The sequence below is a fragment of the Lampris incognitus genome, chromosome 5 (genome assembly GCF_029633865.1).
Source record: "Lampris incognitus isolate fLamInc1 chromosome 5, fLamInc1.hap2, whole genome shotgun sequence".
NCBI lineage: Eukaryota > Metazoa > Chordata > Actinopteri > Lampriformes > Lampridae > Lampris > Lampris incognitus.
In genome coordinates, this window is record NC_079215.1 from 39560304 (window position 1) to 39680868 (window position 120565).

At 43.8% G+C, this 120565-nt stretch overlaps 1 protein-coding gene across 1 annotated transcript; it reads right to left on the minus strand.

The window, feature by feature from the left end:
- Nucleotides 1-3163: 3163 nt before the first annotated feature.
- Nucleotides 3164-109029, minus strand: LOC130112270 (AP-3 complex subunit beta-1-like). The gene is made up of 27 exons (XM_056279559.1): nt 108725-109029; nt 98210-98285; nt 97912-97986; nt 93436-93531; nt 92763-92923; nt 89975-90041; nt 82122-82304; nt 79262-79411; nt 76209-76306; nt 76000-76054; nt 75842-75913; nt 75697-75759; nt 75368-75500; nt 75111-75220; nt 74744-74920; nt 73388-73574; nt 72146-72276; nt 58436-58592; nt 58110-58269; nt 53598-53739; nt 51895-51940; nt 51602-51717; nt 49145-49373; nt 39094-39178; nt 38104-38201; nt 36345-36483; nt 3164-5044 (listed from the first exon to the last, which is right to left on the minus strand). Exons 1-27 carry the CDS (start codon nt 108856-108858, stop codon nt 4891-4893), a joined length of 3294 nt encoding a protein of 1097 aa, XP_056135534.1. The 5' UTR covers nt 108859-109029; the 3' UTR covers nt 3164-4890.
- Nucleotides 109030-120565: the final 11536 nt, after the last annotated feature.

Here is a 120565-nt window from a genome sequence, read left to right on the forward strand (position 1 = left end):
TCTCCCTGTAGTCCACAATCAGCTCCTTGGTTTTGTTGACGTTGAGAGAGATTATTCACCTGGCACCACTTTGTTAGATTGTTGACATCTATTCTGTATGCCGTCTCATCATCGTTGGTGATCAGGCCCATCACCGTCGTGTCGTCAGCAAACTTTATCACCAAGCTGGAGCTATGTGTGGCCATGCAGTCATGGGTGTACAGGGAGTAGAGGCGGAGACTCAGGACACAGCCCTGGGGTCTCCTGTGTTGAGGGTCAGAGGTGTTGAGCCCATCCTCACCACCTGGCGTTGGCTCGACAGGAAGTTTAGGATCCAGCTGCACAGGCTGGGGTTGAGTCTTAAGTCCCTGAGCTTGGTGTAGAGTCTGGAAGGGACTATGGTGTTGAATGCTGAGCTGTAGTTTACAATGCTAAGCTGTAGAGCTGCCGTCTCATGTCAGTGTTCAATAATAGTCGGCCTGCATTGATGGATTCCAGTTGCCCCGATACCTCTTTTCCATGGTCACAATGTTCTGGTGAAACTTTTCATCATATTCGTCACTGACTGCAAAAGTCCAAGTGTGAATGCAGAAAATGAATTTCAATTACATGTTGCATTTCTATAGCTATATAAAATCTATATCATATCCATATCAAAGCTATATCAAATGGGCAAAACGAAAAATATATGTTTAATGATTCCACTTCTTTTTGCCCTATGATGGCCTGGCGGCCTATCTAGGGTGTCTCTCTGCATGCCACCCAATGACTGCTGGGATAGGCTCCAGCATCCCCACAACCCAGATTCAGATAAAGCAGCTTGGATAATGGATGGATGAATGTTGCGCTTCATGGTTTTGTATGCTTGCATGTTGTCAAGCAGCTCAATGTAGTTTGGTGCTCTGTAGTTGAGAAGAAAATTCTCAAAAACATCCTTAAATGCCTTCCATGCCGTTTTCTCTGGCTCCACTAGCAGATCTTCTAATTCCGTCATTGATGACCTGTCTGATTTGTGGATCAACAAAAATGCCTTCCTTAATCTTGGCATCAGTTATTCTTGGAAACATCTGTCTCAAATAGTGAAATCCATCACCTTCTTTGTTCATTGCTCTCACAACAATTTTCCTCAATCTGAATTTGAAATGAAGAGGAGGCAGAAATATCTTTGTTGGGTTGACAAGTAGTTTATGCGCCACACTTTCTGCCCTGGAACGAAATGCTTATGGCGTGGCCAGTTCTTTTTAATGTAATGTATTAGGCACGGCTATCCCGTTCAGAAAGAAAACAACAGTACTTTGTATATCCGAGCAGCATTCCTAGTAGCAGCGCCAATACTTTTAGATCACCACAGATGTTCCAGTCGTAATTGTTGTACTGTATGTGTTTCAACAAGTTTCATGTTATTGTAGGTTTCTTTCATGTGTACTGCAGAGCCAATGGGTACTGAAGGGTGGACATTGTCATTGTGTAACAGGACAGCTTTAAGGCTTAACTTTGAGGAATCTATAAAAAGACGCCATTGTTGTGGGTCATGCACACAACCCAAAGCCATGAACAATCCATCAATCTTAGTGCAGAAACAGAGGTTGTCAATCTGTATAAAGAAGTTTGTCAAATGTTCTTGATGGTTCCAAAAAATTGAAATTTTTGTACCTGGTGACAGCAAACCACATCCTTGCATATTGAACCAAGTAGTTCTGCTTTAGCTTTTGACAAATCTAAGTCCCTGACCAGGTCATTTAATTCTGGCTGTGCTATCAGATGAGGATAACCAGGCATAAAGGGTTCAACATCTGGATCAGTGTCATTTTCCACATCTGGTTCACGCATTGTGCCATCTTCATCTGCCTCATCTAGGTTCCATGTCTCTGGTGGCTTAGGTACTGGCAAACTGTCATCATGTGGCACTGGCCTCATGGCTAAAGGCAGATTGGGGTAGTCAATAGATTTCTTATTTTTAGTAGAGAAGCCAGATACATTGGTCAGACAGAAATAACAGTCCGTCACGCGATACTTCTGTTCTCGCCATATCATTGGGACTGCAAATGGCATTGACTTCCGAGTACCTCTGAGCCAAGCTCTCAGGTTGACCACACATGTTCCACAACAAACGTGAGGAGCCCAGGGTTTCTCTTGGTCACCAATTTTACATCTGAAGTAGGCTGTACACAGGCTTTCTTAATAAGTGCAGTCATGGTACATCTTTGAGCCTTAAGCGTATACTCGCCACAGATGTAACAGAATGTATCACAGCTGTTGCAACATTGACAAGACATTCCTGCTGTATTAAATCTTCCTGAAGACAGTAAACCATATTGTTAAGTATACTCACTATGCCATTGCCTGAAGAACATGTGTCCAAACCAAATTTGTAAATGTGAGCAGCTTTTATAGTCTGTCTGCCAGCATCTAACCTGACTAAGCATGCCCACGGATGCCTAATACCCCTTTCACATTGGCCAAAAAAAACCCCGCTAACATCTGCCTTTTTGCATTGACCAAAGGCGGACATTAGCTGTTTTTTTGGCCAGTGTGAAAGGGCATTATTAGACAACATTTAGATAGCGCCTAACATGAGTGCATGCCCAGGCATGCTTGGACTGATCAAAACAGCTTGCTTTGTGGCCAATACACTAGTAGACTTAAAATATGATGGGAAATCACTAAAATATGTTGTATCTACAAAACAGTATGTGATATGAAAATTTCATGGTGATTTTCGTGATCAGCAGTCCAAAATCCATATAATACACCCTAAAGTGTTCAGGAAGCAAAATCTTCGTTTTCCAGTGACCACTTTGCTCATCTGGACTGCCTCATGTTCGAACAGACTTATTCCAAGTTTCCAAAAGGGCTTTGTATGATTAATACGTTATTTATTGTGTAGTAGAGAGCAACTGTAGGCATGGAATAAAAAGAGGGAAGAACGTCGCAGCAGGTGAAGGGTCAGAAATGTAGTCTACTTCTGCTAGCTTGTCAACAGAGCACATCAATGATAATATTTCATCATATTCAACTAACTGATTAAATGTCATTGTATAGGGATGTTTGAACGGCAGTCACTTTATCACGTTCCCCAATTATATTCCTACAAACCCAACTTGAAATAGACCACGTCCAAAAAAACCCCCAATATATATATAGAAGGCAACGAGAGGCAAATGCGTCAGCAAACAGCTTGTGTTTCAATTGAGTTTTTATTTTTTAGCAAGTGATACAGAGCCTGTTGATCAAAGTCTCTAGGTTTACGTTTCTTAGGAAAAAAAAATCACATAGAAAGCAAGAAAATCTTGTATAGGCACTTTAGATGTGACTTTGGCAAAACATAGAACTATGAATTAAAAATAAGAAAATTTTGAATAAAGCTCTATATGAATCTGTTAATGGAGGTGATAGGGATGTTGGGCATTACAAAGCTCTCATAGGTTTCTAATCTAATAACACACCTTGAGAGCCTAAAATGACAAGGTAAGGTCCTATAAGTTCTTCAAGGCCACGAAAGAATGACTAAAATCAATGCAATTAGATGATCACTTTTCTTATCAATAAATGACAAAGGAATATAATGAAAAAGTGCACAAGTTACAGTCTGGAATTATACAAACCTTAGGAGCTGGCAAGGGTATTTGTGCTGGTGTGTCAGAGTGAGGCAGTAATATATTAAATTCTTCCCAAACTTCAGACAGTAATAAAGCTAACTTTATATAGTACACTATCAAGCCTTTCAACACATCTTTGACTGCTGCGTTTTTGTTTTTTGTAACTACTGCACATTGAACAACTGCTCATCACTTCAAATTTCTTAGAATTATTAAATTGGAGAAAAATACACTTAGGTTTTTGTAATAAGAGAAGGTTGGAGGGGGAACAGAATGAAATGGTTACAGACGCCGACAACACTTAGCAAATTACAACTGCTATATAATGCTCTGTATGTGTGTATGTCTCTCTTAAAAGAGAATAACCACTTAATTTACCAGTTCATTCTAGTTATTCCCATGGTATAAAGCTATCCTGTCTCTCCCAAGTCAGAAAATTAAAATTAGAATTAAATCTACTATATTTGTATATATTTACTAGGGCATGGGTGTTTATAATAGGATCAATTTCCCCTCAGGGATGAATAAAGTATTTCTGATTCTGATATTTCCGACTCATATAATTAAAAAGTATAGAGCTGTTTCATAGATAACTAAAGGGAAACTGATATTGCAGTTCAAATACTGAATCAGAAAATGTACCATTTTCCTCAGAAAATCTCTGCACATCTGTGAACATCCTACCCTTTTACCCCTAGTCATCCTTCTTTGTGCAGCCCCAATCTTAATGCCTTATTACATCATTGGACCACAAGACAAAATATAAGAAACCTCTCCTCTATCCCATGAGGCTAGGATCAGAGATGTTCTTCATTTTAGTAAATTAGAAAAGATCAAATACACACTACGTGAATCTATGGCTAAATTTTTCAAAATATGGCAACCTCTATTTAACCATATAGAGACACTGCAGTTCCAGAGTGTACCTCAGTAAAGCTGGCTGTTGGTTCTTATTTTTCCTTGTAATTTTGCTCCTTTGATTATTCAAGACTAATCTGTAGCACTAACAGTACTTATGTTGCAATTTACCATGAAGACTGTTTGTGTGTGTTTTTTTCCTTCAATTTGTTAAGTCTTTGCAGGGGGCGGGGGATTTTTTTTCCTTCACAATTTTTTTTATATATGCGTGTATGTATGTTTCTAGCTATTGTTTTTGACATCTACATGTTTATATGCCATTATTATTATGATTTTTTTATGTTTAAAAGGAAAAAAAAAGAATTCTTCAAGTGAGCTTCCCTCCCCTTTATCTCCTGCGTTTTTTTGTTGTGCAGCGTTGTGACCTGGAGGACCTTCGGTGGTGGCACTGTGCCTATGCCTTGACTAGGGCTTGTTTGAGCTCTCTCAGCAACATGGAGCCCATTACACTTTTCTCTGTGTTGATGGTGAGCAGGACAGTGGAGGACTCACTCAACTCCATTGACACCAGCACTAGGGCTCCACTGCTGACTGTCCTCCCTGCAAACCTGGAGGTAAATAAAAACACACAAGATCAGTTGAAATGATAATGACTCACACTATGTGACATAGGATTAGAAACAAGAAATATTGATAGCAAGCAAACTGAACATGAATCTTCCCCCCTATTTCTCTGCAATTTACTCTGTCCAATTACCCTACTCTTCTGAGCCGTTCCGGTCGCTGCTCTGCCAAACCGGGAAGGGCTGCAGACTACCACATGCCTCCTCTGATACATGTGGAGTCGCCAGCCACTTCTTTTCACCTGACAGTGAGGAGTTGCGCCAGGGAGACGTAGCGCGTGGGAGGATCACACTATTTCCCCAAGTTCCCCCTTCCCCCCCCGAACAGGCACCCCGACCGACCAGAGGAGGCGCTAGTGCAGCGACCAGGACACATACTCACATCTGGCTTCCCACACGCAGACACAGCCAATTGTGTTTGTAGGGGCGCCCGACCAAGCCGGAGGTGACACAGGAATTCAAACCGGCGATCCCTGTGTTGGTAGGCAACGGAATAGACCGCCACACTACCTGGACGCCCAACTGAACATTAATCTTATCTCAAGCTGATGCAGTTTAATGACTGAATTATAAAAATGCCTATTATGTCAGTAGATTGCTAACATACAGATAAGATACATTAGATGGAAAAATCATTGTGGATGCCAACTTACTATCATCTCCCATACCCTCATTAATCCTCAATTAAGAAATACAAACAAAATCTCTAATTAATGTTAGGATGAGTACAAGGTTTACATTTTTGGAGAGTGCAAGACAGGGAGAGAAAGGTGTGAATGGGAGGAGAATAGAGCTATAGACAGTCTATTATCCAAGCTGACTAAAACACCTTTAGGGGTAAGACACACCCTTTATGTCAGTCAGACAAAATTTAGACAGTTTTCATGAAGTGTGTGTGAGCCTTGGGACTAATGTGAGGGACACCTCTCCCCACCCGCCCCTTCTGTGACAATGGGAGAATTCTCCGTTCATCGTTTCCACGGATACCACCCCCGCGGACTTGGGGGGGCGGGCAACTCTGGGCACACATGGTCCCCACTGAGAGTGCTAACAAGAGGCAGACGGGCTATGACCCAGGGTGACCCTCTTATGGCAACAGAACTGAGCTAGGCTCAGTCTCACTCCCCTCTGCATCTGTGACCTTCACGTGGCTAACTCCCAGCCATCTGCCTCCATTTAGCACTACATCTCTGGAACAAAGACCCCCATAGAACCCTCCTTAGGCCTTACAAATATCCAACAAAGAGACCCTACTTGGGCACAGGCACTGTCAGAGCTCTGCAATGCTGCATGATGGGAGTGACGAGCATATCTGCTAATTAGTGCGCACACACACACATTAAAGTCAGAGAGAGGCACAAAAGGGAAGATGCATACACACCGAAACACACAAGCTCACAAATGCAGCCCGTCTGGGTGGGTCTCTGAGGAACTGCTTAATAACCATCAACAGAAAAGAGGGAGTTTATCAGGGAGCTCTCAGGGAAGAGTAGAGTCCTCCTCAGGCTTAATTAAAATAGTAGCCACTTCAGCAGGAAACACAATCCATTGAAATCAAGGCGTAATCTCCGTTTCCTCTAAATCCTCTCAACCACAATTCCCCTTTGCCCTTGTCTTCCGTTTCTAGTCTAAAAATGAAACAGCATTGTAAGCATTTAAAAACCACCAGCAATCTGCATAACTCCTTGACATAAATTGTGTGCAAACAATGCTGATGATCTACTACTATTTTCGGTTGCTCCCGTTAGGGGTCACCACAGCGGATCATCCGTTTCTATCTCTTCCTGTCCTCTGCATCTTCCTCTGTCACACCAGCTGCCTGCATGTCCTCCCTCACCACATCCATAAACCTCCTCTTTAGCCTTCCTCTTTTCCTCTTCCGTGGCAGCTCCATATTCAGCATCTTTCTACCAATACACCCAGCATCTCTCCTCCATAAATGTCCAAGCCATCTCAATCTTGCCTCTCTTGCTTTGTCTCCAAACAGTCCCAACCCGAGCGGTCCCTCTAATATAATCTTCTTCACTCCCAATGAAAATCTTAGCATAGAAAACAATGCTGATGATAAAACAAGTACATTTTATACAAATAAATGTTCCTGATTCCTGAAAACAAGTACATTTTATAAAGAATCATAACTTAGCTTAAAATACTTTGAAAACAAAGTTTTGGGTTATTACATTTTCCACATTTTAACAATTTATCAATGTACACACACACAAACATACATACATACACACACATATACACAAAAACAAAACAAAACAAAACCAATAAGACATCAAGACAGAAGGTTAATACAGCTAAATATATAGCCTGGGTAATCAGGTATGATGATGATGGGAAAATGGCATATCACAATAGGACCTATATGGAGGTGTACTGCGAGATCTCAGTCCATGCTAGACCATAGAGACCATTTCGTAGGGCCTGGGTCCCGTCATCTCCAATATCGTCCAGAAAGGGATCCCAGATGTGGAAAAACTTGAATGGTTTGTCCTTGAGCCAGAAGATTATAGCTTCTAGAGGGATAAGTTTCATAATACACCGAATCCAATGTGAAACCGTAGGGACAGAGTCCGAAATCCACTGAAGAAGCACACATCTCCTTGCACCAAAAAGAAGCACCTTAAGTAGCTTCAGTGAAGAAGGGCTAAGATTTAGTGCAGCTGAATGTATTCCCAGAATGCAGAGAATAGGTTCAAGGGAACGTTTTTTTTTCTTGAATTTAGTATCAATTTCTTTACATACTTTGACCCAGAAATCATTAATAAAAGGACACTCAAAATACAGTGGAAATATGAACCTTCTCAGGAAATAAATGAGAATCCTATATCTATCCATATCTTCTCTGAGCTGCTCAAAAGACATCATAGAACCATCCATCATCAAGTCGCCCACAGTCTATGCCCTTGTTAGACCACAGAGAGAAAGCTTGGTCTACCAGACCAGGGGGAAATTCTGGGTTTAAGTGAACAGGTGTAAGGAGAGAGATATAGCCTTCTTGGATTTCTAGTCAGTCTCCAAACTTTTACAGTGTTCAATAGGATAAAGTTGCCCCTAATATGAAGACTAACCTATTTCTTGAAGGCCTATAAAATGTTAGAGAGGAATAGTGGCCATTAGGGCAGCCTCAACAGCAAGCCAGGTAGATTTAGGGTCGTCTCTAAACCAATACCACAGGTAACTACAGAGAAACGCGATTTGGTAGCATTTAATGTCCGGCACCGCCAAACCGCCTTCCTCAAAAGGACGTTGCAGCATGGTAAGTTTCAACTTAGCCCGCTTATTTCCCCACAGAAATGAAGTAAAAGTGCTGTTTATTGGCAAGGATTTCCTTGTCAAAAAAGCCGGGATCATTTGAAAAGGGTACAACAACCGAGGAAGTATATTCATTTTAAAAAGATTCACTCTTCCCAGCAGAAATGGCAAGGTTGTGCAGCGGGCCAGGTCTTCTCCAATTCTGCATATTAGGGGTACAAAATTAGCTTCGTACAGGCCAGAGAGGGAGAGGGTAATGTGTATGCTTAAGTAGACAAAACCTGATGGGGACCAACAGAAAGGGGCTGAGCAGGATGGGGACCAGTATATATTAGGAGTCAGGGGCATTGCCTCAGACTTGGAGTAATTAATCTTGTAACCTAAGAATTGGTCAAAAGCTCTAATTATCCCAACTGCTCTCACAATAGAGGCCTCAGAGTTGCTTAGATAGAGTAGGACGTCGTCCGCATATAGCGAAATTTTATGCTGCACGTGACCCATTTCTATGCCAGTCACCAGCGGGTCCTGCCTAATGGCTTCTGCCAAGGAATCCATGGCGAGAGCGAACAGAAGGGGCAAGGCTGGGCAACCCTGTCTGGAACCACGCCCCACTGAGAACACAGGAGACTTCAGGACATTTGTAATAATTGAGGTATGAGGGGCAGCATATAGAAGAGATATCCATTTAATAAAGTTTTCACCCAAGTTAAACAGGTAAGGCCACTCAATCCTGTTGAAGGCCTTCTCTGCATCAAGGGAAATAACAGGAGATTTGGTCTTTAGCTTTGTACCATACTGTGTGAGGTTTAGGAGCCTCCTTACATTGTTACAATAATTACGGCCCAATATAAAACCAGCCTGATCCACTGAAATTATATCTGGGAGGATTCCTTCAACCCTTCTGGCCAGTATTTTAGCAAGTAGTTTTCAGTCAACGTCCTGCAAAGCAATTGGCCTGTAGGAGGCGCAGTCATCTGCAGGCTTGCTAGCTTGTCCTGCATGCACGTAACCCTGTGTAATCTGACATGCAGCTAAACACGTTCTCCCATCAATCACTGGAGACTGGGGTCGTCTTGAGTCAGTTTATTGACAGAAAAAGGGTGAAACTAAGAAATAAAACACAATTACCAACGTAATTTAAATATAGATGAGTCACAAACACCATACAACAATAATTGTCAAAAGAAAATATGGAAAATATAACTACATATAGCTATAGTACTGTTGCTGTAGCTAACAAAGGCTTGTGAGCAATAATGCAATGCAATGTTATACAATGTAAGTAGCGTAACCTATATCGCTTATCTAAATAACTGAAATCAACTTGCATATACCATAACACAAGATAAGTTTAGCCAACTAGCTTACTGAAACATACTAGCATACTGCTGTCCTGATATGAGCTATCAAACAATCATCATCATCAAAATACTCACATTGCACATCAAACTTAGTAAGCATATTCAACAAAGAAGTTAGAACAGCATATCAGTATACATTTGACATGCAGAGAATGCTACCAAAGGTGTTGTGGTTACACCGCCCCGAGCTGCCTCCCCGGCACGTTCAAGCCACTCCCCCAGCTCGGACGTGCCGGAAACATCCGAGCGCTCGACGAGCGCTGCACTGCACCAGGTGTTTGCCATCATCCATCAGGCACATCTGTGGCAATCAGGCAGCCTTCTACAAGAAGCCTCCCAGAACGTCTCTCAGGGCTTCGACGTACTGAACCCTGCGGTAAAGTTCTGACAAGCCCTCCAGCGTTCCTTGCATTCTGTTTATTCCCCAGTGCCTTATCTTCGTGTCTGTTTCCTCCCAAGACTCTCCCTCCGCGGTTTCCACGGCTCCCCGCGTCTCCCTCGTCCCCAGCGACCTTCACGTTTCTCCCCGGACCTCTCCTGCGATCTCCCCCCCTTGTCCCTCTATCTGGACCCCTTCTTTCGGACTCGACTTCCCGGATCTTGGACCTGGACTTTCTCGGACAACCCCTCTTGGATCACGGACTGGACTTTCTCGCCAGGTGCACGCACATTTTTTCAACACCTCCTGGTCATTTACATACCGCACCACACATTGGCTAGAAACACTCACACATAGTTATACACGCAAACCACGGGACACCACACATAGTTTATTCACACATCCCACTAACAGAACGCCTTTTTTTCACCATACATTTCCCTCCCACAATAAAACCTCCCTTTGTAGATTTTTGAAGTCATCTCGTGTCTGTCTGTCTTGGGTTTCGCCACACGGGTCAGGTTCTGGTGCGCGAGCATAACAGAACGTCGAAGCCATTATGGACCCAGGCAAACCCAAGGAGCGGACGGTCCCTGTGACGCCCCAGAGCCCCGTCCCCCTAGAGGCAGTAGTAAGAAGTCACAGTTGCCAACTTGCCTCTCTCCGCTCAGAGCTTACTACTGCCTTCACCCGTGTCACCGGAGAGATCAGCGATCTTCAGTCCGGCTCCCAGGCCGCGACGAGTGCGTTAGATGCCCTCACCGCGCAGATCGCTGCACTCTCCACAGCGGTCTCCAGGATGAGCGACCACCCTGCCCTGGCCTCGGTCTCTGCCCCCAGCTCGGCCTCCGGTTTCCCCGTTTCTGGTCCCGACGTTTCCCCTCCTCTGAGTCAACCCCCACTGGACCCCCGGTGCGAGCCTAACCTCCCCTGCCCCAAGGCCTTCGGTGGGGAGTTCGAGCTGTGCAGGGGTTTCCTTGGTCAGTGTGAGCTCCTGTTCAAACACCAGCCAGCTAGGTATAGGACACGAGAGACCAAGGTAGCCCTTGTCATGTCCCTCCTCACCGGCAAAGCCCTCAGCTGGGCCATAGCGGCGGTAGGCCATACCGAGCAGCTCGCCTCGGACTATGGTGCCTTCCGCCGCGAGTTCAATCTGGTGTTCGACCACCCAGCTGACGGGCAGGATGCTGCCGGCCGCCTCCATTCCATCCAACAGGGAGCCAGGTCGGTGGCAGATTATTCCTTGGAGGTAAGAATACTCGCGGCAGACAGTGGGTGGGGTGACACTGCGCTCAAGAGCGCGTACAGGAGGGGGCTGAGCGAGCCCATCAAAGATCTCATCGTTCGGGACCGCCCTGCCTCCTTCAACGAGCTCATCACCCTTGCCCTCCGGATGGACGAACGGCTGCGGGAGTGGCGCCAGGAACGCGCCCCGCGCGCTGGCCCCTCCCATAGACCAACCCCCATCCGTCCTACCGGTGCCTTCCCTGGGTCAGCGTCCCGTGGGCTCTCTCCACCCTCACACTCCCCCTCGCAACCCTGGGTGGCTTCTGGATCCAGGCCGGAGGAGGAGCCCATGCAGTTGGGTCGGTCACGGCTCCCGCTGGAGGTTAGGGAGCAGAGGATGCATGGCCACCTCTGCCTCTACTGCGGGAGGTCGGGCCACTATATCAAGGCCTGCCCGACTCGCCCAAAAAGACCCGGCTCACTAGTGAGGGGTGTCCTAGTGAGCCTGATGACCCTTCCTCAGCCCCAGCCCAAGAAGGAGCACAACCACCTTTTTCCGGTCACTCTCACCTGGGGTAACCACTCACTGTCTGTTGGTGCACTCCTGGATTCGGGGGCGGACGAGTGTTTGATGGACATCTCGCTGGCCCGGCAGGCCGGCATTCCACTCATCCCCCTAGACACACCCCTCACAGCCCAAGCCCTAGATGGTCGTTCACTTGGTAAGATCACACACAGCACTGCTTCCCTCACCCTCACTCTTTCGGGTAATCACGTGGAAGCTATCCGTTTCTTGGTTTTGCACGCCCCCACAGCGCCCCTGGTGTTAGGAAGACCGTGGTTGGAACGGCACGGTCCCTACATCTCTTGGTCTACTGGGCGGATTTTGGGTTGGAGCGTTGCGTGTCATGCCAACTGCCTTCGCTCCGCCCACTCCCCGTCCAGCGGCCTCAGACCCGTGCCTCCTCCCATGGATCTCACTGGTGTTCCTTCCATTTATCACGATTTAGCCCCTGTATTTAGTAAAGACAGTGCACTTTCCCTCCCCCCTCACCGTCCCCATGATTGTGCCATAGATCTCTTTCCCGGGGCCGCCCTTCCCACCGGTCGGTTGTATAACCTCTCCGTCCCGGAGAAGGAGGCTATGCGCAATTATATCACAGAGTCCCTGGCCTCAGGAATCATAAGACCCTCGTCTTCCCCGGTGGCAGCGGGCTTCTTTTTTGTGGCAAAGAAGGAGGGCAGCCTGAGGCCTTGCATAGATTATCGAATGCTAAATAATATCACAGTGAAAAATAAATATCCACTCCCCCTTATGAGTTCCACGTTCGAGCCACTCACTCACACCACGGTGTTCACGAAGCTGGAGCTGCGCAGCGCGTACCACCTGGTGCGCATCCGGGAAGGGGATGAATGGAAGACGGCCTTCAACACCCACCTAGGGCATTTCGAGTACCTCATTATGCCCTTTGGCCTCACCAACGCCCCGGCCGTCTTCCAGGCATTGGTCAACGACGTGCTCCGGGACATGCTGAACACGTTCGCAGTGGTGTACCTGGATGACATCCTCGTGTTCTCCAGGACTGAGGAGGAACACCACCAGCATGTCCGCCTGGTCCTCCAACGGCTGCTGGAGAACAGGCTCTTCGTGAAAGCCGAGAAGTGCGTGTTCCACTCCGCCTCCGTGGAGTTCCTTGGCTACATCGTGGAGAAGGGGCTCGTCCGCACTGACCCCAGGAAGACCCGAGCGGTGGAGGAGTGGGCACGGCCCACCAACAGGACGCAACTCCAGCGCTTCCTGGGGTTTGCAAACTTCTACCGGCGCTTCATCAGGGGGTTCAGCCATGTGGCTGCCCCCCTCACTGCACTCACCTCCAACCTCTGCCCTTTCTCCTGGACCTCGGAGGCAGAAGCCACCTTCTTGGCCCTGAAGAGGCTGTTCACAACGGCTCCGGTGCTCGCCCACCCGGACCCGTGCAGGCAGTTCATCGTGGAGGTGGACGCATCGGACATGGGCATCGGAGCCGTCCTCTCCCAGCGGTTGGAGGAGGACCAGAAGATCCACCCGTGCGCCTTCTTCTCCCGGCGTTTCAGTCCTGCGGAGAAGAATTATGACATCAGCAACAGGGAGTTGCTGGCCGTCCACGCCGCCCTAGAGGAGTGGAGACACTGGCTGGAGGGAGCAGGGCAGCCGTTCATCGTATGGTCCGATCACAAGAACCTGACCTATGTACGGACGGCTAAGAGGCTCAACCCCAGGCAGGCGCGCTGGGCTCTCTTCTTCAGCCGGTTCGACTTCACCCTCACCTACCGCCCGGGCACCAAGAATGTCAGGGCAGACGCCCTCTCCCGTCTGTTTCCCGAGGGGTCCCCTGACGCCCCAGACACCATCCTTCCCCCGGCCCGGGTGGTGGGTGTCGTCACCTGGGCCATCGAATCAGTGGTGAGAAGGGCCCAGCGCGCCCAGCCCGACCCAGGCAATGGACCCCGGAACCGGCTATTTGTGCCTCCCTCTGTCCGGCCCCAGGTGCTGGAGTGGGGCCACTCCAGCCATCTTGCCTGCCACCCCGGTGTCTACCGAACGGCGGCCTTCATCCGCAGGGGTTTCTGGTGGCCCACCATGGAGGCAGACACCAGAGAGTTCGTGGCAGCCTGCACCACCTGCGCCCGCAGCAAGGCTCTCCATCGCCTCCAGCAGGTCTCCTGCGCCCCCTTCCTGTCCCCGGCCGACCTTGGTCCCACATTGCCTTGGACTTTGTAACCGGCCTCCCCATGTCCCAAGGCAATGACACCATTCTGACCATTGTCGACCGGTTTTCCAAGGCCGTCCACTTTGTTACCCTCACCAAACTCCCCTCTGCAGCCGAGACGGCGGACCTTCTCGTCTCCCACGTCGTCCGACCCCATGGGATTCCCCTGGACATTGTCTCTGACCGTGGTCCCCAGTTCACTTCGAAGGTATGGCAGGCCTTCTGTAAGGGGATTGGGGCCACGGTCAGCCTCTCCTCAGGGTATCACCCCCAGACCAATGGGCAGGCAGAGCGGGCCAATCAAGCCCTGGAGGCGGCTTTGCGTTGCGTTACCACCAGCAACCCCGCCTCCTGGAGCAAGTACCTGCCCTGGGTGGAGTACTCGCTCAACTCCATGGAAAGTTCGGCTACTGGTTTGTCCCCCTTCGAGTGTTCCCTTGGCTATCAACCCCCTCTGTTCCCCCATCAGGAGTTGGAGGTGGCGGTCCCGTCCACGAGGACCCATCTCCGCCGATGTTGGCGCGTTTGGAAGACCGCCTGGGCCGCTATGTTGCGAGCTACAGAGCGGGCCCGGCGCAGCGCCAACCGGCGGAGAGTGCCGGCCCCAGCTTATCGACCTGGCCAGAGGGTATGGCTCCTGGCCCAGGACCTGCCCCTCCCTACCCTCAACCGGAAGCTGGCTCCCCGCTACGTCGGTCCCTACACCATCGACCTCATCGTCAACCCTTCGGCGGTGCGTCTCCATCTCCCTACCTCACTCAAGATCCATCCCGTCTTCCATGTCTCGCACCTCAAACCGGTAGCCACCAGCCCCGTCTCCCCCTGTCCAAGCTCCTCCACCCCCCAGGGTCCTTGACGGTGGTGACATGGTCTGGGATGTCGACCAGCTGCTCGCCGTACGCCGCCGGGGGAGTGGGTACCAATACCTGGTGGACTGGGTTGGCTATGGGCCCGAGGAGCGCAGCTGGGTTCCCCGGTCCTACCTGGCCAACCCCGCACACCTGGAGGAGTTCTATCGGGCCCACCCCAACGCCATCGGACGGTCGCCCGGTGTCTCCCGTAGGAGGGGGGGTCCTGTTGTGGTTACACCGCCGCGAGCTGCCTCCCCGGCACGTTCAAGCCACTCCCCCAGCTCGGACGTGCCGGAAACATCCGAGCGCTTGGCTCGCGCTCTGAGGAGACGAGCGCTGCACTGCACCAGGTGTTTGCCATCATCCATCAGGCACACCTGTGGCAATCAGGCAGCCTTCTACAAGAAGCCCCCCAGAACGTCTCTCAGGGCTTCGACGTACTGAACCCTGCGGTAAAGTTCTGACAAGCCCTCCAGCGTTCCTTGCATTCTGTTTATTCCCCAGTGCCTTATCTTCGTGTCTCTATTTCCTCCCAAGACTCTCCCTCCGCGATTTCCACGGCTCCCTGCGTCTCCCTCGTCCCCAGCGACCTTCACGTTTCTCCCCGGACCTCTCCTGCGATCTCCCCCCTTGTCCCTCTATCTGGACCCCTCCTTTCGGACTCGACTTCCCGGATCTCGGACCTGGACTTTCTCGGACAACCCCTCTTGGATCACGGACTGGATTTTCTCGCCAGGTGCACGCACATTTTTTCAACACCTCCTGGTCATTTACATACCGCACCACACATTGGCTAGTAACACTCACACATAGTTATACACGCAAACCACGGGACACCACACATAGTTTATTCACACATCCCACTAACAGAACGCCTTTTTTTTCACCATACATTTCCCTCCCACAATAAAACCTCCCTTTGTAGATTTTTGAAGTCATCTCGTGTCTGTCTGTCTTGGGTTTCGCCACACGGGTCAGGTTCTGGTGCGCGAGCATAACAAAAGGCATGGAACATAGAAGTTTGAAGTGGACTGAAAAAGGCAAATGGAGACAAAAACCACAAGGCTGTTCTGCTCACAATCAACTTCCTGACTGAGTCACATAATACATAGGTCACATGCTTAAATGCATAAACTGATGTTATACAAGGAATTGCCAGCAGGGGGCGATAAACCAAACTAAAAGAAAATAATGTCCTGATGGGGACAGAACACTCCCTGCCTAATACCTATAGATAACGTCCATTCACTTAGCCCTTGGAGAACAGGGCTTGACAGTCTCCACCTGCTCCTCCTCCAGCCGTCTCTACCACTACTGCACATGTCCCCAGGGAGCAAGGCGAGCTGGGGCCCTCCATCTCGCGAAGATAAATAAAACCTGGGTGAGCCAGCGACCCGCCACCGTGGTTGTCAAGGATCGTGCACAGCCCCACCGCTCTGTCTGGACTACCCAACTAGAGATCCCAACAAGACAGAGCCTGGAGCAAGACCCGCCACCAAGGCCTCCACCCTAGATGCTGGTCCACAGGGCTGAAACATCAGCAGGGGTACCCCCATCATCCCCGCCATGCTTTACGGCAGGGTGATCCAGGGTGGAGATCCAAGATGTAATGCTGTGTTGTGACCTTCACTCCCACACATTTAAAAAAAAAAAAATTTCTAGTTTTTCCCCTTTATCCCACCCGATTAACCCATAGTGAGGGAAAGTTAGCAGGAATTTGATCAATCTGGGAAGTAAAGTGTTACCAATAAATTTCTTCACCAATGTGTTCCTTAAGGTGTGTAGTAACATGTATTAAAATGTTGAAATTCAACTCCCGGGGGTAACCTCCGAAAAAATTGCTCAAAGTCAGGGTACCAATAACAGATTTTCGAAAATTGAAAAAAGCTTAAATTGGACTTAACTTACATTTGAGGGGTCAAACTAGGAATTTGTCATGATTCTAAGTTGATTGCAAGCATTTATTTTTCACCAAGACCCTGGTAGAAAAATATTCACATCCACTTTCCCACTCATCATTCCCCCCCCCCATGCCGTAGAGGGCACCTGACATGTTGAAGCCATTTACATACTTTTTCTCTATTGATCACGGGCTGACTGAATATACTGCTTTCAACACCTGATACGTCCGTATTCTCAACAATTTTTCTAACAAGCTGAAATGTTTCTCTGCACAACACTGATGATTCTCATTTGTTACATAAAAGGTATAACTTTGCTTGTTCTTGTTAGCTAGCTAACAGTAAGTAATATGATCGGCTAACGTAAATGTTAACTTCCACTAAAAGTTGTCATTACTAGCTTAACAATACTTGTTAGCTGGCTCATAGTTGTCATAAGTTGTCTGACTCTCATGTGTGTACTATACTCCAAAACCTACATCTGATTTATTTATTTAGTTAAATGCTAGCTGTCTGCTCCATTAACTACCTAGCTAGGTTAAAGTGGTGTAGCCTGTACTGCCTCAGATTCTTTTTTGATTTATTGTTACGGTAAAGCAAATCTATTCTTTTACACCTCAGTACAATATTTCAGAAACTATGCCTCTATGACAGATTCGGTCTTTATTCTACTTTGTGTAGGCTATGGGTCTTCAGTAGGCTAATATGGAAGACGATGTGAACCCACCTCTGCTCAAGTGCTTCTTCTGTGAAGGCCTGGAAACGCCAGGTGAGAGGCTTTTGCAAGGAACTTCTAAAGGCTACGCTACTTTATTGAAACATGCAGAAGCCATGGAAAATGCTACAATTTTGGAGCGTATGAAGAAGGATGAAAATGAAGGAAGACTTAGATACCACATAAAGTGTAAAGATTATTGTACAACAAGTTTGTCAAGGTCACCAAGACGTCAGCTCAAGCATCAAAGGCAGAGGAAGAGACAGCAAATCTGAAGCGAAGGCGCACTTGCTCTGAGTTCAGTGCATCAACTGCATGCACCTCTTCAAGTTCACGGTCCGTTCAGCTTCTGTACAAGAATGTATGCATTCTTTGCAACCAACCCGCTCATCTCTACGAACATAAACCAGCAGACGCTAGAAAGAAATATAGAGTGCCTGATAATGTGACTGCAGATAGACTAAAGGCAAGCTTGCTGAAGATAGCAAGAAGTTGTGGAGATGACTGGGGCACAGAAGTCCTTGGACGTCTGGAAGGGATCAATGACTTATTAACAGAAGAAACCTTGTATCATTTGCGCTGCAAACTTCTTTTTGAAAAGGGTAGGCCTTACTTCAAGACTGCAGATGAAGGACCAAGGAAGAGAGGACAAAAGAAAATAGATGATGAGTGAGAGGTTGTTTTTATTGAATTATGTGAATGGCTAGACACAGAACTCGAGCATGGGGTGATGACACTTGACCAAGTCCACGAAAAGATGCAGCAGTTTGATCAGTCACCCGATAAGAGCCTCTCTTATTCAAAGAAATGGCTAAGGATGAAACTTCAAGAGAAATATCATGACACACTGTACTTCACATCACAGTCGAAAAGGTCAGATGTACTCTGCCTCAAAGATAACACAAGCAACATTCTGCGAGAGCATCATGCTAATCTTCAGCAAGGAGATGAGATGACACAAACCATAAAGACAGCACTAAAGTTCATATGCAATGACATCGCCATGATTAATCTAGATCCAAAGTCATACCCCACTGCATACAGTATGGCTGATATCCAGAGTCAGCTGGCACTTGTTCTTGAGAGCCTCCAGATGTTCTTGAGACCAATACTGAAGACCGATGAAAGAGTAGCTGTTTGGGGGCAGAACTTTATCAAGGCTCGTCGGCCTCGATCAGGAGTATTGCCATACCAAATGGGGCTTGCCATACAACTTGATCATAGATTTGGGTCAAAATGGATGATCGACAAGTTACACCAGTTAGGATACACTGAGTCTTACTCAGAGACACAAAACTACAAATACTGCTTCCTCAATGACAGGAATGGAGATGGCATCCCAGATACATCTGGCACACTTGATACCATTGTAGAAGAAACTGATGACCAGATCAATGATGAGGCTGCGATTGATGCCGCACTTGAGGATCCAACGGTTCCGACCGCCAGTGAAATTGACAATCAGGTGGTCTCCATGGAGGTTGCGGAAGCAAACAATGCAGTCCCTCAGTTCATTGGGGACAATATAGATTTAAACATTGTCTCTGTCAGTGGAAACACTCCGTTTCATTCAATGGGTTGAAGAGAACAACCCATTCGACCACGATCAAGACAAGAATATGCTTATATCTTTCTCTACAGGATTCACAAGCACGGGGGATGACTCAGTCAATGCGGAGAGAGCAGCTGAAGTAGGTAGAGAGATGCAGATAAAGCTGGATGGACAGTCAGCAACATCAACCATGGAGATGAAGTCAAATGTACAAGCCCTGTCATCACTCAGAAAGATTCTCAAGATCAGCGAGAAGAAGATTCATCTTGACTCACTCAAGTTGTTCAACCGACTGATCATTTTTGCTCAACGGGGTGTGACAGTTGAGACAAGCTTGGAGTATGAGCTAACTCCCGTCCCATTGTCCCTTTTCAGCAACAAAGATCACAAAATGAACAAGGCAAACAAGGCAGGGTTTTCCAAAACTAGCCTGAAGGAGTTGACTGATCCACTTGAACTCACTAACCAACCCTGTTACACTTTGGTGGTTGATGGAGGATGGCTTCTCTACATGGTGAAGTGGGAACAAGGCCAGACTTGGCAGGAGATTGCCAACAGTTACCTAAGGTACTACGTGCAGCGTCTTGGCTATAAGTCTCAAAGGATCATTGTGGTCTTTGATGGCTATAACAGATCACCAAAAGATCATGACCACATCCAACGTAGCAAGAAATCATGCTGTGATCTCCAGATTCAACCAGATATGATGCACTGGACACCAAGAGCAAAGTTCTTGGACAACATCCATAACAAGAGTGAACTCATTCACCTCCTCTCCTCAACGTTCAGAAAACTTAACATCACTGTGGAGCAGACTGACAATGATGCTGACACTTCGATTGTGAGAGGGGCATTGGTTGCTGCTAAAGATGGCTCTGTTGAGGTCAGTAGTTTGTGTAGATATTTAACTTTCATTTGCTTAACTACTTTAAAATAAGAGTTTTGATTTTTTAAAATATTTTCACATGCTCTCTTTACAGTTGCGAGCAGAAGACGCAGACGTGCTGGTAATGCTGGTTTACCATAGCTCGAGCACCAACCACCGACTCTTCTTAACCACATCCAAGGGCTCTTATGATGTCAGGAAGATCCGGGAAGCTCTGTCAGAAAGAAAGAGACGCTACCTGCTCTTTTGTCATGCGTTCACTGGGTGTGATACAGTTTCTGCTATTTCTGGCCATGGGAAAACAACTCTGTTTGACAGGTAATAATAGTAGGCCTATAATAATAAAAGTAATTGTATTTTAGTGAAATATTTGTATATTGAAATATCTTTAAAAAACCTTGAAATGCACTTTTTCAGGTTTTGTGCAGGGGACATTGATAAACATATGGACATCTTCATGGACATTCATGCTACCAAGGGTGCAGTGGTTCAGGGTGGAACTGCGATCTTCCATATATTTACAATGGACCAGGTACTACTCTGGGTGAAATTCGGTACACCATGTTCTCACGGAAGGCAGCAGCTGGGCTGATCAAACCAGAGACTTCACCTCCAACAGAGGGTGCGGCTGCACAGCGTTCTCTCCGTGCCTACCTACAGACCCGGGACTGGATTCTTCTACAGAGCATGTCTCTGGACCCCAGTGACTATGGATGGACATTCGGTGTTCATGGTTATGAGCCATTTCCAACACTAGACCCAATGGCTCCTTAGGAGCTCCTCCAGTTCACAAGCTGTGATTGTAATGGAGATTGCAGCAATAGGCGATGCAGCTGCAAGAAGAATGGTGTCAAGTGCATCTCAGCATGTGGAGTTTGTAAAGGCATTACATGCAAGAATGGTATTCATGATGGTCTTGAAGAAGACTCAGACATTGACTTGTGAAGCATTTGACATGGATTTTCTCTGACTATTGCAACTATTGTAATAAATGCAAAAAAAAATATATGCAAAAGTTGGCATGGCAGTTATTCCACTAAGGAGTAGATCTAGAGAAAATTAAATGCTAGCAATCAACTCAGAATCATGAAAAAAACAAAACAAAAGTAAGTCTCTACAGCATTGCTGTGATTTGTTATGATAAAAAATGATTTATCTAAATCTTTTTCAAAAAAATCACCCTCACCCGGACTCCCCCCTCCCCCACTTCCTCTCTATTTTACCACAATATTTTAAAAACTACTACTACTACTTTCGGCTGCTCCCGTTAAGGGTCGCCACAGCGGATCATCCGTTTCCATTTCTACAATATTTTCAAAACAAAAAATGAAAATAAAAGAATAGATGAATTAAAGAACAAGGGTCTCTCACTGGGAGGGGGTGGATGGGAAGGGCCTTAAGAACGGGATAAAAAAATAAAAAGAATAAAAAATAAAAAATATTTTAAAAATCATAAAAAAATCACAGTGAGTTAGAGACTTACCCCAAGAGATTTTTTTGTTCAGAAAATTATGTACAAAAATGTTTTGGTAGCCTTTTTTCCTAAACCGGAAGTTGTTTTTTTTTAATACTGGTGTCAATACCCCAACTTTGATCAGGTTTTTTCAGGGTTTCCCCCTGGAGTTGACTTTCAACATTTTAATACATGTTATTACACACCTCTATGAACACATTCATGAAGACATTTCTTGGTAATGCTTTACTTCACAGATTTTCCTAAGTTTCCCTCACTACCAATGTCATATGGCCGGAACTCTTGTAGAATAACTCCCCTGGCTCACGTTTGCACAGGAAGGAGATAGTCATAACACCAGCTTCCTTCAAATTCGTGTCGGCTGCTCTTGCTATTTTACACGCTGAAGCCTTGCATGGATTGCGTTACCTTCAGGCCGCGAAGGAGACGTAGGGAGAATGCTTTCGGTTGCTTGGCTGCAGGCACCTGCATGGGCCAGAGGGGTCGCTGGAGAATGACGAGTCTCTGAACACTACACCGATCCACACCCACTATCCCTCGGGGTAAAGGTGGCCTAATGAATGCCTTACCCCGTGGACGCTCTGGCCGTGAACGGTTACGGCGAGTCTGGGATACAAACCGCCCAGCCACATGACTAGCGGATTGCAAGAATGGCGGTTTATTCTGCTCGACCAGCACAGCAGCCCTCACTCCCACACATTTGACACTTGCCTTGCAGTGTCCAGCAAGATGCAATGTCGATGTGCAACATCTGCAACAGATCCCATCCTTCCAAAGGAAGGCTCCACGATCTTCAAGAGATTTCTCTCTGAAACCGTGACATCCTGGAGAGGGCGAGGCCTCCCATGCACGGGGCATTGCCCACCAGGCTCCTCAGTCCCACCTTGGGTCCTCTCAGCGTTGGAGGGGGAAGACGCCTCAGCTTCATGGACTGAAATAGACGTTCTCCCATTGCCGTGCTGGAGGACAGGTTCCACTGTGTCAGACAGGGCAGTGCTGATCATGGCAATGTCAAAGCTAGGGCCATTCCCAGTCATTGCCTGGCAGCAGACAAAGTCCACAAAAATGGAGAATGGTGGAAATGGCACTCTGCTCCGTTGTCCGTATCCAGCATCTCCCCCCATCCATTTCTCCTGTAGGCTGCGAGACAATTTTTGTGCGATGGGGTTGACATCGTGTGAGGTATTCAGAAAGGCGAGGCCGGGTAGGCCTCCCTCAGCTTTGGCAGAAAGAACCTCTATCAACAGATCACCTAACTCTACCAGCATCCAAAAATCTCCGCCAGATATCCGGGGAAACCCATCAAGTCTTCTGAAGAGTGCCCTCTCCATGGCCTCTGGTAATCCATTGCAGTGCTCGAGTGCTTCCCACACCATTCTTAGCTCTCTTTCAGGTTGGTTTACATTAACTGCCCTGATCCAACCATCATCCTGCCTCTCTTCAGCAGAATAGGTCCGATCTGTTCTAAGTTCCACTTTTACTGGCTGGTGTGTAGGGACGTTATTCTGGAGAGGGGTGTTGTCATCATTCTCTTGGTTGTGGTGTGGAGCTGGAACAGTGCTATCTTGCTGAGGCATATCCTAACTCATAACCGTGGTTGGGTTCCATTTCCGGCATTGACTGAAGACTATTGTGAGATTTGGGATGCTGAAGTACATACTCAGAAGTATGTTCATTGGGGTCTTTGGGCTTGAATGTGAGGTCGACTTTGCAGCTATGTTTTTCCTCAATGGTGTCTGCGGCTGCCTCAATGACCTCTGCCTCAGCAATGGCAGCTGCTGCTTGATTCTACATGCTTAATATATCTAGTGATGCATCTATACGTGCCCTTTCTACTTTCATTTGTATTTATTTTTTAGCAAAGGAAACTTGTGCTCTTGCTGCTTCTGCTTTGGCACACGCAATGGCTGCTGCTTTACTTATAGATGAACTGCTTGAGCTTTTCCCATAGCATGGGGCAACAGACCTGGTTTCAAATGTGGTTGCCTGTGCGTCTCCCATTTTATGGCAAAGGATGAGATTACCTGCATTAGCGCTGCCTCTGTTGTAGCCCTCTCTCTTAACTGTAACATAGCAGCAGCAACTCAAACCAGCTCAACCTTGTTGTCCAGCCCGCTAGAAAGCTCTCATTTCACCATCTTGTCCTGCATGCACGTAACCCTGTGCAATCTGACAAGCAGCTAAACACCTTTTCCCATCAATCACTGTAGACCGGGATTGTCTTGCGTCAGTTTATTGATAGAAAAAGGGTGAAACTGAGAAATAAAACACAATTACCAACATCACTTAAATATAGAGATGAGACTTCCGGTAATGGTGGCTGAGGAGTAGGTGCGCTTCACTCTCCCTCCCAAACGCATTTCGAATTATTACATCTTAAACTGCGCTAGCTTGCTAAAAACATGAGCCAATCGAAGCCTGAAGGTAAACTAGTAAATAAGAAGTCAGAGAGGAACAAAAAAGACCCTGCCATCATGTCTAAAGCTGAAGCTGTCATCGACCAGAATACTAGCATGGCTAATGGCGCTGTGAGCATGGCTGCCATTGTCAGCCTGCTTGAAACCCACAAGGAAGCTCTCTCTGCAGAATTCAAGATGACCATCTCCCCACTGGAAAGCAAAATCGACATGATACAGCTAACGGTAACCGATCAGGGGCAGCGGATCACCTCTCTGGAGACAAGCGCTGTATCTACCGACGATCACCTGAAGGCACTGGAAACTAAGTGCAACGAACTGATGACCAGTAACGCGAAATTAAAAGCTAAAACCGCAGATCTTGAATCCCGGAGCAGACGCAGCAACATCTGCATCGTTGGGCTCCCAGAATCGGTCGAGGGTCCACAACCAACCGCTTTTTTCTCCAAATTCCTGCACCAGCTCCTGGGGACTGACATCTTGCCCAACCCCCCCGAACTTGACAGGGCCCACAGGTCGCTGACAGCGAAACCAGGACCGGGCGAAAGACCGAGGCCTGTCATTATTCGGTTCCACAACTTCCAAACGAAAGAGAAAGTGCTCTGCAAGGCCCGGAGAAGACGAGCAGAGCCAGGGTCAGAGCTACGCTATCAGAACAAACCGATCACCTTCTACGAAGACTACAGCCCTGATGTGCAGGAACAGCGGGCTCCCTACCGTGAAGTGATGGAGCAACTCTACCAGCGTGGTCTCAAGCCCAGCCTCCAGTACCCAGCCAGGTTGATGATTACGACGGAGAACGGAGACAGTGCGGCTTTCGTCTGTGGATGCAGCTAAGAAATATCTTTTGAGTAGTCACTCATAAATCAGCTCCATAAACCAGACACTCCACGTCGCTCCGATACGGTATGTAGCTAATGGTAACGCGGTAGCTAAACGGCTAATTGGCTGACTCGCTAGCTTTGACATGCTAACATAGCTAACGTTGGCTGGCTCGGGCAAGTCTTGGGCTAACGCTAGCGTTAGCATTGGCGTTGGCTTGCGTGCTACTAGCTAGCTAACGTTGGCTAGCCAACAGAACACAGCCAGACGCTAACGTCACCACAGACTACAGACCAGTTCTTACCCACGCTACTGTGCATACACTTTTGATGGAGACTTCGTTGTTGTGTTTGGTAACAGCGTTTTTTTTTCTCAAATCCAAATGTTTCATGTTTTCTTTTACATCATATTTGGGACTTGAGCTCACTTATATGCAGGTTTGGCCGCTTCCAGTTCCAATCAGAATCGCGACCACACTGGACTCTGAACAATGCGCAGCTGACACCGCTGGACTTATTATGTCGGTAACGTTACTTTCTCCTGCCTCTTGTTTATTTTACCAACTTTACAGGTTACTTAACGTTAACATGTTATTACTGACTGCGCTTAAAGGTTCCATGCTGGTTCATATGTTGCTTTAATTTTTCTTTCATTTCTGATCACTGTTGGGCTACGTTACTTGTAAGTACACAAATGGGTGCTTCCGTGCCTGATGTTAATGCTACACCCAGCACAGTTGACTGGCCATATTTAGTTTAATATTTGAGAAAGGTATGTTTGAGAAGGGATGTCAGAACCGACCATTACAGTCTTTTTTTCCACTTTCCCTCTCTTCATACACAATGTTCTATGTTTTACATTTCTCTATACAAAGGTTTAAGATGGGAATTGTTTTATTTCATTGGGGAGGGAGATTAACCTGGGAAGGATATGTTTATCCAGGAAGGATTGTATCCAGGGAGATACGTAAGCTTGCAGTTTCCTGCGGGACTGGGGTCCCCCTGGGGTGAGTATGTGTGTGAGTGTGTGATGTGTGTTGGTCCCCCTTTTGCCCCCCCCCCTCTCAGCTCAATTTCAGGTACAGGTATGACTTAGGGAACCATGTCAGTGAGTGCTTCATCTCCTGGAATGTTAAAGGGATGAATACTGCCATCAAAGCTAACAAGGTGACCAATCACTTGCAGCATCTTAAAGGTGACCTTTGTTTTTTACAGGAGACACATATCCGCACCTCAGACATTTCTCGAATCAAAAGATCATGGATGGGACACCTGTTCCACTCAGATTTCTCTGAGAGAGCTAGAGGTGCCGCAATTATTATAAACAAGAATGTGGCTTTTGAACCAGTCACCACCATAGCCGACACCAATGGTCATTATGTTATAGTGACAGGTAGATTACAGAATACTACCGTGGTCCTGGCCTCACTGTATGCTCCAACCTCGGATGATGACAAATTCATGTCTAATTTTTTCTCTTCCTTACCTAATATCAATGATCACTATATTATTATTGGTGGGGACTTCAATCAGGTTCAGGATACAGTACTAGACAGGTCATCCTCCAGACTCTCAACAACGTCAAAGTCCGCCAACATTTTAAAATATCATGCTGAGCAACTGGGCTTAATAGACCCTTGGAGAACTAAATTCCCCTCCAACAAGGTTTACTCATTCTTCTCACATGTTCACCACACTTATTCACGGATAGATTTCTTTTTACTTGATAATAATCTAACTCACAATGTTCACTCCTGTGACTATCACAGCATAGTTATCTCTGACCACGCCCCCACATCTGTAGAAGTTAACGTCCCTCATGGCAGACCACCTTCCAAACCATGGACATTTAATACATATTTATTAGCTGAGCCGGATTTTAAAAGCTTTCTTGCTACACAAATTCAGGTCTTCTTTGACATAAATGACACATCAGATGTTAGTCGTGGCACACTTTGGGAGTCCTTTAAGGTGTGCCTCCGCGGACATATAATTTCATTTGTCTCCCATTTCAAGAAGCAAGAACGTTCAAAATTGATAGAAATTTCAGATGCAATACGAGAACTGGATAGACAATACTCACAGAACTCCTCTCCAGCTCTATATACAAAACAGCTTCAACTTAAATCGCAGTACGATTTACTATCAACCAGTCAAGTTGAGACTCCTGCGTACCAGACAGCGTTTTTCGAACAGGGAGATAAGCCAGGGAAACTTCTTGCATACCAAGCACATGCGGAAAGTACAGCCTGGCTGATACCTAAAATACAGTCACACACTGGCGAGGTCACAACAGACCCTATAAAAATTAGTAACGTCTTCTCTGAATACTACTCTAAATTATACTCATCCGAGTCATCACTGTTTGACTGGGACAACTTGAATCCTCTAGATCTATTGACTCTTCCCCAGGTGGATGACTCTGGCAAGCTGGGCGCTCCCATAACAATTCTAGAAGTTAAGGATGCAATAAAGTCACTACAAAGCAGTAAGGCACCTGGGCCTGATAGCTACACCACTGAGTTCTATAAAACCTTTTCAAAAGTACTCGCCCCAATCTTAGTGAGGGTCTACAATGATGCCTTCTTAGTAGGCTGTTTGCCCTCTACTTTATCAGAGGCTTCAATTACACTGCTGCTCAAAAAGTCTAAGGACCCACTCCTCTGTGGCAGTTACAGGCCGATCTCTCTTCTTAATGTGGACTTAAAAATACTGGCCAAGGTTCTGTCGTGTCGTCTCCAAAAAGTCGTGCCGGCTCTGATTCACCCCAATCAGACGGGTTTCATCCACGGAAGACAATCCTTTTTTAACACTAGAAGGTTGTCTAATATACTCTTTTCCTCCGCCACCGACTCACCTGAAATAGTGCTCTCCTTAGACGCGGAAAAGGCGTTTGACAGGGTGGAGTGGGGGTACTTGTTTTACATACTTGAAAAATTTTGTCTAGGTGCCAATTTTGTCTCTTGGATAAAAGTCCTGTACTCCTCCCCTGTAGCGTTGGTCTATATTAATGGCACTAGATCAAGCCAGTTCTCACTCTACCGCGGCACCCTCCAAGGTTGTCCATTATCCCCATTATTGTTCACCTTGGCCATGGAACCACTAGCCATTTGGCTCCGTGGAGAGGGCAGATTTAAGGACATTACACGGTTTGGGGTGTTTCATAAACTGTCCTTATACACTGACAATTTGCTGCTCTACGTTTCCGACCCACTGTCTTCCATTCCCGTAATCCTGAACATTCTGGAACAATTCAAAAAGCTCTCTGGATACAAACTTAACCTCCAGAAAAGTGAATATCTACCTATTAACCCTCCTGCGGAGAGACTCCCCCAGGTTCCATTTCTCTTTAGACGAGTCACCGAGGGATTCAAATACTTAGGAGTCTTCTTCACCAAATCTTTTACTGAGCTATTCGCAAAAAATGCCCAACCCCTGTTAGATTGTCTTAGGTCTGACCTGTCTAGGTGGTCCTCCCTCCCTCTATCACTTTCAGGACGCGCAAATCTGATTAAAATGACAGTTGCTCCTCGTTTTCTTTATGTGTTCCTCCACATCCCGATTTTCATCAAGAAATCTTTTTTTTCTACACTCAATCAGATGATTAACTCATTTCTGTGGGGCAGTAAAAGGGCACGTATCAAAAGCTCAGCCCTTCAACTCCCCAAGTGTGAAGGTCTGGCCTTGCCAAATATCCGCTACTATTACTGGGCGTGTAATATCGGTAAGATTCTCTTCTGGAAAACCACGGCGGCACAGGATAACTTGCCTCTCTGGGCACAGATGGAGCTGGCCTCTGCACGTCTCTCACTCTGGTCGGTGGTCTGCTCGCAGTTACCCCCCTCAGCTAGAAAAATATTAGAGAACCCTGTAGTCACAAACACTTTAAGGATCTGGAACCAGTTTAGGAAGTAGTTTGGCCTGCACTCTCCAACGGGTCTAGCCCCAGTATATAGAAACTACCTCTTCTTACCATCTTGCTCTGATCCAGTGTTCCAAATTTGGTCAGAAAAAGGACTATTAACCATCTACAATCTGTACGCTAATGGTGTTTTCTCCTCCTTTGCAGAGCTGTCAACAAAATTTAACCTTCCACACACCCACCTGTTCCGCTTCTTCCAAATCAGGCACTTTGTTAAAAACCAGTTCCCACAGTTCCCTGGTCGCCCACCAGAAACACAGTTAGATTCGTTTCTGTGTCCAGACGCTAGTCATAAGGGTCTCATCTCAATCCTATACAATAACATACTCAGACTAAACCCAACTCACCTAGACTCCCTGAGAGCCACTTGGGACCAGGACCTCGGGACCACTATGACAGATGAGCAATGGTGGCAGGCACTAGACCTTGTACACACTTCTTCTATATGTGCAAGACACAGTTTATTGCAGTGTAAGGTTTTACATAGAGTCCACTATACCAACACTAGACTAGCTAGGATTTATTCAGACAGAACAGACTCATGTAACAGATGTAAACAGTCTCCAGCTGATTACATACATATGTTCTGGTCATGTCCGCGGCTTACTGAGTTCTGGACAAATTTTTTTGATACATTAAGTACCGTCTCGGAGACAGTGATAGACCCTGTCCCTCTCACTGCCCTCCTTGGAGTTGCCGAATCCCAACCTATGTTTCCTAAGGCCACAAACCAAGTTATTGCATTTACTACTCTACTTGCCCGAAGGCTCATACTTCTTAAATGGACCCACTCTTCCCCTCCCACTCACAATAGCTGGATTCAGCAGATACTACACCGCATCAAGCTTGAGAAAATTAGATACTCATTAAAGGCTTCTCTACAGACATTCCGTAAAACTTGGCAACCCCTCTTAGAACACATTGACACCTTAACTATCAATGAAGAAAATGACTGATCAGAGCTGACCCCAACCCCCCCCCTCTTTTTTATTATTCATTATTCACTCTTTTCATGTTATCCTTATTTTATTCCTTTTAGTTTACCATCTCTCTTCGTTTACCATGTTTTCTCTCAACTCTCTTTAGTTGCCCCCCCCCTTTTTTTTCTCCTCCTTCCCCTCTCCCTTGAAATTAATGTGTGTGTATGAATGTGACCCCAGCGGAACGGGCGGGATAGTGGGCGGGGGGGGGGTTTCATGGGATGGGTGGTGGGGAGGGGGGTTCATGGGATGGGTGGTGGGGTGTTTCGAGAATTGGGTGGGCTTGCTTTGAGGGATGGGTTTTTGTATCACTAGCAGGACAATTATAACACTGCTGTCTTTATTGTTCCACTGCTAACACAATCATTCTTAATTCTACTGTATAGCTGTATAAATGCACTTGCCTTCCTGTGTGAAAAACAATAAAATTATTTTGAAAAAAAAAAATATAGAGATGAGTCACAAACACCATACAACAATAACTGTCAAAAGAACATATGGAAAATATAACTACATATGGCTATATACTGTAGTATTTCTGTAGCTAACGAAGGCTTGTGAGCAATAATGCAATGCAATGTTATACAGTGTAAGTAACATAACCTATAACGCTTATCTAAATAACTGAAATCGACTTACATATACACCCTGTGGACCCACCATACACGGGGATGAGCATTGGGGTAGGGTGCAGTGCAGGCTGGGTGACAGGCAGAGGCGGGGACCAGAGTGTGCCGACTTCCGGCATTGCAGATTGGTCCTTGGGATGTGGAATGTCACCTCTTTGGCAGGGAAGAAGCCTGAGCTGGTGCGGGAGGTGGAGCGGTACCAACTAGATATAGTTGGGTCCATCCTCCACACTTAGCATGGGCTCACCTCCACACATAGCATGGGCTATGGTACCAAACTCCTGGAGAGGGGCTGGACTTATTACTTTTCCGGAGTTGACCAAGGTGAGAGGAACCGGGCGGGTGTGGGGATACTCAAAAGTCCCCGGTTGAGCGCCGCCGTGTTGGAGTTTTCCCTGGGGAATGAGAGGGTTGCCACTATACGACTGTGAGTCACTGGGGGAAGGCTCTGACTGTTGTGTGTGCTTTTGCACTGAATAGCAGTTTGGAGTATCCGGCCTTCTTGGAGTCACTGGGTGGTGTCCTGGATAGGGTTCCACCTTGGGACTCCATAGTTCTGCTGGGGGACTTCAATGCTCACGTGGGGAATGATGGAGAAACCTGGAGGGGTGTGATTGGGAGGAATGGCCTCCCGATCTGAACCTGAGTGCCTTGTTATTGGACTTCTGTGCGAGTCACGGATTGGCCATAACAAACACCATGTTCCAACATAAGGTAGTTCATAAGTGTACTTGGTACCAGAACACCTTGGGCCGAAGATTGATGATAGACTTTGTGGTCGTATCATCAGATCTGCGGCCGTATGTTTTGGACACTCGGGTGAAGCGAGGAGCAGAGCTGTCAACTGATCACAACCAGGTGGTGCGTTGGATCAGATGGCGAGGAAGGGCTGTTGGACAGACCTGGTAAACTCAAACGTGGAGTGAGGGTGAACTGGGAAAGTCTGGCGGAGGCCCCTGTCTGTGAGGTCTTCAACTCCCCCCTCTGGAAGAAGTTCTCGTGTATCCTGAGGGAGGCTGGGAACATGGAGTCTGAGTGGGCCATGTTCAAAGCCTCTATTGTAGATGCGGCAGGTAGGAGCTGTGGTCAAAAGGTCATCGGTGCCTGTTGAGGCGGCAACCCAAGAATCCGCTGGTGGACACCGGTGGTGATGGAAGCCATCAGGCTGAAGAAGGAGGCCTTTTGGACTTTATTGGCCCAGGGGTCTCCTGAAGCAGCAGACAGGGAGGCCAGAAGGGCTGCCTCTTAGGCGGTCGCGAAAGCAAAAACTCGGGTGTGGGAGGAGTTCGGCGAGGCTATGGAGGAGGACTTTCGGTTGGCAAGGAAATTCTGGCAAACCATTTGGCGACTCAGGAAGGAGAAGCAGGGCTTGACTCAGGCTGTGTTCAGCCGGCGAGGGGAACTGTTGACCCGGACTGGGGATGTTGTCGAGTGGTGGAAAGAACACTTTGAGGAGCTCCTGAACCCGACTAACATGTTTTCAGTGGACGAGGTAGAGTCTGAAGACTCCGAAGAAGCCCCACCCATATCCCTGGCAGAGGTCTATGAGGTTAGTTAAAAAGCTCCTCAGTGGCAAGGCACCGGGTGTGGATGAGATTTGCCCTGAGATGCTTAAGGCTCTAGACATTGTTGGGCTGTCTTGGTTGACACGCCTCTTCAGTGTCACGTGGAGGTCAGGGACAGTACCTGTGGAGTGGCAGACTGGGGTGGTGGTTCCCATATTCAAAAAGGGGGACCGGAGGGTGTGCTGCAATTATTGGGGCATCACATTGCTCAGCCTCCCTGGGAAATTCTACTCTAGGGTGCTCAAAAGGAGGCTCCGACCCGATTGTTGAACCTCAGATCCAGGAGGAACAATGCAGATTCTGTCCTGGCCGTGGAACAACGCACCAACTCTTTACCCTTGCGGAAGTGCTGAGGGGGGCATGGGAGTTTGAGCAGCCAGTCTACATGTGTTTTGTGGACTTGGAGAAGGCTTACGACCATGTACCCTGGGGCACTCTGTGGGGGGTACTGCGGGAGTATGGGGTACCGGGGCAGTTGCTACAAGCCATCCGGTCCTTGTATAACCAAGGTGAGAGCTGTTTCCGCATTCTTGGCACAAAGTCAAACACATTTTCGGTGGGTGTTGGACTCCCAAGGTTGTCCCTTGTCTCCAATTCTGTTTCTGCCAAGTCACCAGCCACCAGCTATTACAGAAGACTCAACAATCCACTCAGAAAACAAAGAAAACACCTTTGTGTGAAAATCGCAGGAGCGTATGGGGGGGGGCATAGACATTTAGATAGGAGACAGTCTCTCCATAGTGTTCCCTGAATCATAACATATCTGCCTGCTGTGACAGCTTTAACTTCTATCTCTGTAAGAGGTAATGATTTATTAACTAGAATAGCTACTTCTCTGCTCCTAAAAGTGAAGGAGGAATAGTAGATCTGCCCACCCTTCTCTATGAAGTTTTGAGTGCTCGCTGTCATTTAAATGAGTCTCCTGGTTCAGTGCTATCTGTACCTTCTCCTTTTTTAAATAGTTAAGAATTTTTTGTGTTTAATAGGGCCCTGAATCCCATGGACATTCCAAGAACATAGTTTAATTGATGTGTTATCATTCATAATCCCAAATGGTGTATGCAATACATGTCTGAATCCCCATGCATCATATCAAAACTCCATGTTAAAAAAACCTTCTGACAAAAACAAAAAAAGGACATAGAAACAGCATGGAGAAAGAAAAAATACAGACAAACCCTTCCCCCTCCCCTACGACATATCTCCAAATTAAGCGTGTGGAAAAAAACCCCAAACAAACATGGAAGTACCTCCCCCCACTCTCAGATGCTTCTCCAAACTAAGTGTCTAAAACACCCTATGCTGTGCATCGTAACTGTGCACTAAGCCAGTGCTCCATAAGTAACAATACAGTTACAAACGTATAAAATATATATATATATCATAATAAAAATAAGTTGAAAACAGAACCGAAATGCTATTCAAATTCACCAAACCCAGTCGTGGAGAATGACGATTACTTAAGAGAATAGTTTCAACATGGGTCCCAAAATAACTTCAGCCATATAAATTAACCTATGTGGCTGTTATGTAGTGCAGCAGAGATTGGGAAATCCTTAACAGTCATCCGTTACTGCCGTCTGCTTGACACGCCAGGAGTGTTGGGGCAATAGTTTTGGTGTAAAATTTCTTGGCCTCCTTCGGTGTGGTAAAGCCGTACTGCCCGCTGTCGAACGAAACCTGTAGCCGGGCAGGGAATAGTAGACCGTATCTGACATGGGTGGCCCTGAGCTTCTGCTTGATGTTGAATGATGCTCTCTGTTTAGCGATTTCAGTTGTAAAGTTCGGGAAAATATGTACCGGGTGTCCACAGAAAGTGAGCGGACCCTTATCCCTGGCCATCTAGAGCAGTGTTTCTCAACCCAGTCCTCAAGGACCCCCTATCCTCCAGATTTTCTTTGCAACCCTGAATAGGTACCTGTTTGTAGTTATTCAACCAATCAGCAATGAATGTCAGAGTTTGCGCACCTTGCATAATTAAGTGCTATGAGATGATTGGTTGAGTAAGTACAAGCAGGGCTACCTATGCAGGGTTACAATGAAAATCTGCAGGATAGCACTGATCTAGAGGATGTGCTGCTTGACTCTTAAGTGGTGTACTCTCACAATCATGGGTTTGGGTTATTACACGCTTGCAGTTTGTCAAAAGTTAAGACAAATAATCCCTATTTCCATTGTCACGATAAAAAAGGAGTCAAAACAAGCTGCACTCACATTATCTGTATATGGAAAAACATTATTGCAGGGTGTAAACGAGTAGCATGCATTGGGACTGATATGTGATCAGATTGGGAGGGGGGTTGTCACCTATGGAGGTAGTGTCAGGCTTGCATTGTGATTAGATGTCAACCAGCAACAGCCAAGCATAAATGTAATTCACACAGTGTGCTTACACTGGTAGAGAGAGCACTGACTGGGGAGGAGAAACTTCCTCCCTGTAGCCGGTTACACATCTTGAGGTTCATTCTGAAGGCTGACATTTACTCAGACTCACCCAAGTTTTGCATGAATCACTCTCATACTATCAGAATCAAAAACACTGTCATTTCATTTCATGCACTTGCGCACATGAAATGAAACTAAACATAATTTCCCCCAGCCCACAGCAATGCAACACAAAGACAAAAACACATATCCAAAAACTACAAGAACTACACAAACACATATATCCAAACTAACATTTATCTAAACAAAAAAACATCACTGTCCAGGCGAACAAACACCAGCCAAGATGACTGTCGGAACCACCGGTCTGCATGGGCTAGCAGTTAGCTTAGCCTGCCCTGCTTCCGTGTCCAGTCAGACTGCCCTCGGTGTTTCCTCTTTGGGCACAGCTCCAGGCAGGGCCGTGGTCCCTGGGCCCACAGGACAAAGCAGACCAAGCTCTCCCAGCCGATCCAGAGCCAGCTCTCCAAGCCATCAAACGAAGACAAACTTAGACGCAGACAAAGACAATGCATGGACAGCCCTGGGTGAGGCCACCGCAAACTTGAATTTGCGCTGCCATCTTCCCACACTGGTACTGGGTGAGGTCGCTGCAAATGTGACTTTGCGCCGCCATCTTCCTACACCGGAAGTACTATACTATATTTATACTATACTATAGAGCATGCTGCTGTCATAACATTCAGAGTAGTGGCAAACATGATTGCGTAAAAACAAACAGCCATTTCTAATGAATCTCAAATCCATTTAAATGACCCCTTCAGTGAAGTGTTTTTTGTACTGTTGTTTATGATGAATAAAGAGACTTTTACACCTTACTCCTCATTTTTGTTTCAAGATTACACAAAAAATGAGACAGTGCCAACAACAAGAATGCCAGCTGTAATGCAAAGGGTTTGATTAGATTGTTCAAATGGTAAATGTACAGTCTCTACCTTGCCTGACAAATGGGGTTCACATAATGGAAATGAATTAATCCATTTGGATTAACTCTAGAACGACCGGGATTTCACTCCTACCTAAAACGAACGTGGGCCGTCGACGTTTTTTTTTTAAACTCTATATTCTGTCAAGATAAATACCCAGTTGAGATATTAATGCATTGCATATGTTAATATGTCTGTTAAGAAATGGCCGACACCAAAATTAAAATTTTAACAACTTTAATACTATTTTTCAAACAATTTAAAAATCGCTGCTGTCCAACGCCTGTAAATACTGCAATGCCTCGGTGGTAGTCATGGTGTGTCTGAAACAGCGTCTGTACCCAGACATGTTGGAAATAATAAAAAATCTAATTTATTTCTCTGCACTAGAGAATGCTAGTGTGTTTCTAGGACGGAACAATGAACTTTGCAAAGGAAATGATGTGACCAATACACGTCATAAATAGTGACATGACGTGTACGATGACACGCAAATTACGAGCCATTTTTTTGTAGGCTCATGGTCCTTTTGGGTAGATCTTATCATAACTTTTTGTGTGCAATTGATCTAAATATCTTTTTTTTTTTACATTTGTTTCTAGTTTTCCCCTTATCCCACCTGATCAACCCAATGGCATATGGCCGGAACCTTGTCGAATAACTCCCCTGGCTCACGTTTCACAGGAAGGAAATAGTCGTAACGCCAGCTTCCTTCAAACTCTTGTCGGTTGCTCTCGCTATTTAACACGCTGAAGACTCGCATGGATTGCATTACCTTAAGGCCGCGAAGGAGACATAGGGGGAATGCTTTCGGTTGCTTGGCTGCAGGAGCCCAGATGGGCCACAGGGGTCACTGGAGAACGACGAGTCCCCGAACACTACACCGATCTACACCCACTATCCCTCGGGTAAGGGTGGCCTAATGAATGCCTTGCCCCATGGATGCTCTGGCCGTGAACGGTTACGGCGAGTCTGGGATACGAACCTCTCAGCCATATGATGAGCGGATTGCAAGAACGGCGGTTTATTCCGCTCGGCCACCAGAGCAGCCCTAAAAATAATTTTAATGCAAATATATGCAATTTTAGGGACACTCACAGGCAGGTCTGTATATTTTTTTCCCCCCACAAAGTTATTAAACTTTGAAAATCCAAAACCGCCAACATGACAACCTCAGTCGTTCTAGTGTTAAGCTAAAATAAGTGCTTTCCTTTATATTTGACCTGTGCAAGTTGTTTTGACTGGATGGTACCACTCCAACGTTGGCCACAGACAGAACCTGTTTGCAGATCGCCTGACTTGATGTGGTCTTTTCTGGCATTGTGATGGTCGCCGAGATCTCATTCATGCCCAGCAGTTTACCTGTTTGAATCAACAATGTTTACAAGTTAGTTAGAGATCCTCATTAGCAAGCTTGAGTCGAAATTACTTAGCTATTTTAAATCTAGAGTATAAACCAAATACAAAATCAACAAATTATCACTTCTTGTGACTGTTTCTGGCTAAGTAATGTATGAAAAGGCCCTCTTAACTTAAATGTGACCTGAAAGTAATTATGTTTACAAAATTCTAAATAAATAAAAAAATTACTTTCACATGACAAAATCCATGCCATAATACTAGCTAGTGGATTATGTGAGACCAATTTTATGTGATAGCACAAGACATGCTCACAACTGAGAGACATACTGCATAAAAGACAGGGATAGTTAATGTGGGCTTAGTGGTGAGGAAGGATGTGAAGATTCAAAAGTTAGACACATAAAAGAAATCAAACATAAATGAAAACACAATAAAGACATGCTAACTGAAATAACTAATTAATTTCGCTCCAGTTGTACAAAGCAGTAGCTGATAGCAAAAAGTATTCGCTAGACCTCAAAATAGAGAGAATGAAGATGAATCAAGGCAGAATCCTTTAGCAGGCGCTGAGACCAAGCTGTTGACATAGATAAAGCGGTATGTAGGCCTTCAATGGCATCCAGTCATCTGCTTCTCCAGGTGGAAGTGTGGTGGAAAACCAAATTTAGGAGGTCCCGGGTTTTTGTTTTACAGGCAGACTATTATGGGACACAGCAGGACTTTAAACTGCACGATTAATTCCAAAAAAGTTGAGGGTTTTCCGGGTAGCATTGTGGTCTATTCCGTTGCCTACCAACATGGGGATTGCCGGTTCGAATCCCCATGTTACCTCCGGCTTGGTTGGGTGTCTCTACAGACACAAATAGCCGTGTCTTTTGGTGGGAAGCCGGATGTGGGTATGTGTTGGCCTGGTCGCTGCACTAGCGCCTCTTCTGGTCAGTCAGGGCGCCTGTTACTGGCAACTCCACATGTATCGGAAGAGGCATGTGGTAGTCTGCAGTCCTCCCCGGATCAGTGGGGGTGGGGGGTGGAGCAGTGACCGGGACGGCTCGGAAGAGTGGGGTAATTGCCCAAGGACAATTGGGGAGAAAAAGGGGGAAAATTAAAAGAAAAAAAAGTCATGTCTGAATAACAGATACAATAGTTATGAAGATACTTGTTTGTACAGATTCTGTGTTAATTGATCGCAGTGTTGAAACCACCATTATCTTTGTCAGTGCACATATACTTTCATGTTGGAATTGTATGCTGAAAGTTTTTTCTGCCTTAGTTACCCGAAAGGCCAGTGGTGCAGCTATCAAAAAACTTTCAGCATACAATAGTCCTGTGTAAGCCTATAGTCCTGGCTTTCATCTAAATTCTATAGTAGCCTAAACTATTTAGACACAACACAAATGTAATGTAAAGATGTTTTAAAAGAGAAGCATTAGATGCTATAGTACTTTGATGGGCAACTCCATGCCAGTTGTCCCTTTGCCCAAGCAGTCGACTCATCATTAATAGAATAACTTAAGATAATAGAAAAACCGAGATTTTATGTGGTGGTGATGGCATCGAAAATGATCAATGCAGTGTACAATCCATGCACAAATGGACACTACAACTGCTAACTCTACTTACATTGTTCCTTGCAGAAGTCCTGGTCTGTCATGCTGATGGGCGTTAATAACTCTCCTACAGCAGGCTGGATGGACACACTGAATTGGTCTTCCTTTGTACTAAGGGGGAAAAAAAGTGACCAGCGTTGAAGCCTCAGTTCTTTGACTGGTATCTGCCCCAAGACTAGCAGGGATGGCCAACATGATCCAGAAAGGACAATTTTATTTGTATAGCCCAATATCCCAAATTTGCCTCAGTGGGCTTTGTCACACTTTGACCCGCCTGCCTGAACCCATGATATTTTCTATTAAGCATACCCGAACCCGCCTGATATGTGTATCACTATAGTACAGCAGTTCCTATTGAGTCACAAGATTAAACAGGGCAATGTGGTAGCCTTAGTTGAATTGCAGTGTATTCAGCCCCACAAAATTACATTGTACAAATTGCTCTGGAATATAAGTCGCAGGACCAGCTGGATGAAAAAAAAAAGTGACTTATAGTCCAGGAAATATGGTATTACCCAGTAGTGCTGCCAATTGCACTCCCTGCAGCCCAGCTGAGCTTTAGGCAACAACTGGTATCGAACTCAGAGATTCCTCCATCCTAAACACATTTTCTGAGAAGGTGTTTTGATTGCTTGAGCAGTAGCACCAATGGCATTCAGCAGTTTAATTGCGGACTAGTGGAATAATTGTTACCCCTATGAACCAAGATCAATAGTGGTTGATGTCTCACCTGGGACCACAGGTAAATGGAGGGTCGGAAAAGTAAAGTAAAGAAAGACTAGAGATTAACAAGGGAAGGAAAGGCTGACATGTAGAAATAAAGCAGAGCAAGGGAGATATAAAGATGAATCTGAATATCAAGTACAGGCGCAGAAACAGCACAACAAAGGAACAACAATCAGACAAAGGGATCGTAAAAAGATGTATGACTGAAGATCTCAGAGAAAGAGAGAAGTTGCTAATGAAGTTCAAGTGCATATGAGTTAATGTCAAATGGTCTCACCATAGCTGGAAGTTGGCTGCTTGTGTGGAGTCATTGAAGTCAATACCCATGGAAACAGTAACTGAGGCCTCGGGCTCTAGTCGATCTAAGAACGGAATGGAGGAAGAGGAAAGCGAGGAAGAGAAAAAGGAAAAGTGAATGACGAGGGCAGCATGGAGAGGGATGGCACAAAGGGAGAGGAGGGGGGGCAACAGAGTGGAACTGACAGGCATGTACGCCACTTGTGTTTTCTACTCTACAAAGAAAGGCCACCATGTGTTAGCAAATCTATCCTTCAATCTTTCCTTGCACCTCTACCTGTAGAAAAAAACATGAAGTACAAGCATATTTCCTAGTGGTGGGAATCTCTAAGCACCTCACAATTTGATTCTGATTCAAAGGGCTACGATGTGATTCATCATCATCATCAGTTCCATAACCTATGGAAGTCATAGGAGCACAGCTGATACCCCAACAAGTCTCTTCCACCGTTCCCTATCCATCGCACCTCTCCCCGCCTCCACTATGCTCATCTGTAGTAATTCTCCGATGTTGTTTACCCAGGATTTTCTTGGTCTCCCTCTCTTCCTAGTCCCTTCTACCAGGCCTTGCAGGATGTCCTTTGCAAGGGTCCTTTCCGTTCGGCAAACGTGCCCAAACCAGTTCAATTTTTTTTTTTTACCATTTTCAGTAAACTATCATGGTGACCAATAGCTTCCTTAACTCTGTTCAGCACTTCATTGTTGGTGACAATGCGATTATAAAACGATCATTGATGCATCCTGATGCATCAATATTTTTGATTTCTATACATGATTTATTTTTTTCTCACTGTGACTACTAACTATTTTTAAAACATAGCACATTTTTAATGATCCATAACTGAAATAAACATGAATTTACTTCCATTATCTTTTATTAATACACTAACAAATTGAAGAGATGTGTCAACTGAAAGGTCACGTTTCCCAGCACTGCAAAGAACCAACAAGAAAATAAACCAAAGTGTGCCTGTAGCAGCATCCTTGTTGAAAATTAACATGGGCTTCAGCAAGACTTCAGCAATCACTTGATAACATGAAAAGCTGCTCTCATTCACAAATAAATAATAAAGACTTCAACCGAAATCCTCCTGTTATGGCCAATGAGCACAGAATCCGTCAGACCAAAAAAAAAAAAAAAAAGTTTTGCTGTATATAAAGATCAAAAACAGCTTTCATACAAAAACAACATAGAATTCTGTACCAGCTCTCACACAAAACTAACGCTTTCTGTGGAAAACGTGGTAAAACAATGGATAATGGAAAAAATTCAAGTAATAGGCCACAATGAAATCATGGAAGTGCAATGTAGAAAATGTGCTTAGCTGGTGAATGCTGGAATGTGTAAGTTTTTGTGTAAGAGCAGGAGTTGGTCTACATACTCCGGTGTAAGTGTGCTCCGCTATGCAGGAACTATATCCCCTGCACGTGAGACATGAGCTGCCATTCATCGGTAATAAAGTGCACAGTTATGGTGACACAAAATTCTGTCGCAATGGATGTCCACACATCGCATGTTAGTGCTATACTACCCACTTTCCTCAATGATTCCATGACTGGTTTTGGTTTTGTTGTAGAGTGTAGGTATCGCTGTGTCGGTGAAAAAATGTCAAGATGGGATGTCTTATCTTGGTTCCAAAGTGTGCAGCATAGCATGAAAGTCCTGGTTCTCAATGACTGAGTAGGGGCGCAAATCATTGGCAATAAAAGTTCCAATCGACTTTGTGATTCGCTTCACCCTTTCCGAGTTCGGTGGAAGCCTTGATATCAATTGTTCAATTGTTCCCTGGTTGGCAGCAACTAAAACCAGCTGTTTTTCCTCCAACTCCGGGTGGAAACGTGAAATATGGTTTCTCATGTTTGTTGTATTCCCAAAATATTTTATTTTAGTTAGACACAACTTGCATACAGTGTGGCTCTTGTCCAGGTCCCTTTTCCCTTCAACTTCACAGAAGCCAAAATGCTTCCATATGCTGGCTTTTATACCAGATAGTGCCAGTCAGATTGCATCCAACTTCGGTTGCTCGTGCTCAGCCATCCTCAGCAAAATTGAAGAAGTAGCCTAGCTTAGAACATAAACACAAGCTTTACGTCTGTTACGTTTCACCATCCAGTTGGTTCAGCGGCAGCCATGAGGAGCGTACAGCCCAGTCAAGAATTGAGTTTTAAATGTCCAATTAATGAGATTTCTGCATCGAGACAATCTTTTATGAGAATCTCGACACATCCAAGAATCGACTTTTTTACCCCACCCCTAATATTTCCAAAACAACAGGCTTGTCAAAGAGAGCCTCAGCATCGAGAAATATGGTGAAACAGACAGAGGAAAGGAGACAAGAGTAGGTGAGAAAGTGGGTGTTAAGTGTAGCAAAAAATACAAAAGAATGAATAAAGCCAGGACAGTGGAAAAGAAGAGGATGTAAAGATGAGCCAGGATAAAGGACACCTCGACAGATATATCCCCCTTGCGTCCTTGGTCAGCCTGTGTTTCTCTCTCCATGAAGCAGGGATATTTTACTGTATAACTCTTCCTGCAGACAAAAAAAAAAAAAAAAAGGACTGGGCTCCTGAGAAAACTGAAAATAAAGTCATCAACACAATTCCAGCCCAACTTCCACAGCTCTTCACTAATGTGCTTCTTTTTCTTGCTTTATCTATTTTACCTCCATTTTGCCCCTTAATATTACTCCCCACATTTTCTGTCTCAATCTATTTTTTTGTGTGGATCCCCCCCCCCCTTCCTCCGAATTGTACTTGGCCAATTAATCACCCCACTCTTCCGAGCCGTCCCGGTTGTTGCTCCACCCCCTCTGCCGATCCGGGAAGGGCTGCAGACTACCACATGCCTCCTCCGATACATGTGGAGTTGCCAGCCGCTTCTTTTCACCTGACAGTGAGGAGTTTCGCCAGGAGAACGTAGCGCGTGGGAGGATCACGCTGTTCCCTCCAGTTCCCCCTCCCCCCCCTGAACGGGCGCACCGACCGACCAGAGGAAGTCCTAGTACAGCAACCAGGACACATACCCACAATCCGGCTTCCCACCCACAGAGACAGCCAACTGTGTCTGTAGGGATGCCGACCAAGCCGGAGGTAACACGGGGATTCGAACCGGAGATCCCCGTGTTGGTAGGCAACGGAATAGACTGCCACGCCACCCAGATGCCTTCTGTCTCAATCTAACTCACCATGCAGGAACTCAGGCTAAATATTTTTCGAACAGATAAATAAGACATGATACATAATAAGGTGTGTGGTTATCAGAAAAAAATGGATGGTCAAACAGGGAGCTTTAAACAAGCAGGGCAAAACCACAGAATGCTTGTGGCGCCGCATTATGTAATAACGCCGCATTACGTAATAATGTAATACATTTTCACATCATTATGTAATAACGCCACATTTCGTAATAACTTGCCACATTTTTTAATAAAATTCTTGAACGCAATATGTAATAAAGTTTGCTGCATTTTGTAATAAGTTGTTACATATTGCACCGGTTATTACAAAATGCAGATGTTACACTTTTTTATGAAGAAAATGTAATAATTTGGTGCATTATGTAATAAACCACCAAAATTTATGTCTTGATTTGAAAAAAAACATAACGTCAGAACAACATTGATTTTAAGCATTCTAGCATGACTCAACTAAGAATTAATTTTTCTAGTAAGATGTTTCATTAGCCAAAACTTATTCAAATATAACTGTTTATTATAATCATAGAGAATGTGTTTGAATGTTCAGAGACAAAAACTGCACTAAATGCGTGTTACAGACACAAACATTATCAGTGCACTGAAATGTCAGGAGACATACACACATCTGCATTATGTTATGCATATATACGTGATAGAAAGCAGACAAAAGACAGAAACAAATATGGAATAGAAAAAACTTTATTCCAGTTCCATTTGTGTTAATGCAACATAGATGTCCTTTTCTATAGTGGTTAACAATAGTATAAACTGACTAAAAACAGCCTAAACAATCTTTCAAATCCAAATGAGATATTTCTAATCATGTTATTAAAATAAAAAAGAAGGCTAGCCACACTTGCCGATTAACAAAAAGATTAGCAATATTTCCAATATACAAGAAATTTACTTACGACTTGAAAAAAAAACATCTTCTCTAGTAGCAACAGTAGAAATACCTTTTCCTCCAACATAAACTTCTCTTAAAACAACCATCACTTAGTAAGATTAAAGATAAACAGTCAGAAAATTATTGAACTAGGTACAACAGACACATACTGTTCAAGGTTAAATGTGATCTGTCACATTTGGAAGTTCCTCCTATCATTCTTTCCTTTATTCATTCACTATTTACATCATATCTCTCCTTCCTTCCTTCCTTCCCATACTATGTTTTCCAAAAAATGTCCTTGATTTTGAAATGTCCACAGCTTGTGTGCCTCAACAAGACCCAGGTCCTCATCCACTTGCTATTTTTTCCAAATAGCTCCTTTAATCTCGCTGAGAGACCACTCCCACGTCCAGCTGATTTATATAGCTTCATAATACTAATGACACTGTCACTGTCATGTTCCAACTGAAGGCTTTCAGCTAAAGATTCCCTGATGTAGATTTGAGGAAGAAATCGTGATGCAAGGTCTTGAAAAAGTTTAGAAACCCTGTTGAATACACCGAGCATTGACATGTCAGCATGTAGTGTCAACTGAATAACATATGCCAGCAATTCTGTCGGCAGGTTGGGCATGTCACAATTTCCATCATCATATAGAAGGGCATCATCATGAGGTATATCCAGGGGATCATGATGGTGTTCATCCAGAGCACAGTCATCTGGTTCAGCCGTGAAATGGTGATGGTTTTCAACAAACGTAGCATCATGGCATTCATTCAGGGCATCATCATGGAGAACATCTGGTTCATCATCTTCTTGGTTTGATCCATTCTCATATCTTTGACATGTCCTTTCCCTCTCAGCTTCCACAATATTCTCATTGAATGAAGACACTGACCCCTCCAGACTGAGATAATGTGCTCCATGCTCCTCTGCAATATGTACAAGGACCAGCAATGGCAAGCTTTCTGAGTATGTGTTAGACTGAGATATAATAGAAGAGGCATCAGTTCCCAGTGTGGAGATAATGAGAAATTGGACATTGAAAATCTCAGCTGCCCTTTGTAGTGTGATGTGATCTCCGTAGGTCCCAAATTGTGACATGCTATCCAAGTATACATCCAAGTCATTTCCATCAATAGTGAGACAAAGGTGTTCCATTTACGGTAAATGGATTAGACCTGAGATCTTGAACTATTTCATCCCTTAGGGTTGTTGCTGATCTGAATATTCCAAATGAAGCAAGCTGATCAGCTATGGCACTAAACTGGCAATTTCCATCGGGTGCTGGGTCAAACCGTACACTCACATCTAAGGAGTTATAGTCCCTCAGTCTGTCTTCATGTGTGTATGTCATCAAAAGTGGATGCAAAGTTAGAACTGACTTCGAAGATTTAGAGCGCTTTTTTTCTCGTTGCCGTGTTGTACTGGTCACATCAGAAACAAAGAACCATTTTTCTTGCACTTTAGCATCACCAGGAATCTTGAACTGAACTTTGTATTTTGAAAGCTTTATGTTACGTTTCATGATCCTACCAGGCAACACGCGATACTGTTTTGAAACTCGATGGTTACCATCTTTCACTCTCACCAAAACAGCTTCACTGATATGATAAACAGATGGAGGATTTTGTTTAGATGCATGCCGGATCATCCGTTTACTGCAATGCTCAGTGGCTTTCTTTGCCATTTGTCTTTGTCTTCTTCGTTTTTCCTCAAATCTGAGCCGCTGTTTCAGGGAGGGTAAATTACCTTGTGGATCATTCGTGGATTGTTCACCAATGACACTGGATGGAGAACCTGCCAGGGGATGCATCACCGTGTTACTTTTTCTCCCATAGTATACTTGAAATGGAGACATCCAACTTAAAACTTCCTTTGGGTCTTCATTTAGCACTCAGGAATATGACGGCAAATGTTTAACCCAGTTAACCCCTTTCCTCTGACAATTCAAAAGGTCATACATGATCTTTTTCCTCAGCACTCTGTGGGTCCTCTCTACCTTTCCTTGGCTTTGGGGATGGTACGGTGAACTCTCAGTTATTCTCACTTGCATCGATTCCACCAGCCTTCGCACAGCTCCTTTAAACTCTCTGCCTTGATCATGCTGCAAAACTTGAGGTGGGCCATGTTCAGTGTAGATATCATAAAGATGTCTTGCAATCTCTGAGCTGTCTTTACTTTTTAATGGTTTAAGCCATGTGTATCGACTAAAGACATCAATCACAGTGAGGATGTATCGATATGTGAAATGGCCATGCTTGATCTTCCACTTTCCCATATCAAGGAGGTCAATCTGATGCCGATCCTGTACTTCTTTGGCCCCGATGGGCCTCGGAATGGGTTTATTTCCAAATCTAGCCTTGTGGAGTTGGTAGTGTCTGGAGCAGTCCAGTGTTTTTTTAACCTTTCTTTCACTAATGCCAGAGTGTTGCTCATTTAGTCGCTTATTCAGCTTCCTCGCACCTGATCCCTTTGTGTCATCCAGAACTTTTTTTACAATGCCACCAACTGCAGACTTCATAGCTACTGGCTTCCCGGCACATAGCAAGGTCTCTCCATCATCGCTCAGAGAGTAGAGATTCCTATTTCTCCACAGCCTCACCAGAGCACTTTGTTGCACTCTTGTACGTGCATTGACAGGAACATTGAACTCTCCCTTTAGTTTCTTCACAATGACTTCATAGACATCTTTAGTCATTGATTGTTGTTGTCCATATCCCATGCAGACAACCCAAAGGGTACAGGCCACAATTATGCTGAACTGTAGAGCTGTCAAAAAACATTTTGTTTAATTGAATATATCACGTTGTTGTATTATGTTATAGCGGTAACTTACAGTAGTTTGCTGTTATTGGTCCCCGAAATTAATCTGTCATTTCAGAAACTTTCTAAAACCAATCTAGCATCTGCTAGTTTAGCTTATCATTGCTAATCAGATCATGGTTACTAATTTAAAAGTTTGGGCTTTAATCTGTTAGCATTTCATATTAGTTGCAAATCAATCAACATACATTTCTGAGAGATTCTCTGAATCTGAAATCTGATATTTGTTCATACCTTTCATCGTGTTGCCTTTCAAATATTTTCCATCTTAAGTGGTCAGAGGGCATGGCAAAACTGAAGCCAAAGTGTTTGGATCCCCCCCTGGTGGCTGGCTTTAGTACACGCACACACCAAAAAATAATGTATAATGCTAGTCCAGTTAGAGAATTTTAATTTTTCCTAATTGTTATACATATTATGAATGCAGATGGACAATAATTTTGGTGGTTTATTAAATTAATTAAACTGCATTATTTTTTCTGTTTCATATTTGTTTTTATCTTTTGTCTGCTTTCTAATCACATAATATTTGTTTAACATAATGCAGATGTGTGTATGTCTCCTGACATTTCAGTGCACTGATAATCTTTGTGTCTGTAACACACATTTAGTGCAGTTTTTGTCTCTGAACATTCAAACACATTCTCTATGATTATAATAAACAGTTATATTTGAATAAGTTTTGACTAATGAAACATCTTACTAGTTTGTAAAATTAATTCTTAGTTGAGTCATGCTAGAATGCTTAAAATCAATGTTGTTCTGACGTTATGTTTTTTTCAAATCAAGACATATATTTTGGTGGTTTATTACATAATGCACCAAATTATTACATTTTCTTCATAAAAAAGTATAACATCCACATTTTGTAATAACCGGTGCAATAAGTAACAACTTATTACAAAATGCGGCAAACTTTATTACATATTGCGTTCAAGAATTTTATTACAAAATGCGGCAAGTTATTATGAAATGTGGCGTTATAACATAATGATGTGAAAATTTATTACATTATTACATAATGCAGCGTTATTACATAATGCGGCACTACAATGCTGTTAATTGTGCAGCAATGGAAAAGTAGTCTCAATACTATTCCAACATAGTGGGCTATCAAGATGTAAGTTTTCCTGTGCCCACAGGATTTGCGTCACTGTTTTGAATATTAACAGCAAGATGTCTTCAAAAGGCAAGCACAGTAAACACTTTCTGAAACCAATTCATTACATGGTAAAGAATAACTGATAAAATAATGTTTAAACTTGGACTACTGTAGCAAAATTAATCTAAGTAAAAAATGTTGCGCAAATACCCTTGCTATGAAAGCTGTTTTGAAGCTTGAGATTTGTTTGATGCTTAAAGACTGCAGCGTCTGTTAGTTTGTGACGATTAAAATAAGGAAATGCACACTTCAGATGGTACTAGTCAAGTGAAAGGTGTAGATGGCAGAAAAGCTGTTTAATGTGGATAAAGGACTGTTTTGCTGGGAGTGAGCAAATTAAAACGACTTTTTACTGTTAATTGATCTAGAAAAGATCAATTAAGAACCTCTTTTTTTAACCGAAGGTCAAGGTATAAGCATTATAATGGAAAAGTGTTGATTAAAAACAAGGTTATGATTCATGATTAGTTGACAGCAAATCACACATTGTGTAATGTTCCTTAGATAATACAAAAAGGACAGATAAAGTACTGCCTGTATCCATTCTCTGTTGCCTTGCCAAACCAACCCCAGCCACCTTCTCACAGTACCAAAGCTCATCCATCCATCCATTATCCAAACCGCTTATCCTGCTCTCAGGGTCGCTGGAGCCTATCCCAGCAGTCATTGGGCAGCAGTCAGGGAGACACACTGGACAGGCCGCCAGGCCATCACAGGGCCGACCCACACACACACACACACACACACACACACACACACACACACACACACACACACACACACCTAGGAACAATTTAGTATGGCCGATTCACCTGACCGACATGTCTTTGGACTGTGGGAGGAAACCCACACAGACATGGGGAGAACATGCAAACTCCACACAGAGGACGATCCCCAAAGTTGGACTACCCCGGGACTCGAACCCAGGACCTTGCTGTGAGGCAACCGCGTTTACCACCGTGTCACTGATTTTCTTTTTATATTTATATTATCATATGAATCCATGTAAATCAAAGCTCAACTGATCTAAATTACCCACTCTTTGGTTGCACGAGTTCCTTCATGCCCAATCAATCCTGAGCAACTGACAGTTTTATCGTGCTTGAGTGCACACCACTCTTTTGTGTGTATGAGAGAAAGAGAAAAAGAAATCTCCAAGGAGCATTGAACCTGGAGCAATACTGAGTGTAGAGATTTTGGAAATGGAAAAGAAAAAATATTGAGAGAATGTTTGCTTGTCCTGGTCAATACACATGAACTGAGGATAACTGATGTAATACTGCTGGTTTGAAGCTGGGGGTAAAGGAGTATTTGATGGCCTGAGAGCAGACTTTGGATTATCGTAACAAAAAAACTATTGAGCAACATCAAAACATTGTGCACCATATTTCTAAACAATAAATGACGAGTCTAATTATGTTGCTTTAACACAGCTATATGGGCTATTATTCAAACTAGCAAAATGATTGGGATGTAGATAACAGTGAGTGGGTGGAAGACACCAGGAACTCCCTCTTTTGAGGACTACTTTACAGAACTGGGTTAAGCAGCTCGATAAGAGCAGGTATCATGTAGACTGAAGAACAGAACAGAACAGAACGCGTCAAAACGGGAAATTTTTTTGACATGTATCTATTAATAATCTAGGCAGTAGCACTACACTCCCAAATGATTGTGCTCTTTTGGTATGTGTTTTGCCCATAATATCAGCACATATCATGACCGTGAAATACTCAAATTGTTTCATCAATATATAGTGAGAGAGCCATGCTGATGTCATACATTTAAATGTCTGCATTTTTTGTTTTTGTTTAAGAGTAGAGTTTGTTAAGAACATAAGAAAACCAATGAAAAAAGGTATATAGGCTATTATCCCCATAAAACATTCAGTCACTCAAGGTTTCTTATGGTTTGATGTTGAACCGTTTCACACATTTCACGTTCCGTTCACACTTACCAATGACATTGAAGCAGTGAATGTTAAGGCTAGCAGGGTTCCTGTCTCCTATGTGGATCTCCTCCAGCGTGTGGTCAGTGCTATTGGCGAGTGAGAGCTGCACAGATACCATGTTGGACTGATACAGACATGGCTGTCTGGGGAACTGGTATTGAGCTGACAGACCCTTCCCCATCATATGGTGAAGCAGCTCATGGTTCTGGACAGGGGCAAAACTAGGGCTATTCACCTGGAGGGACACACCAGAGAATAACAGTGAACTACAGTATGAATTGGATCAACTAGCAGGATCAAACACATTAACATGCTAAATACAAAGGCCTTAGACCTTGAGTAAGAGACAAGCCCCAAAAGCAACAGTTGCAAATACATTGCATAGAAAAATGCTTAGAGCCCAAATAATCGACATCAGGTCAGGAGATCCATCCATCCATTATCCAAACCGCTTATCCTGCTCTCATGGTCGCAGGGATAGTGGAGCCTATCCCAGCAGTCATTGGGCGACAGGCGGGGGGGCACCCTGGACAGGCCACCAGGCCATCACAGCAGATCAGGAGATGGACATCAAAATTGCATTGCAAACGCATCCTCACAAGTGCTTGATAAAGTATGTGATGAACATGATAAAATAATCTTTTCTTTCATTAACTTGTGGTTTTCAGATAATATAGACACAACTTTCAGAATTTAGGTGAATTCTGGGAGAGCGTGTGTAGTGACGTACTTTATGCAGGTTAGATATTCACCATGTGGACCGGAGACTGTCCCTTGAAGACAGTGGGTTAAGGGGTTAGCAGGGGGGGATTGTGGGTAGACAGGGTTGAGGTTTTGATGATTGTGAACTGTTCACTTGAAGTTTGTTGGAGGAAATAAACGACCCCCCAGCTGTGTGGTCAAAAGGAGATGTGGTCTCGTCTCCTTTCTGTCATCCTCCACAATGTATCAATTTGCTTGAATGTTGACATTTAATCCTATTATTTCACATGTGAATTGTTTGGTATCAGGGGCATCCAGGTAACATTACAGTCTTTTCTGTTGCCTACCAATATGAGGATTGCTGGTTTAAATCCCCATGTTACCTCTGGCTTGGTTGGGCGTCCCTACAGACACAATTGGCCGTGTCTGCGGGTGGGAAGCCGGATGCGGGTATGTGTCCTGGTCGTTGCACTAGCACCTCCTCTGGTCAGTCGGGGCGCCTGTTCGGGGGGAGGGGGAACTGGGGGGAATAGTGTGATCCTCCCATGCACTATATCCCCCTGGCGAAACTCCTCACTGTCAGGTGAAAAGAAGCGGCTGGCGACCCCACATGTATCAAAGGAGGCATGTGGTAGTCTGCAGCCCTCCCCGGATCGGCAGAGGGGATGGAGCAGCAACTGGGACGGCTCTGAGAGCGGTGTGATTGGCAAGGTACAATCGGGGAGAAAAAAAGAAGGGGCTGTGTGTGTATATATATATATAATTTTATTTTCCTTACCCTTTTGTATCTGCTTAAGTCAGAGAGTACTGCTGGCGTCGTATGTTGCAGCCGCTTCTCCCTCTTGTAGTCGCCCCTTCCCATCCACCCCTGTATGTTTGTGTTATGTTTATCTGTTGTCTTGTTTCACCGCCGTTTATTGTAAAGCGACTTTGAGTGTTAGAAAAGCGCTATATAAGTTTGATTTGATATATATATATATATATATATATATATATATATATAAGGAGGTAGAAAAGGTCAATAGCATGCCCCTGGAGGACAAATATGCCACATGGGAGTGAGGCTCGTTTTACCATCTGATATGTAGCTCTGCTGTTCTATCAGTGTCAAACAGAAGAATAGATTTTCAACACATACTGATAGAGGAAATGTCATCCTTTGTCTTTGATGTATGCACGCACACACACACACTAGGGGTTGCACGACTTCTGATTTTTTCAAGTTGACGTTTCTATCAATAAAGTCGACGTAACGTCGACGCATCGTTGATGACGTCATCACATACACACGCACGCAAAAAACACAGACAGAATGGGCTGTCCAAAAATGAGCAACTTGTAATGACAAGATCTATAGTGTGTGTGTGTCAATGTGAAATCGCTTAATTTTTCCCCCACCGGCCACCGCATTTGCGGTGATTGCGGAAAAAAATAATGCTGTGTGATCATTTGGTCAACGACTCATGGCCGGCGCATAGGAGCGACAAATTGGCTCGTCGCTCCGAGGGTGGGGGGGGTCGGAGATTTCATAGGTGTTCAATTGGCTACCAAATTGGGAGGGGAAATTGTAGACAATTCTAAGAAAGTATTAACAAGGAAGAATGTATGAATAAGAATGTATGAACAGGAAAAAAGCAAAAACAAAAAACGTTGAAAAAAAAAGTGGTCAACGACTCGTCGACGTCGACTTGTGGTAGTGACGTCGACGCGTCAATAAGTCGACTTTTCTGTGCAAGCCCTAACACACACACACACACACACCTGCATGGTGGAGGAGATGCTGGAGAGAGAGAGGCCTTCCAGGTCTAACAGTAGGCTTGGAGAGAGTACAACAGGTGATGATGTGGCGACCAGTGTAGAGCCATCTAAAGGACTCACTGAAACAAAAACGGAAAAAAGGCATTTAAAGCTTATTGTTACACGATTAATATTGTCGCATATATAATTGATAATGGTAATCTTAGGTTACTTTATAAAAGCCTAACTAATACACTTCAGATGGTGAGTTTTTTTCCCCCCTCATCATTTTAGAAACAGTGGACTTGTTAACTTACAGCTGCTGTATGGTTCTATCAAAGACACTTCCCTCTTGGACTTCACCTGAAAAAAAAAAAAAACAAACAAACATGGAGACGAGATACTCAGCGGCTTACAATAAAGGGCAACAAACACTTAAAGATGAAATAGGAGCATGAGAGAAAAATGACAACTCTAAGAGTGCTGAAAATGCGAGTATGGTATATATTTGGCAAAATGTTTGAGTTTCAATTACAGTAACTAGCACATCACAATTTCAATTTCCTAAAAATGGATATTCTGCATCCACCTTCAACATTTGTGGAATGTGCATGAACTAGTCATGGACGTCATGTCACAACCGATACATGTGACAAAAGAAGGTTTGTCAGGGGTTGACTTGTGTGAATGACAACCTGTCTCTTGCTGACAACATCCATCCATCCATTATCCGACCCACTTATCCTGCTCTAAGGGTCGCGGGGATGCTGGAGCCTATCCCAGCAGTCATTGGGCGGCCACCACCGTGCCGCCCTTGCTGACAATAAGACTATTGAAATTGTACTGAATTTAAACATATAAATGCTGTTATCAACATTTCTTGACTCCCTACTTATAAAACAAGTTTTGATGCACATCAAATTAAGAACCATGAAGTTCCAGTCTGCCTGCTCCAGGCACAACATACAGGAAAGGAGGGGGAAAAAAAGATAAAGAAACAGGACAGGACAGAGATATGGGGCACGAGTGAAAACAAATGATAAAGTTAGAGGCAGTATCTTTTTTTTTTTAACCCCCCCCCCTTTCTCCCCAATTGTACCTGGCTAATCACCCTGCTCTCCGAGCAGTCCCAGCCGCTGCTCCACCCCCTCTGCCGATCCGGGGAGGACTGCAGACTACCACATGCCTCCTTTGATACATGTGGAGTCACCAGCCGCTTCTTTTCACCTGACAGTGAGGAGTTTCGCCAGGGGAACGTAGTGCATGGGAGGAGCACGCTATTCCCCACAGTTCCCCCTCCCCCCTGAACAGGCGCCCCGACTGACCAGAGGGGGCGCTAGTGCAATGACCAGGACACATACCCACATCCGGCTTCCCACCCGCAGACACGGCCAATTGTATCTGTATGGACGCCCAACCAAGCCAGAGGCAACACGGGGATTGGAACTGGCGATCCCCGTGTTGGTAGGCAACGGAATAGACCACGATACTACCCGGACTAGAGACCATATTTTACCAGATCTTCTGACTGATACTCGGTGGCAGTAAGAGACAGAAACCTTGTTAGTAGTCTGAGGTCTGTGTGAGAAAGAGGGGGAGAATGAGAGACAGATATACAGATAAAATGATACATTATTCATGGGGCATTCCTAAGTAAGTGTAAGTGTATGAATGACAATTTCATAGTGCAGAAAAAGGGGAAGGGAATGTGTGCTAGTTTGAGAAATGCAGAGTAGGTTTAGGAGAGCAGAGGAGAATGCGTTCGATGAAGTGGGGGTTAGTGAGTGAAAGGGATCGCGATGCATCGTAGATAATTGTCTTTCAATGTATCAAGTATCACAGAATCACTGTATTGTGATACCATGGTTATCGTGGGCAACATCTTGTGATACTATCGTGAGTTACTCTGTGATTCCCACCCCTATTCGTCACACAAGTGTGTCACTGAATAGGGGTGGGAATTGTAATCAAATCCCATCACAAAATAATCCAGTTTCCCACACATAACACGAAGTCTCACCTTGTGTTTAGACTTGCCACTTTTCTTCAGCTTTGTGTCCGAGTCAGTGTCAGAGTCATCCTCAGACTCCGTTTCTGATTCAGAGGAACTTTCTGCTGATGAGCTACTGGCTTTGGCCACAGGACCATTTTCATCAGACTCACTGAAACATACGAAGACACAAGACTAGGTTGCAAAGGGGATCAATGAAGGTAAATTTCTTATTGTACAAAAAGAACATCAAAGTAGTATCTTTTTTCTTTTTGACCCCCTCCCCCTTTTCTTCCCAATTGTAGCCGACCAATTACCCCACTTCTCCGACCCATCCCGGTTGCTGCTCCAACCCCTCTGCCGATCCGGGGAAGGCTGCAGACTACCACATGCCTCCTCCAATACACGTGGAGTCGCCAGCTGCTTCTCTGCACCTGACAGTGAGGAGTTTTGCCAGGAAGATGTAGCACATGGGAGGATCATGCTATTACTCCCAGTTCTCCCTCCCCCCGAACAGTCGCCCTGACCGATCACAGGAGGTGCTGGTGCAGCGACCCGGACACATACCCACATCTGGCTTCCCACCTGCAGACACGGCCAATTGTGTCTTTAAGGACACCCGACCAAGCCGGCGGTAATGCGGGCATTTGAACCGCCTTCCGTGTTGGTAGGCAAAGTAGTATCTTACATCGTTAAGATATACTTCTATTTAAGTTGATGAAACATTTTTTTTAAGACACCGACAGTTAAAGACAGGATAGAAAATGGGAGAGAGAGAGAGAGAGAGAGAGAGAGGGGTATGACATGCAACAAAGGTTGCTCGCTGGAATCAAACCGGCGACGGTTATGGCGACCATGTGGTACGTATGCGCTGTAACCATTCGGCTACAGAGGCGCCCAAAGTTGATGAAACTTAAACAGGTCTTTTAATTTCAAATGTCTAAGGCATTCGGGTAGCGTAGTGGTCTATTCCGTTGCCTACTAACACGGGGATCGCCGGCTCGAATCCCCGTGTTACCTCCGGCTTGGTCGGGCGTCCCTATAGACACAATTGGCCATGTCTGCGGGTGGGAAGCCGGATATGGGTATGTCTCCTGGTCGCTGCACTAGCGCCTCCTCTGACCAGTTGGGGCATCTGTTCAGGGGGCAGGGGGAACTGGGGGGAATAGCATGATACTCCCACGCACTATGTCCCCCTGGCGAAACTCCTCACTGTCAGGTGAAAAGAAGCGGCTGGCGACTCCACATGTATCGGAGGAGGCATGCGGTAGTCTGCAGCCCACCCTGGATTGGCAGAGGAGGTGGAGCAGCGACTGGGACGGCTCGGAAGAGTGGGGTAATTGGATGGATACAATTGCAGAGAAAAAGTGGAGAAAAAAATTCCGTATTTTACAATCTCATGTAAGCACACACTGAACTAGAACCATTTTTTTGGGTCTCCCCAATTGTACTTGGCCAATCACCCCATTCTCGAATCGTCCCGGTCGCTGCCCTACCCCCTCTCTCGATCCGGGGAGGGCTGCAGACTACCACATGCCTGCACCGAAACATTTGGAGTCGCCAGCCGCTTCTTTTCACCTGACAGTGAGGATTTTCGCCAGAGGGATGTTGCACGTGGGAGGATCATGCTATTCCCCCCAGTTCCCCCTCTAGTGGGGCAGCTTAGTATAAAAATTGTGCATTTTGTGATAAAAGTGTCAAACTTGGTACATATGTAGCTTCATATATTTAGAAAAAATTTGGATATGGAGCCACTGAAAATTAACCCTGTAGTGGCCATGGCAGGCATGGACGTTATTAGATCACTTTTAGCGGGGCTGTGGCCTCCCTAAATTTCATATCATTATGACAAGACAGATGAGAATGTTACCTTTCCAGAGATACCAATATTACTGTTCTAGTCCAAGGAGAACCAGAGATATTTCATTTTACATATCGGATATCACCAATGCATGTTGAAAAAACTAAGTTCCCAGTCAATTTTGAGACATTATTCATTTATACATGATGTATAGACATCTATACCTAAACACTCCTCTTCTGTTGGTCAAGGTTTAGAACCAGCGATTGCAGGAAAAAATACACAATTCAGTATTTCAACATTGTTTATTGTTATTTTATTGTTTTTTTCATTTACAAAAGTAACTGCTTATCAACTGGCTCTCGATCTCAAACGTCTCAATCTCACTTGAAAAGTTAACTGGTTAACACTCCCCTTCACAGGCACACAGGGCAGTGCATTCAAGCGCTGCTTTTTTGCACTTGCAACACTTCACACAGCCATTCTTGCACCTGCATGATACCAGTTCATGGCAGGTGTGGGAGGCCTCGGGTAGTTCTGTCCAATATGGTTCCAACATTTCTTCCTGGTTCCTGGTCAGGCCCCAGTTGTCTGATGAAGGCAACTCTGGTGCAGGTAACAGCATCTGGCCCCACACATATCCTCCCTGTTAGACTGCCCTCTTCAAATGTTGCTCCAGGGCTGCCTTTGTTGGTGGTATCAGCTGAACGTTGTTCTTCTTTGCAAACATCTTCTTTCGTGCTTTATTGATGTCCATGCACTTGCTCGTCCTGTCATACAGGAGTGTGACAAATCTTTCTATGCTCCTCATGACCTCTTCTGGTATGTCACCTGGTACAGATGACAGTGTCAGGAGAGCATCTGTCAGCTCTGGCAAAACGATCCATACTGCCCATGCAGTTTTCTTACCGTGTCCGGCAAAACTGGATACAGTGTCACACCCAGTGAGAGCATGAAACATTGGTAATATTTATCACGTGAATAATGTTTTGAAATGTGAATGATGTTTCAAAAGTGACTGGGAACTTAAGTTTTTAACGTGCATTAGTTAGTTTAACATGCATTGGTGACATCCGATATGTAAAATGGCATATCTCTGGTTCTATTTAGACTAGAACAATAATATTGGTATCTCTGGAAAGGTAACATTCTCCCCTGTCTTGTCACAATGGCTGATATGAAATTTAGGGAGGCCACAGCCCGCTAAAAGCGATCTAATAACATCCATGCCTGCCATGGCCACTACGGGGTTAATTTTCAGTGGCTCCATATCCACATTTCTTCTAAATATATGAAGCTACATATGTACCAAGTGTAGTGCTTTTATCACAAAATGCACAATCCTTATGAATATTGGAGCTAAGCTGCCCCACTACTCTCACCTGAACAGGTGCCTCGACCGACTAGAGGAGCAACTAGTGCAGCGACCAGGACACATGCTCACAGCCGGCTTCCCACCCGCAGATCCGGTGAATTGTGTCTGTAGGGACGCCCGACCAAGCTGTAGGCAACACGAGGAAGAGAACTAGAACTATTTGAACAAATATGTTAGGTGCCAATGAGCAAAGCCAATTCAGAAAAACATGTATTTTCTGTCAAATACAATCTGAGAATGTAAACTTGATTCGGTCAGAACAACAAAGATCAATAAGTTTTTGTTTCGGGAAGTTAATTTACTGTTTCTTTGACTCAAAAGATTTTTTCCACTCCTATTCTCTTGCTCGGTCTCCTTAATTTGTCCCTATAATGAGTGTTTACTCCGCCTGCCTGGGATTTTCAGCTGTCAAACTAATGCGAAGAATTGTGACGGCAGCTGGCTTTTTCACTTGGGCGATGATGAAAAGCCAGTCTCAATTTGGCCAACAGATTTCATTTGTTGTGAACAGGAAAAAGTGATATAAATCACAGTGGGCCTGATTAGGACCTGCCTGAAATGACATAATGAGGGCATAATGCTTTGTTTGTTGTGAAAGAACTGGGGTGAACTGCTCTAATTACTCTATTGTGTGTAGCTGGTTTGTGTGTGTGATGGTGTGTCTGTGAGTTTGTATGTACGTCTGTGTGCGTGCGTACTGGGGTGAGTTGCTCTAATTATATTCTCTAAGGGAGGGAGAAGGGTCACCCGGCGGCTTGTCACACAGCAAAAGCAGGTACATTCTATGCGAGTTTGTGTGCTCATGAGCAGATTAAGCAGACTGTATAAGAAACTAAACTTGCCAGCGTGTAAGAGTGTGCGTGAGCATATTCAACAGTAAAGATTCAAATGTCACTCAATGGTAACACCAGGCTGCTAAATGACCAATCAAAAGTTATTATCCATTTGCCATGTAAATACGGGTAACACTACTGGACTAAAATTCCTCTCGATTAGCTTGTTAATTGATCTACAATAACAATACAAATGATCTAGTAGCACTGCCAGTCTCTGAGTGACTGATTGTGAGGAGGGCGAGGAAGACGATGACGTCCATTAAGCACACAGCCTTGTGGGCTGTGTTGCCCAATGCTGTACTAAGAGGTTTTACAAAGGTGTTTAAGAGATTTTAAAATTGAGCAGTGATGTAAATTATAAGTGAATAAAGTAAGGTCTTATATCTGGAGGAGCATCTCCAACAAACACACACCTGTTCAATTACCACAGTCTACCTGAGGGAGAAGGAAACATGCAACATCTGGACACACTAAATTAAAGAGGAAGGACATTTTTCTTTCGTACTATAAAGAACACTTCATCATTGTACCTGTCAACAGCTGTTTGCTTGCCCTTCTTCTGTGCAGCCTTTGTCTTTCTCTTCTTTTTTTGTTCTGATTCAGATTCACTGGAACTTTTTCCTGATTCACTGGAACTCCTCTCTGACTCTTCACTACTCTTGTCACCGCTCTCATCCTCACTGTCCGACTCTGTGGAAATAAGCACACTCTCAAAACACATCCAATTACACAAACATTTATGGTAAATATTCTCAGACATATTAATATGGAGAATCAAAAATATTTTTCCACACGTATAGATACACACACACACACACACATATTTATATATATATATAAATAACAAAACAAACACCTTCACTACTTCTACTGCCACTGCTGCTTTCACTGCTGCTGCTGCTTTCAGACCCTTCTTCCTCCGCTTCATGATCATCCTCTCCAGAGTCGGAGTAGAACTTGTCATCCGATTTGGCTGACTTTGGGTGTCCTACTGATGCTGCCCACTCCTTTACCTGAGACATAGTGATTGGAGCTGGTCATGTATGACAATTAAAGCAAAACAGCATTAAAGCACACAAGGTTTAGGGACAGGCAAGATCAGGAATGGACTAGATTTCTCCAATCATCAAAAATATACAGTGCCTATATTCACCCCCTTGGATGTTTTTATGTTTTATTGTTTGACAGCATTGAATCACAGTGGATTTAATATGGATTTCTTGACTGATCAACATAAAAAGACTTTCATTTAAAAGTGAAAACAGATCTTGGGGCTTCCGAGTTAGCAAGTGAGGAGATGGCAGCATAGGAAAACGTGCTCCAGACAAAGTTAAAAATTAAAAGCCCACTACGACTCGAATCTACAAAACGTTTTGATTCAATTTGATTCAAGATTGTGGGCTTCGAAAATGCCTAATAAAAAGAAGTCAATTCAGTTTGAGTTACTCGAAGAAGATGGAGTCAGCCAGGCTTCCCCGGCTAGCAGCGCTATGGAGGATAATGATATGCAAACGGACCTCGGTGAAGAACAAATGGACAATATGAACCTGGGTCTCATACTTAAAGAACTGAGGGAGTTTAGGAAAGCTAACAGTCAGCAGCTGAAAGTAATTCGAGACGAAATAAACAAAACTAACAAGAATCAGGGAGGTGGAAGAGAGGATTGATGCGGCCGAAACCTGAATTCAAACTACGGAGGGAGCCATAAATGAGCTGCTGAAATTTCAGATTCACCTGGATGCTAAACTGATGGACTTAGAGGGTCGTTCCAGATGAGACAATATCAGAATCTATGACGTTAAAAGAGGGACTCAAGGAGGACTCTCCGTCAATGGTTTCCTTTGTAGAGCACCTGTTATGGGAAAATTTGGAGCTCCTGCCTTGTTGGAATTATGAATTGAAAGAGTGCACCGCGCCCCGATGTCAAAGCCGCTCTCAGATGCCTCACCGAGGTCCACTGTAGTCAAAATGTCAAGCTACTGAATGAAAGAAGAAATATTGAGACTGGCTTGGCAAAAGCAGGAATTTGAACATCTTGGAAAAAGGGTAAATCTCAATCACAACTATGCACCTGATGTTTTGAAAAAGCGAAGGGAGTACACTGATGCGAAATCAATGTTAAAGGAGAAGAACATCTGATTTCAAACTCCGTTCCCAGCCAAGCTAAGAGATTTCCTCCAAGAAGTAACAGTACTGTACGGATCAGTGGAAGAAGCAACTGGAGACATGGCAAAGAGAGGTCTCCCAGCTGTAATCAAACACCCTGTCTCTCTTCTGGATCAGGTTCAGCATTTATCATGGCGCACAAGCAGGAGAGCAGAGAAGCAGTGAGATACTGGCAGACTTCCGGACTACAGGGAAGGGCTCCAGGCTTTTAGGCACCAGGACCCAGTGTGACTGTACATGACTGAAAGAACAGGAAACTGATGCTTACTGGTGAGTCAAAAGAAGACAGGGTGAGTCTCTTTAAAAAAGGGGGAGCCGAGGACATAGTTTTTAGTCATGGGATAACAGACTGTAAATAATTACTACATATTAGAGTAGCATCTTGTTGGCGATTACTATGAATATACTTTTAATGGTTGGGGGTTGTTCCTTAGCCATAGACCTCAATGGTTATCAGAATGGACAAAGCTGGCCTCCGCGATGGTGCAACGGTCTAAGCATTGGCTTTGTGTTGATGTAGTTGCCCACTGGGGACCGGGGTTCGTGCCTCGGTCTCGCCAGATCAGACTACGGCCGGAGTCAATGAAGCAGCAACATTGGCAAATGCTGTTTTGGGAGAAGGGAGGAGTCGGCTTGTGTTCGTCACATGATATACATCTCTGTGTGTGCCGGGAAAACAGGCGTTGGCTTGGTTCGCCTTGTCATGGAGGTGGCGAGGCAGTTCCTTTGACACTGCCGGTCAGAGAGATGCAGTTGGTGAACACATACAGTATGAAGGTGGGTGTTTGATCTAGAATAGGGATCAACTGGCCACTAAATAGGGAGAAAAAAAGGAGGGGAAAAAAAAATCAGAAATACATTTTAGAAAAACAATGGACAAAGGCCTGTTGGTTGGCAAATGAGGTCCCTCTCCCACCAAATTGGGGCAGGGGATTCTCTTCAAAACCCTCTCTCCATCTGGGCTTATTTAGGGTCACAATGAAGACCCTACATATGGAAGTTAATTTTTCAGTTATGACTTTGTTTTATTTGTTTTTATTTCTTATGTGTAACATGTTCAGTCTTTGTGTTCTTACCATGTTCTTGCCCATTCAAGGGCTTTTTTTTCTTTTGCTGCCATTCTCTGCAGCCTCTGAGGTGTTGCCTTTGATACATTAAGTTTACAATCGATATTTGTGTTGACATTTTTATTGGAGGCTAAATGAAAGCAGTTAAGATTGTAACTTATAACGTAAATGGTTTATTCAATCCAATCAAAAGAAACAAGCTATAATCCAAATTGAAAATAAATAAAGTCGCTTTTTTTTTGTTGCAAGAAACACACCTTAAAGACATGGAGCATGCTAAACTAAAAAGAATGCGCTTTAAATACCAGTTTTCATCATATTCGGCTGGACACAGGAGGGGAGTGGTGATACCAATCAAGCAAAATTAGTTTTGAACTTATATCTGAAAAGAAAGCTACAGGGGGAGATATGTTTTGATAAGAGGAAAATTGGGAGGATCATTGATAACTTTACTAAACGTTTATGCTCCCCCTAATTCTGAATGGAATTTCTTTAGACAATTATTTGAATTGATAATAACAGAAACTCAGGGGGTCCTGATTTGCAGTGGGGATATTAACATTAGAGTAAACCCTAATCTGGATTCTTCAAATGCACACATAACTCAGCCTAACTGATAAATAAGAAATTTAACTCTGCAATCAATGATTTTGGGTTAGTAGATGTCTGGAGATAATTAAATGCATTAAGGAGGGACTACACATATTTCTCCAACCGTTACTCAGTACACTCAAGGATATATTATTATTATTTTACCTTTGGCAAAGACCTACATAGGGTTGGTGACTGTGACATAGGTATTATGGATCTGTCGGACCATAGTCCTCTTTACTTAAAACTGAATCTTGAACTGGATCAAAGAAATACTTTGTAGAGATTAAATACTCACATCCTGAACCATATGAAGGACCAAATCGAAGTGGATATTAAAGAATACTTGGAACAGTATGATAATAGCAAGGTCTCTCCTCTGATACTTGAGGATGCATGTAAAGCTGTTCTATGAGGTAAAATAATTGGCTACAGTTCTCACTTAAAGAGGTCTTGGCAAAAAAAGTTAGATCACCTACAACCAGAACTGAAACAATTAGAACAAGACCACAAAGACACAGCTGACAAAAAAGTTAGAGAACTAACGAAGAAAAAGAATGAAATAAATGAGATCTACACAAAAGAAATACGAAAAGGTTAATATTTACAAAACAGAAATATTATGAAGGGGGAGGAAAAACCAGCAAATTGTTAGCTTATAAACTGAAAAAACAACAGGCTGAGAATTCAATTCATAGAATTAAAAGCCCTTTGACTAACCTTATACGCTACAAATTTAAAGATCTACAAAGTTATTTTGAATCATTTTATCGGAGTTTATATTCCCAGCCTTAGTTTGACAAAGTAAAAATGGAGGATTGCTTTAAGACAATTCGCCTATCTAAATTAACCAGTGAGCAGAGTAATCAGCTTGCAGATGAAAAATCGGAGAAAGAAATTAGCACAGCTATAGCTCATCTCAAATCAAACAAAGCCCCGGGCCCAGATGGGTTCCCCTCGGAATGGTACAAAGTAATGAAGGATTCATTGATCCCTGTCATACAGTCCACCTTTAACTGGGTCCTTAAGGAGAGTAAGATATAGGGAAGAGTAATTTCACTGATCCCAAAGGCAGGAAAGGATAAATTGGATTGTGGCAACTTTAGACGTGTAAGTGTGTTAAACCAGGATTATAAAATTTGTAAACATATATTGGCAAAACTAATAGAGGAACTTTTACCAAAAATCATTGGCCTAGATCAGACAGGCTTTGTTCGCCAAAGAAACTCAAGATAACATTAGACGGACCTCACATGTAATTAACCATATAACAGAATATAATTTAGAAGTGGTGTTGGTGGGTCTAGATGCGGAAAAGGCTTTTGATTGTGTGAATTGGTCGTTTTTATGCAGAGTTTTGGATACATTTGGCTTTCATAGTACATTTATTAAAACAATACAAGCTCTTTATGATAAACCAAAGGCAAGAACTGAGATAAATGGAGCAGTATCCACCCCTTTGTTTTAGAACGAGGAACAAGACAGGGCTTTCCAATTAGTCCTCTCTTGTTTGCAATTTTTATTGAACACCTGAGCCAGTGGATTATTCAGAGTAAAAATACTAAAGGGACTAGAAGAACCCCGCTACAATGTAGAGGTTTGGTTATCCACCCGTCTAAATCTCCCTCCTCTTCATCCTGCCAGCTAACCGCCTTCCCCCTGCCCCTAAACCCACCCCCCACTCCAACTCCCTCCCCCCAAATGCTCAGAATCATCTGAAATGCCGAGAAAAGTGGTTTACCCCCTCACTCCAACTCCTTCCCCCCAAATGCTCAGAATCATCTGAAATGCCGAGAAAAGTGGTTTTTAGCCATTTTTAGAAAATGCATATTTTGCATAATTATGCATAATTATTATAATTATATTTTAATTTTCTGCTATTTTTCTGGTCCTCTCTGGAACAATACCTACCACTTCCAAAAAAAAAATTAGGATCATAAGTGCATTTTTGCAAAAATGCATATATTTTGCATAATGCCAAAACATAAACATTTATTTCTAAGTCCCAGAAATTTTTTTGTATATAGGTGAAAAAATCAAAGATGCTCAGAATCATCTGAAATGCAGAGAAAAGTGGTTTTTAGCCATTTTTAGAAAAATGCAGATTTAGCATATTTATGCATAATTATGCATAATTTTTATTTTCTTGGATTTTCCCCTTACTCTCTGAGACAATACCTACCACCTCCAAAAAGAATTAGGATCATAAGTGCTTTAGTTTTCGGTCCCGCTATCTACACTAACACACACACACACACACACACACACACACACTAACACCACACACACACACATAATGAAAATATATGAGTAGATAGAAGAACCCCGCTAAAATGTAGCGGTTTGGTTATCCACCCGTCTAAATCTCCCTCCTCTTCATCCTGCCAGCTAACCGCCTTCCCCCTGCCCCTAAACCCCCCCCCCACTCCAACTCCCCCCCCAATGCTCAGAATCATCTGAAATGCCGAGAAAAGTGTTTTTTAGCCATTTTTAGAAAATGCATATTTTGCATAATTATTATAATTATTTTAATTTTCTGCTATTTTTCTGGTCCTCTCTGAGACAATACCTACCACCTCCAAAAAGAATTAGGATCATAAGTGCTTTAGTTTTCGGTCCCGCTATCTACGCTAACACCACACACACACACATTCCGAAAATATATGAGTAGATAGCTATGAAGGGAGGAGAACAAAAGATTTCCTTATTTGCTGACAACGTATTAATAGAGCTATCCAACCTGGACGATTCACTAGTATAGTTATTCTCACTTCTAAAATATGGTTCCTTCTTTGGTAATAAACTGAATATTTTAAAAACACAAATTCTCAGTTTTTTGTATAGCTCCTCAAAAAACATGACAACAAAGTTTCAGTTACAGTGGGAAGCAGAATCCATGCGATATTTGGGAGTAAATAGAGACCCTTTTATGACCTACGTCACGCATAGTATGCGCGCGTATTTTGGCAGCAAAAATCACGTGATCACTGTTTACCAACTGTAAAAGGGTCCATACCAAAAGATTTAACAAAACTGTTCATCAATTTCCTCCCTCTTAATCAAAAGATTAGGGAAGACATAAAGAGATGGGACGTAATACCTCTTCTTAATTTTAGTCCTCGAATTGAATCAGCCAATTGCTGTATCTCTTCCAGTCCCTTCCACTAGATCTATCTGACCAACAATTTCAGGAATGGGACAAACTTATTTCGAGGTACATTTGGCAAGGGCAAAGACCTACAATTAGATATCAGAGTCTAAAGTTAGCAAAAAATCAAGGGAGGGGTCGCATCCCGTGTCTAAAAGATTATTATATTGCAGCTCAATTAAGACCTGTTAGTGTAATCCAGAATATTTTGCTAGGTGGAAGGGGATTGAGGAGGCTATAACAGAGGAGTATCCAATTCAAGCTGTAATTGGGGAAAAGGTTTTGCTGAATAACTTAATTCATTTGGGAAATCCATGGATTCATTTGCCACTTAAACTGTGGACAAATGTAATAGTCCAAAATAATTTCAAGGACGCTATAAAGTTTTGAGATGGTGTGCATATGACCCGGATTTTGTACCTAATAGATTAGATGTAAGGTTTAAAGGGTGGGTGACTCAAGGCTTAACAGCGTACTGTACTTTTTTTGCATCAGGGGTCCATGAAGAGTTTCCAAAATTTGAAGATGCAGCATGGCTTGAATAATAATGATTTTTCCAGATTTCTTCAAGTTCGACGTTATATTGAGCAATTAATGAAGATAAATAAACAAATATACTAATACTAATATTATACTAAAAATCTTCAGAGGCTTATGTTTCGAACTCAACCAAAAAACCATCTCAAAACTTTATAAGGGTCTACAACCAAGAAAATGTTACTCATTATATGTGAAAAAAAATGGGAAAAGAAAGGAAACCTTGGAATAATAGAAGAGGAATGGAAGAATTTATGTGAGCTGCAATGGAAAACTTCACGTTCAGCTTTATGGAGAGTGTTTTGGTGGATAAACCTCATTAGGTTCTTTATTACGCCAGTTCAAGAGTCATTATACCAAATCTTCCAACTGCTGGAGACAGTGTGGTTTCTCTGAGGCAAATCATTATCATATATTCTGATCTTGCCTAATATTAATTCCTTTCTGGCAGGAGGTTCATAAAGTTTTGCAAAATGTAATTCAGGTGGATGTCCCATTTAAACTAGAGACCCTGTATTTTGGCACCCTGCCATCAGAAAATCTTACCTCTTATGACTGATATCTAGTTTGGATTTTAAATGCAGCTGGAAGGAAAGCTATTACCAGAAAGTGCGCCCATGAAACATTTGCCAAATCTTCTCTGCCAATGCCAAACAGCTTATTTTGCTGTTGCTATTGACTCTTGTTTTGAGCTTCTGGTACCCCAGGTGCTGACAATCAGGTGCCTGATATAAGATTTATTGCCAAGAAGCATTGTTACAACAAAGAAATAATCTACCAAACACAAATTTCCTTATTTTTTGTGCTAAGTTTATATTCTTGGCAGTAATGAAACTGATATATTGTGGCAGGATGAGGAAAAACACAGGAGACGAAGGCGAGTTTGATGTTTATTCCTCAGCTCCAAAACCAAACTACAGCAGGAACAACCCTGCACCAGCAAGCCCGGGAACGTAAACCACGCCGCCAGCTCACAGTCTTGCTGGGTGAGAGGCATAGCCCCTGGTGTCCGCCACACAGCCCCCCCCCCCCGAACACCCAGAAGGGACTCCTGGAAAGAAAATTAGTGTCTCACTGGAGGCTTAAGCAGCCTGCCATAACGGCTGCGCCGTCCCTCAGCCGAAACAGTAGGTGAAACACAGTCCAATGCCGGCTGAGAAGCAGAACGCTGAACCCATGAAGACACTGCCGGGGTCCTGGAAAGAGGACGACCCCGACGGGGAACCTGGGCTGGAAAAACAACTTCGCCTGCCACCCTGTGCACCAGTTTAAGCCTATCAAGCGTGACACGCTCCCTACACCCACCCATATCCAGCACAAAACCCTTAGGACCCGTCTCAAGAACCCGAAATGGGCCATCGTATGGGGGTTGGAGGGGCGAGCGGTGAGCATCATGCCGTACAAAAACAAAACGAGCCGACATGAGCTCCGCAGGCACGAATGACTGCGGAAAACAGTGGTGAACGGGGCCTGGAACCCGAGTGCTGTCGGACAAAAAAGGATAAACAGCCGGACGGGGTCGAGGAGTGGAACTCCCAGGCAAAAATTCCCCAGGGACGCGGAGCGGCTGACCCAGCACCGGCTCAGCGGGCGAAGCGTCGAGGTCCTCCTCAGGAGCCAAACGCAACCCGAGCATAACCCTAGGTAAACGATCCGCCCAGTTACCATCCGAGAGCGCAGCGCTGCCTTGAGCAACCGGTGAAAATGTTCACACAAGCCGTTATCCTGAGGGTGGTACGCGGTAGTGCGGTGTACCTGCACACCCAAGGATCGCGCAAGTGCCGACCAGAGCTCTGACACAAACTGAGGGCCCCTGTCTGAGGTGATATCTGACGGAATGCCGAAACGGCCGACCCAGGGGGAAAGAAAAGCGCGTGCAACATCCGAGGATGTTGTGGAGGACAGAGGGACAGCCTCTGGCCACCTGGTGGTCCGATCTACCATTGTGAGCAGGTGCGTAAAACCCTGTGAAGAAGGTAGAGGGCCCACCAGGTCCACAAGCACGTGGTCGAAACGTCTGGCCGGGATCGGAAACGGTTCGAGGGGCGACTTAGTGTGCTGGTGGACCTTAGCACACTGGCACGCTACACATGCAGCTGCCCACCCCTTTACGTCCTTGCGGAGGCCAGGCCAGATGAACTTGGAACCGACCAACTTCACTGACGCCCGAACGCCAGGGTGCAAGACGGAGTGAATCGAACCGAAAACTCGACAGCGCCAGGCCACTGGTACAATGGGGCGAGGATGGCCGGTGGAGACATCGCAGAGGAGGGCAGGACTGCCTTCCTGCATCACAGCGTCCTCTAGCTTGAGGCCGGTACACGTTGACCTAAGAGCAAGGACGTCCGGGTCGCTGGGCTGGTCGGCAGCCATAGCGGAGAAATCCACACAGAAGTGCACAGGACACACAAGCACACGTGACAGACAATCAACAACAGGGTTGGACTTCCCGGCCACATGCTGAATGTCCGTTGTGAACTCGGAGATTGCCGCTAGGTGGCGCTGCTGACGAGCAGACCACGGCTCAGTTACCTTGGACATGGCGAAAGTCAGCGGTTTATGATCCACATAAGCCGTGAATGGGCGACCCTCCAGCAGGAAGCGGAAATGTTGGGTTGCAAGGTGCAGTGCCAGCAATTCCCAGTCAAAAACGCTGTACTTGCGCTCGCTATCTCGCAGTTTGCGGCTAAAAAATGTGAGTGACTGCCACGCATTCACCACACGCTGTTCAACCACAGCCCCCACGGCTATGTCAGACACATCAGTTGTTAAAGCTATGGACGCCGTGGGTGTGGGATGGGCGAGGAGGGCAGCGTTAGCCAGGGCGCACTTAGCTCCGTCAAAGGCCTGGACCAGTTCGGGAGTCCAGTCGACAGGGTTGTTAGCCTTCTTAAGCCCCAGGGCTTCGTAAAGTGGCTGAAGGAGGTGGGCAGCGCGAGGGAGGAAACGGTTATAGAAATTCACCATGCCCAAGAATTTCTGCAATGCCTTAACAGAGACTGGGCGGGGAAATTCCACCACCGTTTGCACCTTAGAAGGCAATGGGACCACGCCTTGTGGCGAAATGCGGTGACCCAAGAAGTCAATCACCAGCAGTCCAAACTGACACTTGGCCGGGTTGACTATCAAGGCCGTGTTCGTCCAGACGATGGAAAACCTGTTTCAGGTGCGCCAGGTGCTCTTCAGCTGACGGACTGGCCACTAATATGTCGTCGAGATAAACGAACACGAAAGCAAGGTCACGCAACACCGAGTCCATCAGCCTCTGAAAGGTTTGCGCTGCCCCCTTCAAGCCAAAAGGCATGCACATGAACTCAAAAAGCCCAAATGGAGTGATCACTGCGGTCTTGGGCATGTCCTCTGCGCGCACGGGAACCTGATGATAGCCGCGCACCAGGTCCACCTTAGAGAAAATAGTGGTACCTGCCAGGCGTATGGAAAAGTCCTGTATGTGTGGGATGGGATAGCGGTCATTGGCGGTGACGTTGTTCAGGTGGCGAAAGTCGCCGCAAGGCCGCCACGACCCATCCGCCTTGGGCACCATGTGAAGCAGCGAGGCCCACGGGCTGTTGGAACGCCTCACTATACCCAGACGCTCCATGATGGCGAACTCCTCCTTAGCTGAAGCCAATTTTATTGCGTTGAGGCGCCGCGCGCGCACAAAAACTGGCGGTCCCACAGTAGGAATGAAATGTTCTACCCCGTGTTTAGTAACCGCGGTGGAAAAGGCAGGTGTAGTCACCGATGGAAAATCCACCAGCAAACGCTGAAAAACATCACCTAATGCTAAAAAGTTAGCGTGTGTTAACGGCCCGGCTCCCCCTGTCTCGCACGGAAAAGTGGCGAAAGACACAGCATCAATTAAACGGCGGTTTGCAACATCAACCAGCAGACCATTAGCACACAGGAAATCCGTGCCGATAATAGGAACAGTAATGGCGGCAACTACAAAGTCCCACTCAAAATGGCGCCCGTGGAAGCAAACAGTCACCAACCTTTGCCAAACGTTGCAATGGACGCACCGTTAGCTGCACTTAACTGTGGGCCGCCGCCTTCGGCCGACCTGTCTGTCTTAGCAGGAGGGAGTAGGCTCTTTTGCAAGCCTGAGTCCACCAGAAACCGTCTTCCTGACATCGTGTCCTAAATGAAGAGCAGCTCACTACGTCCGCCAGCACCCACAACTGCTACTGAGCACTGGCCCTGGAGTTTCCCGGCGCCTCAAACGTGCACGGAGGGACGCAGCGCCTCGCCTTGCCGCCGAACCGCTGGTGGAAGAAACAAAGACGCCTCCCCCAGCCGTCCCCGGACAGTCACTCCAGCCACCATTGCCGGGTCCGCGTCCTCCGACGCCGGCTGCAGAGGCTCCAATGCCACACTCTGCACAGAGAACCGTCTGGTAGCCAGCAGGACCCGATCGGCCTCCTCAGCCAAACCTCGGCAGTCACCAGCGGCCAGACACGGGGAGTTAGCCAAAGCTGCGCGCACAGGAGACGGAAGCTGGCGCAGGAAAACGTGCGGGAAAAGGAATCCACCTTCGTCTGAGCCTAGCAGCGACAGCATATTGTCCATGAGATCCACAGCCGTCCCATCGCCCAAACCGGACAGGGAAAGGATTCTATCTGCCCTCTCCGCGGCAGATAGGATGTACCTCCAGAGCAGAAGATGTTTGAGGGCGATGTATTTATCGTGTTGCGGAGGGGCGCGCAACAGCTGCATGGCCCGGTGTGTGGACTGCTGGTCCAGCGCAGCGACGACCAAATAGTATCTGGAGTCGTCCGGGGAGATTCCGCGCAGGTGGAACAGCACCTCGACATGCTGGAACCACGAAGCCGGGTCACTCTGCCAGAACTCTGGGAGCTTCACAGCCGCGGCGAGAACGGCCGGCTGTGAGAGTTGGGACGGCGTGGCTGAAGTGGATTCACACTCTTCTTCTGCTCCAAACATGTTCAATTCGGGGTCACCAATGTGGCAGGATGAGGAAAAACACAGGAGACGAAGGAGAGTTCGATGTTTATTCCTCAGCTCCAAAACCAAACTACAGCAGGAACAACCCTGCACCAGCAAGCCTGGGAACGTAAACCACACCCCCAGCTCACAGTCCTGCTGGGTGAGAGGCATAGCCCCTAGTGTCCGCCACAATATAAAGATTTGGCGGACTAAGACCATGTATGGAGATACATCTCATACTAGCAGAGAACAACCGGAACTCTTGACAATAAGAACATAATTTCTGTGTTTTCTTGATTTTGACCATATTGTATTGTATATCCCTCAATCTTATATATTTGCTCTAAAGTTATCCCCCAATCAGGGTCTGAAATTAACTTTTTGGCTTACCAGCCAAGGGGACTGGTAGATGAAAAAATCTACTGGCCAAGCATATTTTTTACCGGCCAAAATAATTAGTAGCTTTTTTTGTGCCACACATACATTTTCAGTACATATCAATGAGAGAATAAGGTATTGTGTTGATAAAAGCTTTTAAAAATGTGACAAGAGCAGATCCGAAGCAAAAATATTTTTATGTAAAATTAGTCGATGGTTAAACGATAAAATGTTACAAGTATGATTTCATGTCTTATTTGCAGTATTATTATAACTATTCGAGTGCTCCACATGCCTATCCCTAGTCCCAGACTACTTCTCACTCTACAGCAGCCACTCTCTTTGCACCATCCATGAAGTCTGGCCTCCTGCTCCTGACAGAGTCTTGGTGCCACAGATCAACAGCACTGGTTGGGTCATACTCCCTGATCTTGGGAGATGACACCTGCACCATCAGTAGATCCAAGAGTGTGTCTGAGTTGAGGTTGGACCGCCAATCAGTTTTAACCTGTTTCATGGTGTTGAAGCTAGCACACAGCTAACGTTAGTGCAAACTAGGTGTCACATACTAGTGCTAGCTGGCTAACGTTAGCTACAGCCAGCACTTTGTTTACGCTGTATAAGGATATTTTGAGATGACAACTAAATTCACTTACTCACACATCCATTCGAAGTCGGAAAGTGGCCTCGCCTTCTTAATGGCATGCACAGTCCTAAACATGCTCTGCATTTTCATGCTGGTCTGCTCGGACATGGCTATTAGCATCTTTACGGAGGAAGTTGCGAGAACACGCTCCGATTGAGCCTGAGAGGCATTCATACAGGTAACGGGACATCCTGAGGTCTCATGTTCCTTGATGTTTTCAACCTTCATTATCTTGTTACCGATGACAAATGAATTGCTATGGCTTTTGGCACACTGGCGACAGACAGAGCAAATCATTATCACGGTCTGTGCATTATACTCCAGCCAGCCTCTCGCAGCTCCTTTATCGTCATACCTCCACTTTTCACTAAACTTTCTCTTTTTTGGTTTGGTGGTGATGGTGGCTTCTTCCTCCTCTTCGGGGCATGGTTGTCTTTCTGATGGTGGTTTTGCGCCTTCTTAATATCGTCACATAACTGGTGTTGCTCGTTAACGTTAGTTAAAAGAATAGAGTAGGCTAGTACCGAGTTTGACGGGTGCTGCTGTCGTTGTTCCTCTCGAGTGCGTGTGTAATGTTACCCACCAGTAGTGTCTAGCAACATTCTAATGCACTTTGATTGGTTAATTTCTGTTATTGTTATTGTTCAAATGCACTTTGGTTGGTTAATTTCGGTTATTGTTGTTGCTATGTTATTGGTGTTGCTAAGGAGGGAGCAAGGGAGAGAGAGAGCGAGAGAGATGGGGGGGGGGTTTCACTTTTTTTATTACTCGCCATGTGGCGGGTAGGCTTCTGAGATTTACTTGCCAATCACAAAATCTACTCGCATTTGGCGGGTGGTGAGTGTTAATTTCGGACCCTGCCGCCAACGCTACATTTCCGCAATGACCACCCCAGGCCATCGTCTAAGAAATTTGTTTGATCGTGAACACACAATCAAACAAATGAACACAAGAGATATAATGAGATAATGCAAAAGGAGATACATAAGAGACTCTTAAAACACAATATTTAAAAACAATGAAAGAGTCTCTGATATGTATGAACCAAAGTTCTTTACTGACAAAAAAGGAATATGGGTCACTAACCGGCTCAACGACCTCCACGTTCCTCACGGTTTGGTCAGGAGCGATAGCTGGCCAATCTGAAAGCTCCAGGTATCCTGTCGCTTTAATATTGAGGCTGTGTGACAGGGTGCCCAATTGGAAACGGCCTCTATCTAAAAGAAAGACAATGAGAAAATAAAGCTCAAAAATGAGATTAGATTAGATTAAAAGAGATTAAGGAAGACGAGGATTGGGAAACACTTAAAGATTGCAGAAATGACAAATAATATAAATGAATATAAATGGACATGCAGTCCCTCCAACGAGTTCTGGGTCTACCCCGGGGTCTCCTCCCAGTTGGCTGTGCCCGGTAAACCTCCAAAGGAAGTAACCCAGGAGGCATCCTAATCAGATGCCCGAACCACCTCAACTGGCTCCTTTCGATGTGAAGGAGCAGCGGCTCTACTCCAAGCTCCCTCCGGATGTCCGAGCTCCTCACCCTATCTCTAAGGCTGAGCCCAGACAGCCTACGGAGGAAACTCATTTCAGCCGCTTGTATCCGTGACCTCACCCTTTCGGTCACTACCAAAGCTCATGACCATAGGCGAGGGTTGGAACGAAGATTGACTGGTAAATTGAGAGTTTTGCCATCCGGCTCAGCTCCTTCTTCACCACAACGGTCCGGTACAACATCTGCATTACTGCTGATGCTGCATCAATCCATCCTACCCTCACTCGTGAACAAGACCCCGAGATACTTGAACTCCTTCACTTGAGGCAACAACTCATCCCCAACCCAGAGGGAACAATCCACCATTTTCCGGTAGAGAACCATGGCCTCAGACTTGGAGGTGCTGACTCTCATCCCAGCCATTTCACACTCAGCTGCAAACCACCCCAGTGTGCGCTGGAGGTCGCGTTCTGATGAAGCCAACAAAACCACAGCATCTGCGAAGAGCAGAGATGCTATTCTGAGGTTCCCAAAACGAACACAATCCTCACCTTGGCTGTACCTTGAGATCCTGTCCATGAATATCACAAACAGAATCGGAGGCAAGGGACAACCTTGGCGGAGTCCGACACCCACCGAAAATGTGTTTGACTTGGAATTTATTTTACTAATACAATGAAAATGAAGGCATGGTTAAGGTGGATTCACTCATAAATTTCAAAAAGACAAGGGACATAAGTATTTGTTTAGTTCTTAATTTTATAGTTACTTGGAGGATTTAATGTGTGGCAAAACCATTTAAAAGAAGCTGACAATTCAGATGTATGAAGTACCTTTGAAGGCAGACTCAAGGACTGGAGCTGGTTTGGGGGCAAATAAGATGTTTCGTGCATATTTTCTGAGGACTTCACTATTCCCGCTGGGCACAATCAGCTGTCTTATGAAGCGTGTACGGTCTCGGATATCATAGCTTTGGTCATATCTGCCAAGGTTCAGGATGTACTGGGTCAACAGCTTGGTCTAAAGAACACAAAGGAAAACGAGATGGAGAAGCTTTAAGATAGATGTACAAGTTGTTTATGAAATTCTGAGTGAACATTTGTTAAAACCAAATTAAAGTGGAATGAAGCCACACACAAGCATTTTAATTTACAAGGGCATTGTACTGAGCAAGCAGGAAAGGTGATTGCCATTACTGAGTGTCTATAAATGTGTATCAATTACCTACAGCACTCCTTGTTTTCCTTAGGTTCTAATCAAAAACAAATTTTTATCTTCTCCCTCTTCCCTGAATTTCCCTCTAGCAGACTTGGCTCTTAATTCAAACAAGATGAGTGACAAACCTTTGCTCTGCCCTGCTTTATAGCGCCCCCTTATTGAGAGAGATAATGCTTGCACTAATATATATTATTTAGGCAGGTGTAAAAACAAGAATTACAACTCCCTGTGAGGCACCATTACAGCTCCACTCTTTTTTTTTGCATCATCTACATCTCTACTTCTATCCACCCCTAAAACATTACTGGGAGGAAAAGAGTATAACGATATCCTTGTTTGCGGAGGCGTTGTCTGGGCATATTCACCCCCGTCCAACAGAAAATGGGTTTGTAGACAGACACCAAGCATGGCTAAGATATGTATCATAATATCTTAAGCACTTTCATTCACAGTCGTGTATAGGACATTTACCTCAGTTACAGGAATGGTCAATTACTGCCCACAGTGTGGTGCAAATTACTGTGGTCTCATGACCAACTCTTACAGAGGTATCAGTCAGAAATGCTCTTAAAACTCTAGTAACCCTTAGAAAGCAAGTAATTTGACTTATAACAATGCTCAAATAAAACGAAATGCAGGATATTACAGTGCAGAATATCTATGATTATTTAAACTTAGTTGGCAAGGGAGTAAAATTCTAAAGGGATCCTAGATATGTATGGTCTGAGTTGTAAACTAACACTACCTCAAACTATGAACTAACTATCAGCTTATCTAACAAAATATAATCTCTAAAAATCTAATGAAATTTAATGACCACATACAATTTTCAGTTTCTCAATACTTGCTGTGTGCACAACAAGTGCATCATATATGAATGCATCAATCCGGTCATGTAAAAACTGAGCTATATGTTCCCTTACAAGGTTAATCTGGCTTGTTGCTTGCCTTGGTATTTGTGGTTTCTATACCTGCTTAGAGTTGGTCAAGTAGAGTTTGGCTGCCAGGGTAACAGTCTGGAGCTTGACAATATTCTCCTCTGCAGTGAAGCTCTTGGCCATTCTTCGGAGTACATCAGGGGCAATCTTAGGCACTCTCTCGCAGTATTCTCCTATCAACCACAAAATGCTGGCCCGGGCCATTGGAACCTAGGAGTTTTGATGAGAAGTCAGTTGGACAAGAAGGAAAAACAGTAATTGTTTGAAATAATACCTTCAAGAAGTCACATTAACAATTTGGCCCTTTAGGTTTAAAAAAACATGTATTGAATGGGCCTTCATTAAATCAGTTTTGATGAAATACAAGTGAAAGTTAGATTAATATAATGTTGAATCGTACAGTGATGTTGTCAAGGAGCTTGGCCATGTGTTTGATGATTTCACTGTGCTGAGTACGCTTGGTCTGGAGCAACTTCTTGATTACCACCACACTCTCTGCCACAACAGTTTCTGTTGAGAGAAAATAACTCAAAGTTCTCTCACAATGACAATGCCTCAACAAACGCATAGCTAAAAGGTAACAGCCAATAATTGTAATCAATGATAATCTGTAGAGAATAACACACAACAGATGGGGAAAAAAAAATCTGGCTTTACCATCTCTGTTGGAGAGTAGCAAAACCAGCCCGTTAAGACAGGTGTCTGCAACCTCAGAAATGTTAGTGGCACACCTTCCAATAGCTTGAATGGTAGCAGCTGCAAATGCCTTATCTTGGCTTTTCACGTAGGTCTGCAAAAGAGATGAGACTAAGTTCAAGCAGAAGGGGTGTGACTTTTTTTCTTTCTTTTTTTTTTTTACAAGGTTGTCATAATGTGGAGTATCAGCAGTTTGGAGCGAGCACAAGCTACATTTTAAAAGGGGTAATGGGAATTACTGATTGAAGTAAGTAAGCCATATGTGAAATCATATGAAAATGAAGGCAAACCTGGAATTCTCTTAGGATGACAGAGATGTTGGCTTCATTGGCAAGGTTGGTCAGGATCTCTAGCTGAAATAGTTATGTCAATTTTTAATGGAAGAAGGTTTTGTTGATTTTTTTTTTGTCATCCACAAAATAAGCTAGTAGTTACCTTCAGTGTTTTGATATGGGTGGCATCAGTGGATCTCACATAGAAACTCTTCATGTACAGTTCAAACATTCCCTGGTTGGAGATCATTTTTAACATGATTAGAAGTCTACACCCTGTACATCATTTATGGTGACAACTGCCAACCAGAGATCCCTTACCTTCCTCTGAATGGACATAGTAGCAATATTCTGAAGCACAATGTATTGCACTTCTCTGTGCAAAAGACGAGAAAAAGAACAGATTACCAAATCAAATATGTATGGAGCAATACCCTCAGTATAAAATGAGAAGGGTAGCACTGATCAAGTTGTTCATGATAACTGACCAAATATACCAATGAGCAAAATATATATGATTTGTCCTTTACCTATGGCTCCTCAGTAGTCGCACCAGTGATTTAGTAACACTGCTGAATTCATGCTTTGGGGCCAGGTGCCAGTAGAGCTGAGCAACAGACATCACTACCTGAAAACAGGACAAAAAAAAGAAAGATAAAAGCAATATCAATACAATACTTAGAAAACAAAAGAATCATAACAATGATTATAACAATGGTTTATAAAAATGATTTTTCATATTTACAATCCTATAAATTCTTAAAATGCATTCCAGTTTTTAAAGTACTGTTTTTAATCTTGCTCACACTTGCTTCTTGAGTTTTGTTTCCCTCCCTTTTCATCACAGTTTGACATGTCCAATTCTTTTTTCTCCTAAGGCCCCACCATTAACCCCTGGGAGGATGTACACTCAAGGTGCATCCTCCCAATACACATGGAGCCAGCTGACCACTTTTTTTTTTTCGCCATTTGCCAGCTTTGGATTTCACCAAGGAAATGCGACATGGAAGATGGCAGTGCAAATTCACGTTTGCAGCGGCCTCACCCAGTGCCGGTGTAGGAAGATGGTGGCGTGAATTCACGTTTGCAGCAGCTTCACCCAGTATCGTCCATCCAGTGTCTGTCCAAGTCTGCATTTAAGTTTTGTCTTCGTTTGATGGCTGCATGGAGAGCTGGTGCTGGATTGGCTGGGAGAGCTTGGTCTGCTGCATCCTGTAGGCCCAGGGACCATGGCCCTGCCTGCAGCTGTGTCTGAAGAGGTGAACACTGAGGGCGGTCTGACAGGATGTGGAAGCAGGGCAGGCTAAGCTAACTGCTAGCCCATGCAGACCGGCAGTTCCGATAACACCAGGGACGGTCTCGTGGCGGCCTCGCCTAGCCTTTGACTGTGTTTTTAGTGTCGTTGTATGGAGTGTGGGGAGGTGTGTTGAAGGTGTCTGGCTGGGAGAGCTTTAGTTGGATTGGCTGAGGGAGCTTGGTCTGCTGCATCCTGTGGGCCCAAGGACGATGGCCCTGACTGGAGCTGCGCCCGAAGAGGAAACACAGAGAGTGGTCTGACAGGACGCGGAAGTGGGGCAGGCTAAGTTAACTGCTAGCCCATGCAGACCGGCAGTTCCGACAGTCATCCTGGCTGGTGTTTGTTCTCCTGGACAGTGACTTTTTTTTTGTTTAGTTTCGATATGTGTGTTAGTTTGGATATATGTGTTCTTGTAGTTTTTGGATATGTGTTTTTTTCTTTGTGTTGCACTGCTTGGTCTGGGGGAAACGATGTTTCGTTTCATTTCATGTGCACAAGTCCATAAAATGACAAATAAAGTGTTTCTGATTCTGATACGTTTGCAACATTTCCCACAGATCCACCCATGGATGTACAGGTGCCCTACCACATGTAGAAGTTACTATTTACAATGGTGGGACACAAGTCCCCTGCCGGCTACCCACCCAGGAGCACTGCCAGGTGTGCTCTCTGCAATGCCTGGTCAAACAAGAGAAAGAAGCCCTTGGATTTGCACCATGAACCTCAGTGTTAAGATGTGGCAAATTAGTCTGCTGCCCCACCAGGTGCCAAGTTTTCAATTTTTAACCAAATCTGCTTTTTCCTGTTTTCATTTATTGAATTAATATCATTTTACTGGCTCGTTATTTTGCCTTTTTGTAATTCATTGTGGTCTCTGAATTGATTTTATAATTAACATGAAACTTTTTTTTTAAGAAGTATGCCTGTCTGTGCACACTAAAAAAAATCCTTTCCTTACAATTACTTCTTAGGACTTCAAAGAATTTATAACTAAATGGACATTTTTCAGCAACACTTGGAAAGGCAGGAGGAGCTATGTCTACAGCTGCAGCTTGACTCAGAGAACTCAGGAGTCTATGAAGATGGAAGGTGTCAAGAGCTCTCTGGTAGAAACACAGCATGTCACATCTTAATCAACCTGTTCATTTAGAAGCATTTATCCTTCTGCTGCTACATAGCAATAGAAACCTTGAGACTCGTGGATGATGGAAATCTGCACTCTGTTCTTTATCTTATAGACTTATTTTTAAAATCTTGGGGATTTCTCTGGGAGGTATGTGTGTGTAATGCTGCCCTGTCTCCACATGTTTTGTTTTGGTATACTTAAGTGATTTGTGGAGTACATTATTTCTCCATGTTACAGGAGTAAGTGGGTGTGTGTTTCTGTGTGCGTACGGGTGCCTTGACATAGGGCAGTAAAAGCATCATTTGTCATGCAGCCTTGATTTCTGAGACAGCAGCAAGACGTAAGTGAAGCCCACGCGTTTGCCTTCTTCAAAGCTGCTTGTATGTTGGCAGGTTCAGGAGCAGTCACAAACACAAGTGTATTAAATTTGCTTAAGACTGTATTACATTTTTTTTCCTTAAGCTTAATTTTAGGGTTGCCTGTTCTGATTGGATTGTTCACAATGTACTTTATCACCCTTGGCATTTTTTGTTTTAATTTCCCCCTTTTTCTCCCCTATTGTACTTGGCCAATTACTCAACTCTTCTGAGCTGTCCCGGTCGCTGCTCCACCCCCTTTGCCAATCTGGGGAGGGCTGCAGACTACCACATGCCTCCTCCGATACATGTGGAGTCGCCAGCCACTTCTTTTCACCTGACAGTGAGGATTTTTGTCAGGGGGACGTAGCACATGGGAGGATCACGCTATTCCCCCAGTTCCCCCTCCCCCCCTGAAGTCGCCTCGACCGACCAGAGGAGGCACTAGTGCAGCGACCAGGACACATACCTACATCCGGCTTCCCACCCGCAGACACGGCCAACTGTGTCTGTAGGGATGCCTGACCAAGCCGGAGGTAATATGAGGATTCAAACCGCCGATCTCCATGTTGGTAGGCAACGGAATAGACCGCAATGCTACCCGGACACCCAGAGAAAATCTTTAAGATAATCATGTAGGTTTATGTTTTGGTTGCACCCTATGATGGACTGGCATCCTGTCCAGGGGTTGATCCTGCCTTGCGTCCAATGCATGCTGAAATAGGCTCCAGCACCCTGCAACCATGACCAAGATAAAACGGGTATAGATAACGGATGGATAGATGTTTTGGTTGTCCAACTTACAGCAGTGTTCCTACTCTGAAGTAGAGGTTTGGTGTTGCTGAGCAGAAGTCTGTGGTCTGGGTCCATGATGTAGGGCTTGGCCTCCACATGGTCTTTCTTCTCGTCGTCAGAGTCATAGAATACCTTCTCACTAATTTCAAACTCAACACCCTGAAACAGATAATGCAATAAACACACATCAATGCAGACAGCTGTAATAACATTTCCATGCTGATGACACCATCCAAACAATTGCTGACCTATTTCCGCATTTATCATGTTACAGTAATTTGAAAACCTCTACCCACATGGTAATTTTTTCTCTCCAAGAGATGTTCAAAAATTGAGTTTTTTTTTTCATCTAGCAAAGGAGTAGGAAAGCTGAGTGGGAGATAAAAATGTACAGTCAGGAGAAAGCTCCTGGTGGGACCCAATCCCAGGCCAACATGCAATACCAGAGGTGGCAGACAAAACAGTTCAATCATAAAGAGCACCATATAGAGTTACTCACATTTTAGTGTCAAACAAATAAGTATGTTTTATGGATTGAAAAGTTCTTATGATCTACAGGTTTATGGCACCTTGTCAAAGCCAATGGCACAACCTAATAAATACATGATTATCAATGTAAAACAATCAGCTAGGAGTACAACTGTAGTCCACTGACTTCCGGTTTCTACTGCAGCGGTCATACCAGTTTCCTGTTTGTTGTCATGTGCTACTGACAATGGCATATTTTTCACGATGCCTGCAAGATTTACCATGGATAAATGTCCACGACATGCACAGAATTGTCGACAAACTTTCACCTGCACCTACCAGTAAATGGGTGAAAAGTTGTACATATCAAGTTATGTCCACAATTATGAGGATGAGCAGATGGACGGACGGAATTGTGGACGTAACTTGATATGTACAACTTGAAACTTTTCACCCATTTACTGGTAGGTGCAGGTGAAAGTTTGTCGACAATTCTGTGCATGTCGTTGACATTTATCCATGGTAAATCTTGCAGGCATTGTGAAAAATACACCACTGTCAATAGCACATGACAACAAACAGGAAACTGGTATAACCACTGCAGTAGAAACCGGAAGTCAGTGGACTACAGTTATGCACAGAGCCGATTGTCTATATCCCTAAGTCTATGAAAAGCTAGCATTTAGCATCGACATTCATTTCTAATACGCCATATAATGTGTTCTCTCTCACATATAACCTGCATTTAGCTAAATCTCTTGGAGTGGGTCTGGGCTCTTTTGGCCACATTGCTGTTCTCGATGTCAACGGTTAAGTTTAATTGTTTAGACTTAAGTGTAGTAGTTGTCATTTCTGAAGAGGATTTTTTCTTTCTTTTTTTTTACCTTAGGAAAGCTAACAGCTAAATGAAAATCCTTTACCAAAAAATGACCATCAACCCCTACTACTACTACTACTACTTTCAGCTACTCCCGTTAGGACTATCTACCCTAGAAGAATCAAATAGATCTATCTTTTCTGCAAGTGGGGGTCAGTTTCTGAAAAAAGCTGACAGTGTATTGTTTTCAGTGATGCCACTTGTACACCAGTGGTTGACGCTGTCAAAACCCTGCCTGCTCTGCAGACAAACAATACAATCCAGTTTTATAAAACAAGCCAATGCAAGCAAATTATAACTTAAATGTGAAAGCAATCCTCATTATAAAACTTCACAGTAACCAAATCAAAGATCGTGTGAATGTGTTTTTTTCCCCTCTCTTTACCGCTTTAAGGATATGGCTCTTGTGTAGTCAACAAAAGAAATCAGCAAAAGACAAACGGGACTTTCAGTGAATTGCTTTTTCAGTTTTAACATCTAAAACAAGAAATGATGCATGCTTAAATTTTAAGACCACTTGTTTTCTTGCATTTCAAGGCTACTGGGAAACTTTGAATAATAAATTCTATAGAATGAAGAGTAGATTACAACCATTTTAAAGTTTTTATTGTGCCTTTTTCAGTCACAGGGGCTCCCTTCCATTTTTTTTGAGGGGGGGGGGTTCCAACCATTTTCTCCCTAATTGTACTTGGCCAATTACGCCAACTCTTCTGAGCCATCCCGGTCACTGCTCCACCCCCCCTGCTGATCCGGGGAGGCTGCAGACTACCACATGCCTCCTCAGATAGGAGTGGTGTCGCCAGCCGCCTCTTTTCACCTGACAGTGAGGAGTTTCACCAGGGGGACATAGCGCATGCTACAATCACGCTATTCCCCCCAGTTCCCCCTCCCCCCTCAACAGGTGCCCTGGCCGACCAGAGGAGGCGCTAGTCCAGCGACCAGGACACATGCCCACATCCGGGTTCCCACTCGCAAACACGGCCGATTGTGTCTGTAGGGACGCCTGACCAAGCCGGAGGTAACACGGGGATTCGAATCGGCGATCCCCATGTTGGTAAGCAACGAAATAGACCATCACGCTACCCGGACATCCTCTCTCTTTTTTCTGAATTACTCTTTACCAGTGTTTTATTGCACATAGAAAAGTAAATTGGTTTAAAATGAAAGTTGCTGTTGTTTCATCAAAACCATCAACAGTCTCTCAGTATGAAATACACTTTGAGCTAAAAGATACACAGGCTGGGCTGCCGACTGAAACCCAACTTATCAACAAATTCTGGGGGTAACATTGATCTGCTCATTCAATCATTTAATCTATAAATGTTATTATTTCCTTTCTGTATATCTTATTTCAAAACGTACAGTATATCTTTTTTATTCCATGTTTACATTTATTTTTCATCTCTTATATAGATAGCATTGCAATTTTATGTTTGAAATGGGCTACATAAAGTTGATGCGAGAGATTGTGTTGACTGAACTTGTCCATTTACAACAGTACTAATGCTGATAATGAGACCTTACCTCCTTCCAAGGGCTGGTGAACTGTGTCCTAGCATAGCGTGTCAGCATGGAAATGATGACCACCTGGCCCCACTCCTCCACATCCACCAGCAAGTTACACAGCTTACGGTAGTTTTTATGAATTAGGTCGATGCGGTCCGGACACACTTCCTCAAAGGCCATCACCACACTGCCAGCCACCAGCTGCATTAAATGTATAAAGAAAAGCAGAGAAAAGAAGAGTTTTGTTGAGATTGTTTTCTTTCTTTAAAATTTCATGAGCACCAAGATATTTACGAATGCAAAAATAAACAAGCCACAACATTGTCGTACAGAAATTACTTATTTGTACAGACCCTTAACTGAAATAGAAAACAGTTGATGTGTAAAGCAAATTCAAACATGTGAATTTTACTACTTTGAGTAAACACCAGATTTTAATCAGAAAATAGCATATTAGGTTTTTTTGTTAACAAATTTCACAAAGCATTGTGCCCTGGCGAAACTCCTCACTAAAGTAGGTGTGACTGTGGTGAGTGGTGTGGTTGGAGTGACAGATGGGTTCAAGGTGAAGGTGGGTTTTCATCAAGGATTGGCTCTGAGCCCTTTCTTGTTTGCAATGGTGATGAAAAGGTTGATGGACAAGATCAGGCAGGAGTCTGCGTGGACTATGATGTTCACTGATGACATTGTGATCTGTAGTGAGAGTAGGGAGCAGGTTGAGGAGAGCCATGAGAGGTGGAGATATCCACTACATATGTGTGAATGAGAGGGAGGACAGTGGAATGGTGAGGATGCAAGAAGTAGAGGTGACAAAGGTGGATGAGTTAAATACTTGGGGTCAACTGTTCAAAGTAATGGGAAGTGCGGAAGAGGTGAAGAAGATAGTGCAGGCAGGGTGGAGTGGATGGAGAAGAGTGTCAGGAGTGATTTGCAACAGGAGGTTACCAGCACGAGTTAACAGCAAGGTTTACAAGATGGTAGTGAGACCTGCTATGTTGTATGGTTTGGAGACAGTGGCACTGACGAAAAGACAGGAGGCGGAGCTGGAGGTGGCAGAGTTGAAGATGCTAAGATTTTCATTGGGAGTGATGAAAGACAGGATTAGGAATGAGTATATTAGACGGACCGCTCAGGTTGGACGGTTTGGAGACAAAGCAAGAGAGGCAAGACTGAGATGGCTTGGACATGTCTGGAAGAGAGATGCTGGATATATTGGGAGAAAGATGCTGAATATGGAGCTGCCAGGGGAGAGGAAAAGAGGAAGGCCAAAGAGGAAGTTTATGGATGTGGTGAGGGAGGACATGCAGGTGGCTGGTGTGACGGAGGAAGATGCAGAGGACAGGAAAAGATGGAAATGGATGATCCGCTGTGGCGATCCATAACGGGAGCAGCTGAAAGTAGTAGACTGTGCAAGAACTGCATCAATAAAATGTTTCCAACTACATTTTACAACCACCAATGCTAATTTCATGTCCTATCCATGAGATATGAGGATGGAGGAAGAGGGGGAGCAGAAGCAGTCGGGAGCACCAATAATCAACTACATTTCATTGGTAGAAGAAAAAACCCATTTGCTGTTGCACGCTCCCTCCAAACTGCCTGTTGGCTCACCGACCGACTGACTGACTGACATGGCCGTGTATTAACATACAAACAGCATTAACATAGGGGCATGACAGGAAACGGAAGGTGAAGAAGGGAAAGGGCATAGACTCTAGTATGTCCAATTAAAGCAGTCAGGCCTCTTGTGGCCCCTCTGAGAACCCTGTGCATTTAAGCCATCAACCCTGTCATAAGCCTGCACTGATTGTGTGTGTGTGTGTGTGTGTGTGTGTGTGTGTGTGTGTTGTCTATAGTTTCATTGAAAATTATGAATCTTAAATCTAAGTGATGATTAGCTTTTTTGATATCTACAGAGCTTTAGAAATTAAAAATGATGACTTGTATATACACTCACTGGCCACTTTATTAGGTACACCTTGCTAGCACCGGGTTGGACCCCCTTTTGCCTTCAGAACTGCCTTAATCCTTCATGGCATAGATTCAACAAGGTACTGGAAACATTCCTCAGAGAGTTTGGTCCATATTGACATGATAGCATCACGCAGTTGCTGCAGATTTGTCGGCTGCACATCCATGATGCGAATTTCCCGGTCCACCACATCCCAAAGGTGCTCTATTGGATTGAGATCTGGTGACTGTGGAGGCCATTTGAGTACAGTGAACTCATTGTCATGTTCAAGAAACCGGTCTGAGATGATTCGAGCTTTATGACATGGCGCCTTATCCTGCTGGAAGTAGCCATCAGAAGATGGGAACACTGTGGTCATAAAGGGATGGACATGGTCAGCAACAATACTCAGGTAGGCTGTGGCATTGACACGATGCTCAATTGGTACTAAGGGGCCCAAAGTGTGCCAAGAAAATATCCCCCACACCATTACACCACCACCAGCAGCCTGAACCGTTGATACAAGGCAGGATGGATCCATGCTTTCATGTTGTCGACGCCAAATTCTGACCCTACCATCCGAATGTCACAGCAGAAATGGAGACTCATCAGACCAGGCAACATTTTTCCAATCTTCTATTGTCCAAATTTGGTGAGCCTGTGCGAATTGTAGCCTCAGTTTCCTGTTCTTAGCTGACAGGAGTGGCACCCGGTGTGGTCTTCTGCTGCTGTAGCCCATCTGCCTCAAGGTTCGACGTGTTGTGCGTTCAGAGATGCTCTTCTGCATACCTCGGTTGTAATGAGTGGTTATTTGAGTTACTGTTGCCTTTCTATCAGCTCGAACCAATCTGGCCATTCTCCTCTGACCTCTGGCATCAACAAGGCATTTTCGCCCACAGAACTGCCGCTCACTGGATATTTTCTCTTTTTCAGACCATTCTCTGTAAACCCTGGAGATGGTTGTGCGTGAAAATCCCAGTAGATCAGCAGTTTCTGAAATACTCAGACCAGCCCGTCTGGCACCAACAACCATGCCACGTTCAAAGTCACTTAAATCACCTTTCTTCCCCATTCTGATGCTCGGTTTGAACTGCAGCAGATCGTCTTGACCATGTCTACATGCCTAAATGCATTGAGTTGCTGCCATGTGATTGGCTGATTAGAAATTTGCGTTAACGAGCAGTTGGACAGGTGTGCCTAATAAAGTGGCCGGTGAGTGTATATATCACTAATATATGTTATGTCCTCACAGTGATGTTTTTAAGTTAGATTTACTGAATCACCTGTACAGGAGCAGGGCTCCAGAGTGTGGCCATTTAGTCACATTTTGCGCCTAGTTTTGGCATCAGTGCGAGTAAATTTTAAACCTAGGCGCATTGGTGCAACTTGCAATATAATTGTTAATTTATTCATTCATCATCAGCCGCTTTTCCCGGTTCGGGTCGCGGACTCCTCCCAGTTGGTTGTGCCCGGTAAACCTCCAAAGGAAGGTGGCCAGGAGGCATCCTAATCAGATGCCCGAACCATCTCAACTGGCTCCTTTCGATGTGAAGGAGCAGTGGCTCTACTCCAAGGTTCCTCCGGATGTCTGAGCTCCTCACCCTATCTCTAAGGTTGAGCCCAGACACCCTACAGAGGTAACTCATTTCAGTCGCTTGTATCCGTAATCTCACCCTTTCGGTCACTACCCAAAGCTCATGACCATAGGTGAGGGTTGGAACGAAGATTGACTGGTAAATTGAGAGCTTTGCCTTCCGGCTCAGCTCCTTCTTCACCACAACGGTCCGGTACAACATCTGCATTACTGCTGATGCTGCACCAATCCGCCTGTCAATCTCCCGCTCCATCCTACCCTCACTTGTGAACGAGACCCCGAGACACTTGAACTCCTTCACTTGAGGCAACAACTCATCCCCAACCCGGAGGGAGCAATCCACCATTTTCCGGTAAAGAACCATGGCCTCAGACTTGGAGGTGCCGACTCTCATCCCAGCCATTTCACACTCAGCTGCAAACCGCCCCAATGCGCACTGCAGATCACATTCTGATGAAGCCAACAAAACCACATCATTGATGAAGCCAACAAAACCACATCATCTGCGAAGAGCAGAGAGGCAATTCTGAAGTTCCCAAAACTGACACACTCCTCACCTTGGCTGTGCCTTGAGATCCTGTCCATGAATATCATTACAGAATCGGAGACACCTAGGCGGAGTCCAACACCCACCGAAAACGTGTTTGACTTTGTGCCAAGAATGCGGACACAGCTTACTTTGGTTATACAAGGACCGGATGGCTTGTAGCAACTGCCCCGTTACCCCATACTCCCGCAGTACCCCCCCCCCCCCCACCGCGTGCCCCGGGGTACACGGTCGTCAGCCTTCTCCAAGTCCACAAAACACATGTAGACTGGCTGGTCAAACTCCCATGCCCCCTCAGCACTTCCACAAGGGTAAAGAGTTGGTCCGTTGTTCCACGGCCAGGACGGAACCCGCATTGTTGGTGAATTCTTGGTGATTTCAATATTCATCTGAATAAGGCTGCTGATCCTCTAAGTAAAGCCTTTCTGGCACTAGTTGATACTTTTGGGTTCACTCAGTTTGTTCAAGTGTTGACTCATTGCAGTGGTAACACCCTTGATTTGGTTTTATCTAAAGGGATAGTTGTTTCTGATCTGAATGTCTTACCAACCACATCTGCTGTGTCAGACATTTTCTCATCAAATTTGAAGCATTATTGGCCTGTCCAGTTAATGTCAGCACAGATGTAATTGCCACTCGCCATATTGGTCCCTCCACTGTAGCTGCATTTGGCCAGCAGCTGCCTGAAGTCTTGGCTCCTTTCACTGTAGTAAATGACTCTGTTGAAAATTTCACTAGTGACTTAAATGTGGCCCTCTCTAGTCTCCTCGATTCAGTTGCACCTCTCACTACCAGAGCTGGGCGACTAAAGAGGCCTACACCCTGGTTTAATGATGAGACACGTGCTCTTAAGCGGACCTGCAGGAGACTGGAACGTAAATGGCATGAGTGTTTATTGAAATACAAGCGTGCTTCATCTACTGCAAAAACAGCGCATCTCTCTCACTAAATAAATATTAATAAACATAACCCCAGATTTCTCTTTGACACTGTATCTAAACTTCCTAAAAAGCAGCTGTCTATTAGCTGCTCACCATTCACAGCCCATGAATTTCTAGATTTTTTTCTGAAATAAGGTTGAGGAGATCTTAAACAAAATTAGTTCTTCAGCTCCATCTACTCCTGCAGATCCTGTCTTACTAAATTCATATCTACACAATGAGTCACTGACAGTTCCAGTTATTACAGCTTTTGAGACTAAGTTTGTGTCAGCTTCTAAACCAACTGCTTGCCTACTTGGTCCCTCACCAGAAAACCTTTTTCAAGACCTCTGGCCTTTTCTTGCACCTACAATGTTAGACATCGTTAATTTATCTCTTACTACTGGCATTGTTCCCAGCAGTTTTAAGACAGCTGTGGTTAAACCTCTACTTAAAAAACGCACCTTGATCCAGGGTCTCTTAATAACTGTCGACCAGTCTCTAATCTTCCATTCTTCTCTAAAGTACTAGAGAGAGTTGTATATCAACAACTTTCGACCCATATAAAAGAAAACCATCTATATAAACCTTTTCAGTTGGCTTTCAGGCCCTGTCACCCCACTGAAACTGCTCTGACCAGAGTGGTAAATGATCTTTTACTGGCTATCGACTCTGATTCCACTTCTGTGCTTCTACTACTGGACCTCAGCGCAGCCTTTGACACCATTGATCACCATATACTTTTAGATAGATTAAATTGTAATTTTGGTGTCTCTGGCTTAGCTCTCTCTTGGCTTAAGTCCTACTTATCTAGAAGAACACATTGTGTCTGCTATAGTAATATTATATCAAAATTTTCTGACGTTAAATATGGTGTGCCTCAGGGCTCAGTTCTTGGCCCTCTACTTTTCTCTCTTTACATTACACCTCTTGGCCAAATTATATGCAATTATGGAATAAATTTCCATTGCTATGCTGATGATACTCAGCTGTATGTGCCTATAAGGGCTAATGATCATACTCAAATCACTAATTTAAGAGGCCTGCTTGGCTACTGTGAAAAACTGGATAACTTTCTGCTTTTAAATTCAGATAAAACCAAGATGCTGGTCATTGACTCTGCTAGACACAGACACCAATTTGATCAAGTAACAATAAAAATCGACAACTCTGTGGTTTCACAAAGTGCGGCAGCCAAAAATGTTGGTGTTATGTTTGATCCCAGCCTTTCATTTGATAAGCACATTAAAGAAATCACCAATTCTTGCCTCCCTTCATTGGCTTCCTATCCATGTTAGATCAGAATACAAGGTGCTTCTGCTGACTTATAAAATCCTTAATAGGCTTGCCCCATCTTACCGGTCTGATCTCCTTAAATCTTACATGCCATCTCAAGCTCTTCGTTCTCAAAATACAGGGCTCCTGTGTGTACCCAAAGTTAAAAAGAAGTCAGCTAGTGGCAGGGCCTTTTCCTATCGGGCTCCGTTGTTGTGGAATAACCTGCCTGCTGCCATCAGACAATCAGAGTCTGTTTGTCCTTTAAATCCAAACTTAAAACTCATCTTTTGCCTTAGCTTACCATTAGTTGCCTTTAAGTTGAGTGATTCACAACCTGTACTGGATGGCGGGTTGGTTTTCTGTCTTAATGAATTTACCAACCACTGTTCTGCCGACGAGATTATAGATAACAGAGTATAGATTATGACTAGTTGATGACTTAATTGATCATGACTAATGACAATTGCAAATTGTTCTCTTCTCTAACATGTCTTTTCTCTCTCTCTGAATGATGTCTTCTCCTTTCTCTTTTTCTGTGTTTGAATGGTGTCATGTGAGTCTGCCTTGTGTGCACGTGCAGTCGGTTCTCCTCCCAGGTCTCCGTGGTGATGGTGGTCGCCCTTTGGATGCTGCCTGCCCTCCTCTCCTCACATAAGTTTTTTTTTTTTTTTACATGATGATGGTGGTCGCGTGGCTTGGGTCCTGGACTGTTCCGTTGGCATCTGGAAACTGCTTGGCATCCTGTGCATCATATTCTTCATAAATTTTATGTCCATCATAATTCTGTTATCGTCTTTCAATGTCGTATTATGTAAATTGCGTGAACATAACATCCATTGCACGCTGTCCATCTTGGGAGAGAGATCCGTCCTCTGTTGCTCTCCTGAGCTTTCTTCCTATTTTTTCTCCCTGTTAAAGGTTTTTTTTTTTAGGGAGTTGTTCCTTATCCGATGAGAGGGTCTAAGGACAGGATGTTGTGTTGCTGTTAAGCCCACTGAGGCAAATTTGTAATTTGTGATATTGGGCTATATAAATAAAATTGATTTGATTTTGATTTGATTGTTCCTCCTGGATCCGAGGTTCGACAATTGGTTGGAGCCTCCTTTCCAGCACCCTAGAGTACTTTCCCAGGGAGGCTGAGCAATGTGATGCCCTGATAATTGGAGCACACCCTCTGGTCCCACTTTTTGAAAATGGGAACTACCACCCCATAGGTACTGTACCTGACCTCCACGCGACACTGAAGAGGTGTGTCAACCAAGACAGCCCAACAATGTCTAGAGCCTTCAGCATCTCAGGGCAAATCTTATCCACACCTGGTGCCTTGCCACCGAGGAGCTTTTTAACTACCTCAGAGACCTCTGCCAGGGATATGGGTGGGGCTTCCCCTGACATGGCTTTTATTTTAAACAGTCTATTGTGGAAAACTTTCCTTAAGGAGGATACGATAACATACTTTCCATTGTCATTCATGAATATCTCTGTGTGGTTATGTGCCATTTTCTTTTGTTTCTCCCCCAGGTCAGAGACGTGAAAGCGTCCAAAGTAAAGCTGTTGTTGGTCTGGTCTGTTCATACTTACTGTGCTTTTGTCTTTCAATAGTTTATCGATCACTTCAATGAGCTGTTCCTTCTGGTCTGGATCAAGGCTACAGACAAGAGAAAAGGCGTTAAGAGAAAGCTGTCGTCCAATATACAGCATTCATCTACCTGACATGGAAACATGGTGGACTTGGGAATTAAAGCATATCCCTTCTGTGTTCTCATAATACATAAACCTGCACCAGTTTACAGTGGCTAAAATGAAATGTCTAATTTAATTTCACTTCACTAAAAATCTTTTTCAATCCCTAATGGTTATTATTAAGATCCATAAAATACATCAGTGGGAGAGGCACTACTTTATTGAAGTGGATTACCCAAAAAAGGTATTTACCTAATGACTAAAACACTAATTTAGAAAGATTTTTAGATTCAGAAATAATTTTGGGTGGTCAACATTGTTATTCAATGTATATCAAATAGGACTTTTAATAGGAAAGAAACATTTCAAGATCTACATTTATTATCCAAGCCACTTAGCCCAATTAGGGTCGCGGGATGCTGGAGCCTATTCCAGCAGTCATTGGGCAGCAGGTGGGGAGACACCCTGGACAGCCTGCCAGTCCATCACAGGGTCAACACATTCACACCTAGGGACAATTTACAAACCCCAATTCCAATGAAGTTGGGATATTGTGTAAAACGTAAATAAAAACAGAATACAATGATTTGCAAATCCTTTTCGACCTATAATCAATTGAATACACTACAAAGACAAGATATATAATGTTCAAACTAATAAACTTTATTGTTTTTTTGCAAATATTCACTCATTTTGAATTTGATGCCTGCAACACATTCCAAAAAAGCTGGGACAGGGGCATGTTTACCACTGTGTTACTTCACCTTTCCTTTTAACAACACTCAATAAGCATTTGGGAACTGAGGACACTAATTGTTGAAGCTTTGTAGGTGGAATTCTTTCCCATTCTTGCTTGACGTACGACTTCAGTTGCTCAACAGTCTGGGGTCTCCGTTGTCGTATTTTGCGCTTCATAATGCGCCACACATTTTCAATGGGAGACAGGTCAGGACTGCAGGCAGGCCAGTCTAGTACCCGCACTCTTTTACTACGAAGCCACGCTGTTGTAAAACATGCAGAATGTGGCTTGGCATTGTCTTGCTGAAATATGCAGTGACGTCCCTGAAAAAGACGTCGCTTGGATGGCAGCATATGTTGCTCCAAAACCTGAATGTACCTTTCAGCATTAATGGTGCCTTCACAGATGTGCAAGTTACTCATGCCATGGGCACTAACACACCCCCATACCATCACAGATGCTGGCTTTTGAACTTTGCATTGATGACAATCTGGATGGTTCTTTTCATCTTTAGCCCGGAGGACACGACATCCATGATTTCCAAAAACAATTTGAAATGTTTACTCGTCAGACCACAGCACCCTTTTCCACTTTGCGTCAGTGCACCTCAGATGTGCTCGGGCCCAGAGAAGCCGGCGCCGTTTCTGGGTGTTGTTGATATATGGCTTTCGCTTTGCATGGTAGAGTTTTAACTTGCACTTGTAGATGTAGCGACGAACTGTGTTAACTGACAATGGCTTTCCGAAGTGTTCCTGAGCCCACGTGGTAATATCCTTTACAGAATGATGTCGGTTTTTAATGCAGTGCCGCCTGAGGGATCGAAGGTCACGGACATTCAATGTTGACTTCGGCCTTGCCGCTTACGTGCAGAGATTTCCCCAGATTCTCTGAATCTTTTGATGATATTATGGACTGTAGATGAGGAAATCCCTAAATTCCTTGCAGTTGTATGTTGAGAAACGTTCTTAAACTGTTGGATTATTTGCTCACGCAGTTGTTCACAAAGTGGTAAACCTCACCCCATCCTTGCTTGTGAACGACTGAGCCTTTCGGGGATGCTCCTTTTATACCCAATCATGACACTCACCTGTTTCCAATTAACCTGTTCACCTGTGGAATGTTTCAAACAGGTGTTTTTTGAGCATTCCTCAACTTTCCCAGTCTTTTGTTGCCCCTGTCCCAGCTTCTTTGGAACGTGTTGCAGGCATCAAATTTAAAATGAGTGGATATTTGCTAAAAACAATAAAGTTTATCAGTTTGAACATTAAATATCTTGTCTTTGTAGTGTATTCAATTTAATATAGGTCAAAAAAGATTTGCAAATCATTGTATTCTGTTTTTATTCATGTTTTACACAAAGTCACAACTTCATTGGAATTGGGGTTTGTAGTATGCCCAATGCACCTGACTTAAGTGTCTTTGGACTGTTGGAGGAAACCAGAGCAAACCCACGCAGACATGGGGAGAACATGCAAACTCCCATAGAGGATGACCTGGGATGATCCCCAAGGTTGGACAACCCTGGGGTTTGAGCCCAGGACCTTCTCGTTTTGAGATGACCGCGCTAAGCACTCTGGCACCGTGCTGCCCCTAAAGGACCCAAGCCAGGCTGCTGCAGTAAGGACTCAGCCTTATGTGGTATGTGCTCTACTAGGTGAGCCACCGGGTATTGAGCCAAACAGCCAAATTTCCACTCATTCAGATCATTTCAATGATCAGAGATCATTTCAAGACCTCTTCCCCCTTTATTCTTGCAATTGTTGCATTCTAAAGACATGGTGACATACAGGGCCATTAGCTAACATTTGCTGCATTAAGTTTGGTAAAGACAAGGACGTTGATAAAGCAAAGCTAATCAACCCAAAGAGCGGAGCTAACTGTCTGCTGGTGATGCACCCCAAATATAAATACCACAGCTGGATATAGCAGTATAGCAGAGTATTATACCTGTAAAGCTTCTGGATAGCATGGGCGGAAGTCTTCCTGACATAGGGGGACAGATCAGTGGAAGCCTCTTTGATGGCCAACATCATGATGGGGACAATTATAGGGACACGAATACTGGACAAAACCCTCAGAGCACTGGCTCGGATAAGCTGGTTTGGGTCCTACCAGCAAGCAAAAGAAATATTCTCTCAGATTACCATGTTTCACAGGAAATAATGTGGAAAATGTCTTACGTTAAATAGCTGGATGAATTCGATGTTACACTGTTTCAGTCTCCTTATAATATGTTGTCCAAGGAGAAAATGTACCCCCATGCATACTGTCACACTCCATCTTAAATCCAAATTAGCCATGCCTTACCAATAGCAACAACATTGCCCTCTATTCAACAATGAAGAAGCCATGGGAAGAGAGAATAATCTCTAGAAATGTGGGTTACAAGACACGGCATAAAAATATCCAAGCATGCAACACATTAACACATAATATCATTCTTCTCTGAAAAAAGACACCAGTTTCCTAGCCCCACAATTTCTCAATGACTCAGCACACTGACATATACTAATGATCTGAAGCAGGTAGGCACATGCAACCATATTTAAAACACCATGTATTTCTTTGTAACTCTTGGGGATGGAGAGAGACAGTCAACAACTAGGAGTGTGGACATTACCTTGAGGGCCCTCTGAAAGGTGCTGATAGACAGCAAAGCCAGGTCCTGCTGCTCCTCTGCATACCTCACCAGGTAAACATATACAAGCTTCTTAAGCTGCAAAAGACAATCAAACAGCAGAAAACTGAAATACTCTGAAGTGACATTAATGCATGTCGAGAAAACAACATAGGACAATGAAAGGGCTATGTAAAATATGCATGTTTACACTGCAGGGCTTCCTGCTGGTTTCTATCTACTGGAAGATTTTTTTTTTTTTTTAAACTTTGGAAGGAGCAAAGTGAACCATTATGTGCAAGAAAACAAACAGCCCAGACTTGAGTTTGTTATTTCTAAAGGGTGGAAAGAAAGCGAGTATTGAAACCTTGATATTTCCTGTCTGATATCACTAGTTGTAGCCCAAATCCAGAGTTATTTCAGGCAATGAGGTTGAGTTCTTGTGGATTTGACAGATTACCATTGTTATCTGCCCCCCTTCTGTACCCTGACTTCCAACGTCCACTGTCTTCACACAGGAAACCCTGAACTAATATTTGCTCTGCTTCTGAAATTCGAGTTTAACTGAGCATCAAAGGTTGGTCCTCTGCGTACTTACTTCAATTATTGAGAAAGAGAAAGGTGGGAAAGCAGAGGTGATTTCTGTCTACAGAGAATATAAGGATAAATAACGGCACAAAATAATTATGAATGAATGAAGAGGTCTCAGCTCAGCAAACATGGTTTTATTAATTGTATATTTAGAGGTCAGCAATTACTACCTGCATTTCTTGCATAGTCATATAGTGTCAAGTACTGACCTGCAGCTGTATGCCACAGTTTTCAATAATCATTCTGGTCATTACTGAGGGAATTAACACTAGAATGACTGGGATTTCACTCCTACCTAAAACGACCAAGGGCAGTCAACATGATGACTGGTTTCTAAACTCTATATTCTGTCAAGATAAATACACAATTGAGATATAAATGTATTGCATATGTTAGTATTTATCGGTTTCCTGTTTTTCCACACACAAACACACACACACAAATGAACAAAGGACGTACTAACACTCATGCACGAATGGCCGCACATGCACCTCTACAATAAGTTAAAGTGCAGCACTAATTTAAAAAACAAAGCACGCTGATACGAGCTCACACAACAACATCAATACAATGAATGCTCCTACTCTGTTTTCCAATCACAGAGGATTTATGTCAGCTACCAGAGGTTTGCAATTCTGAGGGATAATGATGAGAGACCGCCAATGAGGGTGGGGGAAAAAAGAGAAAGGGAGCAAAGGGAGGTAATTTTTACCAAGATATAGATGAAGAGAATAGGTTAGCGCAGAAAAGAAAGAGAAATGACAGACCAAGACCTGATGCTACCTTAGCAGCTGGTGTGAGTAAGGTGGGACAAGGGAGATGTGACTGTGGACTTCATCCACCCAGCCATTATCCAAACCACTTATCCTGCTCTCAGGGTCGCGGGGATGCTGGAGCCTATCCCAGCAGTCATTGGGCAGCAGGCCGGGAGACACCCTGGACAGACTGCCAGTCCATCACAGGGCCCACCCACAGGGACGATCCCCAAGGTTGGACTACCCCAGGGCTCGAAACCAGGATCTTCTTGCTGTGAGGCAACTGCATTAACCACTGCACCAGCGTGCTGCCAACAACATCCACCTACCTGCTCCCCTACCCAGGCATGAGCTGCTTCTGTTGCAGGTCATGCACACAGCACCTAGCTTCAGCCTGCCCCTCATACTACCTGTTAATTCTACTGCTGCTAATCAATATTCACAGGCTTTAGGTTTTTAAGAGTGGGGTCATTCACAGTATAGAACTGTGTGTGAGCGAGTCCACGAAGACAGCGTCTTACACTTATAAATTATTTTGTGGTGTAAGTTATGTATTAAATACGCAATAAAGGCCCTTCTGACTATTCAGGAATAACAGCTAATGATGTTACAATATAGTCCATAATGCTATTTAAAATGAACTACAGATTATTTTAGTCATCCATCTTCCGAACCACTTATCCTGCTCTCAGGGTCGCGGGGATGCTGGAGCCTATCCCAGCAGTCACCGGGCAGCAGGCGGGGAGACACCCTGGACAGGCCGCCAGGCCATCCATCACTCACTCACTCACTCACTCACTCACTCACTCACTCACTCACTCACTCACTCACTCACTCACTCACTCACTCACTCACTCACTCACTCACTCACTCACTCACTCACTCACTCACTCACTCACTCACTCACTCACTCACACACACACACACACACACACACACACACACACACACACACACACACACACACACACACACACACACACACACACACACACACACACACACACACACACACACACACACACACACACACACACACACACCCACCCACCTAGGGGCACTTTAGTATGGCCAATTCACCTGACCTACATGTCTTTGGACTGTGGGAGGAAAATAAAAGGAAGCCATTTAAAATAATGTAAAAGCCCAATTTACTCTAGCTGTAAAAGGGATCTATCTGTACTCACATTACAAGAATTCACGGATGTTTTTAAACCATTACTAGTATTCACAAAAGCTCCTCTTTTACTAGTAGGGCAACATGATTATGGCCAAAATTATAATCACAATATTGAGATCACGATTATTTATCACAATTATTTATTGATTTTAGGGACAAAATATATTTTCTTTTAAAATAATTCTCCTGCGTGGTCTTGTGGGAAAAATGACGTTTGCAAGCATTGACTATTCATTTTAAAATCAATGTCGATGCAATGAACTGTCAGGCTCAAGTGCGATTCCATTGTTCTGCTTGACCATAGGTCAGTGGTAGTCGCAAAGTACTAGACAGCTGTGACATCCCTCTCTATTTCCCCTTGACGTTTTGCATACAGCGCAGGTAATGCCACTTTGGAAAAATAATTGCGTGAGGGGATCACATATCTTTTGTCCAGTGTGTTGGCCATTTCCCTGAAGCCTTCATTGCTCAGTGTTTATTGGACACATATATTTGGCCAAATGGAATGCAATTGCGTTGGTTATTTCAGTCTGTCTTTAGGAGCTGGATGGACACGGTGACGCACTGTACAGGGTTGCTGTTATGGATGTCTCCGAGTTGACATTGGACAAGTATAACAGACTCATCTATACCGTCGTAATATGTGATATTATAATTACACAAAATCTGTATAGTTACTAAGCTGTTGTTAACCTGACATACTATGCCTCCAGAGTCAATATGTGGAACGTTTGTTCAATTCCTCTTCCCCCACGGTCACTTCCATGGGTCCCTCTCTATAAATTATGCCTCCCGCCTTCATCTCGCACCTTTCGTGTTGTACACGAGAGAGGGGCTGAAGAGTATATGTCGCTATTGACCAGAGGATTTTGGTTCTTTTTGTTTTAACTTTGTCAGAAAATAAACGGAGATTGCCTCCAAAGATATCCTGGTCTGGGCCAATTCATCAAACACGACGCACGCAAGACACCACCAGTAACACAAGGACGGGGAATCAGTGAGCTAACATTAGCAACGTTACTCTTCTTGGCCTTTATACATTCATCACACTGCAGTTTGTGGTTTTTTCAGGTGGTTGAAAAGATTAGTGGTGTTGCTTTGTGGCGCACACACAATTCTACGGCACTCTTTGCATATGACTTGTTCTTGGTTGACATCACTTGCCCTAAATCCAAAATATTTCCAAACAAGGGATGATGATCCATTTCGAGGGACAAGCTCTTCGCTTTCTGTTCCAGACATGTGATATTCGTTTTGTCCTTAGCCTACTTGTCTACTGTGGACTGCAGCCGCAACAACCAGAAAAATTTTGCACAAGTTGCTGCTGCAGGGTTGGCGCTTAAAGGGAACAACTGTGATTGGTCAGGCAGTTAGTTTAGGAAGCACTTGATTTGATATGCAGCGGAGCATTCCATGAGCAGAGCATGCATTTTAAACGTCAGTATCGCATTCATTTAATTGTGGGAAGCCAAAATCATGATCGCGATTAATATTCTATTAATTGTGTCATCCTATTTACTAGTATAGTTAGATAACAATGGCATACATAATAGAACTATAATGGAAGCAAACTATGTGCTGTGAATTGACTGACAATGTAATACAACAATGTCAGAAGTCTAACCTCTGATACCGATATCCCACTGAACTATTTTAAATCACTTTCTTCCAAGCTAATCAGTACAAGGTGTGAGTTTGTCTCTCATAAACTAACTGTAAGAGATGCCTGCAAGGTGCATCCTATAAGCAACGGTTATTTTAATTTTTTGTAATCAGAGAAGTAGAAGGTAGAACTTAATACACACAACTGAGATTCCATGGTGTATGAACCCTAAATATGCCAACAAAAAACAATAGCGTTAAGTTTATTATTTTGTGACATCACCGCTATGACTTATTTAAAAAAAAAAAAGAGTAATGCTTTCGTTGATTCATTTCCTATTGATGACTTACCTCAATGTTCTTACTGGCAACATTCTTCACAACAGCTGGAAACAATTCAGATGCATTTTTCCCTTTAGCAATCAACTGAAGACAAAAAAGATTTAAAACAAAATTTAGACATCTTACCAGTCATACTCTATTTCTTCATTTAACAGACTTTTTTTGTATGAGATTGTATCAAAGGCAATAAACTAATTCATGAACTAATTAATAATATTATTAATTAATTAATTAATTAGCTAATGTCTTCTTATGCATCTCCTACACCATTTTTTTGTCCATTCTGTAACGTCCCCGGTCTACTCACCCCAACAACCCTTTTCATAGCCTCTAGTTTCAGCGATTCCTTGTTGCTCTCAAGCATCTCTTTAAGATCTTCATTCCTGGGGAGACAAATTATGCAAAAGGGTTGTTCTATGGGTGCGATACAAGAAAACACTGGAGTCGTGATTTTGACTCACATGGTTTTAGATTCAGATCACGAATGCAGTTATTATAAAGGGTCTGTTTCTACCATGCTTCAACAACAGAGCCTTATGTATTGTGCGTGATTCAATCGGTCAGACACACATCGCTTGAGCCTTACAGATTACATGTTATAGCATTTATGTAAATTTCATAAAGAAGCTTACCAGAACCAACTAACTGCAATCAAACAAACAGCTGAAAAAAATAAGCACTTACATCAGAGCAATAGCATCAGAGCAAGCTCACCAAACTTTGCTTAAATTCTCGTTGTAGTCAGGGTAGGTGGGGGTTAGGCCGGATGGTAAAGCTACACAGCAGATCACTCAGTATGAGTTAAGACATGCACCCTATCTGTCGTAATGTCAAGTCAGAACTGGAACTTAGGATAAACATATAGTTTTATTTGCTTAGCCTTGGCAGCTGTCTATCATTCATGGAAAATAAAATAAAGCAGTTGAGTGATAGAGGCAATGTGAGGGTTGTCTTTATCTTCTTTAAGTCCACCAACAAATACAACTAATGTACAATAATTGGATAGTAAAGACAGAAAAGGCCACATTCTTAACACTTCTGTTGTCAACAGGTCAAAAGAATGACCCATAACAACGTTTAACAGCAGAGAAAAGACCCTAAATGACATTTTTCCAACCTGAAATTTGATGACTTTTCCTAGAGTGACCCCAGCATTAGAAAAAGTGAAACATTGTTTTTGTTTATATTTCCATGAAAGCTGTACACCACTATGATTGATGACCCTAAGACAAAAACTACTTTGTGCACATTTCTGCTACTTTCTTAGGCTATACAAGTGCTATCTCTTGCTAAAAAGTTAATTTTTACACTTATGCAGTACCTTAAGCAACAACAACAATAATAAACAATAATAATAATAATAAACCTCTAGTAAAGAGAACAAGTATGACAGATTTGTTGTAATAACGAGTGGTGTCCACTGTTTAAATGCAGTCTTTCTGCACTGTGAAGAGGGAAAACCCAGATAGTCACAAAGTTTGTGATGACAGGTTCTTTCTTCATGCAAAATAGATTTGGAGGTTAAAATTAAATTAAGCTGCTTTAATCTAGAGGTTTAATGAAGGCAGGTCATAAATTACCCTTAAGACAAGGGCAGTATGCACAATGTGTGGACAACACAAGGTTAAGCAGTGTAATTCAGATGTTTTTTAAGCACTAAAACACCTCAATGGGCGTCTTGGCTTTCTTTCAAAATTCAATCACAATTTTCATAGAGCATGTAGCAAATAGATATGACAACACACTATGCACAAAAAAACCTAAGTCTAACTCAAAACCTGATGATATGATTGGTTAAAGAAGCAAGTTCATGTCTCCAGTAGGGTTAAGGTGGTCTGACACAAAAAGTGGCGGTACTACAATACCCGGTGTGGTGTCTCTCCTCAGGGCTTCTGTTAGCATTGGTGTGTGTGAGGGCCTGTTCTTCCTGAGTCAGCTCAGCCTTCAGAGAGAGTTGCAAGTTCTCAGCAGAAACCAGTGCGGTTCTCACCGCCTCCGCAGCCTCCAACCGCAAAGAAGTGAAACCTCCATCCATAATGGCTCTGCTCCTGAACCGTCCAAATGAAAGCTGCTGAAAAATCCACCTCCAAGGACTTTTTTTTTCTTCAAAAAAAATAAACAGTCCACACCAAGAAGCTTGACTGTCTGTATCTAATAACTGAAGATTCAAATAGAGTTGTCGTAATTACCTCCCTTCAGGTTGTGTATTTTCCTTCTCTTTATTTGTCTTGTCAACTTGTCCTCTCAACTTTTCCTTTTGTCCAGAATTGGTGGAAGAAAAAGCAGAAACTGCTGCCTTTGCCTCGGCCACACCGTTCTCCCTTCCTCTCCTCTTAGGTGATAAAAGTCACAAGATGCATTGTCCTCCTGCTGATGGCCAGAATCATCCTTATTCTTGAGGCTAGACACCACTCATTCTGGTAAGCCCTCTTCTTTCTGCAGCAGTCCAGAACATATCCACATACTTTAACTACCTGATGACCAGCCGTGGCCCTAACCTCGTTGGTGCTCACTGCTTTTACTTTTTTTATACTTAGAGAATGCCTTCTTTTCTTTTTTATTAACTAGACTTTCTTTTCTATCTGCCTTTGAGAGAAAACAAGGGCTCTCACCTGCAGAGTGGCTGATAGTAGCACCGTCTCTGAGTGGTTATGGCTACTTCCCTTAAGGGGAAATGGGAAGGCCTTATCTTTGCTGCTGGGTAAACAATGAGCAAGTTTTCTTCACCAACACAACACAATACACCAGTCACATGCCACCAAGAGCACTTAAGCTGCCCGCCTTAGCTGATAAGGCAAGCAAGCTAGGCCTTCCCAACCACATTTCTACCTACACTAAACCACCTGGGAAAGCAGACACACAGGACACCAACACCTTTTACATGATTGCATGATCCTTAACAATGACAAACAGACATTCTTGACTCTGGTGTCAGGGAGAATGTACATAACTTTTCATGGGGGTGAATACTGAGGGCATCACCTGCAAGTGATGACCCAGACATTATATTTCATGACCAGTAATGAGGAGGTTGGCTCTTTAAATATGTTGTCTATGGTAATCAATGACATGTGCTTAAATGATTATTACATAGACATTATAGGTAGACCTTTTTACAACAGATAAATTCCTTTAAGGACTGTTTGTTTCAAAAAAGGAAAGACTGATTTGTTCTGTTTTTGCAGGGCTGAGAAACAACTTTCATCTTACACACAGAGAGGCAATAATAATGACATTGAATAATGCTATTCATGCAAGAGCTGAATTATATACAGGCTATATGATTCTGACTACACAACATATGTGCAATCACCTTAATAACTGGTCTTGAAAATCCACTAGTAATTTGGACATAATTCACTGGGTTGATTGGGATTCTAAGTCTATAACTCATTCAGTGGGGAACGATTAGGGGATGGATAACAGCAGATTGGTGCCTCCTGGCTAAGCAGGCTGAAACAGGGACACAAAAATCAGTTTTCAATAAATCATAAACAGAAATAGCAGAATAACTTCTCTCCTATCTACATAACTAAAAGTATCATTTTATTTGATAGGTGATGTAGATGATTACAAATGAACCTTACACCAAAGCATTTTTAACAATTAAAGAGGCTTTATTGCTCCAAAATGTCTAATCCGAGGAGATCCTAAGTAGAACTATGCTGGACATCCATCTGAAAGAGTACATAGTTCAATTGTTCCTGAGTTGGGGACCATGACGGTAGGAAGAGAACAGCACAGGTTTCATAGTATAAATCAGCTGACAACGGTTAATCAGTAAAATGGGACCTCATCTTTCAAGAAAGCAATGAATTTTACCAAAGTAAAAAAAAAAAAGAAAAAGAAAAGAATTCTTCCAATTCCCAATGACTGCTGGGATAGGCTCCAGCATCCTGCGACCCCAATTGGGGTAAGTGGCTTGGATAATGATGGACAAATTAGTTCTAAAAAAGCTCACTGCATCGCAAAAATACTCACTGAAAACTTATCTAAATAACCATCGCTGTATTTAATTTTTCATTGTACACAAGTCTGATAGCTGGGAATTATTGACACAACAGCAGGCAGGGCCTATCCAGACCAAACTAAATGGTTTTTCAACTGTGCCACATTTAAAAAAAAAAACCCAAGAGGTTTCAGAGTGAGGGAAAGGGAACCACAAATTGAGGAAAAGTAATAAAAATGCTTCATGAATAATGCATTTACTTGCACCTTCATTTTAATTCTTTAAAAGAAAATATAAATGTTGCCTATGTTTTTAATAGCTATATTAATCCCAATGTTAAAAAAAAACATTTTTTCAGCTTTTATGATTTGGCAAAAGTGAGGATGACATTTAAATGTGGTCTATCCAACCATAGCGCTTACATCTGTGAACTTCAATAAAAGTTTTACAAACAACATTATTTGGCCAAGACAGGAAAAGGCGTGCAAAAAAACAAAACATATCACCTGACACTTGGTCTGTTTCCAGTTACTTTCAGAAAAGTAAAATAATAAATTTATAACCCTGACAAATAAAACACCGATACAGACAGGGAGTGTGTCTTAGGCTATGACAGTTCACTACTTTCTTCTGTTTCCTTGATAATGTCAAAGATATATTATTTCAGTTACCTCCATTTAGATCACATCCTATGCCCTTCTACATGACGGGGAAAGGGCTTTTATGGGATGATGTAGCAGCACTACTTTGTCCCAAGACTTTTAGTTAAAATGTCAAACTTTTAGCCTGCAAAGTTAGCTATTTGGGGTATTATAAAGCTACCAAAAACAATCATTATTAAAATCATAGACTATCTCCAATTATCAGCATCAATGAGTATAAATCAAATCATAAATTCAGCTACTTCTGACTTCAAATTAAAGTCACTTGGGTCACAGCTAATCAATTACAGCTAGGCCTCACAGTCACATGTTTCGTTCCACAGCTCGGCATAGCCCTCGTATAACAGAGGACTGTGAGGCTACAGGACAGACTGATCTACAGGAATGTGGCTTTGTCCTTGTCATATGACCACATTACACCATTTCAAATGCCAAGATACGACTAATTTCATTTTAGAAGAGCTTGCTAAGCATTCCCTAACAAGCATGCAAACACGGCTTAACTTGGTTTAACGTGAAACTCAGCATAGAAATGAGCAAGGGATAAGTAATTTCAAGAAAAATAAAAACAACCTAGAGCTTCCAAAATTTTACCCAAGGGCATCACCTGGCTTGGGCTTTCAGGGCTAAAGCCCTTAAAAAAAATTTTTCTAGCCCTGTACCTTATAATTGCATGTTTTTTTACACCCAGCATGGCGCCACTACTGGCCCAGCAGCTCACAGAAATAGTTAACTGCTCCCCTTTCTCCCCCACTCTGCCACCCTGCACGGTCACACATGTGCAAAATTAACATTGGTGAATATTCGCCTCCTGTTCACATCTATTCCATGAGAATGAAGGGGGCAAATTAAACATCCACTCCCAGTGGTAAAAGAAATTTGCATCTTCGCTTCCTGTGGAGTTCAACTTTGGTGTACTTTGACCGGTGAATACACAGCCTCAACCAACAGCAAAGAATTATGTGTGTTTGACCCCACTTGGCTGTAATTTTCTTAGTGAGCCAGGATGGAGGACACTTGGATTGTTGCTGTGTTTAACCAGCTGGTATTGTATGACATAACCCATGAAAACTTCAAACTGCCTCACAACAGAGACGCTGCCTGGCTGGCAGTGAGTCAGGAGACAGGCACTGAACATGAATAAAAAGAAAATTATTAATAACATCAATTCATATTTCGCGATATACAAATATAACTTGTACACCAGTGTTCTTCCTCCGTATTTGTCTATTAAACTATAACAACATGTACAAGTGAGACAATTAAATTAAAACATTTATTTATCTTTCTCTGGACTTCAGCGTACATTTTCCCATCATAAAACCAACCGCTCATGTCTGACTGACAACCACAACTACTTAAACAGACTACAAACCAGCAAACTGACTTCCGTGTGTGTCACATCCTGCACTGCCCACATTCAGCACAAGATGCAAATTTCACCTCGGCAGGTGATGGTCATGGTACGTGTGACAGCCAGGGCTTTGATTTTTGATTTTGAGATAGTTTATCGATCCCCGTGGGGAAATTACACCCTGCATTTAACCCATCCTAGCTGTGTAGCTAGGAGCAGTGGGCAGCCGCTGTGCAGCACCCGGGGACCAACTCCAGTTCGTCTTGCCATGCCTCGATCAAGGGCACAGAGAGGAGTATTAACCTTAACATGCATGTCTTTTTTTGATGGTGGGGGAAACTGGAGCACCTGGAGAAAACCCACCACAGACATAGGGAGAACATGCAAACTTCACACAGAGGACATCCTGGGATGACCCCCAAGATTGGACAACCCCAGGGTTCGAACTCAGGACCTTCTTGCTGTGAGGCGACAGCGCTAACCACTGCGCCACCATGCTGGGTTGCCAACATAGTTAGAAAGACATGGGCGAATGTTATTGACATCCAGTCTTACAAAAAAAAAAAAAACTAAACTAAACGTCAACTGTGGCAGCATGGAGCAGCAGCAATTATCCGCGAAGCCGTAGGTTCAACTGAGCCAAACAAGGTTTATGATAGGCCAGGTCAGCGGGTTTAGGGCTTGGTGTCCGTAAGCTACAACTAGCTAGCTACCTCCAAATTCATGAATAGACAAAGGTGCAATGCATCATGGTTTTCAAAGCAGGTGTCATTATTACTTATTCTAATATACATTTGAAGCCTTGCCCTATTGAACTAGTCCCATGGAAAAGCATTGACAATTTTCTGGAAAACTTACTTTCTACCATTTGTGGCACTTTTATGATTTGGCAAGGTTTCCCAGCTGAAATCTGCCAATGTGATAACCTTTCTGAAATCCTAGAGCCCTTTTCCGTTGCCAGAGTGAAACATATTGTTTGAAAAAAATCTGCAATAAAATATTAAATTTCACCATTGTGTGGCTTGTCCAAGCCTACTTTCAAATGCATCCATCAATATGGATGCTTCTGTTCTTCCTCTCTGTCGCTTTACTGAATGCCGGTGTTCTGTCAATATGTGCTACCTATTGAGATGTGCTACTTAGCCGTTCTGTGCATGGTTAGGACAGGTCAGGGTTAGATTGCTATTGATTCACAATAGCATTTTTCAACAAGGCAGCATAAATCGTCAGAACACTGGCAAAAAAATCCACCTGAGATTACTTGATCATTATCACTGTGGACATCATATCAGACTAAATAAAAATATTTATGATGTATGTCAGATGGGAGTAAGTATGTCTGTGAAAGATATAAAGATATAATCAAAACCTGAGAGGAGACATTGGGAGGAAAAAATAGAGGTGAAGAGGAGATGACAGGAAAGAGGAAAAAGACTAACAATTTGTGAGGATGATGCTGATAAATGACAATGCATATAATTGATAATATAGATAGACAAATAATCATAAAGAGTATTATTTTTGTTTTAGAATTGAAGGATTAATAGTACTTTATATTCTTTTTTAAATTCAGCTCCAGTAAGCAAAGGTAGCTGTGACCAGCATCATGTAATTAATAGATAGAATGAGGAGTAATATCTTGTCAAGTTTATTCAAAAATGACATGATTATGGTGAAACCAAATTGACAAGTCTCTCTGGTGTGGGCATAGCATGAGCAATTGTTTACAATTTCATTATTTGACATGTCATTTTTCCATTCTTAATTGCAAGCAGTGTTGTCTAGTTTTAATTGTACCATTGTGGCATGCTTTTTGGCTCATTTACAAATAACTCTTCCAACCCAGGGAACATTAGTCAAGAGCACAGAATGTGTGCAAGTTTTGTTGATGTGTAGATCCTCACATTAAAAAAAAAAATTTAAGAGGTTAATTTCTTAAAACTTTCTTCCAGAGGATGATGCCCAGTAATCCCTACAACAGTATGGTTTCAGCCCCCAAAGGTTAAAAGTCAAGCCAACTGCCATTCATGATAGTCTTTAATTAGTTCTCAAAGTACAATAATCACATCAATGGCTCATCATAAAATTAATAACTCATGTAACTAACTAAACTAAATTTCAGCAGTCTTAGGTGCTTCAAGAATACTTGTAACCAAACTGTTGGTGTTGGTGAAACTGAAAAGAAATATGGAGTCTCCCATACAGGGACGCTACAACTACCATCTGTTTCTCCACTGTAAGGGACAGTCCCAATAACTGACGGCAGAACACATGTCTGGGCATTGTGAATTGTGTCAGATGGATGCAAAACATGCTAACAGAAGCAACATTCACAGCCTAGTAAGTTTTTCCAGGTCCTACAGCTTGGCCTGGAGGGCGCCAACAATATGACCTAGCTTTGTCCAACTGAACAGTCTGCCATGTGAAACAGCTTAGAGAAACTACATTGTCCTAAACATTAGCCTGGCTAATAATACAAACCTCAGATTTGCAGACACAAGCGAGGGATGCATCTAATAAAACATTTCAAAAATAATGACAAAGGCCCATCACAAGTTCAGAGCCAAAATTATGTCTTAACAGTTTACTGTGTCAAACCAGCAGTCCAAAATTCCCAAAGTAATCATTCTGTAATTATATTAATCAGAGAAAAGCAAACAAATCTTACCATGTGTGAACCTGTAACCAGCAAATGTTTGGCATTTTTACTTGATAAATGACAAAATTTACAATCAATTAATTTTCTGTTGATTGACTGAGCAATTAACAAATAATTTCAGGACTAATTTGTAGTTACTGGTGCATCAAATAAATCTAAATTTGAGTGGAAGGCCTAAACAAGATGTTGTAGTCTAAACCACACAGCTTTGCTAAAATCCAGAGCATTCCGATACAAGCATGACAGCAACAACGGTATTTATAGGAACAAAATAAAATTGCCCACAGTGAGTCCTGAAGAATGACTTGAACGGCAGCATTTTAAAACATTCAGAGAGCAAACCCTGCAGAAAGAAACCAAAATAATAACCAGGTCACAAAATGAAAATAATAAGCATCCCCGCGACCCCAATTGGGATAAGCGGCTTGGATAATGGATGGATGGAGAAAGCAAACCCCGCAACTTAACTGTTACAAGAGTGCTGGTTTACAGCAAAACCTAAATCAAATGATGAATAAATTGGTAATTTGCTGCCCTCTACGGGATTACTGACGTCGAAAACAGGCAGAGATCCAAATCAGGGATCCAAACTTGCTGACAAGCCTTTTTTCAGATTTAAAATATGGAGGAGTAGCCTAGTTGGTGAAACGTTACCATGACAAATTTGTGATGTTGAAGACTGCATAAGGAGGTTATGCCACAAAGACTTAAATACCAATCATTTCAGTGGGTCTACATCACCACGCTGATAATTTCTCCAGAGCCGTGGACACCCATATGACCAAGTCTGCTGACGAAAGTATTATGTTATAAACACAGACGTGATTTGAGACATTGTGTGTTTGAAAACCTCTACTGATAATGAGGACTCCTGCTTTTTAAAATGGACATTTCTTTCTATTGCACAACCTTTAAATAATCTTTTTACCAGCCAGCCTAGGTTTTCTCTCTGATGATGGTGGTTTTGGTGGCTTTTTAGCTTTTCAGTACTACAAAAACTATAGGCCAGTCTCTATTTTATCAGTTCTGGTAGTGAAATGATGTGGTAATGAAAAAATTAGTCAAGTGTTGAAATACAAATCTCCCACTCTACTATAGTATTGTTTATTTTTCATAACACAACATAGTACGCCAGGAAAGTGGTAAATTAATTTAAGCATTCCTAGCAGTGATTTGGGGGACTCTTACTTGCTTTGTTAAGAGGTATTTGTGACATTTCACCATAACATAATAAAATGAAAAGGTCCAGTATTGATTTCTCTGCTCAAGGAGTAGGTCGTTATTAAAATTAATATTCTGCCAACGCAGAATAGCAGTGGGGCCCCACATTTCACTGTTCATTATTCCCAGGATAATTAGGCTTAACCATGTGGACGGACAGCTGTCCTTTATTTAGGTTATAATATTAAAACTTTTTTACAATTAATCAAATTAGAAATGGAGAACAGTACAGTGTAAAGTCTCAAGAACACATTCTGCTGACTCCCTAAAAAGTAGAAAGAGGTGGGTACAAAAGTGTCGCTTTGATTTTTTTTCTTGTAATGACTTATAGAAAATTAAACTTATTGAACCACAATTGCTCGGGCTGAGGAAGACTAACCATTTAGAAACCATCAACCTCTTGTCTGACTCCTCCATCCCACACACCCCTATTCGTCCCATCTCACCTTATATTATCCTACTTTTTAAGTTCACCTCATCTTTCTACATCTTTCTGGATTTGTTCTTGCAGAGGATATATTCGATTTCAATGGGCGTGTTAATTGATAACTAATACTCAAATAAACCTCCCAGTTCGTGTATGCTTTTTCCTAAGCAACACCCTTAAGTGGGTTATCTAAAACAAGGAGCAAAAACTGCCAACATGGTTGTTCGTCATCATTACCAAATTGATACAGAGGAGCTTGGCCTCTTATTCCACCAAGCCAACATGCCAATTAGACAGAGCTGCATTAAGTTTGATACAATAGTAGGGTTGCCAACCGTTCCTTAAAATAGGGAATCGTTCCTTATTATATATAATGTGTGTGTGTGTGTAAGGCACATTATATTTGTTATGCCCGCGCCGCCCCGTCCATCCAACCCTCGTCCCTGTCCCGTTCCTTATTTCCATTTCAAGGAGTTGGCAACCCTTTACAATAGCCATGTTGTACTGAAAAGAGAAAACACCAACAGGGAACGGAACACATTCGTCTTACTTTTTAAAGTCACTGCTGAAAAGTCCAAACCCAACCGCGGTGCCAGAGGAGGTCGGTGTGCTCTCCTGCCCCGCTTCCACAGCAGCCTCCGCTCCAGTTTGATCATTGTACAAGGTGTTCGTCGACATACTCATCACTCGAAGAAATCCGCAAAAACGAACTTATGCAGACTAAAATTATCTATTCGCTATAATAAGTAACGGGAAATCGAAACATGTAAAGTCTAAGTAAATTATAAGCCGGATGTCATTAAGGTGCTGAAGTTTAACGAGGCTCAAACAAACTTTTGCACGCAGTAGCGGAAGTGTGAGTTGGACAAAGTCGTATCTACTTCTTCTTTTTCTTCTTCGTCGTCTTCTTGGTTTAATTTTATTGGCGGTTAGCAAACGGATTGGGGTGCATTACCGCTACCCACCGATCTGGAGTGTGAACTAAAGCGCTAGCCTCTAATAATTCCACCATACAAAGAAATACAAATACGAAACAATAAACACGATAAATATATATAAATAAATAAAAGGAAATAAAATAAATAAAAGGAACAAAAATAAAACAAAAATAAATAAATGCCTAATACTAATATTTCTCAAATTCTATTCATTATTCTTGATGTTCTTCGATACTCTAGAGGGAGATTCCAACACTTGTTACTGAAAGATTTGTTTAGACTATGATATTTTGCTCTCCAATCTCTCTTATTGCATTCCTTAAAACCTCTTCCCCTGAGTCATATAGATAGATAGATAGATAGATAGATAGACATAATTTTATTAGCCACACGACCAAGGCCGGTGGAATTTGTTTTTGGTACACTTTACATTCTGCAGCACAATACATATGTAACGGGGGCAGTCCTATGCTGTTCTATGCTGATCAGCCTGCTGCACGCCCGTCACTCTCATCGTTAGCTCTGCGTTGTGTTCTATTTTCGGTGGGGTCCCAGGTGTTGTGGGGGGCCCTCAGTCTCTCATCATCATCATCATCATCATGATCAAGGAAGGAGGGGGGACACACAGGACTCTATTTGGCCCACCTTGCCATTTATTTTAGTTTCAAACCCTTCGACAAGCGTCCAGTCCTCCAGCGGGAGCGGTGTTTCTTACGGACGTGGGGGTCGAAGTTCAACCACTGCCCGGACTTCACTTGTGTGCGTTAGAAGAAGAAACCGTCCACGGGACTCCGATGTAAGAAAGGATAAACAAGTATTTTATCCCACAGCTTACAGTATCTTCTTACAGGGATACTCAAGGTTACGTTCTCCTCAACCAGCAAAACTGTCCTACGGTAAGAAACACGCGTGGCTCGGCTCGATCGCTGCTTGAGACTCCTCCCACAAAACAAAAATGGCCTCTCCCGCGTTCCCTCTTCCGTGTACCCACAAGACCTCTCTCTTAAAGCGACAGTACACGTATATGACGGTCGTTGGAAAACATACATAAAAGTAAATAATGACATAAAATAAAATGTAGTAAACACAAATCACAGCACACAGACAGGATTTGGTGATATTTCATACTCAAACAAAATAAAATAAAAACATTAATTTTAACCTGGTTACACATACATGGACAACAATAGACAATCCACATATTATCACGAACAATACAGTTACACAATAACAGAAATAAACATATCAGGCATAACAGGTGGTATTTATGCCAATGGTGTGTGAGGAGGGGACTGTAGGGAGGAATTCAAAGCGCTTATGGCTAGTTGAGGAAAAAAACTTTGTAAAGCGGTTAGTCTTAGTTGACAGTGACCTGTAGCGCCTCCCTGAAGGAAAGAGCTGGAAGAGGTGATGAGCAAGGATGTGAGGGGTCAGAGGTGATCTTTACTCGCTTTACAGTCCGGTTAGTATGTAGAGATTCAACTGAGGGAAATGGGTTGCCTATGATTTTGGATGCCTTGCTGACAATCCGCTGCAGTTTTTTCCATGTTTGACTGTCTGTGCTGCTGTACCATACTATACTGACTTGATAATGGCTGAGTAAAACAGAACGAGAAGTTGATGTTTGATCCGGTATTTTTTAAGCTGCCTAAGAAAATAAAGTCGTTGTTGAGCTTTTGCAATGATGTGTTCAGTGTTAATTTTCCGTTTCAGGTTATTGCTGGTGTATGTTCCAAGGAATTTAAAAGAGTCAGTGGTGCTGATGGGGTCTCCGTTCATTTGTATGGGTGTTTATTTCTGGCAATACAATAATACATGATCCATTGTTTCTTCCTCCCCACAATATTCACACTTTCCGTTATTATGCTTTCCAATGCTTTCCAACTGTTTAGACCAGTATGACCATTCCTTAATCTTGTTATAACCCTCTCCTTTCCTATTTCATCCTCCAGACCCTGCACTCCCAACTAATAGTTTGTTTTTAAAAATATATCTTCCTTTACTTTCTTAGTCCCGTTCGTTCCGCCACATCTTTTTTGATTTATCCCTTAATCACTTTAGCTTCTAACTTATTAATATTTACATTAATGTGATTACTCCCACTCTTCAAAGCTAGTTTTGCTGCATTATCTGCCTTCTCATTCCCATCAGTTCCGACATGGGCAGGGACCCACACAACTAACGGATAAATGTGTTTGGTGAATTCTGAATTGTGATTGTAGTATTTCCAACAATAAATCCTCTCTACTCCTGGAGTTGCAAAATTTTAAACTCATTAATGCTGCACACGAATCTGATGCAATTACCTCTCTCTCTCTCTGGCCTGACATCCTCTACCCATTGCAAAGCAAAACCATGGCCATAATTTCATATGCAAAAACAGACATGTCATCACAAAGTCTCCTCCTATATCCAACAAAATGCTTAGGGATTATTATTGCTGCTGTTGTTCTTCCTGTCTTAGGGTCTTTATAACCATCTGTATAAATCTGTAAATAACGATAGTAATTAATTCTGATGTATTGTGGGCTCCCGGTCTGGGAAAAACACCCAATTAAGACAAAATGAGGTTCCTCCTCATTGAGGTCCTTCTTTACGATGCGCTGGGAAACTTAACAGGGGTTGCTCTGTAAGACAGAAAGGAGAAGGAGTGAGACACAAGAGGGAAACAAGGTACCAAGCCGTCTTTGCTGTTCAACTGTTGTCCGTGTCCATCTCTCACTCTGCCGTCTGGTTGCCGGGGTCACTCTTCCTCCAATGCCTCTGTCACAGACTACTACTACTTTCGGCTGCTCCCGTTAGGGTTCACCACAGCAGATCATCCATTTCCATCTCTTCCTGTCCTCTGCATCTTCTTGTCACACCAGCCACCTGCATGTCCTCTCTCACCACATCCATAAACCTTCTCTTTGGCCTTCCTCTTTTCCTCTGCCACAGAGGACAAAGAACAATGCCTCTGTCACAGAATACGGTCAAAAACCCATATCACCTTTTTCAACAAGCTGTACTTATGTTTCTCCCTTCCACTCTACTCCCTCTCTCCCCAAAGTCTTGGTTTCTGGCATGAGGCTGGAAAGTTTGTAGGGAAAAACCTTGGAGATGTACGATTGATCAGGATAACTAAAAGAGGCATAGTTACCATTGATTGTATCTCAAAGCATCAGAGGGATAGAGCCGCTAAGATCAAGGTGTTTAGAAGGTCTGTCGGTGTTACTTCCTTCCCACTCGAGTTGAAAGCAAAGAAGGAGGGAGTGATAAGTGTAATGTTCTGTTACGTAATAAATCAAGCTTAAAAGTATATATTGTCTCTGTGTATTTAATCACGTCTTGTCTGCACCATGGTTGTCACATGTTCTGACCCTAGAATGTTCTGTGCATGAACCTTAACTACTACTACTACTACTACTTTCGGCTGCTCCCGTTAGGGGTCGCCACATCCTGGTCGTCGCATGAACCTTAACCTTCTACAATAAACAAGATATACCAATACTGCCACCTACTAGCCCAGTGGGCACATATCATTACGTCCTCCTTCCTTTGAAGTTAATACAAAAAAAATAATAAGAATAAGAATACAAGGTAAGTATAAAGTCTACAGACCGTTAAGCTATAAACAAACTTAGTCATCTAAACATTACACCACATTTTTAACACTTTCCTTTTCAGGTAAAATAACAAACGGGTAAGTCATATTAAGCTATTGCCACACCTAGTCATTTAAACATTAAACAATATCTTTAACACTTAAAAAACTTAAAAGCACTTTTTTAACAACGAACAGGTAAGTCACATTATTTCTTTTTCAGGTATCCCAACTCAATGTAAGTTTCTGATAAGTTTTCAAATAACTCCACACTCTGATGTCTTGTATGATATCTCTAACCAAACTCAAAGTCTCTTGTTTTGTTTTTGTTTTTTTATCCTACAAGTCCATTATAACTTTCTGTTTTCTAGCCCTTTTAGACCTGCGCATGATTGGTGTTTCAGTCATTGGGGTAGGTGGAGGAAACTCAGTTGGGTGCACGTCAGGAGGATGCACGACAGGAGGTGTCACTTCAGCACCTGCCTGTTCCTGAAATGTCTCCTAAGTCTTATGCAGACTTCTGCAGTTTCTCCACAGTACCTGTCCAGTACCCTTCCACTCCTCACATAAGTTTTTCTTTTATTACATGACGATGCTGGTCACATGGCTTGGGTCCTGGACTGCTCCGTTGGCATGTGGACACTGCTTGGCATCCTGTGCATCATGTTCTTCATAAATTTTATGTCCATTATAATTCTGTTATCATCTTTCAGTGCTGTATTATGTAAATTGCGTGAACACAACACCCATTGCACGCTGTCCGTCTTGGGAGAGAGATCCCTCTCTGTTGCTCTCCCTGAGGTTTCTTCCTATTTTTTCTCCCTGTTGAAGGGGTTTTTTAGGGAGTTTTTCCTTAGCCAATGAGAGGGTCTAAGGACAGGATGTTGTGTTGCTGTCAAGCCCACTGAGGCAAATTTGTAATTTGTGATATTGGGCTATACAAATAAAATTGATTTGATTTGATCTTCAGTCCCAATGGTATATGACCTTGGACTTACTTCTTTCAGGACCACTGATTTTCTGTTCCATGCAGATTCTGACCACATCATGCTCTGTAAGAGGTTTCAGACTCCTGGCAACCTTGTCGTGCATGGTTCTTTTTCTGTTCCCACTTGAGCTGCATGTGTTTCTGTGTCAGTTCCCTGTTTTCCTTTTTCACAGGCATGCATGGCAGTGTGTTGCGCAGTTTACGGTTCATGAGGAGCTCCGCAGGCGATGCTCCACATGCCAGAGGTGAGGATCAATAGGTCAAAAATGCCAGGTAAGGGTCTGAGTTGGTTTCAGCGGCCTTTTTCAGGAGTCTTTAGACAATTCCACTCCTTTCTCTGCCTTCCCATTTGCCTGTGGATGGAGAGGGCTTGATGTGGTGTGTTGAAACCCATACTGTTCTGCAAACATCTGAAACTCCTGGCAAATATACTGGGGGCCACTGTCACTCTGCACTGTTTGAGGAATTCCGTGCCTGGCAAAGATTCTTTTCAGGTGAGTAATAACACTGCTTGCAGATGTGCTGTTTAGCTGTGCGATTTCAGGATAGTTTGATTAATAGTCTATTACTAAGAGAAAGTCCTTTCCATTCAGATGGAAGAGATCTGTTTCTACTTTTTGCTATGGCTTGGCTAGCATGTCTTGAATCAGCATTGGCTCTTTGGTTTGCTTGTAATGGTGTCTTTGACATGTGTCATATTTACTAATCAGTGTCTCAATGTCTCTATGGACACCTGGGTAATAAACAGCTTCCCTAGCCCTTCTTTTACACTTTTCAATGCCAAGGTGACCCTAGTGGATCCGGCTGAGCACCTCTTGGCGCATAGACTCTGGAATGATAATCCTGTTTTGCCTCAGCAGTAGGCCATTGACCACACTCAGCACTGCTTTGATAGGATAGAATTGTGAGAGTTTACTTTGTCCACCAATGTTGGAGGTTGGCCATCTCTGTCTGCAATGTCATTTCTTTTTTCATTTCTAGTGCAATCTTCTTGTACATCGTGTCTGACACTGGGAGGGAGGAAGCAATCAAGTTAACATGCATTTCTACATCCACCGAGATGGTGTTGACCTGTGTCTTTGTGACTGGTGCAGGTGCTTAGGACAGTGCATCAGCCAGAATGATGTATTTACCTGGCGTGTAGACTAGATCCATATCATATCTCTGCAGCCTCATCATCATCCGCAGGATCTGGGGAGACATGTCGTTCAGATTTTTCTGAAGACTGAAACAAGTGGTTGGTGATCTGTTTCTGCTGTAAAGGTGGGCAGTCCATAGACATAGCCATGAAACTTTTCACATCCAAACACTAACCCTAGGGTCAGTTTTACGACTGGCTTCACTACGTGATCAAGCTGCAATACAGTGTTGCACAGGGATTCCTGGTGGATAATACAATGTAGGAAAATTACCTCCAACTCAGGGTCCTCTTCTTTCACCTTGTCCTGGATTCTTTTCGGCATTCTGACGTTTTCTCCTGTTAAATTTGGTGATCCATCTGTGGTGACTTTCGCCAGTTTACACCAAGGTAGCGTCAGCCTCTCAATGCAACCAGACACCCTGTCGTATAAATCCAAATCCTCTCATTGTGCCTTTCATGGACTCTGTGAGGGCAATTCATGTTTGATGTTTGTTTACTTTCAATCTTTCACCATGATCTTACATTGCTTAGATAGATGCTTGAAGTCCTTGTGTAATAGAACAAAGGTAGTCTTATAACGTGTCTTCTCCAGGTACACAAATAAGGGCCTATTGCTAATTGTTGGCTGTATGGGAGACTCACTGAGTGTAGCAAGTGTGTACACATTAATTGGAGAAATGGCCTTGGTGGATGAGAGCTGGAAGACATGAGCTAAGGAGGGGAAGAACACATAACTGCCCTCTAAGAGAGACTGTACTGTATTGATCGGTGCACATTCAGGCGCCTGGGCTTGGATGCGTCTGTTAATGAACATGTATTAAAATCGTGTGACAATACTGCAAGAGATTTTTGTCTCGTTCCTCATTTCTGTCAGAGTGGAATTAAATAATTGCCACGACAGTTTGGGGGCTCGCCCAGGAAGCCTAACTCATATTCTTCCTTAACTCACTCCCTGTGTGGAATCTGGCCGGCCAGTCTGGTGAAGGGATTTAAAAATCGCTTAAGACCCAGGAAGTCTACCTCCACTGAGGACAGCTCGTAGTCGACTCCCGGGGTTGAGAAGAGAGCTGTGCGATTGTGGGGAGAGGAATTGTACAATACAGCTTTTTTATTTAAATGAGGATACAGTATTGAAGACCACGTGGAGACATCTGAAGGTAATGACATTCACTTAGGGGTGATGACCCATTGGCAAAGGAAATAATGAATAATGTCAATTGAATTGTCAGTACAGGAAATTTCCGGGTAAGAGAGAGACAGCAATATAGCAGTATGGGCAAAAACCAAAGCAAACCTTTGACTGACAATTCTTGTTTGTCAGGATGTGTGAAAATTATGTGTGAAGGATATGGTGATGACCCCTGTAATCAGCTTTCAATGTGGAAAAAGTGTTTTCCTGAAACTGGTAGTTTTACTGCAAACCAGCTGAAAGAGAGAAAAAAAAAAGGGGGGGGACCCAGCTGCAGTACTTGCAGGATAAGGATAAGATGGAAAAATATGAGAAAAAAAAAACAGGCAAAAGAATAGTGAGACAAGAGATAGAAGGGTGTGGGGGGGCAATTAATCACTGTCCTCAGCTTTCAGAAAGTACCTGGATCTTCTCCCCGTCTCAGCCACTCGTCAGAGACCCGTAGATCAGCGGCAACCTGCTGCAGACCAACGACAGCCTGCCCATCTATATCCAGAGGCCAGAGAACCACTGGCTGCAGCAGCACAGCCCGTCATGCAGAGCCCAGCGACCTCCCCACCCCCATGCAAGGCGAGTATGACCGAGGTTGTTTCCTCCTCGCAAGGCGAGTCTGAAACATCCAGCCTCACTGCTGGAAGAACAAGTGTCAATATGTTGCTCGAAATTGTACATCAACACAGACTAATGTTGAGAGAAACCAAATCTCTGTTAATGCACAGCATGAAATTGAAATGGGGACGAGTGCAGGCGGGGCTGGCCAGAAGAAACTGACCGTTATATCTGGCAGACAATGCCGATTATTGGTGCCATGCAGAGGGACTATGTGACAGAATGAGAGACAGTTTCCCGGCCACCATGAGATGGGGTACAATAAAGGTCTGTAGACAGCAGCCTGGAGAGACTGTGTCTGACTTTAGTCAGACTGACTAAGGTTTTCAGGGAAAACAGCGGTCTAGCACCACCAGCGCCGTCGAACAAACAAAATGACTCCCCATATGAACGACAGTTCAAGATCTGTTTCCTGGACGGCACGGAGGAAGAAATCAGCTGTCAGCTGGCACAGTTCCAGACTCAGCAGAGCCCCAACAGAGGCAGAGGGAGAAGCAAAGGTGGTCCCCCTTGGAGCAGAGGCTGAGGACCCCGCAATGCAGGCCCTTGAGACAAGGGGTGTTGGAACTGTTGGGCCCCTGATCATTGGGCAAAAGACTGTACTGAACCAAGAAAGAGACTGGAACACACTGGACACACGTGGTGTGTACATCGAAGATGAAGTGTGACTGGAAGCGGGGACGGAGGAGATCCCGGAAGTCTGGTGAATGCACCCCTGGCACTACATCTACATACACACACACACACACACTAACACATACATTAACACATGACAGCCAGGGCGTATTCAGTATGACAAAGGTGAGCACAATTGAGAATTTACCTGAAATGATTTTAGAAATGGCAGAGAGAAACAAAAAACATAATACGCTTTGGTTGACTCTGGAGCTAAGGTTTTAATAATAAAACAAAATGAAGTTCAAGTGCCCCCGAAATTGAGTGGTAGATATATTGACACTGTAGGGGCATCAGGTGTTGCAGTAAGAGAATTATATACCACGCCATTGTCGGTCGTCACAGAACACGGTGACAGAACAAAACACCCTTTTCTCTTTTCCAGATGTTGCCCTGTAAATGTGTTAGCCAGAGATGTGATGTGTGCATTAGGCTTGATATTGCATTGTACAGAGGAGGGAATTAGGGTCACTAGAATATCAGACATCCCAGGCCAGTATATACAATTAGGGCGTGGCAAGCCATTGTACTTATACCAATGGAATATGTCACGGTCAAGGCCGAGATCAATAACCTCTGATTTGCTTAAATTGGCGTATACTTGCATGTCACCACAACACACATTCATGGAAGATTCTGATTTGCATGTTGCAGCCAACGTAAGTGAAGGAGTTGATGAGGGATTTGAAAAACTTTGGTTCCGGCAAGGGAAAGAAAGTGATTTTATGACTAGTGATTGGATGTGATTGGATGTATTGGGATGATATGTGAGCATTGACAGTTGTGCCGACCCCCGCTATAACCCAGCTCCACTGTGTGTGTAACTCGACACCACATGTGCCTCTGGTCAAAACAGTTGACACCCAGTGGGAGGATTTAGGGCCGTGGATCACTCAGTGTTCACAAGACCACATGTGGGAGACAAGGGGAGAAGGAGTGCAATACTCACCCCAAATGTAAGCACATAGATGCCCATTTGGACTGTGCATTTAACACAGAGCAGAAAATTCAACTTGAGGGGGTGGCGAAATTTCTCCCAATTGACCACTGACTCACCAGAGCTGCAAAGGTGCCACACATTTTATGGGCTATGGATAATTAGGATGTGGGGATTCGTTAAAGGGGCAGAACCCCTCCATGTGACACTCAAGAGCACATACCATCCATGTCAGGCACAATATCAAAATATCTGTTTTTGGGTAAAAGAACCCAAAAAACAACCCAGTGGCTGGGTAAAAACCCCAAAAAAACCCAGCAGCTAGGTAAAAAGAACCCAGCGGCTGGGTAAAAGACCCCCCCTCCCAAAAAAACAACAAAAAAACAACCCAGCAGCTGGGTAAAAACAACCCAGCGGCTGGGTAAAAAAAAAGAAAAAACCCCAGCGGCTGGGTAAAAAGAACCCAGTGGCTGGGTAATAATAATAATAATAATAACATTTATATAGTGCTTTTCTAGACACCCAAACCGCTTCACATTGAAGGGGGCAACTCATCTCAACCACCACCAATGTGTAGCACCCACCTGGGTGATGCACGGCAGCCATTTTGCACCAAAACGTTCACCACGCATCAGCTTGAGGTGGAGAGGGAGGAATCATTGAGCCAGTTACATGGGGGCCAGATGGAGAGAGCAAGCTGAGTAAAAACAACCCAGCGGCTGGGTAAAAACCCAAAAACAACCCAGCGGCTAGGTCAAAAGAACCCAGAGGCTGGGTAGAAGAACCCAAAAAACCTGATGCTATGGAGGATGGTGAAGCACTTGACAGACATCTGCTGCCAGTCACAGTGTGGTTTCAGGACAAACAGGAGTACTGTGGATATGATTTTCACAGTAAAGCAACTACAAGAAAAGTACTGTGAACAACATCAGGACCTTTTCATGGCTTTTGTAGACCTCTCCAAAGCTTTTGACACTGTGAATCGAGAGCTACTTTGGAAAATCTTGAGGAAGTTTGGCTGTCCAAGCAAATTTGTGAACATTCTGTCACAGTTCCATGATGGGAAGGTGGCTTGGGTAGCCATAGGAGAAAAGGAATTGGCAATCTTTAATGTATGCACTGGAGTGAGGCAGGGGTGTGTGCTGGCACCAGTACTCTTCAACATTTTCCTCCTATGTGTCACAACGCTTTTTCATAAAGATCTGGAAGGTAGTAGTGGGATCACAGTAGATTTCAGGAAAGATGGAAACCTCTTCGACATTCGAAGGTTCCAGGCAACCACCAAGTTGTCAGCAGTGCAGGTCCTTGAGCTGCAGTATGCTGATGACTGTGCTCTTGTAGCTCACACACCAGAAGACCTGCAAACCATCCTTGCCACAGTTGTGAATGCTAGAGCAGGCTGGGTCTATCAGTCAACACCACCAATACTGACGTGTTAGGCCAATGGAGGTCCAGCCCCCCACCAACTATGTCTGTCTTCATTATAGAACACCAACCACTCTCAGTTGTTCCATCTTTCAAATACCTGAGCAGCATCCTTCTGAGGGCTGCAACTCTAATTCACAACTGACTCACAATTGAATCAATTGAATTGAATCACAATTGAATCAAAAAGCTTCTGTAGCATTCAGCAATCTTCGACGTAAGGTCTTCCAAAACAAACACTTCCACACCAAAATTGTCATTTACAAAGCCATCTACATCACAAGTCTCCTTTAAAGCTGTGAAGCCTTAGTCACATACAACTGCCACCTAAGGTTGCTGGAGCGGTTCCACATAAGATGTCTGCAGCGAATTATGGGGATCACATGGTGTGACTGTGCTCTCCATGCCAAGATTCTTGCTAGGACAAACTGCAAGATCACAGAAGCCATGGTCACTGAACACCAACTGCGCTGGCTTGGGCATGTCATCAGGATGCCTCAAGAATGCCTGCCATGTCAAGTCCTGTATGGACAGCTTAATCTGGGCCGTCGGTCCGCAGGTGGTCAGAAGAAGCGATACAAAAACCGGCAAAAAACATCACTGAAGAACTGTATCGACCCCTTGAGACTAGAGCAAGCTGCCATTAACAGTTCCAACTGGAGGGAGATTGGCCACAGAGGTATAGAACAGCTGGAAATGGAGAGGAATGTGAAAAAACAACAGAACAGACTAAGGAGACACACAACCATGCCTGCCCCCACTAACTCAGACTTCAACGTGCAATTAAACTTGGGGATCAAGAATTGGATTCTACAGTCGTCAAAGAACACACTGTTAACGAGGAGAGATGTCATCATCGAACTCAATGGACTACCAGCAAGCAAGCGTGTGTGTGTGTGTGTGTGT

Excerpts from the sequence above, each read along its gene's own strand:
- LOC130112270 (XM_056279559.1), bottom strand. The coding sequence starts at position 108,858 with ATGAGTATGTCGACGAACACCTTGTACAATGATCAAACTGGAGCGGAG. Across the intron at positions 93,532-97,911 it reads TTGCCAGTAAGAACATTGAG|CTTAAGAAGCTTGTATATGT; the intron begins GTAAGTCATCAA and ends TGTCTTTTGCAG. Across the intron at positions 51,718-51,894 it reads GATAGAACCATACAGCAGCT|TGAGTCCTTTAGATGGCTCT; the intron begins GTAAGTTAACAA and ends TTTTTGTTTCAG.